General features: G+C 40.5%; 2 protein-coding genes across 12 annotated transcripts in view; both read right to left on the reverse strand.

The window, feature by feature from the left end:
* The window catches only part of SFT2D2 (SFT2 domain containing 2), a 21,933-nt gene extending 12,316 nt beyond the window's left edge, over nucleotides 1-9,617 (reverse strand). For 5 of the 9 annotated variants that reach the window (XR_008716365.1, XR_008716364.1, XR_008716362.1 and 2 more), the window contains exons 1-4: nucleotides 9,406-9,604; nucleotides 3,691-3,777; nucleotides 3,354-3,439; nucleotides 276-357 (exon numbers count right to left, since the gene is read on the reverse strand). Coding sequence is in view for 4 of the 9 variants with exons in the window: in XM_055587151.1 (XP_055443126.1) it covers nucleotides 276-357; nucleotides 3,354-3,439; nucleotides 3,691-3,777; nucleotides 9,406-9,468 (318 nt within the window). In the remaining 5 variants the exon portion in view is untranslated. Of the gene's footprint in view, nucleotides 1-270; nucleotides 358-3,353; nucleotides 3,440-3,690; nucleotides 3,778-9,405 lie in introns of all 9 variants that reach the window. The other 4 variants (XR_008716366.1, XM_055587152.1, XM_055587153.1 and 1 more) reach the window with 3 other exon arrangements.
* A 45,061-nt stretch (nucleotides 9,618-54,678) lies between these two features.
* TIPRL (TOR signaling pathway regulator) lies at nucleotides 54,679-118,281 on the reverse strand. 3 transcript variants are annotated; one of them, XM_055587156.1, is made up of 7 exons: nucleotides 118,098-118,281; nucleotides 108,792-108,971; nucleotides 107,946-108,045; nucleotides 97,389-97,520; nucleotides 59,157-59,252; nucleotides 55,904-55,966; nucleotides 54,679-54,965 (listed from the first exon to the last, which is right to left on the reverse strand). In XM_055587156.1, exons 1-7 carry the CDS (start codon nucleotides 118,184-118,186, stop codon nucleotides 54,822-54,824), a joined length of 804 nt encoding a protein of 267 aa, XP_055443131.1. In that variant the 5' UTR covers nucleotides 118,187-118,281; the 3' UTR covers nucleotides 54,679-54,821. The 3 variants fall into 3 exon arrangements, with proteins under 3 accessions (XP_055443131.1, XP_055443130.1, XP_055443132.1); XM_055587155.1 differs by lacking the exon at nucleotides 118,098-118,281 and adding an exon at nucleotides 117,726-117,973; XM_055587157.1 differs by lacking the exon at nucleotides 118,098-118,281 and adding an exon at nucleotides 109,689-109,794.
* Nucleotides 118,282-121,896: the final 3,615 nt, after the last annotated feature.

The following is a 121,896-nucleotide window of genomic DNA, read 5'->3' on the forward strand; positions in this document are numbered from 1 at the left end:
TATAATATCATATATGAAACGAGCTGCCAGTCCAGGTTTGATGCACGATACTGGATGCTTGGGGCTGGTGCAATCGGACGACCCAGAGGGATGGTACGGGGAGGGAAGAGGGAGGAGGGTTCAGGATGGGGAACACGTGTATACCTGTGGCAGATTCATGTTGATATATGGCAAAACCAATACAATATTGTAAAGTTAAAAAATAAAATAAAATAAAAAAATTTTAAAAATAATAATTAACAGGTAACTTCTGTTACCTGACAGGCAGACCTTACCAGCACCAAGACAGTTGCAATCAAACGCGTAGGCTCAAACATTCGCTTCAGCTGTGTCATTGGTCCCATGAGGAAGACAGTGCTAAGAAGCAAACACAGACAAGCCGTTCAGACCAGAACAAAACCACACTGGGGACACCAAGGTGCCTCCTCATCGCCCGCTGCAGCTCACCTGTGGCAATGCGAGCGGGAACAGTGGCCACACTCGGAAAGCTCTGGGCCAGGTGCTGTGCTCAGGGCCTTTGTGCCTTATTCTTACTCAATCCATTAACAGTTTATGAAGTGATCACAGAACAGTTACCATACTTATTTTGCAGGTGAAGAAACTTAAATCCAGAAGTACTTCTTACTTATCCAAGGCCATCCAACTAGAAAATGGTACAGGGAGGCTGCAGATGCATGTAGGCCTGACTCCAGAATTACCCCCAAAACCACTAGGCTAGAGGACCCCTCTCTCACAGGTGCTACCTTGGCCTGCTTAACAACCTACCCATGGAGACAAAAAGACTCAGGAAATTGAAAAAAGAAAAAACATATCTTACAGGCTTAGGTAGTTTATGTTAATAAGTAGAGAATTCCATTTTCTTCCATAATCTCCAGAGAATAATTCTAATGATGATAGTAGTGGCATCCGTGACGTGTGGACTATTTGCTAAATGCTAGCGACTTCACTTTCACTTTCCACTTTCCTGCACTGGAGAAGGAAACGGCAACCCACTCCAGTGTTCTTGCCTGGAGAATCCCAGGGACGGGGGAGCCTGGTAGGCTGCAGTCCATGGGGTCGCACAGAGTCGGACATGACTGAAGCGATTTAGCAGCAGCAGCAGCAGATATCACGTACATGATTCCATTTCATCCTCTCAACTACTCTGGCAGTTAGGTATTATTACACTTATTTTGGAGTTGAGAAAATGAAGTTCAGAAAGGTTAATTTACTTATCCAAGATCACACAGCTAGGCATTTAAACAAGCTGGCATTCCAGCCCACATCTATTGGATTACCAAGCTCCAAAGGACAGGTTCAGCATGTCTTCTGCAGGGATGAAATTTGAGAGGTGGCTAATGCTGCTGCTGCTGCTAAGTCACCTCAGTCATGTCTGACTCTGTGTGACCCCATAGACGGAAGCCCACCAGGCTCCTCCGTCCATGGGATTTTCCAGGCAAGAGTACTGGAGTGGGTTGCCATTGCCTTCTCCGGAGGTGGCTAATAAGAAAGAGTAAATACAAATGAATCAGACATGCCTAACACAGCAAGAGCCAGGGCCAGCTGTAAGTCATGCTTCCCGACTCCTCTGACAGAAATGCCACAAGAAGCATCGCTCCAGGAGTAGCTGGTTATAGTCAGTGTTTAACACAAGCCAACCAGCAGATGACATGAGCTACTAAGTGTTCTATTAAAAAAAAAAAAAAGCTAAATAACTCTACCTCTCTTTGAAGTGCCATTAAGTTTCCACTTGAATTCAAGGCTGCCAGGTCAAGTGTTTGAGCTGAGTGCACTCTTAAGCCTACACTGAACAAGAAGCAAGAGCCAAAGGTAGCTTTCAAAATTAAATGCAGCATGTATACAAAAATATAAAAGATTACAGGTAAAGTCACAAACTCCTAGACACACGCCGAAATAATTCACTCCCTTTATTATCTCCCCAAGCAATGCCATGAAGGGTCAGTTCCATTAGGATTTGTTAAATAGGTCTTTTGAACTAACACACCTATATATTTCTGCTCAATCTAGACTCTACATTATAACCTATGCTGCCTACCCAAAGCAAAACTCCCCAAAAGTTAGTCTTTGAGAGAGCTTTAGAGCCAGATTAGACATCTCCAAGGTCCAGCATTATACTATCATAAGAATTAATAAACGAAGCTTCAGGAAGGTGTCCAGTGCATTATACTTAATCATTTGGTTAGCATTTCCAGCCAGAAAAAGACCTACATTGGGGGACATGTGGAGACAAGTAAGACAGAAGTGCAGCCCTTGTCAAGTGGTTTACACGCCTGCAACAAGTCAGTGTAATAAAACGCTATCTGTGTTGTCACATAAATATATATGGGATAGACAGAGCCCGTTTTAAAGGAGGAGGTCAGTGATTCCGAAGGGGAAAATGGAACTAAGAGAAGTTTCATAGAAGAGGTGACTTTTGAGTCAGGTACTGACAAATAAGCAAGTACCCGTCAAATATGGGGTGCACATGGGCCAGGACCCCAGGCAGAGAATAGTCCCAGCAAAGAACAAAAACGTTTGGGGGAAATGCAAGTTGAGCCTGGTTGAGGAGGAAGGCTGGAAGGGTCTGCCCCACATGCATGCTGAGGGGTTTGGACTTCACCTGTTTAGAGGGAATGGGGGGGCCACTAAGGGGGTAAGTTGGGCTACAAAAGGAGCGACTCCACAGTTCTGTGGAAAATGGCCTGGCGAGGGGTCCATAAAAGAGGCAGGGAAGCCCAACAGGAAACTCACACAGTATTCAGAGAAGCAGTGATAGATGCCAGAGCTCTAAGCAGCTCAAATAGCACCTTCTCCACAGAAGGTCCTCTTGGCTCCCCAAGTCGGGTCAGATCAGCTCAGCCCACCTGCCCCTCTCCCAGGCATCACTCTCTCCATATCCTGTATGTCTGTCTGCCTGGCCAACCAGTAAGGATCCAAACTCTGTTTGTCTGTGAATCCGCTGAGTGCAGCACAAGGTGGGAGCATGTAAGTCACTCAGCGAGAAGCAGAGCAGTAAGACTAGAGCAATGGAGAAGATGGTGTTGGAGACGGTGGAGTTGCAAATCTTGAAGAAGTCATTCAACTGCTCTGCACCATGTAAAATTACAGTGGTAATTTTTACAAGTGGTTCTTGCCTCCTCCCAGGGGTACTTCAAAGATGAACTAAGATATAAATACATGCTGAAGTTAAAAATACATATGTATATATAGAAGTGGTAGGATATAAAAGTGATGTGTTTTAATGACTTCTTTACTCTCCAAATCCTTATAATTACTGAAGAATCCTCCTTCACCTCCCTCTAAACACAATCTACATCCATTTCCCCATCTAATAATTGGCTAAGGTTAGATTTAAAAAAAAACAAAACTGTTACCTCCCAAGAGATGCGATGTTACCAAAGGTATAAAACACTGCGAAGAGATATAGTCCCTTCCTGGGCACCCAGAGCAAAAGAGTTCCCTGTAAGACAAGGCACAGGACATTTGCACATGAGGAACCCCTTCTACCACAGCCACAGAACCAGGAGTTCACAGAGGAACCTGTTCCCTCCCCGCACCCCTCAGCTCCCTCTCCACCCCTGTTACCTACCTCCCCCTCCTCTTATCCATGCATTTCAGTGAAAAACAAAAGAGAAAAGGGGGTTGATGAAAGTAGAAAGAGGAGAGAAGAAAGGCAGCAGGAAAGACTGGAGGAGGGGAGAGAGGTCTTACCAGAAGTGAGCAGAGAATTCCTGCAGCAAAACAGGCAATGAAGCCTTTTATTCTGGTGCCCGAGCTTAATGAAGTTGCCTCAACAACCTAAAATAGTTAAAAAATAAAATAAAAAAACTAATTACATACATGTGTATGCATATTTAATCACCAAAACAAAGGATACACATAATTAAATTTAGAATTTGTACTGAGGAAGGCAGGAACACGGACTCCTAACTGGTCATGTCTACAACAGCCCTCACGAGTCACTGAATCCAGCTCCTTATCCGTCCCATGAATCTCATCTCCTGTAGCTAATTAGAGGCTACCAACTTCTGGCTGAATATCTGCGAAGGTGAAAACTCTCTGCTTTAAGCACAATGCACTTCACAAACAGAAAGGCAAGACTGCAGAAGATCCTAGAATAGCCTGAGCCCTTAAAGCAGCCCAAGCAAGATGAGGACACCTGGAAAGGCATGAGCTCTGCTTGTAGAGGCCCAGGAAAAGGGGAAGAGACAGGGGTGGCACTCAGGCAGTGGGGTCCCTGGGGCACCATCTCCTAATTCAGTCAAGTTTTGTCATGCACTGTTTTTGCTGGCCCTTCCAGGACCCAGGAGGAGTCTGACTCTCACCCTAATCAGGATTCTTATCCAAGTCTATTCACTCTTGGTAGAAACTGTTCTTCAGGGTGTTGGCATCAGCCAAGCCACCCTCATGTGAGATGGATCCTAGTTAATTAATGACTGTCCTACTCATCCCTCTCTGCCACCACGATTGATCCTTCCCAAGAGCAAAGTTCAGAAGGGGCCAAGATTTCCAGAAAAACTCTGCTAAAACAAGGGAGCCTATGAGTAGCTCTTGAGGCTATTTTTCCCCATGTCAAAGATGACAGTCAGGTGTCTGCACCAGAGACATGAGGCCTGTTCACCTTATGCACTGGCCACAGCTGTTCCAAGTTGCACAAGTAGCTGCCAGGGAGACCAAAGGCCTTTCCTCCAGCCCAGCTGAGGCAGCCAGGCCCCACGTATATTCATTCACCCAGGCTTCACCTCAAGTGGACAGCACAGTCTCCACCAGGCCATGTGGTAAGAGCTTACAGACTCCACATCCCATTACCTAATGGAAGAAGGTAGTGTGGTAGAGGCTGCGAAAGTCACTAGATGGGCACCGCCTTGACTGCTCCCAGCTTAGGAGCCTGTTCTCAACCCTGTCTCCAAACTCCCTGTCAAACCAGAAGCCAGAAGAACAGGACCAGAGGCTCCCCCAGGCATGGCAAGCTTTGCTACAGCATGGCTTTCTCTCCACCCACAAGAAAAGTATTTAGGGCAGCTTATCAAAAGGGGCTCTCCTGTCCCATCTATTCACACATATTGAAAGTGGGCTCATGACATTGCAAACCCCCTCACACACACACACGTACACAAACACACAAAGAGCCCCTGCAGACACACATGGCCACAGAATGCACGAACGGCACGATCAGAGATGGTGACGTGCAAGGGGAGCAGGAGTCAGGAGCTGACAGCGGAGCCACCTGATTCCACACTCTCCCCTGAAATGAGCCTTGTGATGCTCTGTTACCAGGCTTTACTGGCATCCCAGAGAATCAGGTTAGACCCTTTTTCAACCTCCTACCAAGGACAGAGGAAAAAAATCAAAAGCTACCACTCTTGCTACTCATGCAAGCACCAAAGAAGGTGCTTGTCAAGGTGGAAAAAGGAACAGAGCTCCGTGAGAAAAAAAAAAAGTGTGGTAGCGAGATTGGATAGGATTGCTTGGCATCTAGAGACATTTTAAGAGTCATCTGTTTTTTAAAGAAGATAAGCCACAATAGTTTCAAAAGGATGATGAGATGCCAGCTCTTGTAAAAATTAAAATCATTTGTTATAGGAAGCAGTTCTGGTTTCTGCCTTCAGAAAGGAAAGTAATGCGTTGGTTCTACACGTCTCTCAAGCTGACTACCATCCAGATGTCACCCTATTTGGCAAAATGGGGGAGGGGCCATAATTTTTCATCCATGAAATGGCAGGTTCTTTCACACCCGTGCTTGGTCACAGGCCAGAGGAAGCTGTTGCTGTTGTTCCACTTCCAACTAGACCCAGTGAAAACGAAACACTTCTTTTTGTCTGTTTGTGAAGATCAACCGTGTGGATGCAAAATAACTCCTTAAATTCATGGTTTCTAGAAACTGCTGGTGCACTTTTTGGAAATTAGAGTAGTTGGAATAGCACCTGGATAGAAGCTGTAGGCAAACAGCTCCCAGGCTGTCTGGTAGTTATGCACAAAGGTCCCTTTGACTCTAGGATGTGGAGAGAAGAGGGGCTCTTGCCAAAATAAGAAAAACTGATAATCATTCAGGAAAACAGGACTGGTAACTAGAAGAAGGTGAGAAAGGAACACTGCTTCATTCCTGTGCTTTCAAACCAGGTACCATTCAGACCTTCCTCGTCCCTACAATCCTGTAGAGAAAACACAAAGCCTCTATTTTCAGAAAGCCCACAGAAAATAAAGGTTGAAGTTGGATTTATGAAGACCAGGTTATCAGTTAGAAAACTCATCAAGAAGCCATCTGTGACTAGACATTACCAGGCAAGTTTTATAATTCTGCAGTTTCATGTATAGGAGAAACAGAACTAATCATACTTCTATTGTTTGCATTAAAAGAATGACATTTTTTTTTAAGCACTCATTTCTGGTGACATCTAACAGCTTTTATAATTGAATGTAAACTCTTGAAAAACCTGTATGCAGGTCAGGAAACAACAGCTAGAACTGGACATGGAACAACAGACTAGTTCCAAACAGGAAAAGGAGTACAGTATATTGTCACCCTGCTTATTTTACTTATATTCAGAGTACATCATGAGAAACGCTGGGCTAGAGGAAGCACAAGCTGGAGTCAAGTTTGCCGGAAGAAATATCAATAACCTCAATATGCAGATGACACCACTCTTACTGCAGAAAATGAAGAACTAAAGAGCCTCTTGATGAAAGTGAATGAGGAGAGTGAAAAAGTTGGCTTAAAGCTCAACATTCAGAAAATGAAGATCATGGCATCTGGTCCCATCACTGTATGGCAAATAGATGGAGAAACAGTGGAAACAGTGGCTGACTTTATTTTTCTGGGCTCCAAAATCACTGCAGATGGTGACTGCAGCCATGAAATTAAAAGACGCTTATTCCTTGGAAGGAAAGTTATGACCAACCTAGAGAGCTTATTAAAAAGCAGAGACATTACTTTGCCAACAAAGGTCCATCTAGTCAAGACTACGGTTTTTCCAGTGGTCATGTATGGATGTGAGAGTAGGACTATAAAGAAAGCTGAGCATCGAAGAATTGCTGCTTTTGAACTGTGGTGTTGGAGAAGACTCTTGAGAGTCCCTTGGACTGCAAGGAGATCCAACCGGTCCATCCTAAAGAGATCAGTCCCGAGTGTTCATTGGAAGGACTGATGCTGAAGCTGAAACTCCAATACTTTGGCCACCTGATGCAAAGAGCTGACTCATTGGAAAAGACCCTGATACTGGGAAAGATTGAAGGCAGGAAGAGAAGGGGACAACAGAGGATGAGATGGTTGGATGGCATCACCAACTCAATGCACATGGGTTTGGGTGGACTCCGTGAGTTGGTGATGGACAGGGAGGCCTGGCGTGCTGCGGTTCATGGGGTCACAAAGAGTTGGACACGACTGAGCGACTGAAGTGAACTAAAAGAGACTTTAAGGTCACCAAGTCTAACTTCACACACACAAACACAGAAATTTCACCAGCATTCTTAAGCCTTAAAAGCATAGGAAATGTGGGACAAGTCAGGACCAACATTTTCAAGGTGGCCTGGACCTAATAAGTAAAAACTAAGCCAAAAGCAACCCTGAGAGTGATTCAGCTAGATGCAAAATGCTTCCTGGGAGTGAGGACTCAGGAAGTGCCACGCAGTGATGTATGTAATCAGGAATCTCACACTCAAGAGAGAGGAAACTGACAACAGTGTTTTAGAACAAGAGAGAAGCACCTCGTCTTCCTAAAACAGACTTTACATGCCTGAGCTTACAACTCTTTAAAGCCCTTCATTGTATCCAACATAGGCATTCACTATCTTAGGTAAAAACAAACTCAGCATTTATATTTTCAATCTGTACTACCATCATTCACTCTTGAGGGTCTGTCTACCACTTCATGATGGTTTTCCAAATCAAAATAACTGCATAATTCCCACTGTCCCCCCAAGAATTCTCAGGAAAAGAAAACATCTCCCTTTTGAACCCCAGCTGCTTTAAAACTTTATTGACAGTCTGTGCAGCAAAAACTTAAGATAAGCATGACTGTCAACCATCTAAATTTTCTTAGGCCTAGTCTGAGGTTGGGCTTAAGGGTTCATATTAGAAGCCAGAAATCAAGAACAGGAACTAATGAAATTACTTCTGAGCCTTGACCAATTAATAAAGGCAATCGATTTAAAAGAAGCCAGAGGCTGCAATGAACTGTCCAAAAAATGTTAAACCCCAATTCCTATAACACTCAACATCTATAGTGTTACTTCTTCAAGGTGAAGAGTCAGACAGCAAATTTTAGGGTTCTGAGATTGAAGGAGGGGTGGAGGTATCAGGGTCACTCAACATAAAATCAGCAACTGCAAAACCAATTGAAAGCAGCATGCTGAGATAACCACTAAAGACACTGATGAAAATCTGAGGAAAAACTTAGGTACAGAGTTGAAAGAAGCTATATTATCTTGTGCAACGGCTTCTTTTTATAATTGAGGAAACCAAGGCCCATGAAATACAAAAAAGAATAAAGAGAAATGTCATTTTGTCATCAACAAAGGAAAAAAAATAACAAAAGCTCAAAGCATTTGAAATAGGCAATAAACATACTGTGTAGCTCTAGAACATAGTGGGTAATACTGCCCACGTTTCAGCTCAACCAAACCTTTCTAATAAAGTAAACACACAAGCAGACGGCCTCAAGAGGTTTTGGGCGTCGATGAAGTCTAAGACGCCTACGTGTCGGCAGAGAAACAAGATGTGGTCCCAAAGCTCCAGGAATTCACGGTTTTCCTGGAAACAATTTGCAGCAGCAGTGTACGCAAACGTCGGGTGGGCATGTCACACCCCACAACTTAAACCGAGCAAGAACGCAGCCGGGGGTACCAGGGCGCGGCCACAAGCCCCGTCGCGCAGTGGGCATCGAGCAGGGACCCTCACCAGGGCCTAGCCCAGGCAATCTATACGAGGACTCCCTCCGCCGGGTTCTCAGAGGCCTCAGCCTAGCTCGGCGCTAAAGCCTCTTCCCTGGCCGGCAGGAACGGGGTCGCCGACGGCCACCCTTCCTTTCGCAGATGTTTCTCGGTTTTGCTCCAGCGTGGCCCTCCCTCCCTTTGTTGAGGGGATGGGGCGCGGAAGGTTGACAGGGTGAAGGACAAAAAAAAGTAAACAGGTGCCAACCGCCCTATGCAGAGTGCCTGGGCCCTGGCACTTGGGGTGGAAAGTGAGGGGAACGCGAAGGTCTTGAGCCTGCGGGGGAGGAGAAAGGGGCAGAGGCAGAGTTGCTTTCCAAGAAACCCTAGAAGTCCAGCATGCTTTTCTCACCAGCCAGCAACAAGAGCCGACGGAGCTGGGGGGCGGGCTTGGTGCTCTCCGAGGCCCCCGAAGGACCTACCACCGCTGCAGGGGAGCGGCAGCCGCGGGGCGGAGGTGAGTGCGACCAGGAGGGTGGGACGCCAAGGTGCACTCACCTCAGACAGGCCGCCCCGATCCTCAGAGTCCTGCCCGCTCAGCACCTTCTTCAGCTTGTCCATGGCGGGACGGGTCCACTCGGCTGCCCCTCCAGCCGCCTGTTGCGCTGGCTAAGTCGCAGTTTCTTCCGGGTGCTGCCCCAGCCGTCGCCAACCACAGCGCGCCCCGCCCAGGTACTTGCCCACCTGGCTCCGACCCACGCAGGCGCCCAGCGAGGCCACCGCCCACAGCCCGCCTACGCCCCGCCCACTTTCTCCGGCTGATTTTGATCTGGGAAGGAGGGGTGGGCAGGAAGAGCTGGGTTTAAGGTCTGCCGAGCTAGGAGAAGTCGCGGTTGTGCGTCCAACGCTGCATTACACACTCCAAGCGGCAGCCCTCCCTTCCGGGGTTCAGTGAACAAACGCGGAGTCCCTAGCACATGAAAGGCACTGCAGAAACAAGACTGACGCCTGGAACCCACCTTCCTGTGCCTCACACTCCCTCTGGTGTGGGTGCAAACTTATAAACAAATGCTGTGAGGAATCTGCATTCTTGCCCTAGTTACAGTGTAAACAACTGTTTAAAAATCACTTGAGGCCAACTGGAGTAAATTTAATAAGCTTTATGGAAAAATTAACAAACAAAAACACTACTGTAATTCCAACTGGAAATGCATCCAGAAGACTGATTTTGGCAGAAAGGAGTAGAACTTGCTTGAGGGAGTGCAATCTATATTAGATTGTTTTGTGTTTTTTGGTGTTGACTAAAAAATTAGTCACTACCTGAAAGTAGAGAGTTATTTTATTTCGTGGGAATGTTAACGACTCTGAGCCTGGAAGACTGAGCCTGGAAAATAGTGTCTCAGTAACCCTGAGAAAACTGTTCTGAGGAGGCAGGAAAGGGAGTCAGGCTTATATACACGTTTGTAACAAAGCGGGCAGGCAGTCTGAACATCAAAGGTATTGTTAAGTAGTAAGGAAAGCCAGATGTCAAGCTAAGAAATTTAGTGTTCTTCTATGTATGGGAAGATGCAAGCCTCGGGGCTCACTGAACTCATTCCATTTACATGTACCTCCAGTACTTTAGCCACCTCATGCGAAGAGTTGACTCATTGGAAAAGACTCTGATGCTGGGAGGGATTGGGGGCAAGAGGAGAAGGGGACGACAGAGGATGAGATGGCTGGATGGCATCACTGACTCGATGGACGTCAGTCTGAGTGAACTCCGGGAGTTGGTGATGGACAGGGAGGCCTGGCATGCTGCGATTCATGGGGTCGCAAAGAGTCAGACACGACTGAGCGACTGATCTCTCTCTCTCTCTCTCTCTCTCTCTCTCTCTCTCTCTCTCAGCTATCTGGGGGGCTTCCCAGGTGGCGCTAGTGGTAAAGAAATCACCTACGGATGCTGGAGACATAAGAGATGCGGTTTGATCCCTGGGTTGGGAAGATCCCCTGGAGGAGGGCATGGCAACCCACTCCAGTATTCTTCCCTGGAGAATCCCATGGACAGAGGAGCCTGGCAGGCTACAGTCCATAGGGTCACAAAGAGTCAGACACGACTAAAGCCACTCAGCCGCCGCTGCCAACTATATGGGGCCAAATCCTGTTTCTAGATTGTTTACCTTCTTAATTTCTTATTCACCGTAAGGGGTGGCAGATGTAACAGATGGCTGCTTCTTGCATTCCCCCACCCCCAGCTCCTCAGCAATCTGTGTGGGGTGGGGGAGAGGGCGTGGGGGGTTGGTGGCATCTGCTGGTTTTCAGGCATTGTGTTCCATTTTGGGAGCCTTCATTCACATTTGGAGGCCTGAAATCACTGATGGCTGTGACATTTCTTGCTCACCATATGGCAGAAAATATTTCATTTCACCTTGGTTTGTTGTACTGAAACCAGACTCCAGTGCTAATGATTCTATGTTGGAGAATCCATGTTACCTTCAGATGGTGCCATAGACAGGACATGGTCTCACATCTCAAACTGCTTGCTGGGAAATGTCTGGAAAACTAATTTCAAGTTTAAAAAGGCTTAGAAAAAAGAAATCCACAGGGAGAGTACCAGGAGCACCCACTAGAGAATCTTCCTATACCCTCTTTCTCCACCATGAACACACACACACAGGAGAACATTCATGAAAGAGTAGAAATGCTGTGTCTGAATGGAGAGGATTTAGATGTTACCAAGAACTTGACCTTTAGAAAGTATTGTAAATCAACTAAGCAAAGGGATTTGCACAGGACCCTATGCAAATCAGTCAAATGGCTGTAATTACATGTTTATGTGATTTCATCTTTATGGATAGGCTATGCTTTATAATTTTAGTTTACACCTGAGATCTTGAATAACAAATGCTATTGCTCTTGCCTGGATGCTCTTTACCCTCTTGTTTCACTCAAGTAAATTCCTACACATCTTTCAAGACTCTTCAAGTATAAGGACACAGTGAAAAGTCCATCCATAGTGGAATTAGAAGAAATGGGTGTGAAACATCTTACCGTCACTTACTAGCTGTGTAACATTGAGCAATTCACTTAACATTTCTCATGCATAAAATGGACACAAATGACCACCTCTGCAAGTGACTGTGGGCAGTAAACATGGCAGTTTATAGAAAGTCTGGAACATGGCAGGCATTCAGTTAGCAACTAATGGGAGCCAGCATTACTCTGCCTCATCCTGTAAGCCTGCTCTAGGCCATACTGACATGGCAGTTGCTCTTTCCTCTGTGTTCCCGGAGCCCCTTAAGCACACCGTAAATACTCACCTCACAGTATTACCTTTATTACACGCCTGTCTCCTCTACATTGGGAGACCCTCACAGTGCCACTCATCTCTTTATTCCCTGAACCCAGAGAAGACCCACAAAACAGGTGCTCAGTAAATTCACATTGAGTGAGTGAATGAATGAATGAGAAACTTTGCCTCTGTCTTTTGCAATTCAGTGAATTTAACAGCCAGATTGGCAGATATGGTGACATTTAAATGGCCATGCTATGTAACTCAGCAGAGAAAGCCTATTTTTGTTAGCAAAGTGAGACCCACTGGTCTGCCCTCCACCTCCACCTCCATTCTGCATTCATCAGAGTCAGTAAGATTTTGATAAGAAAGACCATACTTGTAATCTCACCTCATGCCTAAGATTAGTATTTCCCTTTCAACTGGGTAGAGATAGACTGCTCTTAGCCCAGGCTGGCAAGGGAGCCTGAAAACCACAAACACACGCACACATGCATTAAAGAACACAGGACACTGTGGTTATTTGGGATCTCACTCTCAACACTGTGACAGCCCGTTCTCGTGGTTAACACTGCTCAGGTCCCAGGGAGCTGCTTATCCATGTTTTCTGGCCAGTGTCCTTGAAACGAAAGGCAACAGCATCTGAATGCTGTGAAGTTCCTCGGTGGTGCCACTACCCGTGCAGACAGAGACTGCTTCGCCAGTGAATACAAACAATGGAAGAGCTTAGGCAATGGAAGAAAGCTAAGTCCACTTGTCAGATCCCTCCACTAAGATTCCTTGAATGCAATAGATTCTTGTATAAGAACATACCATCTCCCAGCACTACCAAATAACCATTTTCTTGTTTTTCTGCATGCTCTAATTTAAGATCCCAGAGGTACCCATAAATTAATTCAGTATTTGCAGCAGTTCACATGGAGGCTGGCAAGTATTTTGCAAAATTAAGCAATTCATATTACTCTTTAATATGAATACACATAAAGTATGTGAAACATGACTCTAACTTGATATTGAACACTAGAATCATAAATAACTTTATTTAATAAAATTTCATTACATTTTCAAAATGTCAAGTAAAAAGTTTCAACTTTATTTAAATACTTGATATTCAATTCTTAATGTTTATTAATCATAAATTATATTTCTTCCCTTTAACTTTTGATTTTGAACATTTTAGAAAAGTTACTCTTGAAAACATAAAAAAAGTGACAATTTTATTTGAAAATTGAATTTATGTTGTTATAATATATTCCAATGGCTTTTAAAATAGTATTTAGACATATGGACTTCCATTTGTACAGTTTCTCAGGCCCTGAAAATCTTAGGGGAACACTTACCTGGAAGTGGTCCAGTCAAAGGACTTTTGAGTTGTCTGAGGGGAAATGCTAGATGGGTTCAGATATAAAAGTACAAAGACTTTCTGTTTCATTTTTAGTTTCTTTATTTTATATTAATTGATTTACAATGTTGTATTACTTTCACGTATACATCAAAGTTGTTCTGTTGTATATATATAATATTCTTTTTCAAATTCTTTTCCTATATAGGTTATGACAGAATATTGAGTAGAGTTCCCTGTGCTGAGACAGTTAAAGCTTAGGGCCCTTTAAGGAGGAGGTGAACATTCTGTCTCATGATTTCCTTAAGCCTTGTGCAACAATGTACCCAGCCTCAGAACTAGCCTTTCTTTAGATCAGGAACTAAGGAACTAATGATCACACTCACAAGGTCTTGCTCATGGAAATGCTTTTCTTAGGCTCTATGTTAATGATTGTAACTGTAACAAATCTTGCCTGGGAACCTGTTTCTCAAGACTTGTACCCCTGATAATAGAGCAACAGTGTATCTTTCCCAGAGACCTTTCCTAGAATCCTTCCTCCCTGGCTAATCTAGTGCCAAAGTTATCTCAGAATGTATGCTTTGGGTAATGGTCTGGTGAAAGTCTTATACCTTAAGGTATTCTTTTTATCTATTCTCAGCAACCAGCTGAGAAGTAAATTAGGCCTTGCTTAAAATAGGGAGGTGGGTTCTCTGCTACCCACTTCTGATGTCTATGTCAGAAGCTTTTTCTGTCACTTTTACTTTAAAGGAAAATCTACACAAAACTCTGAGTGACCGAGACTGTTTTTGGTTTCAGAGTTAAAGCTTCTCCTTTGGAGACCACAAATCCGGTGGCACTGTTCACCAGTCACTGCTAAGCTATCATCTTGGGGGCTCATCCAGGGTCTTCAAAGCAAGGTAAGAATACTCATAGCTGGAACTCTTTTACTCTTTTACTGTAAAGGCTCTATTTTGCTAACTCAAAAGCATATGGACTGAAGTTCTTTTGCCCAATCAGCTTTTCCTGGTCTCTCTGACCATTTTGTAACTGCTTGGGGAATTTGAAGCTACTAACCTAGTGTGCCAATCACTTCAGTACTCTTGCCTTGAGAACCATATGAGCAGTATGAAAAGGCAAAAAGATAGGACACTGAAAGATTAACTCTCCAGATCAGTAGGTGCCCAATATGCTACTGAAGAAGAGTGGAGAAATAACTCCAGAAACAATGAAGAGACAGAACTAAAGCAAAAACAACACCCAATTGGGGATGTGACTGGTGATGGAAGTAAAGTCTGATATATAAAGAGCAATATATAGAAACCTGGAGTGTTAGGTCCATGAATCAGGCTAAATTGGAAGTGGTCAAACAGGAGATGGCAAAAGTGAACATCAACATGTTACAAATCAGTGAACTAAAAATGGACCAGACTGGGCAAATTTAATTCAGATGACCATTATATCTAAATACTGTGGGCAAGAATCCCTTAGAAGAAATGGAGTAACCCTCATAGTCAACAAAAGAGTCTGAAATGTAGTACTTCAGTGCAACATCAAGAAAGACAGAATGAACTCTGTTCATTTCCCAGGCAAACCATTCAATGTTATAGCAATCCAAGTCTATGCCCCAACCACTAATGCTGAAGAAGCTGAAGTTGAACGGTTCTTTGATGACCTACAAGACCTCCTAGAACTAACACCAAAAAAAGGTCCTTTAAGTCATAGGGGACTGTAATGCAAATGTAGAAAGTCAAGAGATACCTGGAGTAAAAGGTAAGTTTGGCCTTGGAGTACAAAATGAAGCAAGGCAAAGGCTAACAGAGGTTTACAAAGAGAACGCATTGGTCATAGCAAACACCCTCTTCCAACAACACAAGAGATGACTCTACACGTGGACATCACCAGATGGTCAATATCAGATTGATTATATGTTTTGCAGCCAAAGATGGAGAAGCTCAATATAGTCTGCAAAAATAAGACTGGGAGCTGACTGTGGCTCAGATCATGAACTCTTTATTGCCAAAATCAACTTAAATTGAAGAAAGTAAGGAAAACCATTAGAACATTCAGGTATGACCTAAATCGAACCCCTTATGATTACACAGTGACAGTGACAAATAGATTCAAAGGATTAGATCTGATAGAGTGCCTGAAGAGCTATGGACGGCAGTTAGTGACATTGTACAGGAGGCAATGATGAAGACCATCCCCAAGAAAAAGAAATGCAAAAAGCCAAAACAGTTGTCTGAGGAGGCCTTGCAAACAACTGAGAAAAGAAGAAAAGAGAAAGGCACAGGAGAAAAGGAGAGATAAACCCATCTGAATGCAGAGTTCCAAAGAATAGCATGGAGAGATAAGAAAGCCTTCCTCAATGATCAATGAAAGAAATACAGGAAAACAATTTCTATTGTTTGGGAAAGATTAGAGATCTCTTCAAGAAAATTAGAGATACTAAGGGAACATTTCATACAAACATGGTCACAGTAATGGATAGAAATGGTATGGGCCTAACAGAAGCAGAAGATATTAAGAAGAGGTGGCAAGAATACACAGAAGAACTATACAAAAAAGGTCTTAATGACCCAGATAACCACAGTGATGTGATCACTCACCTAGAACCAGACATCCTGGAAAGCGAAGTCAAGTGGACCTCAGAAAGCATCACTACAAACAAAGATAGTGAAGATGTTGGAATTCCAGTTGAGCTATTTCAAATCCTAAAAGACGATGCAATGAAAGTGCTGCAGTCAATATGCCAGCAAATTTGGAAAACTCAGCAGTGGCCACAAGACTGAAAAAGGTCGATTATCTCACAAGCTAACAAAATACTGTGCAAAATTTCCAAGCCAGGCTTCAACAGTACGTGAACTAAGAACTTTAAGATGTTCAAGCTGGATTTAGAAAAGGCAGAGGAACCAGAGAGATCAAACTGCCAATATCCACTGGATCATAGAGAAAGTGAGAGAGTTCCAGAAAAACATCTACTTCTGCTTTATTGACTATGCCAAAGCCTTTGACTGTGTGGATAACAACAAACTGTGGAAAATTCTTAAAGAGATGGGAATACCAGACCATCTTACCTGCCTCCTGAGAACTCTGTATGCATGTCAAGTAGCAACAGCTAGAACTAGATGTGGAACAATGGACTGGCTTCAATTTGGGAAAGGAGTACATTAAGGCTGTATATTGCCACCCTGCTTATTGCAGAGTACATCATGTGAAATGCCAGGCTGGATGAAGCACAAGCTGGAATCAAGATTGCCAGGAGAAATATCAATAACCTCAGATATGCAGATGACACCACCCTTATGGCAGAAACTGAAGAGGAACTAAAGAGCCTCTTGATGAAAGTGAAAGAGGAGAGTGAAAAAGCTGGCTTAAAACTCAGCATTCAAAAGATGAAGATCATAGCATCCAGTCCCATCACTTCATGTCAAATAGATGGGGAAACAATGGAAACAGTGACAGACTTGATTCTCTTGGACTCCAAAATCTTTGCAGATGGTAACTGCAGCCATGAAATTAAATGACACTTGCCCCTTGGAAGAAAAGCTATGATCAACCTAGACAGTGTATTAAAAAGCAGAGACATCAAAATAAATAAATAAATAAATAAAAAGCAGAGACATCACTTTGCTGACAAAAGTCAGTCTAGTCAAAGTGATGGTTTTTCCAGTAGTCATGTATGGATGTGAGAGTTGGATCATAAAGAAAGCTGAGCACTGAAGAATAGATGCTTTTGAATTGTGGAGATCACACCAGTCAATCCTAAAGGAAATAAGTCCTGAATACTCATTGGAAGGACTGATGGTGAAGCTGAAGTTCCAATACTATGGCCACCTGATGGGAAGAAGTGACTTATTGGAAAAGACCCTGATGCTGGGAAAGATTGAAGGCAGGAGGAGAAGGGATCAACAGAGGGTGAGATGGTTGGATGGCATCACCGACTTGATGGACATGGTCGCAAGGAGTTGGACACGACTGAGCAACTGAACTGACGGAACTGAACCTAGTGTGCCAGATTATAGACTTTCAGGGGATCTTCAATCCATGCTTCTATTGTGTTTTTCTAGCCAGACCCCCATTTCAAGTTTTACAGACACTGCAGGCACAGACACATTAGGGAGCTAGCTAGAGCTCTAGCTCCAGGGACATCTCTCAGACTGGAAATAACCATCCTGACTTCAGAGACCCAGAGGTGAGTTCTTGTCACCACTATGCCTCTGGACTATATGGACAGAGACATTGCTGGTGAGCATGAGATTCCTGAGGATATAGATTGGGGCACCTCAGTTTGGGGCAAATTGGAAAAGCAGCACGCTTCTTCCCTTGGTAATGCTAGCTCTTAGCAGACCAGAGAATGCCTGGTGGCTCTGGTCTCAGCTCCTTAAATAATCTTTCTGTACAATCTGCGGGACAGGAATAGAAAGGCTGACCTTGACAGTCCATGAACAGGATAGACTATCTTTTCACTGCTGGCCGACTCTTCATTGCCTCCTTGGAAATTCCATAGACTGGCATGGCTTTTCTCAGAAGAGACGTTTGGGTTTCACATTTGTCCCTTTGGACTTACCACTTTTCCTGCAACAGGGCACAAACACATACAGTACTCATGGTCCCCTTGCGACTTTGGCATGGGGCGCATTCCAGAAGACTATCCTGTGGCACCCTGGGTGGCGTCCGAGAAAAAGGGGAAACGAAATGAAGGCTTTGATGGTAAGGGACTAGAGGTCAATGTGGGATGCTACCAGGTCTGCTCCTGGTGCATCTCCACCCCTCCCTGACGGTGGAATGAGTAGGGTCAAAGAGAACAGATAGTACACCCACACCAATAGGAGACGAGTTAAATCCAATCAGGGAAGGGACACTTAGGTGGAAAACTTGTCTCCACCCGCATCTAGAACAGAGAGATACACCTCTGGTAGAAAAACTAGGGCGTCAGATGCCACTTTTTCTCTCTTACAGATGGGAGCTTCACACCATTTCAGTCCCATCCCTTTAGACTGTATCTTGGAAAGCCTGGGAGGTAACTAAAGAAGTGGTGTAAAGTCACCAGGGGAAGCCACTTTGGGTTTCAACTCTGACCCATTGGTGTATAGAAAAGTCACTCAGAACACATAGCACTGTCTCATATCATAAGAGCACAAATGAAAACAATAATGAGAGGGGTACCCACTCTTCAGGATTTGACCATAGGAGCCTTGGAGCAAGCTACACTGCTCCACCCAGCATTTGATATGAGACAAAAAGGAAGCCGTGGGGTGATCATTTTTGACAGGGACTGGCAACGAGTTTGGGACATGGCCAGGGACTTTCCCAACCAGTCCTCACCTTTCCCTCAGAGCAAGCTGAGAGAAAGATGGGCACCTGCACCAGATGAATGGGCAGACTCTCACCAGCCAGGCAAGGAGAGGCTAGATACTCTACCCATCACCCAGCAGAGACCTGGGGGAGGGGTGCTTCCACAGTGAGAAAGAACAGTCGCTGAACATCATCTCTTTCTTTGTCTTACAGATGGGAGCCTCACAAAGTGCCAGTATTACCCACTAAATTGCATCTTGAAAAAATGGATAAGTTTGATCATTGTAATCATCTTATTCATGTGGTTTGTCCCTTGTATCAGTAATTGTATAATGAATTTTGTATCTAAGCAGCTTGAGACTTCTAAGTTACACTGGTTCAAGCTCCTACAATTGCCACAGCCTCCTCCAACTGTTACCTGGGGCCTCTAGATCAGAGACCCTGAGGGTAAGGAGAATATGTTGCCTTAACAATTTAGGGTCTGCGCCACTTACCAACAGGAAGAAATTACATATGATTTCTCCACCCCTTTCCCTGACAACCATATTCTCCTAAAAGAAAAAGGAGGGAATGAGAGAGTTAAAGCTTAGGCCCCTTTAAGAAGAAGGTGAACATTCTTGCTCATGCTTCCCTTAAGCCTTGTGCAACAATGTATCTTGCCCAAGATCTGGCCTTTCTTCAGGCCTGGAAAATGATTACACACACACACAGCACAGTATATTATTCATGGAAATGCTTTTCTTCAGTTCAGTTCACTCAGTCATGTCCGACTCTTTGTGACCCCATGGACTCCAGCAGGCCAAGCTTCCCTGTCCATCACCAACTCCCAGAGCTTGCTCAAACTCATGTCCATCAAGTCGTTGTTGCCATACAACCATCTCATCTACTGTTGTCCCCTTCTCCTCCTGCCTGCAATCTTTACCAGCATCAGGTTCTTTTCCCATGAGTCACTTCTTCCTATCAGGTGGCGAAAATATTGGAGCTTCAACATCAGTCCTTCAAATGAATATTCAGGACTGATTTCTTTTAGGATTGACTGGTTTGACCCCCTTGCAGTCCAAGGGACTTAGAGTCTTCTCCAACACATCAAAAGCATCAGTTCTTTGGTGCTTAGGTTTCTTTATTATCCAACTCTCACATCCATACATGACTACTGGAAAAACCATGGCTTTGACTAGACAGACATTTGTTGGCAAAATAATGTCTCTGCTTTTTAATATGCTGCCTAGGTTGATCATAGCTTTTCTTCCAAGGGGCAAGCATCTTTTATTTTCACAGCTGCAGTCACCAGCTACAGTGATTTTGGAGTCCAAGAAAATAGTCTGTCACTGTTTCCCCATCTATTTGCCATGAAGTGATGGGGCCAGATACCATGATCTTAGTTTTCTGAATGTTGAGCTTTAAGCCAGCTTTTTCACTCACCTCTTTCACTTTCATCAAGAGGCTCTTTAGTTCTTCTTCACTTTCTGCCATAAGGGTGATGCCATCTGCATATCTGAGGTTATTGATATTTCTCCTGGCAATCTTGATTTCAGCTTGTGCTTCATCCAAACCAGCATTTCACATGATGTACTCTGTGTATAAGTTAAAGAAGCAGGGTGACAATATACAGCCTTGATGTACTCCTTTTCCTATTTGGAACCAGTCTGTTGTTCCATGTCCAGTTCTAACTGTTGCTTCCTGACCTGCATACAGATTTCTCAGGAGGCAGGTAAGGTGGTCTGGTATTCCTACCTTACCTGTTTTTTCTTAGGCTCTATGTGTAACTGTAACAAATATTACCTGGGAACCTGTTTCTCAAGACTTGTACCCCAGATTACATAGCAACAGTATACCTTGCCCAGAGACGTTGCCCAGAACACTTTCTCCCTGGCTAATTTTGTGCCAAAAATTATCTCAGGATGTATGCCTTGGGAAAGGGTCTGGTGGAACTCTTACAACCTTGAGGTGTTCTTTTTATCTATTCTCAGCAGCCAGTTAAGAAATATGTAAGGCTTAAACTAGTGAGGTGGATACTCACCTAACCCCTTCTGATGTCTATGTCAGAAGCTTTTTCCGTCACTTTCACTTTAAATAAAAATCTACACAAAGTTATGAGTGACTGAGACTGTCTTTGGTCCCAGAGTTAAAGCTTCTCCTTTGGAGACCATGAATCCAGCTGCACCGTTCACCATTCACCACTATGTTATCCATGCTATACAGTATCCTTGATGGTTATCTTTTTTTTCCCAAAAAACTTTTTTTTATTTTGTACTGGGATATAGCTGATTAACAGTGTTGTGTCAGCTTCAAGTGAATGGGGAAGACATTCACCATCCACATCCATGTATTCATTCTCTCTCAAACACCCCTCCCACCCAGGCTGGCACACAACATTGAGCAGAGTTCCGTGTGCTATATCATAGGTCCTCTTGGTTACCCATTTTAAATGGGTAGCAGTGTATACATGACTCTCCCAAAGTCCCTAACTATCCTTTCCTAACAACGATAAGTTCATTTTCTAAGTCTGCGAGTCTCTCTGTTTTGGAAGTAAGTTCATATGTATCATTTTTTCTTAGATTTCATGTATAAGGGAGGTTATGTGATATTTCTCCTTCTCTGTCTAACTTACTTGACTCAGTATGACACTCTCTATATCCATCCATGTTGCTTCAAATGGCATCATTCATTCTTTAATGGCTGAGTAATATTCCATTGTATATATGAACCACATCTTCTTTATCCATTCCTCTGTCAATGGGCATTTAGATTGCTTCCATGTCTTAGTTAGTGTAAATAGTCAGGCAATGAACATTGGTGTGCATGTATCTTTTCAATCATGCTTTCTCCAGATATATGCCCAGGAGTGGGATTGCAGAGTCATATGGTAGCTCTATTTTTCACTTTTTAAGGAATCTCCATACTGTTCTCCATAGTGGCTATACTAGTTTACATTCCCAGCTATAGTGTAGAAGAGTTCCCTTCTCTTCACACCCACTCCAGCATTTCTTTTTTGTGGGTTTTTTGATGATAGCCATTCTATCTAAGAATGCATGATACTGGATGCTTGGGGCTGGTGCACTGGGACGACCCAGAGGGATGGTATGGGGAGGGAGGAGGGAGGAGGGTTCAGGATGGGGAACACATATATACCTGTGGCAGATTCATTTTGATATTTGGCAAAACTAATACAATTATGTAAAGTTTAAAAATAAAATAAAAAATAAAATAAAATGGGGAATGGGGGGAAACCTGCTATTAAGGCATCAGTGTACAAGCTTTATGTTCAAGCAGTGATAAAATTACCTGAAGCAGGATATTATAACTCTTATGATCCAGACAGCCTCATCTAGAGCAAAGCTCGTAACAGAATCTCATCCTGAGGCAAACAGGCTAGGTACCCATCTCCAGCAGGACTGGAGCAGGGGCCCTTACCCGAGAAAAAGCCTGGTCAATCTGTTGTTGTTGTTTAGCCCTTAAGTCATGTCCGACTCTGCGACCCCATGGACTGCAGGATACTAGCCTTCCCTATCCTTCACTATCTCCTGGAATTTGCTCAAACTCATGTCCATTGAGTCAGTGATGCCATCCAACCATCTCATCATCTGTCCTCTTCTTCTCCTGCTGCCCTCAATCTTTCCCAGCATCAGGGTCTTTCCCAAGGAGTCTGTTCTTCACAACAGGTGGCCAAAGTAATGGAGCTTCAGCTTCAGCATCAGTCCTTCCAACTCCAAATTCAGAGTTGATCGCCTTTAGGATGGACTGGTTTAATCTCCTTGCTGTCTAAAGGACTCTCAAGAGTCTTCTCTAGCCCCACAATTTGAAAGCATCAGCGCTTCCACGCTCAGCCTTCTTTATGGCCCAACCCTTACATCCATACATGACTACTGGAAAAATGATAGTTTTGACTTTTTGTCCTTTGTCAGCAAAGTGATGTCTCTTCTTAACAGTCTGTTTGTCATAGCTTTTTTTTTTACCAAGAAGCAAGTGTCTTATTTTCATGGCTGCGGTCACTGTCAACAGTGATTTTGGAGTCCAAGAAAATAAAGTCCTTCACTGTTTCCATTGTTTCCCCATCTATTTGCCATAAAGTGATGAGACTGGATGCCATGATCTTAGTTTTCTGAAGGTTGAGTTTTAAGAAAGCTTTTTCACTTTCATTAAGAAGCTCTTTGGTTGCTCTTCACTTTCTGCCATAAGGGTGGTATTATCTGCATATTTGAGGTTGTTTATATTTCTCCCAGAAATCTTGATTCCAGTTTGTGATTCATCTAGCCTGGCAGTTCACATGATGTACTCTGCATATTAGTTAAATAAGCAAGGTGACAGCCTTGATATACTTCTTTCCCAATTATGAACCAGTCTCCTGTTCCATGTCTGGTTATAACTGTTGCTTCTAGATCTGCATACAAATTTCTCAGGAGGCAGTTTAGGTGGCCTGGTATTCCCATCTCTTTAAGATTTTTCCATAGTTTGTTGTGATCCACACAGTCAAAGGATTTTGTTTAATCAATGAAAAAGAAGTAGTTGTTTTTCTGGAATTCTCCTGCCTTTTCTATGATCCAATGGATGTTGGAAATGTCAGGTTCCTCTGCCTTTTTAAACCCAGGTTGTACATCTGTAAGTTCTCAGTTTAAGTACTGTTGATGCCTAGCTTGAAGGATGTTGAGCATTACCTCGCTAGCACATAAAATGAGCACAAATGTGTGGTACTTTGAACTTTCATTGGCACTCCCCTCCTTTGGAATTGGAATGAAAACTGACCTTTTCCAGTCCTGTGGACACTGCTGAGTTTTCCAAATTTGCTGACATCTTGAGTGCAGCACTTTTACAGCATCATCTTTTAGGATTTGAAATAGCTCAGCTGGGACTCCATCATCTCCACTAACTTTGTTCATAATGATGCTTCCTGAGGCCCACTTGACTTCTCATTCCAGGATATCTGGCTTTAAGTGAGTGATCACCATCGTGTTTATTTAGGTCATGATGATATTTTTTGTATAGTTCTGTGTATTCTTCCCACCTTTTCTTAGAATCTTCTGCTTCTGTTAGGTCCATACCATTTCTGTAGTTTACTGTGTCTAACTTTTCATGAAATGGTCCCTTGGTATCTAATTTTCTTGAAGAGGTCTCAGGTCTTTCCCATTCTCTTGTTTTCCTGTATTTCTTTGCATTGATCACTGAGGAAGGCTTTCTTATCTCTCATTGCTATTCTTTGGAACTCTGCATTCAAATGGGTATCTTTCTTTTTATCCTGTGCCTTTTGCTTCTCTTCTTTTCTCAGCTGTTTGTAAGGCCTCCTCAGACAACCATTTTGCCTTTTTGCATTTCTTTTTCTTGGGAATGGTGTTGATCACCACCTCCTGTAAAAGTCATGAACCTGCATCCATAGGTCTTCAGGAAGTCTATCAGATCCAGTCCTTTGAATCTATTTATCACTTCCACTGTGTAGTCGGTAAGGGGTTCGATTTAGGTCATATCTGAATGTTCTAGTGGTTTCCCCTACTTCCTTCAATTTAACTCTGAATTTGGCAATAAGGTGCTCTTGATGTGAGCCACAGTCAGCACCTGGTCTTGTTTTTGCTGACTGTATAGAGCTTCTCCATCTTCCACTGCAAAGAATATAATCTGATTTCAGTATTGACCATCTGGTAATGACCATGTGTAGAGCCTTCTCTTGTGTTGCTTGAAGAGGGTATTTGCTATGACCAGTGCTTTCTCTTGGCAAAAACTCTGTTAGCCTTGCCTTGCTTCATTTTGTATTCCAAGGCCAAACTTGCTGTTACTCCAGGTACCTCCTGACTTCCTATTTCTGCATACAGTCCCCTATGATTTAAAGGACATCTTTTCTGGTGTTAGTTCTAGAAGGTCTTGTAGGTATCATAGAACGGTTCAACTTCAGCTTCTTCAGCATTAGTGGTTAGGGCACAGATTTGGATTACTGTGATATTGAATAGTTTGCCTAAGAAATGAGCTAAGATCATTCTGTCATTTTTAAGATTGCAGCAAAGTACTGCATTTCAGACACTTTTCCTGACCATGAGGGCTACTCCATTTCTTCTAAGGGATTCTTGCCCACAGTAGTAGATATAAAGGTCATCTGAGTCAGATTCACCCTTTTCCATCCATTTCAGCTCAGTGATTCCTTAAATCCAGTATGCACTGTTGTCATCTCCTGTTTGAACACACATACTTTCCTGTTAGTGTTCAGAAGTCTGGACAAGGTGGAGGAGCATGGACAGTTTGGCCTTAGGCCAAATAATAGGGAGGAAATACAGCCCCACCCATCAACAGAAAAGTGGATTAAAGATTTACCATCTCTTTAAGAATTTTCCAGTTTGTTGTGATCAACACAGTCAAAGGAATACCAAACCACCTGACCTGCCTCCTAAGAAAGCTATATGCATGTCAAGAAATAACAGTTAGAACTGGACATGGGTCAATATATGGCAAAACCCACCACAATATTGTAAAGTAATTAGCCTCCAATTAAATTAATTTTAAAAAGAAAACAAAAAGAACTGGACATGGAAAATAGACTGGTTCTAAATTGGGAAATGAGTATGTCAAAGCTGTATATTGTCACCCTGCTTATTTAACTTATATGCAGAGTACATCATGAGAAATGCCAGGATGGATGAAGCACAAGCTGGAATCAAGATTGCCAGGAGAAATGTCAATAACCTCAGATATGCAGATGACAGCATCCTTATGGCCAAAAGCGAAGAAGAACTAAAGAGCCTTTTGATGGAAGTGAAAGAGGTGAGTGAAAAAGTTGGCTTAAAACTCAACATTCAGAAAACTAAGATCATGGCATCCAGTCCCATTACTTCGTGGAAAATAGATGGGGAAACAATAGAAACAGTGACAGACTTTATTTTCTTGGGCTCCAAAATCTTTGAACATGGTGACTGCAGCCATGAAATTAAGAAACACTTGCCTCTTGGAAGAAAAGTTATGACCAACCTAGACAGCATATTAAAAAGCAGAGACATTACTTTGCTAACAAAGGTCCATCTAGTCAAGGCTGTGGTTTTTCCAGTAGTCATGTATGGATGTGAGAATTGGACTGCAAAGAAAGCTGAGTGCCGAAGAATTGCTGCTTTTGAGCTGTGGTGTTGGAGAAGACTCTTGAGAGTCTCTTGGACAGCAAGGAAATCCAACCAGTCAATCCTAAATGAAATCAGTCTTGAATATTCATTGGAAGGACTGATGCTGAAGCTGAAACTCCCATCAAATCACCTGATGTGATGAACTGACTCATTGAAAAAGATCTCAATGCTGGGAAAGATTGAAAGCGGGAAGAGAAGGGGACAACAGAGAACAAGATTGTTGGATGGCATCACCAACTCTATGGACATGAGTTTGAGTATGCTCTGGGAGTAGGTGATGGACAGGGAAGCCAGGCGTGTGACAGTCCGTGGGGTCACAAAGAGTCAGACACAACTGAGCAACTGAACTGACTGAGCATGCCCCACCCATCATTATAAGACCCAGTTTCCCCCTCAGTCAGGCTCTCCCATCAGGAAGCTTCCATAAGCCTCTTATCCTTATACATCAGAGGGCAGACAGAATGAAAACCACAGTCACACAAAACTAACCAAACTGATCACAGCCTTGTCTAACTCAATGAAAATATGAGCCATGCCTTGTAGGATCACCCAAGATGGACGGGTATGGTGGAGGGTTCTGACAAAGAGTGGCCCACTGGAGAAGGGAATGGTAAACCACTTCAGTATTTTTGCCTTGAGAACCCCATGAACAGTATGAAAAGGCAAAAAGATAGGACACTGAAAGATGAACCCCCAAGTCAGTAGGTGCCCAAGAGGCTACTGGAGAAGAGTGGAGAAATAACTCCAGAAATAATGAAGACATAGAGCCTAAGTGAAAACAACACCCAGCTGTGGATGTGACTGGTGATGAAAGTAAAGTCTGATGCTATAAAGAACAATACTGCATAGGAACCTGGAATGTTTTGTCCATGAATCAAGGTAAATTGTAAGCGGTCAAACAGGTGATGGCAAGAATGAACATTGACATTTCAGGAATTGGTGAACTAAAATGGACCAAAAAGGACAAATTTAATTCAAATGACCATTATATCTAATACTGTGGCAAGAATCTCTTAGAAGAAATGGAATTGCCCTCATAGTAAACAAAAAAGTCAGAAATTCAGTACTTTAGTGCAATCTCAAAAACAACAGAATGGTATCTGTTCATTTCCAAGGCAAACCATTCACTATCACAGTAATCCATATCTATGTCCCAACTACTAATGCTGAAGAACCTGAAGTTGAATGGTTCTATGATGACCTACAAGACCTTCTAGAATTAACACCAAAAAATCCTGTCCTTCATCACAGAGGACTGGAATGCAAAATTACAAGTCAAGAGATACCTAGAGTAAAAGGCAAGTTTGGCCTTGGAGTACAAAATGAAGCAGGGCAAAGGCTAACCGATTTTTGCCAAGAGAATGCACTGGTTATAGCTAACATCTTCTTCCAACAACACAAGAGATGACTCTACACATGGACATCACCAGATGGTCAATACTGAAATCAGATTGATTATATTTTTTGCAGCGGAAGATGAAGAAGCTCTATACAGTCAGCAAAATCAAAACCAGGAGCTGAGTCTGGCTAACATTATGAACTCCTTATTCCCAAATTCAGACTTAAATTGAAGAAAGTAGGGGAAACCACTAGAGCACTCAGGTATGACCTAATCAAACTCCTTACAATTATACAGTGGAAGTGATAAATAGATTCAAAGGATTAGATCTGATAGACAGAGTGCCTGAAGAACTAGGGATGGAGGTTCAAGACATTGTACAGGAGGCAGTGATCAAGACCATCCCCAAGAAAAAGAAATGCAAAAAGGCAAAATGGTTGTCTGAGGAGGCCTTACAAACAAGTGAGAAAAGAAGAGAAGCGAAAGTCACAGGAGAAAAGGAAAGATATATCCATCTGAATGCAGAGTTCCAAAGAATGGCAAGTAGAGATAAGAAAGCCTTTGTCAGATCAATGCAAAGAAATACAGGAAAACAATAGAATGGGAATGGCTAGAGATCTCTTCAGAGAAGGCAATGGCACCCCACTCCAGTACTCTTGCCTGGAAAATCCCATGGATGGAGGAGCCTGGTAGGCTGCAGTCCATGGGGTCGCTAAGAGTCGGACACGACTGAGTGACCTCACTTTCACTTTTCACTTTCATGCATTGGAGAAGGAAATGGCAACCCACTCAAGTATTCATGCCTGGAGAACCCCAGGGATGGCGGGGCCTGGTGGGCTGCCGTCTATGGGGTTGCACAGAGTTGGACACGACTGAAGCGACTTAGCAGTAGCAGCAGAGATCTCTTCAAGAAAATTAGAGATACTAAAGGAACATTTCATGCAAAGATGGGCACAGTAAAGGACAGAAACATTATGGACCTAACAGAAGCAGAAGATACTAAGAAGAGGTGGCAATACACAGAAGAACTATACAAAAAATATCTTCAAGATGCAGATAGCCATGAAGATGTGATCACTCACCTAGAGCCAGGCATTCTGGAATGAGAAGTTAAGAGAGCCTCAGAGACATCATTATGAACAAAGCTAGTGGAGGTGATGGAGTTCCAGCTGAGCTATTTCAAATCCTAAAAGATAATGCTGTGAAAGTGCTGCACTCAATATGCCAGCAAATTTGGAAAACTCAGCAGTGTCCACAGGACCGGAAAAGGTCGGTTTTCATTCCAATCCCAAAGAAAGGCAATGCCAAAGAATGCTCAAACTACTGCACAATTGCAGTCATATCACACGCTAGCAAAGTAATACTCAAAATTCTCAAAGTGAGGCTTTAATAGCACGTGAAGGGCAGAGACTTTACTTTGTCATCAAAGGTCTGTCTAGTCGAGGCTATGGTTTTTCCAGTAGTCATGTATGGATGTAAGAGTTGGACTATACAGAAAGCTGAGCGCTGAAGAATTGATGCTTTTGAACTGTGGTGTTGGAGAAGACTCTTGAGAGTCCCTTGGACTGCAAGGAGATCCTGAGTGTTCATTGGAAGGACTGATGCTGAAGCTGAAATTCCAATACTTTGGCCACCTGATGTGAAGAGCTGACTCATTTGAAAAGATCCTGATGCTGGGAAAGACTGAGGGCAGGAGGAGAAGGGGACGACAGAGGATGAGATGGTTAGATGGCATCACCAGCTCAATGAACATGAGTTTGGGTAAACTCCAGGAGTTGGTGATGGACAGAGAGGCCTGGCATGCTGCAGTTCATGGGGTCGCAGAGTCAGAAAGGACTGAGTAACTGAACTGAACAGAGAACTTCCAGATGTTTAAGTTGGATTTAGAAAAGGCAGGGGAGCCATAGGTCAAATTGCCAACATCCATTGAATCATAGAGAAAGCAAGAGAGTTCCAGAAAAACATCTACTTCTGCTTTACTGCTGCTAAGTCACTTCAGTCATGTCCAGTTCTGTGCGACCCCATTGACGGCAGTCCACCAGGCTCCCCCATCCCTGGGACTCTCCAGGCAAGAACACTGGAGTGCATTGCCATTTCCCTCTCCAATGCATGAAAGTGAAAAGTGAAAGGGAAGTCGCTCAGTCAGTCCTACTCCTAGCGACCCCATGGACTGCAGCCTACCAGGCTCCTCCGTCCATGGGATTTTCCAGGCAAGAGTACTGGAGTGGGGTGCCATTGCCTTCGCTTTACTAACTACACCAAAGCCTTTGACTGTGTGGATCACAACAAACTGTGGAAAAATCTTAAAAAGATGGGAATACTAGACCACCTTACCTGCCTCCTGCGAAATCTGTATGCAGGTCAAAAGCAACAATTAGAACCGGACATGAAAAACAGACTGGTTCCAAATTGGGAAAGGAGTATGTCAAGGCTGTACATTGTCACCCTGTTTATTTAACTTATATGCAGAGTACATCATGCAAAATGCCAGGCTGGATGAAACACAAGCTGGAATCAAGAGTGCAAGGAGAAATATCAATAACCTCAGATGTTCAGATGACACCACCCTTATGTCAGAAAGTGAAGAGGAACTAAAGAGCCTCTTGATGAAAGTGAAAGAGAGTGAAAAGGCTGGCTTAAAACTCAGCTTTCTGTGGGAGAAGGCAAGGGTGGGATAATTTGAGAAATCCATTGAAACATGTATATTACCATATGTGAAATAGATCACCAGTCCAGGTTTGATGCATGAGACAGGGTGCTCAGGACCAGAACACTGGGATGACCCTGAGGCATGGGATGGGGGGGGATGTGGGAGGGGGCTTCAGAATGGGGAACACATGTACACCCATGGCTGATTCATGTCAATGTATGGCAAAAACCACTACAATATTGTAAAGTAATTAGCCTCTAATTAAAATAAATTAATTAATTTTCTTAAATACCTCAACATTCAAAAAACAAAGATCATGGCACCCAGTCCCATCACTTCATGGCAAATAGATGGGAAAACAATGGAAACAGTGACAGACTTTATTTTCTTGGGCTCCAAAATCTTTGCAGATTGTGACTTTAGCCATGAAATTAAAAGGCACTTGCTCCTTGAAAGAAAAGCTGTGACCAACCTAGACAGCATATTAAAAAGCCAGAGACATTACTTTGCTGACAAAGTTCTATCTAGTCAAAGCTATAGTTTTTCCAGTAGTCATGTATGGATATGAGAGTTGAACCATAAAGAAAGGTGAGTGCCTAAGAATTGATGCTTTTGAACCATGGTGTTGGAGAAGGCTCTTAAGAGTCCCTTGGACTGGAGGAGATTAAACCAGTTAGTCTTAAAGGACATCAATCCTGAATGTTCATTGGAATGACTGATGGTGAAGCTGAAGCTCCAATTCTATGGTCCCCTGATGCAAAAAACTGACTCATTTGAAAAAACCCTGATGCTGAGAACAACTGAAGGCAGAGAAGAAGGGGACGATGGAGGATGAGATGGTTGGATGGCAGCACTGACTCCATGGACATGAGTTTGAGGAAGCTCCGGGTGTTGGTGATGGAGGGGGAAGCCTGGCATGCTGCAGTCCATGGGGTGGCAGGGAGTTGGATATGACTGAGCAATTCAACTGAACTGAACAGACTTTTCCTTGACTCGTGGACCTAACATTTCAGGTTTCTGTGCAATATTATTCTTTACAGAATCAGATTTTACATTCTCCACCTGAAACATCCACAACTGGGTTCTATTTCCACTTTGACTCAGCCTCTTCATTCTTTCTGTAGCTATTTCTCCACTTTTGCCCATAGCATATCGGACACCTACCGACCTGGGCGGGGGGGAGGTGCTCATATTCCAATTTCATATCATTTTGCCTTTTCAAACTCCTTGTGGGGTTCTCAAGGCAAGAATCTGAAGTGGCTTGCCATCCCCTTCTCCTGTGGACCACGTTTTGTCAGAACTCTCCACCATGACCCATCTAACTTCAGTAACGCTGCACAGCATGGCTCATAGTTTCATTAAGTTTCACAAGGCTGTTATCCATGTGATCATTTAGGTTTGTTGTCTTTTGTTTCATTCTGAAGGCCAAGGGATTGTAGTTATTTGATCTATTGTCTTCTCTCTAATGAATAAGGATAAGAAGTTTGTGCAACTTCCTGATGTGAGGGACTATCTGTGGGGAAAACTGGGTCTTCTTCTGTTGGGCAGAGCCATGCTCAGTAAATCTTTATACCAATTTTCTGCTTATTGGTGTGGCTGTGATCCCTTGCTGTAGTTTGGCCCAAGGCAGCCCAGTCCTGGAATCTGCAGTCGCTATGATAGGGCCACAGGCTATGGTAAGGCCAATGGCAACCTCTTTAAAGAGGACCTATGCCAACATGCTGTGCCTCCCAGGATGGCTGCTGCCAGTGCCCCCAACCCTGTGGCAGGCCCACACCTCTGCAAGAGACTCCCAAACACTCACAGGCAAGTCTGGCTCAGTCTCATGTGCACTCACTGTTCCTTTCCCCTGGGTTCTGATGCTCACGGGGTTTTGTTTGGGCCCTCCAAGAGTCTCTGTTTCCCTCAGTTTTGTGAAAGTTCCATAATCAACCTCCACTGAGCTTCAGACCTGGGGATTCCCAGTCTCTTGGCTGGATCCCAGGTTGAGAAGTCTGATGTGGGGTCTAGGACCTTCCCAACAGTGCGAGAACTTCTATGGTATGATTGTTCTCCAGTTTGTGGGTTGCCCACCCGATGGCTCTATGGTAGGGCTAATGGCGAACTCCTCCAAGAGGTCAGTCTCTTCCCTCAAAAATCCCTCTATCCTCTCCAAGGCAGCCTCCTTGTTCCACATTGATTAGCCTCATGGCCTTCAATCCTTTCACATTTATTGAGCACCTATTACATACATAGACAACTTACTAAAAAGCAGAGACATCACTTTGCCAACAATGGTTCGATAGTCAAAGCTATTGTTTTTCTAGTAGTCATGTGCCGATGTGAGAGTTGGACCATAAAGAAGGCTGTCCACCAAGAAGAGATGCTTTCACACTGTGGTGCTGGAGAAGACTGTTGTCAGTCCCTTGGACAGCAAGGAGTTCAAACCAGTCAGTCCTAAAGGAAATCAACCCTGAATATTCACTGGAAGGACTGATGCTGAAGCTGAAGCTCCAATATTTGGCCACCTGATGCAAAGAGCCCACTCACTGGAAACGATCCTGATGCTGGCAAAAATTAAGGGCAGGAGGAAAGAGGCCGATAGAGGATGGGATGGTTGGATGGCATCACTGACTCAATGGACATGAGTTTGAGGAAACTCCAGGAGATAGTGAAGAACAGGGAAGCTTGGTGTGCTTCAGTCCATGGGATTGCAGAGTTGGACACAACTGAGTGACTGAACAACAGGTCTATATACCACACACACAGTCAGGTGCTTGACATACAAATGCAAAATTAAAGAAACATTATCCCTGCCTTCAGAGAACTTTAGAGACCAACCTCCTCTCCTGCTGGAAAGAGGAAGGAAGCACTTTGAGTTAATTGCAGGACCCATAAGAAAGAGAAGGGAGGCAGAATATTACAATCTGTACAATAGCCCTATATTACTAGCTCTCCCACAGTGCAAGCAATGGTCATGTAATGCTTGAGGAACACTGTTTTAAAATACAAGATACCTTAAAATATCTTAAAAGTAACTTCCTCCCCCACCTTGTTTTCATGGTTGCTGATTCATTTTTTAAATCATTTGTTATTTATTTTAAAAACATTTATAGAATGCTATGTGCCAAGTAAGAAATATGCAGTTCCTCATCTCAAAGGGGATGAAGTTACACGTGATGAGGTTTTGACCATTTTAATAGGGAAATGAAAAAAGTCTTTAACAGCAAAACAGTACCCACACGATATATGTATGCACTTACAAGACATTTACTATGCAGTATACGACAAAGTGTCATGTATATGTGGTGGTATAATATCCATACTTCCTGGGGAGAATTGTTGTTTTCTCTATAATTACTTATAATTTTCTGAAATGATAGTGATAGAAAAGGTAGATATTTTAAAAATATTCTTAGCAAATATCTGTGGCCATCCACAACTCTATTCACAGTGCCTTGACCTGAATTGTATGTTTTAATACAGCAGGGTGTACTTTTCCATCCTAAACTCCCTAACTATCCCTTCCCCACTGGCAACCATAAATTCATTCTTTAAGTCTGTGAGTCTCTTGCTATTTTGTAAGTTCATTTGTATCGTTTCACATATAAGGGATTTCATACAATATTTCTCCTTCTCTCACTAACTTAATTCACTTAGTATGACAATCTCTAGGTCCATCCATGTTGCTGCATATGGCATTATTTCATTCTTTTTACTGTCTGAATAATATTCCACTGTGTATATGAACCACATCTTCTTTATCCATTCCTCTGTCAAGGGACATTTAGGCTGTTTTCATGTCTTGACTATTGTAAACAGTGCTGCAATGAGCGCTGTGGTGCATGTATCCTTTCAGATTATGTTTTTCTCCAGATATATGCCCAGGGGTGCGATTGCAGGGTCATATGGTAGCTCTATTTTTAGTTTTTTTAAGGAACCTCCATATGTTCTCCATAGTGGCTCTACAAATTTAAATTCCCACCAATGGTGTAAGAGGGATCCCTTCTACGTGTGAGAGAATAAATTTCTACTGTTTTAAGCCATCAAATTTGTAATAATTTGTTATAGCAACCCCAGGAAACTAACACACGTGGGTCCTCACCACCTACACCCTTCCTTCATGGTCTCATTTCTTCCCTTTCTCTGACATGCGAGGCCCCAAGCTTAAGAGACAGTAGTTCCTGAACTCATTGCATTTGCCACCTTGTCTTCCTGCAAGACTCCTGCTCCCTGCTCATCCTTTTCCCCTTCTTTCTCCCAACACACAGTACTCCCAAGTCACCTGATTCTTACCTCTATTTTAACACTTGGCATAATATGCTCTAATTTGCTGTTCCTCCCATCTACATAAGAGTCCGTACAGGGCATGGAACCTATGTTATTTGCCTTCACATCTCCAGCACCAAGCACAGTGCCAGGACACAAAGGAAGTGCTAATGAATGAATAAATTTAGCATCAAAGCACTACTGCATCTTGTCCATTTTGCTTGCTATGGACAGCCAATTCTCCTGATTCTCCACTGCACAATGCAGAGGCTACCAGCTCCTCAGGCTGCATGATGCACTCCTGCACAGCCTCTCTGTACACCTGTCCTGCTAGGGTTGACAAGCAGGTAGCATTTTAAAATTATTATTAATTAATTAATTTAGGTTGCACTGGCTACTCTTTGCTGTGCTCAGACTTTCTCTAGTTGTGGCATGAGAGAGCTACTCTTAATTGCGGTGCATGGGCTTCTCTTGTTGCAGAGCACAGGCTTTAGTTACTGTGGGCTCAGTAGTTGTGGCACACCAGCTTAGGTGCTCTGTGGCATGTGGAATCTTCCCAAACCAGAGATCCAACCTGTGTCTCCTGCATTGGCAGGCGGATTCTTATCCAATAGGCCATGAGGGAAAACAATAGAATGGGAAAGACTAGAGATCTCTTCAAGAAAATTAGAGATACCAAGGGAGCACTTCATGCAAAGATGGGCTCAATAAAGGACAGAAATGGTATGGACCTAACAGAAGCAGAAGATATTAAGAAGAGGTGGCAAGAATACACAGAAGAACTGTACAAAAAAGATCTTCATGACCCAGATAATCACAATGGTGTGACCACTCACCTAGAGCCAGACATCCTGGAATGTGAGGTCAGGTGGGCCTTAGGAAACATCACTATGAACAAAGCTAGTGGAGGTGATGGAATTCCAGTTGAGCTATTTCAAACTCTAAAAGATGATGCTGTGAAAGTGCTGGATTCAATATGCCAGCAAATTTGGAAAACTCAGCACTGGCCACAGGACTGGAAAAGGTCAGTTTTCATTCCAATCCCAAAGAAAGGCAATGCCAAAGAATGCTCAAACTAGCGCACAATTGCACTCATCTCACACGCTAGTAAAGTAATGCTTAAAATTCTCCAAGCCAGGTTTCAGTAATATGTGAACCATGAACTTCCAGATGTTCAAGCTGGCTTTAGAAAAGGCAGAGGAACTAGAGATCAAATTGCCAACATCCACTGGATCATGGAAAAAGCAAGAGAGTTCAAGAAAAAAATCTGTTTCTGCTTTATTGACTGTGCCAAAGCCTTTGACTGTGTGGATCATAATAAACTGGAAAATTCTGAAAGAGATGGGAATATCAGACCACCTGACCTGCCTCTTGAGAAATTTGTATGCAGGTCAGGAAGCAACAGTAAGAACTGAACATGGAACAACAGACTGGTTCCAGATAGGAAAAGGAGTACGTCAAGGCTGTATATTGTCACCCTGCTTAGTTAACTTGTACGCAGAGTACATCATGAGAAATGCTGAGCTGGAAGAAGCACAAGCTGGAATCAAGATTGCCAGGAGAAATATCAATAACCTCAGATATGCAGATGACACCACCCTTACAGCAGAAAGTGAAGAGGAACTAAAGAGCCTCTTGATGAAAGTGAAAGAGGAGAGTGAAATAGTTGGGTTAAAGCCCAACATTCAGAAAATGAAGATCATGGCATCCGGTCCCATCATTTCATGGCAAATAGATGGGAAAACAGTGGAAACAGTGGCTGACTTTATTATTGGGGTCTCCAAAATCACTGCAGATGGTGACTGCAGCCATTGAATTAAAAGACACTTACTCCTTGGAAGAAAAGTTTTGACCAACCTAGACAGCATATTAAAAAGCAGAGACATTACCTTGTCAACAAAGGTCCATCTAGTCAAGGCTATTGTTTTTCCAGTAGTCAGGTATGGATATGAGAGTTGGACTATAAAGAAAGCTGAGCACCGAAGAATTGCTGCTTTTGAACTGTGGTGTTGGAGAAGACTCTTGAGAGTCCCTTGGACTGCAAGGCGATCCAACCAGTCCATCCTAAAGGAGATCAGTCCTGGGTGTTCATTGGAAGGACTGATGTTGAAGCTGAAACTCCAATACTTTGGCCACCTGATACAAAGAGCTGACTCATTTAAAAAGACCCTGAGGCTGGGAAAGATTGAAGGAGGGAGAAGGGGATGACAGAGGATGAGATGGCTGGATGACATCACCGACCCAATGGACGTGAGTTTGAGTGAACTCCAGGAGTTGGTGATGGACATGGAGGCCTTGGCATGCTGCGGTTCATGGGGTTGTAAGGAGTCGGACATGACTGAGCTACTGAACTGAACTGATACTAAGAGGAAAGTCCAGCGGGCAGCTTTTCTTTTTTGAAACTTCTAACCTGTTTATTAGTTACAGTTAATCTTATAATGTACTAAAACAATCAAACAATATAGTGATATGAAACTGTTGCAAATTTTAAGTGTATTATGTGAAGTCACTCAGTCGTGTCTGACTCTTTGTGACCCCATGGACAGTAGCATATTACTCTCCTCCGTCCATGGGATTTTCCAGGCAAGAGTACTGGAGTGGGTTGCCACTTCCTTCTCCAGAGGATCTTCCTGACCCAGGGATCGAACACAGGTCTCCCGCAGTGTAGGCAGATGCTTTACCGTCTGAGCCACCAGGGAAGTCCTAGTGTATTATATACTTACATAATATATGGCACTTTAATCATAAAATGTTTAAAAGTAAATATCACACATATACATAAAACACAAGATTCGAATATGAGATGGAAAATATAAAAATGAAGCAGTGATTGTAAAATCCCAGCAGAAGATAAAGTCAACTTGAACAGAAGCAGCCTCTTTGTAAAATTGAGTAGTTCTTTCATGTATATTGCACATCAGCAATAAATTAGATATTATAGCAAAATTGAAAATATCTTGGCTATATTATAGAGGTGACTTGGGGACCAGAAAAAAATGCATCTTTTTCTGGGTAGTTTTTTGTAACCTTCCTGAAGATAAGTCCGTAGATACTTATACTCTTTTCAGTTGAGTTCAGTTCAGTTCAGTCGCTCAGTCGTGTCTGACTCTTTGCGACCCCATGGATCATAGCACTCCAGGCCTCCCTGTCCATCACCAACTCCCGGAGTTCACTCAAACTCATGTCCACTGAGTCGGTGATGCCATCCAGCCATCTCATCCTCTATCGTCCCCTTTTCCTCCTGCCCCCCAAATTCTCCTTAAGTATACTAAATATTTCCTAGTTGTTTCCTTCTAGCTTTTTCTGTATCTTATCTCCTTTCATTAAGTTTAAATCATTTCAGTACAATGAAAAACTATTTTTAAATTCAGAATTCAGAGGTTTTGTGAAATTTGTCTCAATATTTTTTCTCTTCTTTTAATTTGTCCTAATGTTTACGGCTATTTATAGAGGAAAATTTTACTCTTTATCTATATGATACCAAGTAATTTAGATTTATTTCTCTTTAGGGTATACAAATAAATATAGAATAATCAAATATCTGGTTCTATATTTATACAATTTTGGTAGTAATTTTTGCCCAGATATAAGCTCTGTGTTTAAAAAAAAAAAAAAGAATAAAATAAATGAAAGAAAGTATCTCTCCCTCTATAGTTTTTGAAAACCTGTGGATAGTTACTACCATCACTATGAATAATGCATTTTAGAAATACCATCAAAGAAGAAGTAATTCCAATCATCCTCTGGCCTTTATAATGGTAATTATAGTCACTGTAATGTGTATAATTTTCTTCAGTTGTGAATCCAGCTCCTCACTGTATTTGCTTTGTAATACATCTCTAATGCAGCTACTGAACTTTTATGGAGCTTACTTATTTATGAAAAATTCTGTGGCTTAAAACACTCTTATTGTAATTGATACTCAGAATAAAATTAGACTTAAAATGTAATCAAGTTGTAAAATGTTTTAAAGTGGTTGCATTCACTTTTTTATATGCTTATCCCCCAAATTTATCTTTCAAGTGACCTCAGTTCTAGAAATCAGGATCCTTTTGTAGATCTCTCTAATTAATAGTGTTTAATTTTTTAAAAATTACCTTAATCTATAAAAAGCATGTGATTTTTGTTTTGTTTTGTTTTCCTTTGCATAACATCAATCCCTATCCTCACCTGTAAAGGTGGAAAATATAATGGAGAGAGTAAATATATTTCTGTTCATTTTCCATTGAGGGAAAGTGGCAAAAAGCCTTTGTCTTCCATCAGGGCTGAACTAGAGAGATCCTAGAAACTGTCAGAAATATATAACAATGTAGAGGCCCAAGAGATATAGGGAGGTTTTGGCAGAAAATCAAGACAATGAATATAAGGTGGATGGAAGACAGAGCAGCTTTTCAGCTGTTTCAGAATTGGACTTTTTTGTGTGTGGAAAAAAAAATCCAATTCATTTTGAAAGAATGTCATGGAAGAGAGTAATGAAAACACTCCAACCCACTACATAAAAACAGAGGACTCTCACTGGCAATTTTTGACTAAGAAACTAAGTGGTTAACAATTGCACTTGTATACAGTTTTGTGTAATAAAATAATTGCAAATTAGCTCTTAGCATACCGCTTTTCCTATATTAAATTTTTTGTTCTTTTTAGCATTTAAAAAAACATATTTACTTTTAATTGAAGAATAATTGCTTTACAGTATTATATTGGTTTCTACCAAACATCAACATGAATCTGCCATAGGTTTACCCATGTTCCCTCCCACTTGAACATCCCTCCACCTCCCTCCTCATCCCACCCTCTAGGTTGTTACCGAGCCCCAGTTTGAGTTCCCTGAGTCATACAGCAAATTCCCATTGGCTATCTATTTTACATTTGGTAATGTATGTTTCCATGTTACTCTCTTCATACATCCCACCGTCTTCTTCTTCCCCACTACCCCAGCCATGTCCGTAAATCTGTTCTCAATGTCCATGTCTCCATTGCTGCTCCAGCGGACATCTTTTAAATGAAATTTCATGTGTGCCTTGTTGAATTTCATCCTCCCCTTAGCAAGAGCTAAAAGAAAAACAGCCTTTAGAGGGTCTCTAAGAAAACTGTATTCAGGGTGCTCTACAAAGGTAGCCTTGAGGGAATGAAAAACGAGACAGACCTCTGAGTGATAATGCATGATATTAAGACAGAAACTATCAGACCTGAGATATGCATTCCTGGTGATTTCAAAGAGAAAGACCTAAAAGACGTTAAGATATCAAGATTGAATGTTTTAATATATTGGGGAAGGAGAAAGGGGGAGAGGGAAGCAAAGCCAGTTCCTCAGACTGATTCATCCTAAAGGCCAAAAAAAAAAAGTCTGAGGCAATGTTGGTAAAGCCCATTTAATCATAGAGCAAGTAAGATGTGGTTTGGGTGCATGAATTCTGCCTAAACCAGCTACATCCCCATCATACTTGTGAGAACATGGGGCCACTGATTGTGCAAATCCTGAACTTTATTCTTTTGCTCTGGTTTCTTGCTTATCAAGCAGCCTTCTCCATTATAATCTACTGTGCCCAGGGAGCTGTCCACCCTCTGAGTGGACAGAAGTCAGACCTTGAAACTGTGAAACTGAAAGGCTGGACTGGAGCCGGAGAGGTGCTCCTCAGGGTTAGGTCTCCCTGTGGGGATTTGTCTGCACAGCCAGGCTTCTTCTCTCCATCTGATGGGTATTCTTGCCTTTCTTGAATCCTTCACATGAAATAAATAAGTGAAGTAGGAACAGTGCCTTGGCAAGCCAATGAGTATAGCGATTCTTATTTTATTTTGAGACTATAATTGTCATAGAGCCTCTCTCCGTAGGCCCACATGCAGAAAAGTTGCCTTCAATTCTAGGGGAGTTATGTAGAGCAGAAGTTCAGCCACTGACTGTGGGTGCATGGTTGAGAACCCAGGCTCAGCAGGGAAATGGATATCAGTTTTCTTTTTCACAAGCCCTATATTGCTTTGCTTTAATTTTAGTGGTGGTGTTCACACTTTTCAAAGTCTCTTTGGGGAGACATATGATCATTTAAAGGAGGAAAAAGAACTAAAGAGTAATTGTTTGCCATCTTATCAACCCTCTTCAGGGATACTTACTGTCCAGTAGTCCCTTGATCAATTACAACACAGCTGGCTGATAAAGGAACAGTTATATGGACAGGACAAAGAAACAATTTCAGTTCAGGAGTGCACAGAGTTGGGCCAGATAAAAACAATACTCTTCTCCTTATGTCTTCGGGGGAGTAAGTTTGCACTACATGAATTTGGAGGGTTTTAACAAGGGCTGTTGAGGCCCCGGAGAAGGCAATGGCACCGCACTCCAGTACTCTTGCCTGAAAAATCCCATGGATGGAGGAGCCTGGTAGGCTGCAGTCCATGGGGTCGCTAAGAGTCGGACACGACTGAGCGACTTCACTTTCACGTTTCACTTTCATGCATTGGAGAAGGAAATGGCAACCCACTCCAGCGTTCTTGCCTGGAGAATTCCAGGGATGGAAGAGCCTGGTGGGCTGCCATCTATGGGGTCACACAGAGTTGGACACGACTGAAGTGACTTAGCAGCAGCAGCAGTTGATGCCCCATCTCATATTCTTTGGCCCACCTCAATCCACCTATGCCAGTGGCAGACATCCTGGCTTGCAGACAGCATCTCTCCCTAAGCCCTTTCTTGCTTGCTTGTGTGTGTGTGTTTGTGTGTGTGTGTGGTTGTGTATGTGTGCGCCTATGTGCTAAGATGTGGCACTTAAGGGGGGACCTATTACCTGGAGCCAGGCCCAGGAACTTGGGATGATACATGCCCAGGCCCTTCTCCTGTGCTAGGACAATCTAAGACATGTCCCACAAAGCATCTCAGAAGTCTCCAGCAAGAGGAAACCTACCCATTCATTACACCTCATTTTGCCTGGCCTCCCTTATCTCCCTTTCTCCATCTTCTCCCTATTTGTTCTTCCTGAGATCACCTCCCAACTACCCACATCTTAGCGCTGGTTTCAGGCTATGCTTTGGAGAAAACCCAAACCAAGACAGGGGTGGTATTTGCTGTAATGGACTTTTGTTTCTATCTCTGACAAAGTCAAATCCCATACCCACAGAGACAGCTGTCACGTAACACTAGTCCAGCCCTTACAGTCAAACAGGTGTTTTTCTGCCAGTGCCCTAAATACACCCTGAATAGGAAAATCCAGGCCTAAAGATGTGTAGAGATGACACCAGCACAGGCAGATTTCCCAGATGCATCACCTGATCTGATAGTTACAGTGCAACTCAGCACAGCCCCAAAGCAATAACGGGCCTCACAGCTATAGGAGTATCACATTTTAGGGACAGCTGAGTTCACACTCCTAGGAAAGATTAGGGAAAGCCTTTGATGTTCTCTAAATGCCTGAGGGAAGCTATGTAGTTAAGCATGTAAGGAAAGAAACTAGATAATTCCTGGTTTCTGGAGCCAGTGTTATCTGGAACCTTATTTTGGTAGACTTAGTCATTCTTTACAAAAGAAATGGCTGATAAGTGAGTAAGTATAAAGCATGAGGCTTTCTTTAAATTGCTGCATTTACAATAACACTGATTGCTCCACTAGTTGCATCCTCTCCTGAATCACCAGTCTGATTACTGGACTATTCGCATAGACAGAAACATGACTGTCTCCACAACACCACAGCTACCAACCCATTTCTGTAAAAGCAGTTTTGCTGAAAGCTCTATCATCGCCATATCTGATCTTCACAGTCCACGCTGGCTTGTGCCATCATCACTCCCCCGAAGCTATCAAAACCAGCTATACCTCCATGCTTCCATTAGAAACCCCTGTCCTTACTATCAATAGCTCCCTTGACAGCATTCCACACAGATGATAGCTCCTTCCTTTAAACATTCTGCTCTTCCCTTGACTTCCACCACTCTCCCCTGATTTCTACCTACTTACTGGCTGGTCTTTCCCCCTCTCTGAAGGCCTTCTTAATTTCCTTTAAAAATTCTCAACGTGATCTCGTTCATTGCTATGACTTTAAATGTTATCTATATTGGTGATAACACCCCTGATTTCCAGCTCGGACAACTTTTGAGCTACAGATTTCATTACTCATTAAAATACGCATTAAGAATTTCCACTTGGACTTCTCTTAGGCATTCCATATCTCAAGTGTTCAAACAGAAATTTCATTCCTCTAAACTTGTCCCTCCTTTCTGTCCCCATCACATGTCATAGCACTAATATCTCCCTACTCAGTCAAGACAAAAACTTAAACATCCTCCCTAATTCCCCCATTTTGTTCTTTATAAAACCCAATAAATTCAACTTTGAGTCCATTTTTCTTAATATGCACTGGTGGTATTGCAGAAACTGGCTGTGGAGAAACCAAGCAACACTCAGAGAGTTGGAGAACTCAAGTTTATTAAGCCAGTGGGCCCAAAGGAGTTAACACTCCAAGTTCTGAGCCCAGACTGTTGGGTATACAGCTCTTTTAAAGGGTCCCAATTACAGGTTTGCATTCTATATCTTCTATTGGATACTTTAGACATGCAGGATGGGGAGGGGTCGGGGAACTGCCTGACCTTCACAGACAAGCATGGCTAATCAAGATTGCAGGGGCTGAGTGGTTGCAAAGCAGGGGCAAAATAAGCTTCAGTTCTTAACATTGTTGTAAGTTTCCATTTCCCTGAAACTACGTGATCAATGTGATAATGCAAGGACCAAGCTGAGTTACAGAAATAGAAGGTGTATATTAGACTTCATTTTGATTTTTATAGGTCTCTCCACAGTATAACCCTAGTTCAGATGGCATCAACCCCTCACCTGTCTTACTGCTACAGCCTCAATTGATTCTCTGCTTTGCCTCTTCACACCTTCAACCAATCCCCATGTCACAGCTAAAGTAAAATATAAATCAGATCACTTGCATCTATACTTTTCATTGTTTCTCACTGCATTGAAATCTGTCCTCCTTAAACATGAACTGTAAACTCCTAAATGATCTGGACTTAATCTCTTTAACCTCACTTTGTGTTCAAACAACCCAGGTCTCTCCACTTCCATGAATTTGCCAGTCTCGCTTCCCTGGAGGACTCTTCTCATACTGTTCCTCTCTTAAAAAGCTCTTCCCACCCCCAAACAAATCACATAGCTAAATTATCTTCATCCTTCAGGTTTTAGCCCAAAGTGCCAAGTCCTCAGAGTAGTTTCCAGACTCTATTATAATAAGCATAATGATATCTCATTGAAGTTTTCATTTGTATTTGCCTAATAACTGATTTTTTTTTTTAATAAGTTTGGCTATCCTGGGTCTTTGCTGTGGTGCATGGGCTTTCTCTAGTTTGAGGCATGGGGGCTTCTTGTTGTGGCGCTCAGGCTTTTCTAGTTGCAACACAAGAGCTTCATTGCCCCACAGCATGTGGGATCTTAGTACCCACATCCCCTGCATTGGAAGGTGGATTCTTAACCACTGGACCATTAGGAAGTCCCATAACTGATGTTTTTTTAGCATCATTTCATATACTTATTTACTACCCATACTTTTTTGGTTGGAGCATTTATCTTATTATTGAGTTGAATTCTTTATATATTCTAGATGTAAGTCCTTTGGTCAGATAATTGTCTTACAAATATTTTCTCCAGTATGTGGGTTATCTATTGATATCCTCAACAATGTCTTTCAAAGAGTAGTTTTTCATTTTAATGAAGGTCATTTTATCATTTTTTTCTGTTTATGTTCAGTGCTTTTTGTGTTTTATTGAAGAAGTCTTGGCCTACGTAAAGTCACAAAGATTTTTGTTTCCTTTCACCATTTTAGATTTACATTGATGTCTATGACTTAATTTCTGTACATGGTATGAGATAAGGCTAAGTATTTTTAAATTTTTGTTTCCTTTCACCATTTTAGATTTACATTGATGTCTATGACTTAATTTCTGTACATGGTATGAGATAAGGCTAAGTATTTTTTCGCCTGTGTATGTCTTATTGTTCCAGAGTCATTTGTTGAAAAGACTTCATTTCATATAAGACAGATAAATAACAAAGACCTACTGTATAGCACAGGGAAGAATCTGAAAGACAGTGTGTGTGTGTGTGTGTGTGAGTGAGAGAGAGAGAGAGAGAGAGAGAAATGGAGCATTTTCTGTCGTATCAATAAACAAGGATGTCAGGGACATCACGGATCCTAGCCCCCAAGTGTGAATTTCTGAGCCCAGGAAGGACAATGCCTGCTACCCAGCCCCACAGAGCTGCCACCAGAAGCTGCTGCCGTTCCCTAGGATGTGAAAAATCAAACCACAGGGTGCTGGCCCCAGATAACTGAAAGGATTTCAGTAGACCCAGACTCTTGCATCTTCCCATACATAGAAAAACACTAAATTTGTTAACTTGAGATATCTGTTTTTCCTTAATTAACAATAATCTTTTTATCTTCAGACTACCTCCCCCTTTTGTAAGCTTCTATATATCCTGACTCCTCCCCCTACCTCTTCAGAACAATTCTCTCAAGGTTACATGAGATGCTGTCTCCTGGGCTTGAAGTCCTAAAAATTCCCACCAAATAAAACATACTCTCAACTTCTAGGTTGTGACTACTTTTTAAAGTCAACAGTTTGTTGACCCATGAAGGGACTCAAAGCAGATTCCCCTCTTCTACCTGAACTCTACAAGGATCTGGAGCCTTGGTACCATCAGAGACCACTTGTGCCCCCTACCTAAGGTTAAATGGGCCAAAAAGGACACCCTACTGTTCCCCAACATTAAAAGCCAAACAAGTCTGTTCTATTTACGCCAATTTTAAGTTATATATTTAAAGGGCTCAAAAATTTTACACTATTTGACTATTTGAGACAGTTAGGCCAAAGGGCCTGAACTTCTTGGCTCAACCTCTGGGGATTCCAGAGCTTTTTATGTAAAGTAAAATGGACAGGGAACAAAACTAAAACTGCTCTTAGAGACCAAAGCTTGTTGATGGGATCCTAATAAAACTAAAGTTAAAGGTGTAAAAGTTAACAGAATTTTGATAAAAGTATATAAATCGGTATATTTAAATGGGCTTAGTAACTACATTGCAGGATAGACATGTTTCATGGGGCACTAGCTCCCCAGCATGTATTCCTGGTGATCGCTTGAGCCTGGTGAGCTGCCATGTATGGGGTCACACCGAGTCAGACACAACTGAAGCAACTTAGCAGCAGCAGCACCAGCAGTTATACTAATCGTTATTTTAATTTGTTTCCAAATTGTGCATGCCATTGTCTCTCTGCTACACTTCGTCAACATTACTAGCTACATTCAGATCAGTCACTCAGTCATGTCCGACTCTTTGCGACCCCATGAATCGCAGCACGCCAGGCCTCCCTGTCCATCACCAACTCCCGGAGTTCACTCAGACTCACGTCCTTCGAGTCAGTGATGCCATCCAGCCACCTCATCGTCTGTTGTCCCCTTCTCCTCCTGCCCCCAATCCCTCCCACCATCAGAGTCTTTTCCAATGAGTCAACTCTTCGCATGAGGTGGCCAAAGTACTGGAGTTTCAGCTTTAGCATCATTTCTTCCAAAGAAATCCCAGGGCTGATCTCCTTCAGAATGGACTGGTTGGATCTCCTTGCAGTCCAAGGGACTCTCAAGAGTCTTCTCCAACACCACAGTTCAAAAGCATCAATTCTTCCATGCTCAGCCTTCTTCACAGTCCAACTCTCACATCCATACATGACCACAGGAAAAACCATAGCCTTGACTAAATGAACCTTTGTTGGCAAAGTAATGTCTCTGCTTTTGCATATGCTATCTAGGTTGGTCATAACTTTCCTTCCAAAGAGTAAGCGTCTTTTAATTTCATGGCTGCAGTCACCATCTGCAGTGATTTTGGAGCACATAAAAATAAAGTCTGACACTGTTTCCATTGTTTCCCAATCTATTTCCCATGAAGTGATGGAACCGGATGCCATGATCTTCATTTTCTGAATGTTGAGCTTTAAGCCAACTTTTTCACTCTCCACTTTCACTTTCATCAAGAGGCTTTTTAGTTCCTCTTCACTTTCTGCCATAAGGGTGGTGTCATCTGCATATCTGAGGTTATTCACATTTCTCCCAGCAATCTTGATTCCAGCTTGTGTTTCTTCCAGTCCAGCGTTTCTCATGATGTACTCTGCATATAAGTTAAATAAACAGGGTGACAATATACAGCCTTGGTGTACTCCTTTTCGTATTTGGAACCAGTCTGTTGTTCCATGTCCAGTTCTAACTGTTGCTTCCTGACCTGCATACAGATTTCTCAAGAGGCAGGTCAGGTGGTCTGGTATCCCCATCTCTTTCAGAATTTTCCACAGTTTATTATGATCCACACAGTCAAAGGCTTTGGCATAGTCAATAAAGCAGAAATAGATGTTTTTTTGGAACTCTCTTGCTTTTTCCATGATCCAGCGGATGTTGGCAATTTGATCTCTGGTTCCTCTGCCTTTTCTAAAGCCAGCTTGAACATCTGGAAGTTCACGGTTCACGTATTGCTGAAGCCTGGCTTGGAGAATTTTGAGCATTACTTTACTAGCATGTGAGATGAGTGCAATTGTGCGGTAGTTTAAGCATTCTTTGGCATTGCCTTTCTTTGGGATTGGAATGAAAACTGACCTTTTCCAGTCCTGTGGCCACTGCTGAGTTTTCCAAATTTGCTGGCATATTGAGTGCAGCACGTTTTGAAATAGCTCCACTGGAATTCCATCACCTCCACTAGCTTTGTTCGTAGTGATGCTTTCCAAGGCCCACTTGACTTCACATTCCAGGATGTCTGGCTCTAGGTCAGTGATCACACCATCGTGATTATCTGGGTCATGAAGATCTTTTCTGCACAGTTCTTCTGTGTATTCTTGCCATCTCTTCTTAATATCTTCTGCTTCTGTTAGGTCCATACCATTTCTGTCCTTTATCGAGCCCATCTTTGCATGAAATGTTCCTTTGGTATCTCTGATTTTCTTGAAGAGATCTCGTCTTTCCCATTCTGTTGTTTTCCTCTATTTCTTTGCATTGATCACCAAAGAAGGCTTTCTTATCTCTTCTTGCTATTCTTTGGAACTCTGCATTCAGATGTTTATATCTTTCCTTTTCTCCTTTGCTTTTCGCTTCTCTTCTTTTCACAGCTATTTGTAAGGCCTCCCCAGACAGCCATTTTGCTTTTTTGCATTTCTTTTCCATGGGGATGGTCTTGATCCCTGTCTCCTCTACAATGTCACTAACCTCATTCCATAGTTCATCAGGCACTCTATCAGATCTAGGCCCTTAAATCTATTTCTCACTTCCACTGTATAATCATAAGGGATTTGATTTAGGTCATACCTGAATGGTCTAGTGGTTTTCCCTACTTTCTTCAATTTATGTCTGAATTTGGCAATAAGGAGCTATATTACTTATATCTATTTTATAAGATCATTGTCTCTTACAGTATATAATCACATCACCAATAAATGTAATGGTGACTAGGCAACTTGAAACAACTAACAGAGATATAGTTCTGTATGACATCAATAATTATAATAGTGTGATTCTAGGTATGGGAAAAAGCAATAAGCGAAATATCTCCTGGATCCTAACAGGTAAGAAGATAGAAGATCCAGAGAATCTTTTCTTACCTATCAATGGGCTTAATCTGGAAATTAACACCTGGAGTGACATATTAACAAGAACTTTCACTTGATCTGATATGAGCCTCCCAGTGCTGTGGGACAAAAAATGGTCATGAAATGTCTCCCAAATACTGATCAAATTTCTGACTATGGAGAGGGACTGCGAAACGGAGTGTTTCCTGCAGTAAGGATAAACAAGAATGACACAGCCATCAGGGATATTGGCCCTCCAAATGTGAATTTCTGAACCCAGGAAGAACAATGCCTGCTTTCTGGCAGCTGCCACGAGCTGCCGCCACTCCCTACTGTGAGCAAGGAACTAAAAAGATGTGAAAAATCAAATTGCAGGATGCTGGCCCCAGATAGCTGAGGTGCATATGAAAGGAAGGATTTCAGTAGGCCCAGACGCTTGCATCTTCCCATATGTTGAAAAGCACTAAACTCCTTGAGATATGTTTTTCCTTAATTAACAATAATCTTTTGATGTTCAGACTACCTACCCCTTGTTGCAAGCTTCTATATAAACTGACTCCTCCCCTCACCTCTTTAGAACAGTTCTCTCAAGGTTATTTGAGATGCTGTCTCCTGGGCTTGAAGATCTAAAAATTTTCACCAAATAAAACATAACCCTCAACTTCTAGGTTGTGACTACTTTTTAAAGTTGATATATATACCAACTTTCTGGTCACATTTTTGTACAACACAACATAGTAAATCAACTGTACTTCAATAAAAAATTTTTTTAATATCACAAAAAAAGACTATCATTTCTCCATTTAATTATGTTTGCATCTTTGTTCAAGGTAGATTTGTAGGTCTCTTTCTTGATTTACTATTATGTTCCATTGATCTGTATGTCTGTTACAGGGAAGAGCCAATTTTGACTCCATGTTGGATCTGTTTCTTTAAGCTTTGTTTTTGTTCACCAAAAGGATACTGTTCATACAGTGGCCTGCCTCAGGGAACCCTGCTCTTCTGCCTAAATGTTAAGCCAACATGCCTTTGTTCAGGAACCTGTCTACCTGTGGATGGGTGGAAGCAAGAAGGAAAAAATTGACACATCCCTTCCCCAGAGCTGGTCATTCCAGGAAATATTTTCAAGAGTAAATGGCCTTTTTACTTTACTTCTTCACCTTCCCACTCTGTTCTGTAATAGAACCTTGCACCTAGACCCAGATAAGATAGCTATTTTAAGACACTGCTATCTTCTCCGTCTGCCAGCTTTCTAAATAAAGTCTTATTCCTTGCCTCAACATCTCATCTATAGACTTATTGGTCTGTTGTGTGGTGAGCAGAGCAAGCTTGGACTCTATGACATGTCTATTCTAAAAAATTGTCATATAGTCTTGACTACTGTACCTCTAGGCTAAGTTTTGAAGTCAGGTATTTTGAGTCCTCCAACTTTACTCTTTTTCCAAATTGTTTTGGCTATTCTAGATTCTTTGGAAGTTCACATATTTTAGAATCCTATCTTATAAATGTCTAATGAAAAAAAGCACTAGGAATTTGAATGGGATTACACTGATTCTGTAAGCCAATCTGGGGAATATTCCATAGGCCATATTCATATCTTAGGTCTTTCATTCTATGATCATGGTATTTGCTCCCTTTACTTCTTTCAACAGAGGTTATTTGGGTATTTCCCAGATTTCTGTTACTGGTTTTTGCTAGTTTAGTATGGTCAGAAAACATAATCCACATGACTTGAAGTGTTTTACGTATTGGTTGAGGTTTGTTTTATGACCTAGAATATTCTTTATCTTGGTGATTGTTCTGGATGCACTTGATCTCCCAGTGGTAGCAGACTTCGTATTTTGTTATCCATGTGGTATCCCGGGGCCAGGTTTTTCTGTTCCCCCTGAGATCAGAGGTTACTTGCTTACACTCCTTCTCCAGCAATAATGGTTGGGTCCTGAAGGCAGAGCATTTCCTATTTCTTCTCCCAGAAGCAGATGGGTTTTGCTTTTATTCCTCTCCCAGAAATAATGGATTTTTCTGGGGCCTTGGGGGTGATATTTGTGGCTCTTCCCCCAGCAGCTTAAGTCTTTTGCTTCCTTCAAAAGAAGGGTCTAGGGTAAATGGGCAGGGTTTCATACGTATCCCTCAGCAGTGGTCTCCTGCATGCCTGAACTACTGACAGGGACTTTCTGGTCCCTTGTCCTGCCCATTTGCTGTAATTACTGGGGTAGGCCCTTGAGTGTATGATGTCTCTTTTTTGAGACTCTTTGTTCTTCCAAATAGACACACTAGCCCATAATTAGCCTTTCAGAATTTGTTAAAATCTTAGTTGATTTCTTACCTGCTTGTACAGTGGCCACCTCTAAGATGGAACAATTGGTATGGTCCACCTCTTGAGGGCTTATCACTTTGTGATACAGTTGACTTTTCTTTGCAACCTTACTTGTCTGATGTGCTCATGAAAAACTGTAATTATACAGATTGTTGTTGTTGTTCAGTCGCTCACTCATGTCTGCCTCTTTGTGACTCCACGGACTGCAGCACACAGGCCTCCCTGTCCTTCACTATCTCCCAGAGTTTGCTCAAACTCATGTCCATTGAGTCAGTGATGCCAACTAACCATCTCATACTCTGTCATCCCCTTCTCCTCCTGCCTTCAATTCTTCCCAGCACCTTCAATCTTAGTACATAAATTATCTAGCTTTTTCTCCTGGTTAAGATAGGCATTCCCTAAAAAACTGTCATATAGTCTTGACTACTGTACCTCTTGAGGCTTTCTACATCCTCTTCCAGGTAGAACTGGCATTCCCCTGAGGCTTTCTACATCCTATACCAGGTAGAACTCTACCTCTACCAAAGGTGATTTTGTCAATCTCTTAAAAACAGTATTATTTCCATCACTGAAATTACTAAAATTTATAATTATTTTTACTTTGTCTCCTCCATTAGTCTTTAACTCCATGAAGACATAAGCAGCACAGTCATCCCTTGGTATCCAGAGGATTGATTCCAGGCCTCCCTCCCCTTCCAACATCAGAGGATGGTTCAAGTCCCTTATAAAAAATGGTGTTTAGTTCAGTCATTTAGTTGTGTCCAACTCTTTGCGACCCCGTGAATTGCAGCAGGCCAGGCCTCCCTGTCCATCACCAACTCCCGGAGTCCACCCAAATTCATGTCCATTGGATCGGTGATGCCATCCAGCCATCTCATCCTCTGTCGTCCCCCTCACTGCCTGCCTTCAATTTTTCCCAGCATCATGGCATTTTCCAATGAGTCAGCTCTTCTCATCAGGTGGCCAAAGTATTGGAGCTTCAGCTTCAGCATCAGTCCTTCCAATGAACACCCAGGACTGATCTCCTTTAGAATGGACAGGTTTGATCTCCTTGCAGTCCAAGGGATTCTCAAGAGTCTTCTCCAATGCCACAGTTCAAAAGCATCAATTCTTCAGCACTCAGCTTTCTTCATAGTCCAACTCTCACATCCATACATGACCACTGGAAAAACCATAGCCTTGACTAGATGGACCTTTGTTGGCAAAGTAATGTCTCTGCTTTTTTTTTTTTTTTTTTTTTTTCTGCTTTTTAATATGCTGTCTAGGTTGGTCATAACTTTCCTTCCAAGGAGTAAGCATCTTTTAATTTCATGGCTGTTATCACCATCTGCAGTGATTTTGGAGCCCAGAAAAACAAAGTCTGACACTGTTTCCCCATCTATTTGCCATGAAGTGAAGAGACCAGATGCCATGATCTTAGTTTTCTGAATGTTGAGCTTTAAGCCAGCTTTTTCACTCTCCTTTTTCACTCTCATCAAGAGGCTCTTTAGCTCTTCTTCACTTTCTGCCATGAGGGTGGTATCATCTGCATATCTGAGGTTATTGATATTTCTCCTGGAATCTTGATTCCAGCTTGTGCTTCATCCAGCTCAGCGTTTCTCATGATGTACTCTGCACAGAAGTTAAATAAGCAGGGTGACAATATACAGCCTTGGTGTACTCCTTTTCCTATTTGGAACCAGTCTTTTGTTCCATGTCCAGTTCTAACTGTTGCTTCCTGACCTGCATACAGGTTTCTCAAGAGGCAGGTCAGGTGGTCTGGTATTCCCATCTCTTTCAGAATTTTCCAGTTTATTGTGACCCACACAGTCAAAGGCTTTGGCGTAGTCAATAAAGCAGAAATAGATGTTTTTCTGGAATTCTCTTGCTTTTTCCATGATCCAGCGGATGTTGGCAATTTGATCTCTGGTTCCTCTGCTTTTTCTAAAGCTAGCTTGAACATCTGGAAGTTCACAGTTCACGTATTGCTGAAGCCTGGCTTGGAGAATTTTGAGCATTACTTTACTAAAGTGTGAGATGAGTGCAACTGTGTGGTAGTTTGAGTGCTCTTTGGCATCGCCTTTCTTTGGCATTGGAATGAAAACTGACCTTTTCCAGTCCTGTGGCCAGTGCTGAGTTTTTCAAATTTGCTGACATATTGAGTGCAGCACTTTCACAGCATCATCTTTTAGGATTTGAAATAGCTCAACTGAATTCTATCACCTCCACTAGCTTTGTTTGTAGTGATGCTTCCTAAGGCCCACTTGACTTCATACTCCAAAATGGTGCATTTACATATAACCTACATATATCTTCCCATACACTTTAAGTCATCTCTAAATACTTATAATATGTAAAGGCTACATAGATAGTTTTAAGTACAACGTAAATGCTACGTAAATAGCTGGCAGGTACACAACAAATTCAAGGTTTGCTTTTTGGAAATTCTTTTTCAGTATTTTTGATCCATGGTTGGCTGTATCCGCAGATGTCAAACCAGCAGAGGGCTGACTGAGTATCTTCTTCATTATTGTGATCCCTGTATCTAGCACCATATAGGATGTATAGTACTTGAAATGGAATGATACATCACCACAAACATTTATAGCATGGTACTTCCCTGGTGATCTAGTGGTTAAAACTCTGCCTTGCATTGCGGGAGCCACATACAGGTTTGATTCCTGGTCGGGGAACTGAGACCTTGCAGGTCTTGGAGCAACTAAGGCCGCATGCCACAGCTACTAAAGCCCACACACTCTGAAGCCCAAGTGCCACAGAACTAAGACCCAACGCAGTCAAATAAATAAATATTTTAAAAATATATATATATATATAAAGCACAAACAAGAAAGGTACACCAAACCATTTTTAATTAAGTTTCAAGAAAAATCAAATCAAATGAAATTGCAAAACACAGATAGGTAATTACTTATTGTTTATTCTCCTCTTACAAAAAGACACTCGGAACAATAAATATAAAATGGTATAGGTCTTGTTTAGCAATGGGCAAATACAAGTTTTCTCGGTATTCTCCACAGGAATAAGCTAGTGAAGTTTTTATAAGTTTATCCATTCACCTCATCCTACCCACCTCCCACCCTCTATAAAAAGATCAATTCTACAATTTTTAATAATGGATTCTCAAAATAAGTAATCTAAGACTTATTTTGTGACTAAGATATCTGAATTAAGTTAAAAATATATGTATAATATGTTGTTACCCAGAAACCTCAACTAATTCAACTCATGAATATTCTTAAGCTTTCCATTTTTTATAATTTGTATAGCTAAAGAGTCTGTTCTATTCAAATCTGCATGGCAAACAGAAAGCAGAGTACAAAACATACACTTTTCTGTCCTCGGAGGAAACACTAAGTACAGATATATTTAATATACAGTGAGTATGTCATGTGTTTTCTTATAGCCAAAAAAATCCTAATTCTTTTACACCTTGAAGATTGATGAAGCAGAACACAAATACACAAATTATCTGTGACTAAATTTAGCCAATAAAATCAGAAAAAAAAAAAAAAAATACACACAACACTACACCCGAGTCTGAGCAATGATGAATATCCAATTGTATTTGTTTCACTAAAATTTATCTTCAGGCTAATACCTGAAGAGTTTTTCTAATACTTAAAATTAAATATTCTTCTTTAATGACTTATGCATCAATTGGAAATATGTACAATAGATATTTCAAACTAGAAAAAGTGGGGGGGGGAGAGTAATTCTTTTCCCCTGCCCTGTAAATAAAATATTTTTAAAAATCCATTTAAAATAATTTCTTACTTGGTGCTTTATAACTACTTTCTACTTTATAGAGATAATTTAGAAAGGCAGAAAAGAATATAAAATATTTAAAGGTCATCAAAATAACCAAATGGATTTTTAATTTACCTCTGTGTACTTTCTGTACTTCTGAGGTTTTGTCCTAATTAATTACACTTTCCTGGATCCCCTGTAACGTTAAAAACATGAATCTTAAAAAAAAAAAAAAAAAAAAAAAAACTGGCTTTCAGACTTTAAAATAAGCCTCCTCCTCCTTCACAGCTATCCTTCACATATTTTAAGCAGTAAATTAATCTGATTGCTTTAGGGTTTGATGTAATGTTTGCTTAAAATAATCCACTTTAATTCAAACTTTTTAGGACTAATACCAAATTCAATATCCAATGGAAGATGGAAGTAAAATACATGTCAGTACAAATAGTACAAAATACAGAAAAAGCACCTAAAAATGGAAGGAGACAGCTCTGAAACCCTAGCTGTTAGTGGCAAACCACGTTCATGTGTTTTCATCGACATAATACCTTACGTTATCCAAAAATATAGTTTATTTGGTTCTGTATCTTTCTTTAAACTTCAAAAGCCAATTTAAAATTTAAGGGGTAATTTTTTTTTTTTTTTAATTCCTGGGCACAGATCAATTTCCTAGGAGGTAAAAAACAAGGTAAAGACCCACTAAACTATATCAATGTGCATGATTAGGAATCCAATGAAAGCCACAAGGTGCTATGATTGAGTGATTTAAAACAACCTCTCCTCACGGTAGAAGATAGCGTTTCATGATAGATGCAGGTTGTGCTAACTCCTTCAGAGACATACACACATCACCTTCTTCTTAGTGAGACTCTGCTTTGTTACAATTTAGAAATCTGAACTTAATTCCAGAGAATATAAATTCCTGGAATATGAATTTGAAGACAGGGTACAAACAGCAGTTGAGTGGAATCTGCCTGCAACAATCCTTTATTTTTTCTTTTCCTTTAAGGTTACAGAAAATCTGCACATAGACAAGGCAATTAATTCTCAAAATAAAAATACCCCCTCCAAATAGCCAGTCAGATTCCACAGTGAGTATATGTTATAACACATTCTATTCCACAGGTGTACATTCTTTTGAGTCTGCAGGGTTAGGCTCAATTCTTTCTGGAAATATTAGCTTCTCACAAACTGCCTCCTTTATCGGTAAATACTGTGATATTTCATTAGGTTCCGTGAAGAGGGAAGGTGAAACATGCTAGGAAATACATAAATCATATTAGTATATATGAAGTTACTACAATGATAATTTTGGAAATGCTTTGGTTCAAGCATTCCTAAAGCATGGCAATTTTAAAATGAGGTACAATATATATATAAGGAACATCATTAGGTACTCCTAATTATATCTCTTGTTACTGACTCATTTAGTCTGTTACTAGAGGGTTTCCTCAAAAATCATAGGGAGATGTCACTTATAATGCACCATTAAATGTTCTAAGAATTAAATACATCTTATTCCAATTTCCTTTTCCTGTTACTTTTGTATCCTGAAAGCACCAGTCTTCAGTTAGATGCCAACATGTAGTCTCCAATAGACTCTAAGTAATTTTTTTAACTCATATATTCTATTTGGCTGGACGAAAGGTTTATTCAGATTTTTCCATAATATCTTAACATCAAAACTCAAACAAACCTTTTGGCCAACCCAATATATACAGATAGAAATAAGGACTAAGGGTGAATTTAAAAATATCAACTTAGCAGGAAGGTATCACTTTTTAAACAAGCCATTATTAACTCCTATAGACTTGCAGAAGCCCTTTACAAACTCCAGGGGAGCAAAAAATGGAGGGGGGTATTATGTCCCTCAGAATAAGTAGTGGAAAGCACATCCTACTGCAGCTCCACCACCAACCAGTTGTAGGAGCTACAGTAAGTCACACCTCTGGCTCTCAGTTTTTCCAGAATACAAGTGGAAATTGGGTTGGATGATGACTAATATACCTAACAACTCTAACTGTAATTGAGGTGAGTACCAGAAAAAATACACTTCAGCAGGATTTACCTACCTATTAGGTAAATGAATGGATTTAGGGATACAGGTTTGGTAGATGGGTGGGACATGGGAGGATACCATATCTAAAGTAAAACATTAAAACTTAACTTTTAAAAATTGATATTTAAATACTGTACCATTAAATTAGCAATTTTGCTCTCTCGTGATGTATATTCTCGTAACATGTAGGTCTTGCCAGCCTATATTTAAAAATAAAAAAATCACAATAAATTTATTTATATTGATTTACAAAATCCTTTCTATTAAATAGAATTGCCTGCATTTTAGAACAGATTGTAAAAGTAGCATTAAGTCTGATGAGACCATCTAATTCTACAGTAAGAGAACTAATTCAAGAATTCTGAATTATTAATTCCAATCTGTATAAATTACAGTAATATCAGATATACATATGTAAACATATTTAATAATTGTCATGTAAGAGAAACATAAGCAAAGGTTTTACTCTGAAAGAAAATGTATATATTTGTAATGAAATATGTAAGAGATTTAAATATCATGTCAAGTTTAGAACCACACCTTTTCCTTAAGTTATACTAGCATCTACCTACATAACTGTGGCTACCTTTATATTCAAAAAAAAAAAAAAGCTTAAACAAGTTTTATTCTTTCCTATTTCTAAAAATTTGTTAAATTGCTTATTTATAGTCACTTTTTCTATACTTCAATTTTCCCATTTAAGACGTTTTAAAGGGAGGTTTTAGAAAGCAATTTATTACAATTTGGTTTTTGGTAAAACATTATTTAATAAGAGAAAAAAATTACAAGATTACATTCCCTGAAAGTTTCAATCTTCTATATCAACAAAAAGATTGATGCTTACTGTAAAAAAAATCAAATAATATAAACATAAGAGTATAAATTATCAATAATCACAACTTCTATAGATAACACTATCCTCAACATTTAGAAATCTCTACAGAAAATCTTATATTCATACTTGCACCTTAAAAGTCAATATTAATTTGTACATCTCTTCAAATCAACCACTAATTCTAATGGTTATATATTTTCTACTATATGAATTGTAAAAAATTAAAAATAGAAACCTCAATTAAATACAGTTTGGAGACTAAAAAGGGAAGCTCTCACATCCTGCAACCATAGCAAAGCCCAACAAAAAAAAGAAAGACTCCTCTTAGTTTCTGGCAAGGAATCATCCAATGGAAAACCATGGACTCTGTTTCCTATAGCCCTCCCACCTTCCTTTTCCAGTCTATAAAAGTATTCTCCTTCCCTTGCCATGCAGGGACTTGCACATGGCTCACCATGGTTACAGATCCCAAACTGCAATTTTCTGCTGATCCTGAATAAATCCAATTTTGCTGGAGAAATATCTGGCAGTCTATTTGTTGCAGGTTAACAGGATATGAATGGCCATTTAATCAATACTCATTCAATGGTTATTAAAGCACTTTCCTTCTTTCCTTTGGGGCTTCCCTGGTAGCTCAGACGGTAAAGCGTCTGACTAGAATGCCAGAGGCCCGGGTTCGATCCCTGGGTCGGGAAGATCCCCTGGAGAAGGAAATGTCAAACCACTCCAGTATTCTTGCCTGGAAGATCCTTGAACTGTTACAAACAATAGCATTTCCATGAATACATATATATATACACACACATACACACAACTCTATACATCTGCCTAATTAAAATTTGTGGGTTACTGTATATAAGAATCTTTTTGAGGATAAACCCTGAAAAGAAATCAACATTTCTGAGCTAAAGCACAAGCATTTCTAAAAATGCAAATTTCATTTTTTTCTGAGGGAGTAAAATGTAGCCTATTTTTAGTACTTTGCTATCATTTTTGAAAACATAAAGATCCAGGAACTTTCCTGGTGATCTAGTTGTTAAGACTCCAAGCTTCTACCACTGAAGGTAGCCAGGGTGGGGGTTTCAATCCTTGGTTAGGGAGCTATCCCAGAGGCCACACAGTGTGGCCATAAAAAAAAAGGAAAATACCAATCCAATTCTATCTTACTGGGTTCAAATCCCAGTTCTGCCACCTGTTAATTGTATGAAAAAAAGTGAAAGTCACATTCGACTCTTTGCAACCCCATGGACTGTACAGTCCATGGAATTCTCCAGGTCAGAATACTGGAGTGGGTAGCCTTTCCCTTCTCCAGGGGATCTTCCCAACCCAGGGATGGAACCCAGGTCTCCCACATTGCAGGCAGATTCTTTACCAGGTGATCCACAAGAGAAGCCCAAGTATACAGGAGTGGGTAGCCTATCCCTTCTCCAGCGGATCTTCTCAACCCACGAATAGAACTGGGGTCTCTGCATTGGACATGGATTCTTTACCAACTGAGCTATTAATTGTATAACAGGCAATTTAATTAATTTCTCTTTACCTTAGTTGCCTCAGCTATAAAGCAGAGATAATAATATTTATTTTATAGGATTGTTAGAAAAGTTAACTATTACTACAACTACCGTGACTGATACTGATACTGATATTCTTCTCTCATTTGTCATTCTGGTGGTCTCCTTTTATTTATCATTCTGTATGATCACAAATCTGATGTCAAAAATTCGTTAAAAAAGGATAGGCTGCTATAAGCTACTAGAAGAATTTTTATTACTCAATTAAGCCTCCCTATACTTTCTTCGGAGAAGACAATGGCAGCCCACTCCAGTACTCTTGCCTGGCAAATCCCATGGACCGAGGAGCCTGGTAGGCTGAAGTCCATTGGGTCGCTAAGAGTCGGACATGACTGAGCGACTTCACTTTTACTTTTCACTTTCATGCATTAGAGAAGGAAATGGCAACCCACTCCAGTGTTCTTGCCTGGAGAATCCCAGGGACAGCAGAGCCTGGTGGGCTGCAGTCTATGGGGTTGCACAGAGTCGGACACGACTGAGCGACTTAGCATAGCATAGCATACTTTCTTCACTTATTTTTTAAGAATCTTGTAGGTTAACAATTCCTTGAAATAGAACACAGAATTTCCAAGCATTAAAACAACTATTAAAATGATGGGATGACACAAATTTCTGGAGGCTATGTGATTGATATTTCTAATATCAGGACATCACATAAACAACACATACTATTAAAAAAAGTAAGAGTTAAGGGATAGTTTTCTTAAACAGAGTAAACACAGTTCTTTTAAAAAAGCATTAGGCTCCCCTTAATGGAAATGTCTTTTAGAAAAACATTTTCAGCTACTAGAACTTTTGGAAAAGAAGATGCAATGTTTTGATAACTGTGCAGTCAACAGTGAATGTGAAACACTCAATCTTAAAGGTTAGATGGATAACCATATAATATAAAGCACTGTTGAATTTCAAACTCTCAGACTGACAATGTAACAACATGAACAAGCCCAATATTAACTAGTATATTCACTAAAGAAGAAGAGATACCTCATGGTAAAGTCTTGTGTCATTCATTCTAATAAGCACCCCATCAATTCTCAAGAAAAATCGCAGCAGCAAGAAAAAGCTAGAAGGCATTACTCTCTGTAAAAGAAAAAAGTATATCAATATTTTAATGAAAATTAAATATTTTATTAATTTGCTAAAAGAAAAAAAATTTTAAGGCATAATATCTCTCAACTAGAGGTTCTTTGCCCTAGTTCCAACCAAAGCTGAAAACCTGTTTATATTATGTAACATAACATAAACAGCTTCCTATAATAGAAAAATATTTTTTCTAGGTCAAAAGATAATGAGGTTAAACACTTAAAACATACCTAAATAATAAGAAAATTATAATGTACACTATAAAAAAATTGACACTTATAGTAAATGTCAATATCAGTAATATAAAAATGAGAAAACAACCTAGTTCTTTGTTGCTACTCATCTTTCATTAACTTTACATAAAGACAAAAGGCCTTTAATGGTATGGTCTAATTCAACGCAACCAATTGAGTATTTACTATTTTATACTGCCAAGGTCTGGTTTATGAGATCATTATAACATATTCTTAACATCTTTGACCTGTGTCACATCTATACATTTCTGTTTTCCAGTATTACCACTGAAGAAAGTCAGAATAAGTGGAGCATGGGTTCTGGTGTCAGGAAGGGAGGGGATGGATAGGGTGTTGGGTCTTCAGGTCTTTAAACCTCATAGGAATGCTGTCAGAAACAAGGTTACCTTTGTTTCTCCCCTTCAATCTACAACCTGCAAAACATCCACAACTCAGCAGAAGTATACCTGTGCCCAACTCAATAGGTCATTGGAGAATTCCACATATCTATACATCTATTGGAGAAGGCAATGGCAACCCACTCCAGTACTCTTGCCTGGAAAATCCCATGGGTGGAGGAGCCTGGTGGGCTGCCGTCCATGGGGTCACACAGAGTCGGACACGACTGAAGCGACTTAGCAGCAGCAGCAGCATACGTCTACTGGTAGGTGTACTGGAACATATGAAAGAGGCAGAACCAAAGAACAGTGAAGTCCGTGCCTGCAATCCCAGCCTTATGTACAGCTGAGTCCACAGCTTCAGAAACCCCAGCAGCACGGGAAGCAGCACACATGACTTTGGTGTCCTGAATGTGGGAGCACCTGTGGGCACAGGCAACTGGGAAGCAGTAGCAGTGGGGCCTAGGACTCGGTCCCTCCAGCGGCGGACATACCCAAAGACCTGCCCCACAGTCTGCAATGGCAGAGCCCAAGACACTTACAACACCCAACATGGCGGAGATGACTCACAACCCTGCTCCCCTCCAATTATCATCCTCCTCCCAGAGCACAGCCTATGTCTCAGGGGATCCCAGACACGAGGGAGAGCCCACCATCCCCATGACACAGCAGGTCCAACAGAAGCAAAGCAGTAGCTAATCCAGAGGCACAAGAAGAGCGAAAGAAGGCACAGAGCCATACCTCTTACAAAGCACAGAAAGCGCCAATTCTCAAATATAACAGAAGAAGCACAGCCAAGAGAAACCGAAACCTGTGCTACAGTGTCACCTGAAAGTGAAAGTGAAGGCATTCAGTCATGTCCAACTCTGTGCGACCCCACGGACTGTAGCCCACCAAGCTCCTCTGTCCATGGGATTTTCCAGGCAAGAATACTGGAGTGGGTTACCATTTCTTTCTCCAGAAGATCTTCCCGACCCAGGGATTGAACCCAGGTCTCCTGCATTATAGGCAGACACTTTACCATCTGAGCCACCAGGGAAGTCAAGAGGGACGGAAGTCAATAGTGCCACCTAACAGACAACAAAAGAAAGCACTCTCACTTTTAACATGTTATTTAAATGCACCAGCAGAGGAGCACTTCATCAAGCAACATGAAGACCCACAGTAATACTATACCACAAAAAGAAAAGGACAAATCTCCAGAAACCAAACTTAAAGTCACAGAATATTTCAATCTAACTGATAGAGAATTCAAAGTAGCTATTGTGAAAAAACTTAATGAGATTTAAGAAAACTCAGAGGAGGAACCTTTAACATGGCAGAGGAATAGGACAGGGAGATGACCTTCTCCCCCACAAATATATCAAAAAACTCATCTGCACATGGAACAGTTCCCACAGAACATCTTCTGAATGTGGACAGAGGACCCCAGAGTTTCAGAAAGGCAAACCAATCTCCTCAGAAAGTAGGGCAAAAGATAAAAACAAAAAGGGAGACAAAAGAGTTCCAGGCGGGGACCTGAGCCCCTGGGAGGGAGTTATGAAGGAGGAAAAGTTTCTGCACACTAGGAAACTTCCTCACAGGCGGGGTCAGGGGGAAGCTTCAGAACCTCAGAGGGGGACACAGCAAGCCAGGTGCTCTGAAGGCAAACTGGAGAAAATTCCCCATAGAGATTGCACTGGTCGGCACCTCCCAGCCAAGAAGCAGCTCACACTCGCATCTCCCCGCATTTGAGTAGGGGCTGGGTGCAGAGGCTCAGCCCTTGGGGATTGGTCCTCAGGGAAAGGATCAGGGTTGACTGCCGTGAAGATACTCTGGGGGCACTAACATGACACAGCAGAGGCAGACCTGGGAAAATGCCAGAGAAGCAAAAGATCATTCCCATGGGAAGACTAATGCTTCGTTCTAGCTCTGCACACTCACAGAAAAAAGGACACAATCCTAGTGAATGCCAAATGGGGGCAAGATGGCAGTGGTCTATGGCCCCAGAGGCAGAGAGGCAAATGCCAGAGTGGAAGGTAGAGGGCCAATAAGGTCCCGAGCCCATGACTGCAACTACCACCAAGTTGTGAGCGGCTAAGGGTTGCTACCCACGTCTTCCTGGGAGCCTGAGCAGCACAACTCTGCCAAGGACCAGGACCAACTCCCCTGGGAAGGTGCACAACTTGCCTCAGGCTGGGGACCTCCCGCAGGGACCAAGCAAGGACTAGCTGTGGTGAGCACTCCTCACACACCCTAACAACATCTGCTGTACCCCTCCGCCATCCCAGCACAACTGAGCAAGTGAGCCCTAACAAGCTCCTATTTTCACACCCTAGTTTCTAGGTGAAGGACAGACACTGGAGACAGACTTACAAGCAGTTTTTGTTCAGTCGCTAAGTCGTGTCCTACTCTTTGCAGCCCCATGGTCTGCAGCATGCCAGGCTTCCCTGTCCTTCATTGTCTCCCGGAATTTGCTCAAACTCACGTCCATTGATTCAGTAATGCCATCCAACAATTTCATTCTCTGTGGCCCCCTTCTCCTGTCCTCAATCCTTCCCAGCATCAGGGTCTTTTCCAATGAGTCAGCTCTTCACATGAGGTGGCCAAAATCTTAGAGCTTCAGCTTCAGTCCTTCCAAGGGATATTCAGGGTTGATTTTCTTTAGGATTGGCTGGTTTGATCTCCTTGCTGTCCACGGGATTCTCAAGAGTGTTCTCCAGTACCACAGTTTGAAAGCATCAATTCTTTGGCATTCAGCCTTCCTTACAGTCCAATTCTCACATCTTTACATAGCTGCTGGAAAAACCATACCTTTGACTATACTTAATATGCTGTCTAGGTTTGTCATAGCTTTTCTTCCAAGGAGCAAGCGTCTTTTAATTTCATGGCTGCAGTCACCGTCCACGGTGATTTTGGAGCCAAGGAAATAAAGTCTGTCACTATTTCCATTTTTTGTCCACCTATTTCCCATGAAGTGATGAGACCGAATGCCATGATCTCAGTTTTTTTAATGTTGAGTGTTAAGCCAGCTTTTTCACTCTCCTTTTTCACCTTCATCAAGAGGTTCTTTAGTTCCTCTTCATTTTCTGCCACTGGGATAGTATCATCTGCATATCTAAGGTTGCTGATATTTCTCCCAGCAACCTTGAATCCAATTTGTGATTCACCTAGCCCAGCATTTCATATGATATACTCTGTATATAAGTTAAATAAGCAGGGTGACAATACATAGCCTTGACATACTACTTTCCCAATTTTGAACCAGTCCATTGTTCCATGTTCCAGTTCTAACTGCATAAAGGTTTCTCAGGAGGTAGGTAAGGTGGTCCAGCACTCCCATCTCTTTCAGAATTTTCCATAGTTTGTTATGATCCACAAGGTTAAAGGTTTTTTGCATAGTCAATGAAACAGAAGTAGATGTTTTTCTGGGATTCCCTTGCTTTCTCTATGATCCAGTGGATGTTGGTAATTTGATCTCTGGTCCCTCTGCCTTTTCTAAATCCAACTTTTACATATGGAAATTCTCAGTTCACATACGGGTGAAGCCTAGCTTGAAGGATTTTGAGCATTACCTTGCTAGTATGTGAAATGAGCTCAATAGTACACTAGCTGGAACATTCTTTGGCATTGCCCTTCTTTGGGATCAGAATGAAAACTGACCTTTTCCAGAGGTAAGGCACCTTATAAGGAGAGGTGGGCTCCAAACCAAAGCAGAACTCCAGTGGCTGTATAAGCAAAGGAAAGAGGGAGAAACTGCCCTGGCAGTGGCAGGTGCAATGGTTTACATTTCCACTCTAAGCCTGAGACCGTAAGCTTTAGAGGCAACTGTAGATTTTGAGAACAAGTACAAACTGGAGTAAGGGAAGATGCCCACAACAGGTCAAGACCTTTCTAGAAATACTGGAGGACTTTCTGGGTAGGCAAATCAACTGGAGCAGGAAAATGGAAGAATCATTTGGACATTCCTCTCAGTACCACTATATATATATTTTTCCCCCCTTTTAAAAAAGTATTTTTATCATATTGTCCTAATATGGTTATTTATTAATTCTTTAGTTTTTATTTTTATAACCTACTTATTGCATTAAAAAAACACTCCATTTTTAAAATAAATTCCATATTTCTGACTTTTGTTTTTTTATTTTTTGTTTTTAATTTTGTATCTTTAAGAGTCTAATTTTTAGTATCAATTTTCACTTAGGGGGTTGGTTATTAGCTTGAGTGCTGTCTTTTGACTCCTCTTCATAGCCTTTCTTCACCCCCTTTTCTTCATCTTCCTTCTCCTTTTTCCTATGTCAGTGTGTGAATCTCTTTGGGTGTTCTTGGCTGTTAAGAGCTGTTTCACCATTAGTCTAGGCATTTTGTCTTCTGTGCTATGTGGACTGTGAAATCTTGATGCTATTGTAAGGGATCAGACCTGAACCCTAGATGCAGGAGACTTGACTCCTGGGACTTTGGATCACCAAAACTCCTGACCCCATGGACATGAATAGGTGAGAGCCCTCCCAAAGGCCTCCATCTCAACGCTAAGACCAAGTCCCACCTAAAACCCAGCAAGTTCCAGTGCTAGACAACTCACGCCAATCCTTCAGCAAAAGAGGGGCACAACCCTGGCACATTAGCAGACAGGCTGCCCAAAGCCATACTGATCCCATAGACACCCCAAAACACACCACTGAACACAGCATTAAAGAAAAAATAATAAAAAAGAAATGACGATAATCTGAGACTTCTGGGACAACATTTAGCACCCCAATATTCGAATCATAGGGGTCCCAGAAGAAGACAAAGGAAAGGGCAAGAGAAAACATTTAAGGATATTTTAGTTGAAAACATCCCTAAAATGGGAAAGGATACAGCCACCCAAGTGCGGGAAGCCCAGAGAGTTCCATACAGGATAAGTGAAAGTGAAAGTGAAGTCGTGTCTGACTCTTTGCAACCCCATGAACCAGGCTTCTCCATCCATGGAATTTTCCAGGCAAGAGTACTGGAGTGGGTTGCCATTTCCTTCTCCACCATACAGGTTAAACCCAAGAAGAAACATGCCAAGACCCATATTAATCAAACTAACAAAAATTAAACACAAAGAACAAACATTAAAAGCAGCAAGGGAAAAGCAACAAATAACATATGGGGATACCCACAAGACTAACAGCTGATATTTCAACAGAAACTCTACAGGCCAGAAGGGAATAGCAGGGTATACTTAAAGTAATGAAAGGGAATAACCTACAACCTAGATTACTCTATTCAGCAAGGATCTCATTCAGATTCGAAGAAGAAATCAAAAGCTTTATAGACAAGCTAAAGTTAAGAGAATTCAGCACCACCAAACCAGCTCTTCAACAAATGCTAAAGGAACTTCTCTAGATAGGAAACACAAAAAGAAAAGGCCTAAAAAACAAACCCAAAACAATAAAGTAAATAGTAACAGGATCATACATATTAATAATTACCTTAAATGTAAATGGGCTAAGTGTTCTAGCCAAAAGACAACAGATGGCTGAGCTGATACAAAAATAAGACTACTATATATGCTGTCTACAAGAGACCCACCTCAGACCTAGGGATAAACACAGACTGAAAGTGAAGGGCTGGAAAAAGATATTCCATGAAATAGGAAATCAAAAGATAGCAGGAGTAGCAATACTCAGATAAAATAGACTTTAAAATAAAGACTGTTACAAGAGACAAAAGATACTACATAATAATCAAGGGATCAATCCAAGAAGAAAATGTAACAATTACAAACATATATGCACATAGGAGCACCTAAATACATAAGGCAGATGTTAACAACTAATTATTAAAGGGGAAATCAACAGTAACACAGTAATAGTGGGGGGGCTTTACTACCCCTCTCACACCAGTGGACAGATCATAGGCAGAAAATAGGGAAAAACAAGCTTTAAACAATACACTGGACGAGTTGGACCTAATTGGTATCTACAGGGCATTTCATCCAAAAACAATAGAACAATTTCACTTTTTCCTCAAGTGCACATGGAACATTCTCCAAGATAGAACACATCTTGGGCCATAAATCAAACCTTGGTTAAAAAAAAAAAAAAAAACTGGAATTGAGAGAGTTAATTCTTTGGTAGGTTGATAAGGAGTCTGGGGCTCCTGAGAAGGAGGAAGGGGTCCAGGGCCCTCAAGGAGGAGAAAGTTTTTCTTTTCTACACTGCTTTGTCTTAGTAATGTAAGACTTTTTATCTCAAACTCTGAGTTGTTACAACAACAATCTTTAAGACTAACTTTGTTTAAGCCCAGATCTAAACAAAACAACTCATCTTGCTCAAGGGTATGTTTTTCCTTAAACTCTGTACTAATGATTATATAACAACAATGTATCTGCTCCAGGACACCTTCTCCTTCTTATCAAGAACCTTCTATCAAGAACCTTCTGACTAATCTTGTTATCTTAAAACCTAGTTGTGGGAGTGGGTCTGGCAAGACTTTTCTATTGTTACCTCTAAGCTTGTTAATTTAAGGTTTATGTTGTGGAAATGAGTCTGGTAAAAGTGTGTAAAGCCTTGACAAGCCTAGTGAGTGGGGCACTCTCCATCCCCTTCCTGATGTCAGTCTCAGAAGCTTTCTCTGTCCTTTCTCACTGTAATAAAACTTCTGCGAACAAAAGCTCTGAGTGATCAAGCTTGGTCCTTGGTTCTGAAGTTAAATCTTCTTCAGATATCATGGATCCAACATCATTCACCATAAGCTATCAAAATCATCTCAAGCATTTTTTTTCTGACCACAACACTATAAGACTAGATATCAACTACAGAAAAAAAAAATTGGAAAAGCATAAACAAATGGAGGCTAAACAATACGCTTTTGAATAACCAACAGGTCACTGAAGAAATAAATAAAATCATAATAGGCCTAGAAACAAATGATACTGAAAACACAACTCAAAACCTATGGGATTGAACAAAAGCAGTGCTAGAGGGAAGTTTACAGCAATACAAGCCTACTTCAAGAAACAAGAGAGACATCAAACAACCTAACCTTACACCTAAAGCAACTAGAAAAAAAGAATGAAAAAAACCCAGTTAGAAGGAAAGAAATCATAAAGATCAGAGCTTTGAGAAATAAATCAAAAAGAAATGAAGGAGACGATAGCAAAGATCAATAAGACTAAAAGCTGGCTCTTTGAGAAGATAATTGAAATGACAAATGGTTAGCCAGACTCATCAAGAAAAACAGAAAGAAGACTCAAATCATTAAAATTAGAAATGAAAAAGGTAAAATTACAACACAAAAATACAAAAGGATCATAAAAGACTACTATCAGCATCTATATGTTAATAATAATGGGCAATCTGGAAGAAATGAACAAATTTTTCAAGTTCAGTTCATTTGCTCAATCCGGTCCAACTCTTTGGAACCCCATAGACTTTAGCACACCAGGCTTCTATGTCCATCACCAACTCCCGGAGATTGCTCAAATTCATGTCCATTGAGTCGGTGATGCCATCCAACCATTTCATCCTCTGTCATACCCTTCTCCTCCTGCCTTCAATCTTTCCCAGCATTAGGGTCTTTAAAGTCACTGGGTTCTTTGCATCAGGTGGCCAAGTATTAGAGTTTCAGCTTCAGCATCAGTCCTTCCAATGAATATTCAGGACTGATTTTGTTCAGGATCAACTGGTTTGATCTCCTAGCAGTCCAAGGGATTCTCAAGAGTCTTCTCCAACACCATAGTTCAAAAGCATCAATTTTTCAGCACTCAGCTTTCTTTACAGTCCAACTCTCATATCCAAACATGACTACTGGAAAAACCATAGCTTTGACTAGATGGACCTCTGTCGGCAAAGAAATGCATCTGATTTTTAATATGCTGTCTACGTGGGTCATGACTTTTCTTCCAAGGAGCAAGCATCTTTTAATTTCATGGTTGCAGTCACCATCTGACCAATTTTGGAGCCCCCCAAAATTAAGTTTGTCACTGTTTCCATTGTCTCCCCATCTATTTCCCATGAAGTGATGGGACTGGATGCCATGATCTTATTATTTTTTTAATATTGAGTTTTAAGCTAGCTTGTTCACTCTCCTCTTTCAGTTTCATCAAGAGACTCTAGTTCTTCACTTTCTGCCATAAGGGTGGTGTCATCTGCAAATCTGAAGTTATTGACATTTCTCCCAGCAATCTTGATTCCAGCTTGTGCTTCATTCAGCCCGGCATTTCACATGATGTACTCTGCATATAAGTTAAATAAGCAGGGTGACAATATACAGCCTTGATGTACTCCTTTCTTAATTCGGAACCAAAGAATATAATCAATTTGATTTTGGTACTGACCATCTGGTGATGTCCATGTGGAGAGTCATCTCGTGTGTTGTTGGAAGCCAGTCTTAGCTATAACCAGTGCATTCTCTTGGCAAAATTCTGTTAGCCTTTGCCCTGCTTCATTTTGTACTCCAAAGCCAAACTTGCCAGTTCTCGAGGTATCTCTTGACTTCCTACGTTTTCATTCCAGTCCCCTATGACAAAAAGGACATCTTTTTTTGGTGTTACTTCTAGAAGGTCTTCAAAGAACCATTCAACTTCAGCTTCTTTGGCCTTAGTGGTTGGGGCACAGACTTGTATTACTCTGATATTGAATTGTTTGCCTTGAAAACGAACAGAGCTCTTTCCGGCATTCTTGAGGTTGCACCCAAGTACTGCATTTCAGATAGTACAAACTCTTAGAAAAGTATATATAACCCTTCAAAACAGAACCAGAAATAAATACAAAATAGGAACAAACCAATCACAAACATGGAAATTGAAATTCTAATCAAAAATCTTCCAACAAACAGAAGCTCAGGGCCAGATGGCTTGACAGGTGAATTCTACCAAAAGTTTAGAGAAGAGCTAACACCTATTCTACTCAAACTCTTCCAGAAAACTGCAGAGAAAGGAAAACTCCCAAACTCATTCTACGAGGCCACCATCACTCTGATACCAAAACCAGACAAAGATGCCCCAAAAAAGAGAAAACTATCAGCCAGTATCACTGATGAACATAAATGCAAAAAACCTTAACAAAATTCTAGCAAACACAATTCAACAACATAATAAAAAGAACATAAGAACAAGAGATGGCAAGAGTGAATGTCGACATTCTAGGAATCAGCGAACTAAAATGGACTGGAATGGGTGAATTTAACTCAGATGACCATTATATCTACTACTGCAGGCAGGAATCCCTCAGAAGAAATGGAGTGGCCATCATGGTCAACAAAAGAGTCCAAAATGCAGACTTGAATGCAATCTCAAAAACGAAAGAATGATCTCTGTTCTTTTCCAAGGCAAACCATTCAATATCACAGTAATCCAAGTCTATGCCCCAACCAGTAACGCTGAAGAAGCTGAAGTTGAACAGTTCTATAAAGACCTACAAGACCTTTTAGAACTAACACCCAAAAAAGATGTCCTTTTCATTATAGGGGACTGGAATGCAAAAGTAGGAAGTCAAGAAACACCTGGAGTAACAGGCAAATTTGGCCTTGGAATACGGAATGAAGCAGGGCAAAGACTAATAGAGTTTTGCCGGAAAATGCACTGGTCATAGCAAACACCCTCCTCCAACAACACAAGAGAAGACTCTACACATGGACATCACCAGATGGTCAACACTGAAATCAGACTGATTATATTCTTTGCAGCCAAAGATGGAGAAACTTTATACAGTCAACAAAAACAAGACCAGGAGCTGACTGTGGCTCAGATCATGAACTCCTTATTACCAAATTCAGACTTAAATTGAAGAAAGTAGGGAAAACCACTAGACCATTCAGGTATGACCTAAATCAAATCCCTTATGATTATACAGTAGAAGCGAGAAATAGATTTAAGGGCCTAGATCTGATAGATAGAGTGCCTGATGAACTATGGAAGAGGTTCGCGACATTGTACAGGAGACAGGGATCAAGACCATCCCCTTGGAAAAGAAATGCAAAAAAGCAAAATGGCTGTCTGGGGAGGCCTTACAAATAGCTGTGAAAAGAAGAGAAGTGAAAAGCAAAGGAGAAAAGGAAAGATATAAGCATCTGAATGCAGAGTTCCAAAGAATAGCAAGAAGAGATAAGAAAGCCTTCCTCAGCGATCAATGCAAAGAAATAGAGGAAAACAACAGAATGGGAAAGACTAGAGATCTCTTCAAGAAAATTAGAGATACCAAGGGGACATTTCATGCAAAAATGGGTTCGATAAAGGACAGAAATGGTATGGACCTAACAGAAGCAGAAGATATTAAGAAGAGGTGGCAAGAATACACAGAAGAACTGTACAAAAAAGATCTTCATGACCCAGATAATCACGATGGTGTGATCACTGACTAGAGCCAGACATCCTGGAATGTGAAGTCAAGTGGGCCTTAGAAAGCATCATTACGAACAAAGCTAGTGGAGGTGATGGAATTCCAGTGGAGCTATTTCAAATCCTGAAAGATGATGCTGTCAAAGTGCTGCACTCAATATGCCAGCAAATTGGGAAAACTCAGCAGTGGCCACAGGACTGCAAAAGGTCAGTTTTCATTCCAATCCCAAAGAAAGGCAATGCCAAAGAATGCTCAAACTACCACACAATTGCACTCATCTCACACGCTAGTAAAGTAATGCTCAAAATTCTCCAAGCCAGGCTTCAGCAATACGTGAACCGTGAACTTCCAGATGTTCAAGCTGGTTTTAGAAAAGGCAGAGGAACCAGAGATCAAATTGCCAACATCTACTGGATCATGGAAAAAGCAAGAGAGTTCCAGAAAAACATCTATTTCTGCTTTATTGACTATGCCAAAGCCTTTGACTGCGTGGATCACAATAAACTGTGGGAAATTCTGAAAGAGATGGGAATACCAGACCACCTGACCTGCCTCTTGAGAAATCTGTATGCAGGTAAGGAAGCAACAGTTAGAACTGGACATGGAACAACAGACTGATTCCAAATACGAAAAGGAGTACATCAAGGCTGTATATTCTCACCCTGTTTGTTTAATTTATATGCAGAGTACATCATGAGAAACGCTGGACTAGAAGAAACACAAGCTGGAATCAAGACTGCCGGGAGAAATATCAGTCACCTCAGATATGCAGATGACACCACCCTTATGGCAGAAAGTGAAGAGGAACTCAAAAGCCTCTTGATCAAAGTGAAAGTGGAGAGTGAAAAAGTTGGCTTAAAGCTCAACATTCAGAAAATGAAGATCATGGCATCCGGTTCCATCACTTCATGGGAAATAGATGGGGAAACAGTGGAAACAGTGTCAGACTTTACTTTTTTGGGCTCCAAAATCACTGCAGATGGTGACTGCAGCCATGAAATTAAAAGACGCTTACTCCTTGGAAGGAAAGTTATGTCCAACCTAGATAGCATATTCAAAAGCAGAGACATTAATTTGCCAACAAAGGTCCGTCTAGTCAAGGCTATGGCTTTTCCTGTGGTCATGTGTGGATGTGAGAGTTGGACTGTAAGAAGGCTGAGCACCGAAGAATTGATACTTTTGAACTGTGGTGTTGGAGAAGACTCTTGAGAGTCCCTTGGACTGCAAGGAGATCCAACCAGTCCATTCTGAAGGAGATCAGCCCTGGGATTTCTTTGGAGGGAATGATGCTAAAGCTGAAACTCCAGTACTTTGGCCACCTCATGTGAAGAGTTGACTCATTGGAAAAGACTCTGATGCTGGGAGGGATTGGGGGCAGGAGGAGAAGGGGACGACAGAGGATGAGATGGCTGGATGGCATCACTGACTTGATGGACGTGAGTCTGAGTGAACTCCGGGAGTTGGTGGTGGACAGGGAGGCCTGGCGTGCTGCAATTCATGGGGTCGCAAAGAGTCGGACACGACTGAGCGACTGATCTGAACTGAAGAACATACATCATAATCAAGTGGGTTTTAGCCCAGGGATGGAAGGATTCTTCAATATTCATAAATCAACCAATATGATACATCATATTAACAAACTGAAAGATAATAACCATATAATTAGTTCAACAGATGCAGATAAATTCTTTGACAAAATTCAACACTCTATGATGAAAACTCTCCAGAAAGTATGCACAGGGGAGCATAACTCAACATAATAAAGGCCATATAAGACAAATCCACAGGAAATATTGTTCACAATGGTGAAAAACTGAAATCATTTCCTCTAAAATGAGGAACAAAACAAGGTTTCCCACTGTTGCCACCATTATTCAACAGAATTTTGGAAGTCCTAACCAGAGCAATCAGAGAAGAAAAAAAAATAAAAGGAATCGAGATTGGAAAAGAAGCAAAACTCTCACTGTTTACATATGTCATGATTTTCTACATAGAAAACCCTAAAGATGCCACTAGAAAATCCAGAAAAACATCTACTTCTGCTTCATTGACTACACCAAAGACATTGACTATGTGGATCACAACAAACTCTGGAAAATGCTTAAAGAGATGGGAATACCAGACCGCCTTAATTTCCTCATGAGAAACCTGTATGCAGGTCAAGAAGCAACAGTTAGAACTGGACATGGAACAATAGACTGGTTCAAAATTGGGAAAGGAGTATGTCAAGGCTATATACTGTCATCATGCTTATTTAACTTATATGCAGAGTACATCATGCTAAATGCCAGGCTTGATGAAGCTCAAGCTGGATCAAGATTGCTGGGAGAAATATCAATAATCTCAGACATGCAGATAATACCACCCTAATGGCAGAAAGCGAAGAGGAACTAAAGAACCTCTTGTGAAGGTGAAAAAGGAGAGTGAAAAAGCTGGCTTAAAAGTCAACATTCAAAATACTAAAATCATGACATCTGGTCATGGCAAATAGAGGGGCAAAAAATGTAAACAGTGGCAGACTTTATCATCTTCAGCTCCAAAATGACTAGACAGTGACTGCAGCTATGAAATTAAAAGACACTAGCTCATTGGGGTGAAAAAAAAAAAAAAAAACCATGGCAAACCTAGACAGTGTATTAAAAAGAAGATACATTACTTTGCCTACAAAGGTCCGTCTAGTCAAAGCTATAGCTTTTCCAGTATTCATGTACAGATGTGAGCTTTGGACCATAAAGAAGACTAAGAGCCAAAGAATTGACACTTTCCAACTGTGGTGCTGGAGAAGTCTTGAGAGTTCCTTGGACTGCAAGGACATCAAACTAGTCAATTCTAAAGGAAATCAACCCTGAATCCTCACTGGAAGGACTGATGCTGAAGCTAAAGCTCCAATACTTTGGCCACCTGATGCAAAGAGCAAACTCACTGTAAAAGATCCTGATGCTGGGAAAGATTGAGAGCAAGAGGAGAAGGAGGTGACAGAGGATGATGGCTGAATGTCATCACTGACTCAATGGACATGAGTTTTAGCAAACTCGAGGAGATGGTGAAGGACAAGGAAGCCTGGCATGCTGCAGTCCATGGGGTTGAAAAGAGTCAGACATGACTGAGCAACTGAACAGCAACAAAAATCAATGAATACAGTAGTTGTAGGATCAAAATTAAAGACACAGAAATCTCTTGCACTCCAATATACTAACAATGAAAAATCAGGAAGAGAAATTAAGGAAACAATCCCATTTACCACTGTAACAAAAAGAATAAAATACTTAGGGATAAATTTACCTAAAGAGACAAAACTCCTATATTCAGAAAACTATAGGACACTGATGAAAGAAATTGAAGATGACACAAACAGATGGAATAATATACCATGTTCTTGGATTGGAATAACTAATAATGTGAAAATGACTATACTACCAAATGCAACCTATAGATTCAACACAATCCCTATCACACCACCAATGATATTTTTCACAGAATTAGAACAAACAATTTCACAATTTGTATGGAGAGACAAAAGGCCCCAAACAGCCAAAGTAATCTTGAAAAAGAAGAATGAAAGCTGGAGGAATCAACCTTCCTGACTTTAGACTATACTACAAAGCTACACTCATCAAGACAGTATGGAAGTGGCACAAAAATAGAAATATAGACCAATGGAACAAGATAGAAAGCCTGGAGATAAATCCATGCACATATGAACACCTTATCTTTGACAAAGGAGGCAAAAATATACAATAGAGAAAAGACAGTTTCTTCAATAAATGGTGCTAGGAAAACTGGGAAGCTATGTGTAATAGAATGAAATTAGAACACTTCCTAACACCAATAACAAAAATAAACTCGAAATGGATTAAAGACCTAAATGTTGACCAGAAACTATAGAACTCTTAGAGGAAACCACGCAGAACACCCTTAAAACATAAATCACAGAAGGAACCTATATGACCCACCTCTCAGAGTAATGAAATAAAAACAAAAATAAACAAACGGGACCTAATTAAACTTAAAAGCTTTTGCACAATGAAGGAAAACTATAAGCAAAGTGAAAACCCAACCCTCAGAATCGGAGAAAACAACAGCAACTGAAACAACTGACAAAGGATAAACCTCCAAAAAGCTCAAGCAGTTCATGCAGCTCAATATCAGAAAAACAAACAACCCAATCAAAAAGTGGGCAGAAAACCTAGACATTTCTCCAAAGAAGACATGAAGATGGCTAATAAAGAGATGAAAAAAATGCTCAACATCACTCATTCTTTAGTTCAGTTCAGTCACTCAGTCGTCTCTGACTCTTTGTGACCCCATGAATTGCAGCACGCCAGGCCTCCCTGTCCACCACCAACGCCCGGAGTTCACTCAAACTCATGTCCATCGAGTTGGTGATGCCATCCAGGCAACTCAGCCTCTGTCGTCCCCTTTTCCTCCTGCCCCCAATCCCTCCCAGCATCAGTCTTTTCCAATGAGTCAACTCTTCGCATGAGGTGGCCGAAGTACTGGAGTTTCAGCTTTAGCATCATTCCTTCCAAAGAACACCCAGGGCTGATCTCCTTTATGATGGACTGGTTGGATCTCCTTGCAGTCCAAGGGACTCTCAAGAGTCTTCTCCAACACCACAGTTCAAAAGCATCAATTCTTCGGTTCTCAGCTTTCTTCACAGTCCAACTCTCACATCCATACATGATCACTGGAAAAACCATAGCCTTGACTAGACGGACCTTAGTTCTCATTCTTACAGAAACGCAAAACTACCCAGAGGTATATCACCTCACACCAGTCAGAATGGTCATCATCAAAAAATCTACAAATAATAAATGTTGGAGAGGATATGGAGAAAAGGGAACCCTCTTGCACTGTTGGTGGGAATGTAAATTCTACCAAAAATTTAGAGAAGAACTAACACCTATCCTACTCAAACTCTTCCAGAAAACTGCAGAGGAAGGTAAACTTCCAAACTCATTCTATGAAGCCACCATCACCCTAATGCCAAAATCAGACAAAGATGCCACAGAAAAAGAAAACTACACGCCAATATCACTGATGAACATAGATTCAAAAATCCTTAACATAATTCTAGCAAACAGAATCCAACAACATATTAAAAAGATCATTACCAAGTGGGCATTATCCCAGGGATGCAAGGATTCTTCAGTATTCACAAGTCAATAAATCTGACACACCACATTAACAAATTGAAAGATAAAAACCATATGATTATCTCAATAGATACAGAGAAAGCCTTTGACAAAATTCAACATCCCTTTATGAAAATAACCCTCCAGAAAGCAGGCACAGAGGGAACATACCTCAACATAATAAAAGCCATATGTGATAAACCGACAGCAAACATTATCCTCAATGGTGAAAAACTGAAAGCATTTCCCTTAAAGACAGGAACAAGACAAGGGTGCCCACTCTCACCACTACTATTCAACATAGTTTTGGAAGTTTTGGCCACAGCAATCAGAGCAGAAAAAGAAACAAAAGGTATCCAGATTGGAAAAGAAGAAGTAAAACTCTCACTGTTTGCAGATAACATGATCCTCTACATAAAAAACCCTAAACACTCCACCAGAAAATTACTAGAGCTAATCAATGAATATAGTAAAGTTGCAGGATACGAAATCAACACACAGAAATCCCTTGCATTCCTATACAATAACAATGAGAAAACAGAAAGAGAAATTAAGGAAACAATTCCATTCACCATTGCAACAAAAAGAATAAAATACTTAGGAATATATCTACCTAAAGAAACAAAAGACCTATATATAGAAAACTATAAAACACTGGTGAAAGAAATCAAAGAGGACACTAACAGATGGAGAAATATACCGTGTTCATGGATCAGAAGAATCAATATAGTGAAAATGAGTATACTACCCAAAGCAATCTATAGATTCAATGCAATCCCTATCAAGCTACCAATGGTATTTTTCACAGAACTAGAACAAATAATTTCACAATTTGTATGGAAATACAAAAAACCTCGAATAGCCAAAGCAATCTTGAGAAAGAAGAATGGAACTGGAGGAATCAACCCTCCTGACTTCAGGCTCTACTACAAAGCCACAGTCATCAAGACAGTATGGTACTGGCACAAAGACAGAAATATAGATCAATGGAACAAAACAGAAAGCCCAGAGATAAATCCATGCACCTATGGACACCTTATCTTTGACAAAGGAGGCAAGAATATACAACAGAGAAAAGACGATCTCTTTAACAAGTGGTGCTGGGAAAACTGGTCAACCACTTGTAAAAGAATGAAACTAGAACACTTTCTAACACCATACACAAAAATAAACTCAAAATGGATTAAAGATCTAAACCAAAATCTATAAAACTACTAGAGGAGAACATAAGAAAACACTCTCTGACATATATCACAGCAGGATCCTCTAGGACCCACCTCCCAGAGCAATGGAAATAAAAGCAAAAATAAACAAATGGGACCTAATTAACCTTAAAAGCTTCTGCACAACAAAGGAAACTATAAGCAAGGTGAAAAGACAGCCTTCAGAATAGGAGAAAATAATAGCAAATGAAGCAACAGACAAAGAATTAATCTCAAAAATATACAAGCAACTCCTGCAGCTCAATTCCAGAAAAATAAATGACCCAATCAAAAAATGGGTCAAAGATCTAAACAGACATTTCTCCAAAGAAGACATACAAATGGCTAACAAACACATGAAAAGAAGTTCAACATCACTCATTATCAGAGAAATGCAAATCAAAACCACTATGAGGTACCATTTCACGCCAGTCAGAATGGCTGCTATCCAAAAGTCTACAAGCAGTAAATGCTGGAGAGGGTGTGGAGAAAAGGGAACCCTCTCTCACTGTTGGTGGGAATGCAAACTAGTACAGCCACTATGGAGAACAGTGTGGAGATTCCTTAAAAAACTGGAAATAGAACTGCCATACGACCCAGCAATCCCACTGCTGGGCATATACACCGAGGAAACCAGAATTGAAAGAGATACATGTACCCCAATGTTCATCACAGCACTGTTTATAATAGCCAGGGCATGGAAGCAGCCTAGATGTCCATCAATAGACGAATGGATAAGAAAGCTGTGGTACATATACACAATAGAATATTACTCAGCTGTTAAAAATAATGCATTTGAATCAGTTCTAATGAGGTGGATGAAACAGGAGCCTATTATACAGAGCGAAGTTTAAGTCAGAAAGGAAAACACCAATACAGTATATTAACACATATATATGGAATTGTAAAAATGTTAACAATGACCCCAAAAGAGACACAGATGTAAAGAACAGGCTTTTGGACTCTGTGGGAGAGGGTGAGGGTGGAATGATTTGAGAGACTAGCACTGAAACATGTATATTACCATATGTGAAATAGATCACCAGTCCCGTTTTGATGCATGAGACAGGGTGCTCAGGGCTGGTGCACTCGGATGACCCTGAGGGATGGGATGGGGAGGGACATGGGCGGGGGGTTCAGGATGGGGGACACATGTATACCCATGGCTGATTCATGTGTATGTATGGCAAAAACCACCACAATATTGTAAAGTAATTAGCCTCCAAGTAAAATAATTTTTTTTTAAAGTAGATAATTAGAGAAAACAAAAACATAAAAAGGGAAGAGGAAAAGGACAGAACTTCCACAGATTAAAGAAAGTAGGATGTTATCAGTAGGAAAAGCACTATCATCTCTATGAGAGGTTTCATACAAACTTCAGGGTAACCAGACAGAGCAGAGATACAGAACAAAGAAAGGGGAAACTAAGAAAAATATCATAGGAAATCACCAGAACATAAAAGAAACAGGGCAAGACTAAATCCTCATCTATCAATAATCATGTTGCTGTTGTTGTTTAGTTACTAAGTTTTGTCTGACTCTTTGCGACCCTATAGACTATTGCCCTCCAGACTCCTCTGTCCATGGGATTTCCCAAGCAAGAATACTGCAGTAAGTTGCCATTTCCTTCTCGAGATCTTCCTGACCCAGGGATCAAACATGCATCTCCTGCAGTGGCAGGTAAATTCCTTACTGCTGAGCATTATGCCAAGTAAAAAAAGTGAAAGTGTTAGCTGCTCAGCCCTGTCCTACTCTTTGTGACCCCATGGAGTGTAGCCCATCAGGGTCCTCTGTCCATGGAATTCTCTAGGCAAGAATAATGGGGTGGATTGCCATTCCCTTCTCCAGGGGATCTTCCCGAACCAGGGATCAAACCCATGTCTCCTGCTTTGCAGGCAGATTCTTTACCATCTGAGCTACCAGGAAAGCCTAAGCAAAATAAGTCAGATGGAAAAAGACAAAAACTGTATGATTTCACTCATATGTATAATATAAAAAACTAACAAACACACAAAATAAGTGAATAAACCAAACAAAGAAACACACAGATACGGAGAACAGAGTAGTAGATAGAGGGGGAAGCATAGTGGGGAGGGCAAAATGGTTAAAGGAGGTCAACCGTATGGTGACAAATGAAAAGTAAATTTTTGGTGGTGAGCACATTGTAGGGTATGCAGAAGTAGAAATATAATATTTCTACAAAATAACTAAACTTGTATAATGTTATAAATCCATGTTACTGCAATAAAAAATTTAAAAATTTTTAAAAGATTGACATGAATTGGTACATGACAAATATATACTGATTCATTATAGAATTTTGTCTAATCATCAAAGAAATGCAAATCAAAACCACAGTGAGATACTACTTCACATCTGTCAGAATAACTATCATTAAAAAAGAACACAAATAACAAATGCTGGCAAGGATGTGGAGAAAAAAGAACCCTCATGTACTGTTGCTGGGAATGTAAACTGGTGCAGCTATTGTGAAAAGAGTATGGAGGTTCTCAAAAATTAAAAATAGAACTACCATATGACCAAAAAATTCTACTCCTAGGTATATACCTGAAAAAAACAAACACTAATTTGAAAAGATACATGCACTCCAATGTTCATAGCAGCATTATTTAAAATTGCCAAGAATACGGATACAATCTAAAGTGTCCTAAGATGAGTGGATAAACAAGATATGGATATGATGGAATGCTATTCAGCCATAAAAAAAGAATGAAATTTTGCCATTTGAAGTAACAAGGATAGACTTGGAGGGCATTATGCTAAGTGAAATATATCAGACAGAGAAAAGGCAAATACTACATGATATCACTTACATGTGGAATTTTAAAAACATAACAAAGTAGTGAATATAACAAAAAGGAAGCAGACTCACTGACACAGAGAACAAACAAGTGGTTACCAGTGCAGAGAAGGAATGGAGGAGGGGAAACACAGGGATAAGGTATCAAGAGATGCAAACTATTAGGTATAAAGTAAGCAACAAGGATATGTCATACAACATGGGGATTATAACCAATATTTTATAATGACTATAAATGAAGCATAATCTTTAAAAACTGTGAATCATTATATTGTATATCTGTATACTGTACATCAACTAGACTTTCAATAAAATTTTTTTAAATAAAAAAGAGAATTGCATCTACTTTTGAATATGGAAGTTTTATAATAAAGGATTATTTTAAAAAGAGTAAATATATTTGACCATTTACTAAACAAATACTATCGTCTACTAACTGTCAGGTTCTTATTATAGTAGGCCTTCAGTTCAGTTCCGTCACCCAGTCGTGTCTGACTCTTTGCGACCCCATGAATCACAGCACGCCAGGCCTCCCTGTCCATCACCATCTCCCAGGGTTAGTAGGCCTTGGAGGTACATAAATGAAGTACAATCTCAATTCCTAAGAAGTTTATCAAAAAGGAAAACAGACAAAATGATGTGGTAGCTGCTGTAACAGAGGTACATACAAGGTTCAATAAGTGCTCAAATAAAGAAGTGGTTAAGTCTGCTGGAGAAAGTCAGAGAAGAGCTGATCATGGAATGAAAAGCTGGGGTGGGAAGGAGAATTCTAGAAAGAGGAAATAGCACGTACAATAAAATAAAAGTACTGAAGCATGAAATAGTTCCAGATAAGCACAGGGTAATGCTAATGAAAGAAACAACAAGATAACCCAGGAAACAAAAGTAGCTTTACCGCCTGGAGAGTCACCAGTGGCAGGCCAAGCTCTCCTGCCCTAGGACCTTTCAACATCCTGTTCCCTATCCTGGAGTTGTTCTCTTGGTTAATGCTTACTTGTCCTTCAAATCTCAGAATAAATGTCAATGCCTCTCCCACTGTCCCATAATCACAGAGATTTTTCTTGTTATTGTTTCTCATAGTTCTCCATTACAAATGAGCAGATCTGTAACTATATTCATTTATGTGCTTACTTGCTTAAAGTCTATCTCTTCTCCACTTGACTGCAGGTTCTAAGACAGTGGGAATAACTGCTTCACTCATCACAATGTCTCTACTGCCTAAAAAAGTTGCTAGCACACAGCAGGTGCTAACTACTGACTGAATGAAATGGAGGCCAGAAGCTATTTGGTGGAGAAAAAGCTCTGAATCAAACTGTGTTCTGCAGATTAACAACAGACTTTAAAAAGCAAGGCTTACAGGAATGAAGAGCTGAAGAAAGACCCTGACTTATGATAATAACTTGATATTACAATTGGTTGAGAAGCACATCATTATCTGGCAGAGTGCTGTTTGACTCATTTGCAACATTTTTTAAATTTTAAAATTATTAACAATCATCCAGGCACAACACATGAAGCAAGTTGAAGTATCACTTCAGCATGGTATAATGGAGAATCTAAGGGATCCAAGTTCTATCTCCAATTCTACAATTCAACTATATATTTTAAGATAGTAGTTCTCTCCAAAGAGACATCTGAAAATTTGAGGGTATTTTTCACTGTCACAAAAATGAGCAGCCAATACTAACATTTAGCAGTTAAAGACCAGACACATTAATGTTTGATAGTGCCCAGGTCAATCCTTTACAACCAAGTCCAATTCTGCTTCCCACAAAACTGCCAAATATCTCACCTGGCATTCATGTAGGTGAAAAAAAAAATAAACTTATAATTAATTATCTGATCTTTGGAGAAGGCAATGGCACCCCACTCCAGTACTCCTGCCTGGAAAATCCCATGGACGGAGGAGCCTAGTAGGCTGCAGTCCATTGGGTCGCTAAGCGCCGGACACAACTGCGCGACTTCACTTTCACTTTTCACTTTCATGCATTGGAGAAGGAAATGGCAACCAACTCCAGTGTTCGTGCCTGGAGAAATCACAGGGACGGGTGGGCTGCCGTCTCTGGGGTCGCACAGAGTCGGACACGACTGAAGCGACTTAGCAGCAGCAGAATCTTATTCTATTTTATATTATTTAAACATAAAATCACTCAATTTCCAAGGAAGGCAATTACCTTGTAAATCAAGGGAATATTATACTTGGATCTGACACTTCACTAAGAGTTGTTCACCATTTTGAAGAATTACATCACTGATGGGTGTTATCTGAGTCACTGACTGACACTTGGCATATCTGTCAGTCTACACTTGCAGCTGTCATTCACAGTGACTCATATGCAAATGTAAGTATCTGACTACTTATGCAGTTATACTGTGCACTTACATAGAGAAATACTCATTTTATTCTAAATCAATTTCAAAGTTTCCTTTTTATCTTATAAATAGGGCATTATGTTGATTTCTTAGAAAGAAGCTGGCTTATATTATCTATGAATTTCTTTCAGGAGAGTAAAAGGTTAAAGTACTTGGTTTAGAAAAAAAAAAAAAAATGAAGCAATGGGTCTGATAAGGTTGAGAACCATCAAGTTACCAAACCACCCAAAGTCATCTCTTTCACCTACAAAAACAGGGGATGTAAAGAAACAGTCTCTTGGTCCCTATGTCTGTAAAATTTAACAATGCTATGGGACTACATGTCCAACAAAAGTTACCTCTGCACAGGCACTGTAGAATTCTTTGTACACAAAGGTGAAAGCTATGTCTCTGCCCACTATACTTGGACTCGAAATAAAACATGGAAGGAGGGGCTTCCCTGGTAGTCCAGTGGTTAAGACTCCACACTTCCAATGCAGGGATGCAGGGGGTATGGGTTTGATCCCTGGTGATGGAACTAACAAATGGCTCAGTGGTAAAGAATCTACCTGCCAATGCAGGAGATGCAAGAGACACAGGATCAATCCCTGGGTGGGGAATATCCCTCAGAGAAGGAAATGGCAACCCACTCCAGCATTCTTGCCTGGAAATTTCCATGGACAGAGAAGCCTGGCAGGCTACAGTCCATGGAGTTGCAAAGAATGGAACATGACAAAGCACACACATACAATGCAGGGAACTAAGATCCTACATGCTGCATGGTGCAGCCAAAAAAAAACAAAACATGGAAGCAGAAGGTAGACAGTGTTCACTCCTGACTCAGAATGGAATTAACCATTAGCTGTAAAAGCCATTACATAACATGACAGCACTGCCAGTATTTGGCAGATTGTTGTTGCTGTTCAGTCACTAAGTCATATTCAACTCTTTGTGATCCATGGGGTCCTCGGGCACACCTGGCTCCTGTGACCTCCACTATCTCCCAGAGTTTGCTTAAATTTATGTCCATTGAGTTGATGATGATATCTAATCATCTCATCCTCTGCTGCCCCCTCTCCTTTTGCCTTCAATCTTTCCCAGCATCAGGATCTTTTCCAATGAGGCAGCTCTTTGGCAGATAGGAAACTAATTTTCTTTGAAAGCTAAAAACTAACAGCACAAAAAAAGAGCTTCTCTTGACAAAAAAGATCTCTGTGACAGCACAGTGCCACAGGCTGAAAGCCCTAACAAGGCAGTAGGTCAAGACACAAAATTCTAAACTAAAAACAAACGCTGCTGAGAGAAACTAATTTAGAAACACAAAAGAAGATTAATTTCTGCAACATCTCCTAATTATGTATAGGTAATGCCAGCCACACAAAGCTGTCAAAACTCGTAATAAACTCAATGAAACAAATCCAAAACATTCCAGGACTCATGGTGCACAGAGCTCTAAATTCACTCTTGGCCACTGGGGAAATGCACGACAACGAAATTATGATTTTTTTTTAATAAAAACTGTCCATGTTTAGAATTGAAAATTTAAGTGAAAACACTTTAAAACCTGAAATGGTTAAATAAATTAAGAGTAACCTAAAAGGCTCAATCCAATAACATCAAGATTCTAAAGTATGTTACTTTGTTTATATAAGTATCTTCCACATTTCTTTTCAGAATGTTTTATAGTTATTATGGAAACTGAAAAAACAAACACTCATAACCAACTAGATTTGTGATTCTAAAACAGTAACTATTTAGTAGTTTTTCAGCCAAGATTAAAACACCAAACAAAAGCAATGAACTGTATTACCAATGATGCTAAGAACATTTTGAAAGTGAGATATCTATATGTTCCACACCCCCAATCAAATGTCTGCTGCTGCTGCTGCTGCTGCTGCTGCTAAGTTGCTTCAGTTGTGTCCGACTCTGTGCGACCCCACAGATGGCAGCCCACCAGGCTCCCCCGTCCCTGGGATTCTCCAGGCAAGAACGCTGGAGTGGGTTGCCATTTCCTTCTCCAATGCATGAAAGTGAAAAGTGAAAGTGAAGTCGCTCAGTCGTGTCCGACCCTCAGCGATCCCATGGACTGCAGCCTACCAGGCTCCTTCGTCCATGGGATTTTCCAGGCAAGAGTACCGGAGTGGGGTGCCATTGCCTTCTCCGATCAAATGTCTAGCAATAAGAAAAGACCTAAGATACTTCTTAAAATATATATGCTTTTTTTTAGAAGTTCTTTGGAAAACTTTGAGAAACGGAAAATAATCTTTGATGGTCCACATTTTATTTGACAGATATTGGGAAAAATGTAGATTTTAAGTCAGGGAAAAACTCTATGGAAAAAGGCCAATTAAGTGAGCTCAAAGTGGAAAGAACTTACTTAGCAAGGACTTTGGAAATTATATTTAATTTTATTTATTTAATCATCATACTTAATTTTCTGATATTAGCCTGAACATGACAGCCTGAAGAAATTAACTCAGAAAATACATCAATGTCACTGTGTTCAACTGCTAGATGCCTCTCTAGTCTAGCTGGAGAAACTTACACACCTCAAGCTCAGATCAAGGGCCACTTCCTCTGAAGAGCCTTTCCTGGCCTGTCCCCTCTGTTTCTGCATCTGTCTGTCCACCTTTCCATCAACAGACATGTGGCGAGTGCTCGATGTGCTGTCAAACAAGAAATATTCTTTGTCCTACAGTTTAAAAAACAACTAAATTTCCAACATAACTAGGCATTCTGATTAAATTCCAGGTTTAGGAATCACTGGCATGGAGGCAGATTTATCTAATGCTGTTCCCCTTTCCTCTGATCACTAGGGAAGAAGCATCTCTCTTTCCTAACGCTAGTCCTTATACTCATGATGTAGATTCTAGAAGATTATGAACAAGGCAGAGAGACAAACTCATCCACTGTATGACTTATGTAGGGCAAGTAACTTAATATCTGCAAAAACAAGGATAAGTATTCACTGCATAGAATTTTCATGAGGATTAAATGAGGTAATACTGATAATTATCTAGCATGCTATCTGTGAGATAATACAGAATCATACATTAGTCTCTACCCCTGTTTCCCAAAACAGGACTTTGAAACCCTTGTAAATTCCCAACTGATAAGAGAAGTACAAGCAAATACTTTTTGTTCTACTGAGGTGACTCTGGATGGGCTCTTGGATGGAAGCTGGTCCCCAGAAAGGCCAAGCCATGATTGTAAGCTTGGTGTTTTCAGAACCCCTTCATTCTCCAGAGAAGGAGAGAAAGGCTGGAAATGGAATTAATAATTGATTATGCCTTTAAGAACAAGTCTCCATAAAATCCCAATAACATGTGATTCAGAGAGGATCATGGATTCAGGCTTAGGATCCTCCCAGACTTCACCCTATGTATCTCTTCATTTGTATTCTTTAACATACCCTTAATAAACTGGTACTTGGATGCAATCTCAAAAACAACAGAATGATCTCCGCTTCCTTGACAAACCTTTCAATATCACAGTAATCCAAGTCTATGCCCCAACCAGTAATGCTAAAGAAGCTGAAGTTGAACGGTTCTATGAAGACCTTCAAGACCTTCTAGAACTAACACCTAAAAAAGATGTCCTTTTCATTACAGGGGACTGGAATGCAAAAGTAGGAAGTCAAGAAACACCTGGAACAACAGGAAAATTTGGCCTTGGAGTACAGAATGAAGCAGGGCAAAGGCTAATAGAGTTTGGCCAAGACAATGCACTGGTCATAGCAAACACCCTCTTCCAACAACACAAGAGAAGACTCTACACATGGACATCACCAGATGGTCAACACCGAAATCATATTGATTATATTCTTTGCAGCCAAAGATGGAGAAGAAGCTCTATACAGTCAGCAAAATCAAGACCAGGAGCTGACTGTGGCTCAGATCATGAACTCCTTATTCCCAAATTCAGACTTAAACTGAAGAAAGTGGAGAAAACCACTAAACCATTCAGGTATGACCTAAATCAAATCCCTTACGATTATACAGTGGAAGTGTGAAATAGATATAAGGGACTAGATCTCATAGACAGAGTGCCTGATGAACTATGGATGGAGGTTCGTGACATTGTACAAGGGATCAAGACAGGGATCAAGACCATCCCCAAGAAAAAGAAAGGAAAAAAGCAAAATGGCTGCCTGAGGCAGGGCTTACAAATAGCTATGAAAAAAGAGAAGTGAAAAGCAAAGGAGAAAAGGAAAGATATTCCCATTTGAATGCAGAGTTCCAAAGAATAGCAAGAAAAGATAAGAAAGCCTTCCTCAGTGATCAGTGCAAAGAAATAGGGGAAAACAATAGAATGGGTAAGACTAGAGATCTCTGCAAGAAAATTAGAGATACCAAGGGAACATGTCATGCAAAGATGGGCTCAATAAAGGACAGAAATGGTATGGACCTAACAGAAGCAGAAGATATTAAGAATAGGTGGCAAGAATACAAGAAACTGTACAAAAAAGATCTTCACGACCCAGATAATTATGATGGTGTGATTGATCACTCACCTAGAGCCAGACATCCTGGAATGCAAAGTCAAGTGGGCCTTAGGAAGCATCACTACAAACAAGTAGTGGAGATGATGAAATTCCAGTTGAACTATTTCAAATCCTAAAAGATGATGCTCTGAAAATGCCACACTCAATATGCCAGCAAATTTGGAAAACTCAGCAGTGGCCACAGGACAGGAAAAAGTCAGTTTTCATTTCAATCCCAAAGGAAGGCAATGCCAAAGAATGCTCAAACTACTGCACAATTGCACTCATCTCACACGCTAGTAAAGTAATGCTCAAAATTCTCCAAGCCAGACTTCAACAATACACAAACCATGAACTACAAGATGTTCAAGCTAGCTTTAGAAAAGGCATAGGAACCAGAGATCAAACTGCCAACATCCGTTGGATCATGGAAAAAGCAAGAGAGTTCCAGAAAAACATCTATTTCTGCTTTATTGACTATGCCAAAGACTTTGACTGTGTGGATCACAATAAACTGTGGAAAATTCTGAAAGAGATGGGAATACCAGACCACCTGACCTGCCTCTTGAGAAATCTGTATGCAGGTCAGGAAGCAACAGTTAGAACTGGACATGGAACAACAAACTGGTTCCAGATAGGAAAAGGAGTACGTCAAGGCTGTATATTGTCACCCTGCTTATTTAACTTATATGCAGCATACATTATGAGAAACACTGGGCTGGAAGAAGCACAAGCTGGAATCAAGATTGCCAGGAGAAATATCAATAACCTCAGATATGCAGATGACACCACCCTTATGGCAGAAAGGGAAGAGGAACTAAAAAGCCTCTTGATGAAAGTGAAAGAGGAGAGTGAAAAAGTTGGCTTAAAGCTCAACATTCAGAAAACGAAGATCATGGCATCTGGTCCCATCATTTCATGGGAAATAGATGGGGAAACAGTGGAAAAAGTGGAAACACTGTCAGACTTTATTTTTTGGGGTGCCAAAATCACTGCAGATGGTGATTGCAGCCATGAAAGTAAAAGACGCTTACTCTTTGGAAGGAAATTATAACCAACCTAGATAGCATATTCAAAAGCAGAGAGATTACTTTGCCAACAAAGGTCCATCTAGTCAAGGCTATGGTTTTTCCAGTGGTCATATACGGATGTGAGAGTTGGTCTGTGAAGAAAGCTGAGCGCCGAAAAATTGATGCTTTTGAACTGTGGTGCTGGAGAAGACTCTTGAGAGTCCCTTGGACTGCAAGGGGATCCAACCAGTCCATTCTAAAGGAGATTAGTCCTGGATGTTCATTGGAAGGAATGATGCTAAAGCTGAAACTCCAATTCTTTGGCCACGTCATGCGAAGAGCTGACTCATTGGAAAAGACTCTGATGCTGGGAGGGATTGGGGGCAGGAGAAGAAGGGGACGACAGAGGATGAGATGGCTGGATGGCATCACCGACTCAATGGACATGAGTTTGAGTGAACTCCAGGAGTTGGTGATGGACAGGGAGGCCTGGAGTGCTTGGGTTCATGGGGTCGCAAAGAGTCAGACACAACTGAGCGACTAAACTGAACTGAAGACCCTGCCAGGCCCGCTCACAGAACAAAGGACTGAGTAGAACTAGCCGGCTGCAGACTGGCCCATCCCCCGCCAGAGACAGGTAGCTGAGGACAGCCAGAGCTGGAAGGGGGCAATCGTGGCCCCAGAGAGGTATCATCTACCAAACTGCAAGCAGACGTCATTGCCAACCAAGACTTCTTGGGATTCTGGATGGTTGACATCCACCAGGAGGGTCGCAGCCAGAGATCAGCTCCCCAGAAGAGACACACGGCACAACTGAGAAGACGCACCCGTTATACACCCAGAAAACCGAGTGGCAGGGACAGGGTAGGCAGTAAGTCGCAGCCTTCAACTGGGGGTGACTGCACTCGCCAAGCACCTGGTCACCTGAGCTGCTTGGACCTGGGAAGGGCACAAAATGCCAAAAGGCCCAACCAAGTCTGCACCTTTGTAGAGTACCCGAGAACCTGAACCTGAGCAGCTTAGACCTGGGGACTGCATGCAACCCTGGGCCTGCCTCAGACAGTTCCCCAGCAGAGCAACCTAGAGCCTGAACAGTGTAGATTGGGAAAGCACACACGCTGTGAGCGGGGGCAAAACCAGTGTGGCCGAGACATTGCAAGCACTCCCCACACACCCCAGTGATATTTGTTTGCAGTGTTCCTCCCTCCCCACAGCACAACTGAACAAGTGAGCCTAAAAAAAGTGACCACCACCACCCCCCTTGTGTCAGGGTGGAAATTAAGACACTGAAGAGACCAGTAAACAGAAGAAGCTAAAATAAACAGAGGGAACCACTTTGGAAGTGACAGGTGCAATAGATTAAAACCCTGTAGTTAACACCAACTACATAGAAAAGGGCCTATAGATCTTGAGAAGCATAAGCCGGATCAAGGAACTATCTCAAAATGAACTGACCCCACACTGTCCACAACAGCTCCAGAGAAAGTCCTAAATGTATTTTTACTACTACCATTTTTTAAATTGAAAAACAAGAAAAAAATTTTATTTTTAAGTCCCTTATTACTCCTTTAGTTTTCATTTTTATAACCTACTATTACCTTGCCAAAAAAAACACCCTATTTTTAAAGCAAACTTCATATATATATATATATATATTATATTATATTATAATTTTTGTTACTTTGTCCTGTTTTTTTTTTTAAATATTGTATTTTTGAGAATCTAACCTCTACTTTAGATATTTAATTTTTGCTTCTTGGTATTTGTTATCAACTTTGTACCTATAAGAACCCAATCTTCAGTACCCATTTTTACTTGGGAGTGAGATCACTGGCCTGATTGCTCTCTCCACCTTTTGACTCTCCTTTTTCTCCACCAGGTCGCCTCTATCTCCTCCCTCCCCCTTCTCTTCTCTACCCACATCTGTGAATCTCTTTGCGTGTTCCGGGCTGTGGAAAACACTTAGGGAACTGATTACTGGCTGGATCTGTCTCTCTCCTTTTGATTCCCCCTTTAGCCCTCTGGCCACCTCTGTCTCCTTCCTCCCTCTTCTCTTCTCTGTGTAACACTGTGAACATCTCTGAGGGATCCAGACTGTGGAGGGTACATAGGGAAGTGATTACTGGTGAGCTTGTTCTCGCCCCTTTTGATTCCCCCTGTTCCGCTCCTGGTCACCTCTATCTCCCTCCTCCTTCTTTTTTTCTCCATGTAACTCTGTGAACCTCTCCAGGTGTCCCTCACTGTAGAGAAACTTTTCATCATTAACCTAAATGTTTTATCATTGGTGCCGCATAGATGGAGAAGTCTTGAGGCTACTGTAAGAATAAGACTGAAAACCAGAGGCAGGAGGCTTAAGTCCAAATCCTGAGAACACCAGAGAACTCCTGAATCCCAGGAACATTAATCGATAGGAGCTCATCAAATGCCTCCATACCTACGCTGAAACCAAGCACCACCCAAGGGCCAACAAGCTCCAGAGCAAGACACACCATGCAAATTCTCCAGCAACACAGGAACATAGCCCTGAGCTTCAATATACAAGCTGCCCAAAGTCACACCAAACCCACTGACAACTCAAACTCATTACTGCACACTTCACTGCACCCCAGAGAGAAGAAATCCAGCTCCACCCACCAGAACACTGACACAAGCTTCCCTAACCAGGAAATCTTCACAAGCCACCCGTCCAACCGGACCCACAGCGAGGAAACTCCACAATAAAAAGGAACCACAAACTGCCAGAATACAGAAAGGCCACCCCAAACACAGCAATATAAACAAGATGAAAAGGCAGAGAAATACCTAGCAGGTAAAGGAACAGGATAAATGCCCACCAAACCAAACAAAAGAGGAAGAGTTAGGGAATCTACCTGATCAAGAATTCAGAATAATGATAGTGAAAATGATCAAAAATCTTGAAAACAAATTGGAGTTACAGATAAATAACCTGGAGACAAGGATCAAGAAGATACAAGAAAGGTTTAATAAGGACCTAGGGCTTCCCTGGTGGCTCAGACAGTAAAGCATCTGCCTGCAATGCAGGAGACCTGGGTTTTCGATCCCTGGGTCAGGAAGATCCCCTGGAGAAGAAAATGGCAACCCACTCCAATACTCTTGTCTGGAAAATTCCATGGATGAAGGAGCCTGGTATGCTACAGTCCATGGGATGGCAAAGAGTCAGACATGACTGAGCAACTTCACTGGTTCACTAGAAAAAATAAAAAAGAGTCAATATATAATGAATAATGCAATAAATGAGATCATAAACACTCTGGAGGGAACCAACAGTAGAATAACAGAGGCAGAAGATAGGATAAGTGAGGTAGAAGATAGAATGGCAGAAATAAATGAAATAGAGAAGAAAAAAGATTTCAAAGAAAAGAGGACAACCTCAGAGACCTCTGGGACAATGATAAACACTCCAACATTCGAATCATAGGAGTCCAGAAGACAACAAAAAGAAAGACCATGAGAAAATACTTGAGGAGGTAATAGCTGAAAACTTCCCTAAAATGGGAAAGGAAATAATCACCCAAGTCCAAGAAACCCAGAGAGTCCCAAACAGGATAAATCCAAGCCAAAACACCCCAAGACACATATTAATCAAATTAACAAAGATCAAACACAAAGAACAAATATTAAAAGCAGCAAAGGAAAAACAACAAATAACACACAAGGGGATTCCCATAAGTATAACAGCTGATCTTCCAACAGAAACTCTTCAGGCCAGGAGGGAATGGCAGGACATACTTAAAGTGATGCAAGAAAATAACCTACAGCCCAGATTACTGTACCCAGCAAGGATCTCATTCAAATATGAAGGAGAAATCAAAAACTTTACAGAGAAGCAAAAGCTGAGAGAATTCAGCACCACCAAACCAGCTCTCCAACAAATGCTAAAGGATCTTCTCTAGACAGGAAACACAGAAAGAGCATATAAACTCAAACCAAAAACAATACAGTAAATGGCAAGGGGATCATACTTATCAATAATTATCTTAAATGTAAATGGGTTGAATGCCCCAACCAAAAGACAAAGACTGGCTGAATGGATACAAAAACAAGACCCCTATATATGTTGTCTACAAGAGACCCACCTTGAAACAAGGGACACATACACACTGAAAGTGAAGGGCTGGAAAAAGATATTCCATGCAAATAGAGACCAAAAGAAAGCAGGAGTAGCAATACTCATATCAGATAAAATAGACTTTAAAACAAAGGCTGTGAAAAGACACAAAAATGGGTACTACATAATGATGAAAGGATCAATCCAAGAAGAAGATATAAAAATTATAAATATATATGCACCCAACATAGGAGCACCACAATATGTAAGACTAACGCTAACAAGTATGAAAAGGGAAATTAACAATAACACAATAATAGTGGGAGACTATCACACCTATGGATAGATCAACTATCCATAGAAAATTAACAAGGAAACACAAACTTTAAATGATACAATAGACCAGTCAGACCTAATTGATATCTATAGGACATTTCACCCCAAAACAATGAATTTCACCTTTTTCTCAAGTGCACACGGAACCGTCTTCATTATAGACCACATGCTGGGCCATAAATCTAGCCTTGGTAAATTCAAAAAAGTTGAAATCATTCCAAGCATCTTTTCTGACCACAATGCAGTAAGATTAGATCTCAATTACAGGAGAAAAACTATTAAAAATTCCAGCATATGGAGGCTGAACAACATACTGCTGAATAACCAACAGATCACAGAAGAAATCAAAATATGCATAGAAACAAAATGAAAACACAACAACCCAAAACCTATGGGACACTGTAAAAGCAGTGCTAAGGGGAAGGTTCATAGCAATACAGGTTTACCTCAAGAAACAAGAAAAAACTCAAATAAATAACCTAACTCTACACCTAAAGCAACTAGAAAAGGAAGAAATGAAGAACCCCAGGGTTAGTAGAAAGAAAGAGATCTTAAAAATTAGGGCAGAAATAAATGCAAAAGGAACAAAAGAGACCATAGCAAAAATCAACAAAGCCAAAAGCTGGTTCTTTGAGAAGATAAATAAAATTGACAAACCTTTAGCTAGACTCATCAAGAAACAAAGGGAGAAAAGTCAAATCAACAAAATTAGAAATGAAAATGGAGAGATCACAACAGACAACACAGAAATACAAAGGATGATAAAAGACTATTAACAGCAATTATATGCCAATAAATGGACAACGTGGAAGAAATGGACAAATTCTTAGAAAAGTACAACTTTCCAAAACCGAACCAGGAAGAAATAGAAAATCTTAACAGACCATCACAAGCACAGAAATCAAACCTGTAATCAGAAATCTTCCAGCCAACAAAAGTCAAGGACTAAACAATTTCACAGCTGAATTCTACCAAAAATTTAGAGAAGAGCTAACTAACACCTATCCTACTCAAACTCTTCCAGAAAATTGCAGAGGAAGGTAAACTTCCAAACTCATTCTATGAGGCCACCATCACCCTAATACCAAAACCAGACAAAGATGCCACAAAAAAAAGAAAACTACAGGCCAATATCACTGATGAAACTGAAACAAGCCACTCAGTCATGTCCGACTCTTTGCAATCCCATGGACTGTAGCCTACCAGGCTCCTCAGTCCATGGAATTTTCCAGGCCAGAGTACTGGAGTGTGTTACCATTTCCTTCTCCAGGGGATCTTCCCCACCCAGGGATTGAACCCAGGTCTCCTGCACTGCAGGCAGATGCTTTACCGTATGAGCCACCAAGGAACATGGATGCAAAAGTCCTTAACAAAATCCTAGCAAACAGAATCCAACAACATATTAAAAAGATCACACATTATGACCAAGTGGGCTTTATCCCAGAGATGCAAGGATTCTTTAATATCCGCAACTCAATCAACGAAATACACCACATTAACAAATTGAAAAATAAAAACCACATGATTATCTCAATGTATACAGAGAAAGCCTTTGACAAAATTCAACATCCATTTATGATAAAAACCCTGCAGAAAGCAGGAATAGAAGGAACATACCTCAACATAATAAAAGCTATATATGATAAACCCACAGCAAACATTATCCTCAATGGTGAAAAATTGAAAGCATTTCCCCTAAAGTCAGGAACAAGACAAGGGTGCCCACTCTCACCACTACTATTCAACATAGTTTTGGAAGTTTTGGCCACAGCAATCAGAGCAGAAAAAGAAACAAAAGGTATCCAGATTGGAAAAGAAGAAGTAAAACTCTCACTGTTTGCAGATAACATGATCCTCTACATAGAAAACCCTAAACACTCCACCAGAAAATTACTAGAGCTAATCAATGAATATAGTAAAGTTGCAGGATACGAAATCAACACACAGAAATCCCTTGCATTTCTATACAGTAACAATGAGAAAACAGAAAGAGAAATTAAGGAAACAATTCCATTCACCATTGCAATGAAAAGAATAAAATACTTAGGAATATATTTACCTAAAGAAGCAAAAGACCTATATATAGAAAACTATAAAACACTGGTGAAAGAAATCAAAGAGGACACTAACAGATGGAGAAATATACCGTGTTCATGGATCAGAAGAATCAATATAGTGAAAATGAGTATACTACCCAAAGCAATCTATAGATTCAATGCAATCCCTATCAAGCTACCAATGGTTATTTTTCACAGAGCTAGAACAAATAATTTCACAATTTGTATGGAAATACAAAAACTTCGAATAGCCAAAGCAATCTTGAGAAAGAAGAATGGAACTGGAGGAATCAACCCTCCTGACTTCAGGCTCTACTATAAAGCCACAGTCATCAAGACAGTATGGTACTGGCACAAAGACAGAAATATAGATCAATGGAACAAAATAGAAAGCCCAGAGATAAATCCACACATCTATAGACACCTTATCTTTGACAAAGGAGGCAAGAATATATAACAGAGAAAAGACAATCTCTTTAACAAGTGGTGCTGGGAAAACTGGTCAACCACTTGTAAAAGAATGAAACTAGAACACTTTCTAACACCATACACAAAAATAACTCAAAATGGATTAAAGATCTAAACGTAAGACCAGAAACTATAAAACTCCTAGAGGAAAACATACGCACAACACTCTCTGACATAAACCACAGCAGGATCCTCTATGACTCACCTCCCAGAATATTGGAAATAAAAGCAAAAATAAATAAAAGGGACCTAATTAAAATTAAAAGCTTCTGCACAAGAAGGGAAACTATAAACATTTTAATTCAGAAATGTGAAAGTTAAGATATATGACTTCCCTGGTGGTACAGTGGATAGGAATCCACCTGCCAATGCAGAGGACATGGGGTTGATCCCTAGCTGAGGAGATTTCACACACCATGCAGCAACTAAAGCCCATGTGTCCAAAAGACCCCAAATGGCCAGAGCAATCTTGAGAAAGAAGAATGGAAATAGAGGAATCAAACTTTCTGACCTCAGACTATACTACAAAGCTCCAGTCATCAAGACAGTATGGTACTGACACAAAGACAGAAAACAGAAATCAAAATAGAAAGGTTGGAGATAAATCCATGCATCTATGGACACCTAATCTTTGATAAAGAATTAAAAAATATAAAATGGAGAAAAGACAGTCTCTTCAACAAGTGGTACTGGGAAAACTGGTCAACTACATGTAAAAAAATAAAAGTAGAACACTTTCTGACACCACATACAAAAATATACTCGAAATGGATTAAAGACCTAAATGTGGACCAGAGACTATAAAACTCTTAGAGGAAAACACAGAATACTCTCCAACATAAATCACAGCGAGATCCTCTGTGACCCACCTCCCAAAGTAATGAAAATAATAACAAAAATTAACAAATGGGACCTAACATAAAAGCTTTTGCACAACAAAGAAAACTATAAACAAAGTGAAAAGACAGCCCTCATAATGGGAGAAAACAATAGCAAACGAAACAACTGACAAAGAATTAATCTCCAAAATATACAAGCAGCTCATGTAGCTCAATACCAGAAAAACAAATAACCCAATCAAAAAGTGGGCAAAAGACCTAAACAGACATTTCTCCAAAGAAGACAGATAGCTAATAAACATCACTCATGCTCAACATCACTCATTATTAGAGAAATGTAAATCAAAACCACAATAAGGTATTATCTCACACCAGTTAGAATTACTGTTGCTGTTTTTCAGTCACTAAGTCATATCCAACTCTTTGTGATCCCATTGACTGCAGCACGACAGGCTCTTCTATCCTTCACTATTTCCCTGAATTTCTCAAACTCACCTCCATTGAGTCAGTGATGCCATCCAACCATCTCATCCTCTGTTACCTACTTCTCCTCTTGCCCTCAACCTTCTCCAGCATTAGGGTCCTTTCCAATGAGTCAGCTCTTTGCATCAGGTGGCCAAAGTATTGGAGCTTCAGCATCAGCCCTTCCAATGAATATTCAGGGTTGATTTCCTTTAGGATTGACTGGCTTGATCTCCCTGCTGTCCAAGGAACTCTCAAGAGTCTTCTCCAGCACCACAATTCAAAAATGTTAATTCTTTGGCACTCAGCCTTCTTTTCGATCCAGTTAATTTTATGTTCCAGCCATCATCAAAAAGTCTACAAACAATAAATGCTGGAGAGGGTGTGCTGCTGCTGCTAAGTCGCTTCAGTCATGTCCGACTCTGTGTGACCCCATAGATGGCAGCCCACGAGGCTCCCCAGTCCCTGGGATTCTCCAGGCAAGAACACTGGAGTGGGTTGCTATTTCCTTCTCCAATGCATAGAAGTGAAAAGTGAAAGTGAAGTCGCTGAGTCTTGTCCGACTCTTAGTGACCCCATGGACCGTGGCCCACCAGGCTCCTCCGTCCATGGGATTTTCCAGGCAAGAGTGCTGGAGTGGGGTCCCATTGCCTTCTCCGGGAGAGGGTGTAGAGAAAAGGGAATCCTCTTACACTGTTGGTGGGAATGCAAACTGGTACATCCACTATGGAGAACAGTGTGGAGATTCCTTAAAAAACCAAGAATGGAACTGCCATATGACTCAGCAACCCCACTGCAGAGCATATACCCCAAGGAAACCAGAAGTGAAAGAGACACATGTACCCCAGTGTTCACTGCAGCACTATTTACAATAGCTAGGACATGGAAGCAACCTAGACATCCATCAGCAGATGAATGGATAAGGAAGTTGTGGTATACAGACACAATGGAATATTACTCAGCTATAAAAAGGAACACATTTGAGTCAGTTCTAATGAGGTGGATGAACCTAGAGCCTATTATACAGAGTGAAGTAAGTCAGAAGGAGAAAGACAAATATTGTATATTAATGCATATATATGGAATTTAGAAAGATGGTACCAACGATCCTACATGCAGGGCAGCAAAGGAAACAGAGAGGTAAAGAACAGACTTTTGGCCTCAGTGAGAGGAGTGGGTGGGATGATTTGAGAGAATAGCATTAAAACATATATAGTGCCATATATAAAACATATAAGCAATGCAAGTTTGATGAATGAAGCAGGGTACCCAACGTCAGTGCCCTGGGAATAGGATGGGGAGGGAAGTGGAAGCAGGGTTCAAAATGGGGAGAGGTGGGGGGACACATGTGGCCGACACTATGGCTGACTCATGCTGATGTATGGCAAAAATCATCAAAATACTGTAAAGTAATTATCCTCCAATTAAAATAAATACATTAGTTTTGTTTTTTAAAAAAGCCCTTGTGCCACAACTACTAAGCCTGCACTTTAGAGCCCACAAGCTGCGACCGCTGAAGCCCGTACGCCTGAAGCCTGCACTCTGCAGCAAGAGAAGCCACCATGCACCACAGCAGAGAGCAGCCCTCACTCAGCAGAAAAGCCACAGAAAAGCCTGCGTGAAGCAACGGAAATGCAGCACAGCCAAAAACAAATAGATGATAAAAAAGAAACTTCATTAACAAAAGGAAATTAAGCTATAATTTTTATTCAAATTAAACAATAAACAAACCACAAAGTAACCAGATGGGCCTACAAAAAAAAAAATGCTTTGCTAAACTACAAAAAAAAATGCTTTGCTAAAGTCTTAGCGATATGCTAAGACTTGTGAATTTTATAATGGATGTTAATAAGATGTATCCTATATTCAAGTGAAACTCTACATGACATCATGTTAACACTGTGATTTGAAGTGAGTCATATTTCTAACCAATAGCAAAGATGAAAGAAGTTAATTTTAAACAAATTCACAGTACTCACAATTTTCACACTCAGGCTTGAAACTCCATGATCATGAAGTTCATCCTCAAATAGGAGAACTTCTTCAAAAAACTTAATCTGTTCTCTGGCTTTCAATTTCTCTGTATCTATATGATCTGTTGTAGGTACAACCTGAAAGAAAAAATTTAAGAATGGGCACATAAAAAAAATTAAACAGTTTTCCTACCAATATTTTCTGCATACCCAGAGCATGGTTCTAAATTTTGATTTTATAGGTAGACACACAACATGAGATATATACCTTGTCACCGAAAAACAGAAAATGTCCAATATTATAGCTTCACAGCACATACAGTCAAAATTCATCATCTTATTCAAATCATGAAATAGGACACAGTAAAATCAACTGCTCTTGTGACTATGAGAAAATTAACTATCTGAAAATTAGTCAATGTGATGAATAAACTACTACTATCATAGAAGTTCAAAGCAGTTTGGTGCTATAAAAGTCTACTTATAAGACATTTTTTTGCAACTTAAAAAAAATCTTTCCTATAAGAATGATGTTACATAGTTTAGATCTATCTCCAAGTCTACAAACAAAAGTGTTTTAAATATTGAGATAAATAAGAACTTTAGAGAAATTTTAAGGGAAACTCCTAGCATTCCAAAGAGCTTTAGAAGATACTGGCTATTTTTTTTTTAAGTATTATTGTACAGCTGCAAGACACAAACATATATAACCCAACAAAAGCACCAACAATCTCAAGGTGGGTCACGTCAGTAATTCACTAAATCCAAGTATCTCCTAACGTAACATGAAAGTATGGTTTGTGATACTATTCAATACTATATTCATTTTTACTATAAAATGTTCAGCTTTTCAACTCTTTAAAAAAGCTGTATCATGAATAAACACAACAAAGCAATGCTGTCAAACTATAAGTATTCGGTATATGGTAGCTATTATTGTACTTTACTTAGAAGCTGTGAATAGGTCATTTTTTTTTTCATTCAAGGACAGAATTAAGAAATTTAGAGTAGCTTCAGAAAACTGGATAAGAATTAGAAAAATATGATAATGGATGTCTAAGTGATTACACAGACTTTGTAGGAAAATGGTTTTAGCTCCCTATTAAGTAATGCAGAGGAGGAAAGGGTGCTATGAAAGAACCTGGCAGTTTAATTCCCAAGAGGTGAAAAAAATGTCCATAGTTCTTCCATGTTTACTTAGAGATGATATTTTAGCTCTCTACAATTTTATTTCAACATCCAGCAGACATGATACCACAATGGAGGTGAAACTAAAGGGGGCGGAAGGACGGTGAGGGGTAGGGATAGGATTTAGGGCATATGACCAGTGCCTTGCATCACCTGCATGTTTGTGATCTATTTAAGACAAAGGTCCGTGCCTCTAGGACCGCCTAAGAGCATAAAACTTTAGTTAGTATTAAATAAATGCAACTTTTAATTCCTTACTTCTTATTTAGTTTTAGTTCAAAGGAACACATTTGAAAGATCCTCCTTATAGATACATCTGATTTCCAAAAATTAACCATTACATCTCGTTAGTAAATGGCCATTTCACTAATATTTCAAATAAGCCTTCAGTAAGTGATTGGTGAACATGAATCCATCCATTTTGCCAAGTGAGTTCTCATAAAATGAAACAGAAAGACAAAAAATAATTAGATAACACGTGGATTAGGGAAATTCATTATATTTAGCTTAGCTATATACTATTTTCTTCATTCATAAGGAAAAATATGTTTAAAACTTTACATATCTCAGCCTTTTTTCTTCCTCAACTCCACTTATCTCCTCTCTAAACTCAAGCATCTGAAGAGGTAAAACAGTTAAACTTAAGAGATACTGAACATTTCTGGCTTCTGGCATTGTCAAAATAAATAATCTAGACAAACTTTCTTGCTGAAAGTGAAAGGTAAAAGTGAAAGTCGCTCACTTGTGTCAGACTCTTTGTGAGCCTATCAACTATACAGTCCACGGAATTCTCCAGGCCAGAATACTGGAGTGGGTAGCCTTTCCCTTCTCCAGGGGATCTTCCCAACCTAGGGATCAAACCCAGGTCTCCCGCATTGCAGGCAGATTCTTTACCAGCCAAGCCACAAGGGAAGCCCAAGAGTACTAGAGTGGGTAGCCTATCCCTTCTCCAGCAGATCTTCCTGACCCAGGAATCGAACTGGGGTCTCCTGCATTGCAGGCAGATTCTTAACCAACTGAGCTATCAGGGAAGCCCAAGTAACCTAAAGGCAATTTAAAAAGCTGGATGAAAAAAAAAAACTTCTTAAAAGCATTATACAGCCAATGAAGTGAAGAAGGACTGGACTGAGATCTGGAAGAGGACTGGAGTCCAGAAAAGTGACACTGTTCAGTCTTCACCAGGAGCAGAGGCCTTGGAGAATTCCTTGCCCTGCTCCCAATTTTGCAAAGACTTCTCAAAGTGCTACAGTGGATCCACAACTTCTTATATTACAGGCCCACTAAGCTAAAGGCAAAGGAGAAAAGGAAAGATATACCCATTTGAATGCAGAATTCCAAAGAATAGCAAGGAGAGATAAGAAAGCCTTCCTCAGTGATCAATACAAAGAAACAGAGGAAAACAATGGGAAAGACTAGAGATCTCTTCAAGAAAATTAGAGATACCAAGGGAACATTTCATGCAAAGATGGGCACAATAAAAGAAATGGCATGGACACAACAGAAGCTGAAGATACTAAGAAGAGGTGGCAAGAATACACTGAAGTGAAGTGAAGTGAAGTCGTTCAGTCGTGTCCGACTCTTTGCGACCCCATGGACTGTAGCCTACCAGGCTCCTCCGTCCATGGGATTTTCCAGGCAAGAATACTGGAGTGGGTTGCCATTTCCTTCTTCAGAATACACTGAAGAACTATACAAAAAAGATCTTCATGACCCAAACATCCAGGATGGTGTGATCACTCACCTAGAGCCAGACATCCTGGAATGTGAAGTCAAGTTGGCCTTAGGAAGCATCACTACGAACAAAGCTAGCAGAGGTGATGGAATTCCAGTTGAGCTATTTCAAATCCTCAAAGATGATGCTGTTAAGGTGCTGCACTCAATATGCCACAAATGTGGAAAACTCAGCAGTGGCCACAGGACTGGAAAAGTTCAGTTTTCATTCCAATCCCAAAGAAAAGCAATGGCAAAGAATGTTCAAACTATAGCACAGTTGCACTCATCTCACACGTTAGCAAAGTAATGCTCAAAATTTTGCAAGCCAGGCTTTAATAGTACATGAACCATGAAATTCCAGATGTTCAAGCTGGATTTAGAAAAGGCAGAGGAACCAGAAATCAAATTGCCAATATCAACTGGATCATAGAAAAAGCAAGAGAATTCCAGAAGAACATCTACTTCCGCTTTATTGACTAAGCGAAAACCTTTGACTGTGTGGATCACAACGAACTGTGGAAAATTCTTAAAGCGATGGGAATATCAAACCACCTTACCTGCCTCCTGAGAAATCTGAATGCAGGTCAAGAAGCAACAGTTTGAACTGGACATGGAAAACAGACTGGTTCCAAATCAGGAAAGGAGTACATCAAGGCTGTATATTGTCACCCTGCTTATTTAACTTATATGCAGAGTACATCAAGCCAAATTCCGGCTGAATGAAGCACAAGATGGAATCAAGATTGCTGGGAGAAATATCAATAACCTCAGATATGCAGATGACACCACCCTTATGGCAGAAAGTGAAGACCTAAAGAGCCTCTTGATGAAAGTGAAAGAGGAGAGTGAAAAAGTTGGCTTAAAACAACATTTAGAAAACTAAGATCACGGCATCCAGTCCTATCACTTTATGGCAAGTAGAAAGGGAAACAGTGGAAACATGAGAGACTTTATTTTTGGGGGCTCCAAAATCACTGCAGATGGTGACTGCCGCCATGAAATTAAAAGATGCTTACTCATTGAAAGAAAAGCTATGACCAACCTAGACAGAACATTAAAAAGCAGAGACATCACTTTGCCAACAAAGGTCCATATACTCAAAGCTATGGTTTTTACAGTAGTCATGTATGGATGTGAGAGTTGGACTATAAAGAAAGTTGAGTGCCGAAGAATTGATGCTTTTGAACTGTAGTGTTGAAGAAGACTCTTCAGAGTCCCTTGGACTGCAAGAAGATCAAACCAGTCCATCCTAAAGGAAATCAGTCCTGGATATTCATTGGAAGGACTGATGCTGAAGCTGAAACTCCAATACTTTGGCCACCTGATGTGAAGAACTGACTCATTGGAAAAGACTCTGATGCTGGGAAAGACTGAGGGCAGGAGGAGAAGGGGACGACAGAGGATGAGATGGATGGATGGCATCACCGACTCGATGGACATGGGTTTGAGCAAGCTCTGGGAGTTGGTGATGGACAGGGAGGCCTGGTGTGTTTCAGTCCATGGGGTCACAAAGAGCTGGACACAACTGAGTAACTGAAGTGAACTGAACTGAAACCTCAAGCTCTGATCCCATATAAGAGGTTAACAAACTAAGACTTCCAGGCCAATGTGGTTTGCCACTTAGTTTTGTATGAATGCAAGCTAAGAATCATTTTCACATTTTTTCAAATGACTGTGGGGAAAATTTTTTTAATATTTCATGAATAAAAAACTATATGAAATTCAAATTTCCATGTCCATAAAAAACATTTGTTGAAACACAGCTGTGCCTACTTGTTTGCATATTGTCTATGGCTGCTTTCAACTACAACAGCACAGCTGAGTAACTGCAACATAACTCTATGGTCCTCAAAGCCTGTAATATTTACTATCTGATCCTTTACATAAACAGATTGCAGACCTATGGCCTTGACTATGAATGTCCTTAGTAGCTTATGAGAAATAAACAAAAATCCTCTGTGGAGGAAAATATCATCATCCTAGGATTCAAAGAAAATAAGGTATATTAGGAGTCAGTTCAGTTCAGCCACTCAGTCGTGTCCCACTCTTTGCGATCCCATGAATCGCAGCACACCAGGCCTCCCTGTCCATCACCAACTCCTGGAGTTCACTCAGACTCACGTCCATCGAGTCAGTGATGCCATCCAGCCATCTCATCCTCTGTCGTCCCCTTCTCCTCCTGCCCCCAATTCCTCCCAGCATCAGAGTCTTTTCCAATGAGACAACTCTTCGCATGAGGTGGCCAAAGTACTGGAGTTTCAGCTTTAGCATCATTCCCTCCAAAGAAATCCCAGGGCTGATCTCCTTCAGAATGGACTGGTTGGATCTCCTTGCAGTCCAAGGGACTCTCAAGAGTCTTCTCCAACACCACAGTTCAAAAGCATCAATTCTTCAGTGCTCAGCTTTCTTCACAGTCCAACTATGACATCCAAACATGACCACTGGAAAAACCATAGCCTTGACTAGACGGACCTTTGTTGGCAAAGTAATGTCTCTGCTCTTCAATATGCTATCTAGGTTGGTCATAACTTTTCTTCCAAGGAGTAAGCATCTTTTAACTTCATGGCTGCAGTCGCCATCTGCAGTGATTTGTTGGTACTGATTTATTAGGAGTCTAGACACCGTAAATCAGAACCAACAGAAATAAGACAATAAAAGACACTAGAGACTCTAAATGCTGAAAATAACGAGGCCCAAGCTATAAACAACAATGTACACTAGTTTTATTTCAAGGAAATAAAATTAAGGTTGAACATATCAAAAGAAACTAGGACATACTTTTCAAACAGAATTATGATCAGGCAAATCCTGCTGGGGGTGCAGGGGGTAATGACAATCTTCTATTTCTTTCACTCTGTGATTACATTAAACTGTATTTTCATATTTCATGAACTTTTCTAAGTTATTTCACAATTTTCAAAAGGCTTAAAAATGTACAAATATTCAAGCTAAAAATATTCTTGATACCTTGCAAGAAAAGTAAGTCTTGGTCACATCTTTCAAGTGAACGTCTCTCTCTCTCTCACATCAGATGAAGGATTATAACAGGGAAATTACTTGATATACATACTTTTATATTTATCATATAAAGTTAATTAATAGCAAATGTTAAGAACCCAATGTTAAATTTCCTTTTCAAAAATTACTGAAAATAGTGTGTGTGTGTATGTACATCCCATTAGGAAATACCATGAAATTGCTATGTTTTATGGTAATTTCTTTCTTTAAAAAGAAAAAGAGATACAACTCCCATACTATAATTTACTGGTTTTTAGTATGTTCACAAGACTGTGTAGACATCACTATTACCTAATTCCAGAACATATCATCACCCCAAAAAGAAACTGTCATACCCACTAGCAGTCTCTCTCCATTCCCCACTTCCCGCAGTTCCTGGAAGCCACTACTCTAATTTTTTTCTATAGATTTGTTTTGCAAATCCTTCTGGAATCATATACATGTAACTTTGTGTCTGGCTTCTTTCACTTGGCATAACATTTCCAAAGTATGTATCACTGTTTTGTTTCTTTTTCAAGACTAAATAATATTTCACTGTCTAGATATACCAGTTTTGCTTATCCAATGATGAACATCTGGGTAGTTTTCACATTTTAGCTATTATGAGTAATGCAGCTATGAATATTTGCATACAAGTTTTTATGTGGATATATAGTTTTCTCTCTTGAGGGTATACCTAGGAGTGGAATTGCTGGGTTACATGATAACTGTGTTTAACTTTATTTAATTGCTGGTGAGAAAAAATGAGTAACAAGAAATCTACCATGTAAATCATTTATAAGTGTACAGTTCAATAGTGTTAATTATATTCACACTGTTGTCAGACAGATCTCTAAAACTTTTTCATCTTGCAAAACTAAAACAGTATCAGAATTGTTAACCTACACTTCTGTGGTAAACAACTATCAAGAAGCATACAGTATTCATATGTGTTCTTCTTGCCTTTTATCTTACAAACTCCACTCATTTCCAATGTTTGTGTCAGCACATTACCCCCGCCCCCCCACTTAATTTACTTTTAAAGCTCAAAATATTAAAGATTATATACAAATGGCCAAAAAGCATATGAAAAGATGCTCAGCATCACAATTCATTAGGGAAATGCAAATCAAAACCTCTCACACACTGCTGGTAGAATGTGAAATGGTATAGCTGCTATGGAAAACAGTACAGAGGTTCCTCAAAAAATTAAAAATAGAATTATTACCATGTGATCCAGCAATTCCACTTCTGGGTATACACTCAAAGAAATGAAAGTGGAATTCTGAAGAGATATTTGCACACCTATGTTCATAGCAGCACTATTCACCATAGTCAAGAGGAAGTGAATGGAAGAACAAAATGTATATACATGCAATGGAATATTACCCAGCCCTAAAAAGGATGGGAAGTCTGACACATGCCACAACATGGATAAGCCTTGAGGACATTATGCTAAGTGACATAAGCCAGTCACAAAAAGGCAATGTATGGTTCCACTTACATGAGGTATCTAAAGTAGTCAAATTCACAATAACAGAAAGGAGAATGGCAGTTGCCAGGTGCTGAAGAAGGAAGAAATGGAGAAGTTCATGTTCAATAGGTATAGATTTTCAGTTTTTAAAGAGGGTGAAGTTCTGGAGATTGGTGGCACAACAGCATGAATATACTTTAACACTAATTAATATGCTTGAAAATAACTAAGATAGTAGTTTTATGTTATATACATTTTTACCAAAAGGAAAAAAGAAAAAGAAAATTTAAGATACTGAATCATACTAAAATAACTGGGCAAATGTTCCAATGTGCTTTAAAAAAAAAAAAATTTTTAAATGCATGCACACTAAGCATGTTTTATTCCTAAAACACAGTATCAATAGAAGAGGCAGCCTTGTACTTCTATCTTCCTGTATATCCAATTTATTTATTTAATAAGTGAAAGTTGCTCAGTCATGTCCAACTCCTTGCAACCCCATGACTATATAGTCCATGGATTTCTCCAGGCCAGAATACTTGAGTCGGTAGCCTTTCCCTTCTCCAGGGGATCTTCCCAACCTAGGAATCAAACCCAGGTCTCCCGCATTGCAGGCGGATTCTTTATCAGCTGAGCCACAAGGGAAGCCCAAGAATACTGGAGTGGGTTGCCCATCCCTTCTCCAGTGGATCTTCCTGACCCAGGAATCAAACTGGGGTCTCCTGCATTGCAGGCAGATTCTTTACCAACTGAGCTATCAAGGAAGCCCATTTATTTTATAGGAAAGAAAAAAAAAAAAAAAAAGCCAAATGTTGATAGGTTACTATGGGCCAGGTACATAGTATGCATTTGACCTGTTTTCTCATAACATCCTCATACCATAATCTGAGAGAAGTGCCCATGGTAGCCCAGACAACAAATGACAAGGCTGGGTATGAATCCAGCAAGGTCAGTATTACTCCGTGACTGGCTCTCTCTCCTATTACACCATGATACAACTGAGAGTAATGGGTTAAACAATCTGAAGAGTGAGAAAACATTAAATATACACACACACCAGAAGCCACCAGCAACTAAAAAGCAAAAATTTAAGGACAAAGGAAAGGCTTCATTCTAATGCCTCATTCTCTGATACTCTTACTATACATATAAAATACCTTCTCCTACACTAGCATACGCTTCCTATATACACTAGGGCTTCTGAATAAGTGTTCTGAGGAGCAGCTGAAGGATTAAATAATTAAACATCTCAAATAATATTACAGGTCAAAAATATATATATTATAGGTCAAAAAATCCTTAGGTATTAAAAGAAAGTTAAATGTAAAATATGTTCCTATGAAAGTGATCTTCCACATGTAACAAATGTGCTTAACAATAAGCTCTAGCATCAGTGTTACCTTACTAAGAGATACACACTTAAAGATCTTGAACCCATTTCTTCATCTACAAAATGAGAATAATGCCTATCTAAAAAGATTATTTTGAGAGTTAAGCAACAAAGTCCTAACAATTTTACCTGGAAAATAGTCACTATTTTTTAAGGCAACAAAGGAACACATTTATCAACTCTATTTAGATCATAAAGCAAGAGATAAATACTATTTAGATAATGTATCTACTTTTATTTTTGGTATTTCAATAATATTAACTTCACATTTGAAATATGATACTATAATAATAGCAGCTGCTATTAAGATCTTATTGTGTTAACAGACACTGTGCTATAAACAGTTAATACATATATTCTTTACTACATCACAACTGATATTATCCTTAGTTTACCAAAGGCTTGAAAGTGAAAATGAAAGGTGCTCAGTCGTGTCCAACTCTTTGTGATCTCCTGGAATTCTCCAGGCCAGAATACTGGATCTTCCCAACCCAGGGAGGGAACCCAGGTCTCCCACATCACAGGCAGATTCTTTACCAGCTGAGCCACAACGGAAGCCCAAGAATACTGGAGTGGGTAACCTATCCCTTCTCCAGCGGATCTTCCTGACTCAAAAATCAAACTGGGGTCTCCTGCATTGCAGGCGGATCCTTTACCAATTGAGCTATCAGGGAAGCCCAAAGTCTTAGCAAAGATTAAATTGCTTTTCCAAGCTGTTAAGTACTGGTGCTGAGATTTGAACTAAGGTCTGCCAAAGCCTCAGCTCCTGACCACTAATGAGTGGTTGATCACACTGACATTTGTCAGCAACACCTTAGGACAAATCAGATGACAGGCTGAAGTGCCAATGAAGAGCACTGGGCATATGCCTTTCACCTCCTACTACTCTCACACTCCTGTCTCCCACAAAGAAAGTCATCAGTATTATTGCATAAGGGAAAACAAATTCTCATTTCCTCACTTTCTGCAATGAAAAAGCAAATGGTCTACATACTTTGAAAAGTTTTTCAATCAGGAATGAAAAGAGGGACTATTAATCTATAAAGTATTAACAGACTAGAATAACCTTCATCCCCCATTAGATAGTGGAGGGATTATTTGTCTGTACTCTGCTGTATCCATGACTCTATGTAGCTAAGCTCCCAATACGAGGCCTGCCGGTTCCACATTCCTAGTGTCATTTACCATGAAGTGAATCTCTTCTTAAGCAGGTCTTGTACAGATGCAGTTTAAAATCAATACAGAGTTTTAGAATTCACTGAAAACTCCCACAGATAATTTTATATCAAAATTCTGCTATAAGGTAGATATTTCTGTTTATCCAATTTACTTATAAAATAGAATCAGACAGATTAAATAACTCGCCTAAAGTCATACCTGATTCACACATAGTGCAGACAGAAAAATAATCCCAGTTGTCTGACCAAAATTCCTCCCTGCCCACATATCCTTTTATCTGTAAAACTGCAAGCTACTAGCAAGCAGGGTTTGTCTAAAACACCTAATACAGTACACCAAGGACAATACATTTTAATGCTTCTTGATATTACATAATAACATTAAGGCAATCCACCAACTACTACAACCATATTTTTAATAAAAATTGTTCCACTATGGCCTTCTTTTATTTTGTGCTAATAATCAATGAGCAAAATTCCCTCACAATAGGTTCTAAAGCCTCCCACAATACAAAGTAAGTAGGATGAAAGTAGCAGCATAAAATAACCCATTACTAGGAAGCTTTAACATTGAGACTATCCAAAGCAATCAATGATTCATAAAAGCAAAAAATAAGATTTACCTTTAACTTAAGTGATTCTCCAAGTAATGTTCCCTTATAATCCGTTGTATAGGTCCAATCATACGGTTTAATAACCTCTTTAGAGTGTTCACCCTCCGTCCTCAAATACCAAAATGAGAAGGATCAGATTCAGTGAAGTAGAATATAGAACATCTGTATTCATTTTGTTGTTTAGCTGCTAAGTCATGTCCAACTCTTTTGTGACCCCATGGACTGTAGTATTCATGCATCACACCAAATTACATTCTATACATAATATAAAGTATCCTATTAATAAACACATATACTTGTCAAAATTCACTAATATAAGATCTTTCTTAGCTTTTCTGTACATGTATTGTTATTTAACCTGTCATGAATTGATAATGTAGTCTCCCCAATTAATCTGTACACTGCCTAAGGACATGGTTTTAAAGGTTTATATTTTTTTCAAAGAACCTAATACATAACAGGAACAAAATAAATAACTCTCGATTACGAAATAAAATACATTTTTCCTTTTTCTTGATTTCAATGCTCCTTAGATTTTCAATGCAAATCATAAGCAAACATTTTTCTTCAAAAACAGGAACATTAAAGTACAGCGTACTGTGTCTTCACTAAAGAACACTGAAAGCTCAAAAAACTAAACCTTCCATAGCTCACCTCAACTATCATTCAATTTTTAACTCAAGAAGTACTAAAAAGGGGGTAATTAATCTCTTTTATCAATGAGAAAAATGAACTCTAGAATGATTCAACTATCAAATTTAATAATAATACTAGCCCTTCATTCTAATAAAATATCACCACTGAATACTTTTTCAACTCTTTTCTATTTCAATCCCTAACTGCCCAGGTTCTCACCTGCTTTCCTGCCACTCTTCAGCACAGGCTACTTTAAGCATTCCTTGGTAGTTGTTCACACATCTTAATGCATCTGTAGCATTGAACTCAATTCCAAAGCCAGAGCCATGCTGGATTCTTAAAACATTGTCTCCAAACATCATTTCGGGGAGAGATGGCATATGCAATTCATCAGCTAACCTATGCATAATCAAAAGTCAGAAGGATTATTTTATATCACTGTTGGCACTCTTGTTTCCTTTTGAGCTCCACAGAATACCTTCTACTCCTAAATGAGTTAAATAATATATGTTTTAATAAGATGATATAGTTGTGAAGTCTATAAATGCTTTCATCATCCATTGTCTTTGTGTATACCTTTTTGGCCCTGTACTAGGTAGTGGGCTAAATAATAAGTAATAAACAAATATACAAAAAATACAGAATATAATGTCAGCTAGTAATAAGTGATACACGAAAATTGAAGCAGAGCAATACAGGGGTACCATTTAAGGTAGGATGATCAAAGACAAGTCTGAGATGATTGAATCTGAGCCTCAAAACTACCCTGTGAGCTAAGAAAGGCTCAGAGAACTTAAGTAGCTAACTGAAATCACAGAGCTAGTAAGTGGTAAAACTAGGCCTCTTTCCATTATAATGGACTGCTTTATAAAAACTTGGACCTCACCTGGCTAGTCTTATTACACAAGAAAGTTATATTAGACCTACTATGAGGCCAAGATCACAAATTATTAACTCACAGATATGTTACGACTAGTCTACACAGAATACTTTTTTAATATTTGAATTAACTGGCGAAATTATTGAGTTGCCAATAAAAATTGAGAGATTTTTGAGAAATCTGGACTTTTGGTTTCTCTTTGGAAAATAAAAAGGAAGATTTGGCCAATACTGCACCTGTATTTCCACATGACACCAACTGGCTGGAACAGAGTAGAGGCTTCTCTCTTTACGTGGGGTATGAGCTTGTTGGTTCACCAGTCCCCTTGACTCTTTAGAAAGCTGAGTTTGTAAGCCCTGTTTTAAAGATTTTTCAAGTGGCTACTAGTTACTTCTGGAAAAAGTAACTCTATGTATAGGTTTTTTGTTGTTGTTGTTTAGTTGTTATGTCTGACTCTTTTGCCTACCAGAGTCCTCTGTCTCTGGCATTTCCCAGACGAGAATACTGGAGTGGGTTGCCATTTCCTTCTCCAGGGGATCTTTCTGACCCAGAGATTGAATCTGTGTCTCTTGCATTGGTAGGTGGATCCTTTACCATTGAGCCACCAGGGAAGCCCCTTATGTATAGGTTACCATGCCTTATAACCCTATCACCTCAGTTACAAACAGGACTTTCAGTTTAGGGATGAAAGTTCAGCTTCTCAAACAAGGGCAATTATCTATGGGCTGGCAGGAACCCCTGAATTGTAGCCTGAGAACTCTGCCCAATACAGTCATGCTGGATTGAATAATGGCCAATTAAATTTATTCTGATCCCTCTTTTCATAAGTTTGGATGACAGTTAAATAAAGCACAAACCAAGAGATATGGCATGACACAGAACCATGAGGTAGTGAGGAGGGGAGAGTGAACATTTTAAGTTAACAGCAAGAGAAGCAGACAGAGGAAAGGAGAAACTGAAAAATAAGGATAATAAGATTAAAAACATCTATAGTTGTTTTGGTCATAAGAACTGTTCATTTTCTGAGCTAAATCCTGTGTTTAATTATTTCTTCATGTACTATTAAATTCTCATCACTCAAGGCAACCGAGGTGAACAGGGATGGGAAGGGGGCTGAGGGGTGGGGCAGGGATTCTCTTTTCCTTGCAACCTGAAAGCATAACTAACACAGAGGCTCCATGGAAGCAATTTTCTAATTATCTTTTATATCAATTTTTTAATTTTATTGCTTTCAGAAAATTTTCAAAAAGTATTATGTACTTTGTTCACAAACAAAAACTTTAAAATGTTATTTCATCTTTTCCTACTGATCAAAGATCATCATATTTAACAAACTTGTTAAGACAAGGTCCTCAAGTTCAAGGGTTTATACCTCTAGCTTCTCTAGAATGTAGGTATCTGCCCCTGAAACACCCTGATCCCTTTTTATTTTGTTTTAACCTATCAAAGGCTGGAAAAAGCAAACAATCACACGTCTTTAAACTGCATAATGAATAAAAAGAGAACAGGAAAAATAATAATTCATTTATTAGGGCAAAGAGACTGTAGGGATCTTTTCTCCTTCCTTACATTTCTAATACAGTTATAAAGTATGCAACAGAGTCCAAAGTTTAAAAATGCTTTGAATGAAGTTCTAGTGGATCCTGAACAAAGCACAGGATTTTAGTGCAAGTGGTCTATGACAGCTACTTTAGCAGATCAGGTTTTCTTTTTTTTTTCCTTTTTTAAGACTTCCAGATTTTTGAAAGCTATATAGCTATACAGGTTAGGTAAGGTGAAACAATATATTACAGAATGTATTTTTACATAAAGCTAACAAAGATCTATGCATATCCCAAGACCACAATTATCCTCTTTCCAGTTGTTTTAAATCTATTCCCAATTAGACATACCAATCAAATATTGTAAAAACTATGCATAAACAAATTATTTAAACTTTAAATGTAAAAAATATTGATAGTAGAAACAGCATTTCATTCCTGGATCATCAAAGCCTCACCACTTTTAAGACTGAAGATGGGTTCTAATTTTACCATGATTGCCCAGAACAGAAGTTAATGTACCACAGCCCCATGTTTCTGTAGGCTTCCTATCTCTCTCTGCTGAATTTTCTGTTCTCATATAACAATTATATTAATTTTGGCTATGAAACAAAGAAAAAAACACTAAAAAATTAAAACTGCTGTTTCTTATAGGAAAACACCTTTGCCAGTAAAATTCTCAACTTGTTGCAAGCTTTAAAAGGTGATAATGAAAAAAGCAAATACACCCACTGAGGGAAACCAGCACTTGCTCGCTTAGATTTTCAGAAGAACTATGTCAATTTACATTCCACCCTGGGGCAAAAATTAAGAAAAAAGTATCAAGAATTTAATCAAATTTATATTCTTTGACTCAAAATATCAGCTTTGGGAAATCTGTAATAAAGAAATAATCCCCAGTGCAGGGAAGAAAAAAACTACATACATTAATACTCATAATCATCTCATTTATAATAGTAAAGAAACAATCTAATGATAAGGAAATAAATAGTTATGTAAACTGTTGTCTGGGCTTCCCAGATGGTGCAGTGGTAAAGAATCCACATGCCAATGCAGAACATGTAAGAGACACGGGTTTGATCCCTGGGTCAGGAAGATTCCCCTGGGGTAGAAATGGCAACCCGCTCCAATATTCTTGCCTGGAAAATTCCTTGAACAGAGGAGCCTGGCAGGTTACAGTCCAGGGAGTCACAAGACAGACATGACCAAGAGACTGAGCACACAAACAACTGTCTATCCAAATGATAAAACATTACAGAATCATTAAAAAATATTTAAAAGGAGAATATAATAATGTTGAAAAATGCTTATGATACAACAGTAAGGAAAAAAATCAGGCTCACTGTATATTCATCAGATCTCTGTGTTTCTGTATATAAGCACACATCAGTGATCTAACATTTTAAGTTGCACATCTTTAGGGTGATACCTAATACCATTAATTTTCATCATAAATTTAAGTAAAATTTATTCTTTTGTTATTAGGAAATAGAAAATAACAAATACTAGAGAGATCAATACTCCCATGCAAATGCCATAGACATGACAGACAGCGAAAATATTATTTTAAAAAAAGAGAGAAAAGAAAATATGGTTTATATATACAATTGAATATTATGCAGCCTTTAAAAGCAGGAAGCTCTGCAATCTGTGATGGCATGTATGAACCTAAGAACATTATGCTAAGTAAAACAATCAGTCATAGAAAGACAGACACTACATGATTCCACTTATTCATAATCAAAGAGTGAAATGGTAGTTGCCAAGGGTTGGAGGAAGGGAAAAACAGGTTGCTAATCAATAGATGTAAAATTTCAGGCAAGCAAGATGAATAACTTCTAGAGATCTGCTGTACAACACTGTCCCTATAGCCAATAATAATGCATTCTAAATTTATGAATTTGTCAGGAGGGTAGAATTCATATTAAGTGTTTTTATCACAATAAAACAAAATTTTTAAAAAAAGAAAATATTAAATATGTAAAAGACTAAATAGGATGGATTATAATCAGAATAAACATTTCATAAAAAGATTAGATATAAATAGGCTGCAACCACTGCAAAGTGCATATGAAATATAAACTAATATAAGATGTGATTCTGTGGATTTTCCCAACATATCTGAAAAAATCTGGTAGTCCTCTAAAATACTCCAGTTATATATATGTTAAAAGAATACCTGCCAATAACTTACATTTCTTCAAACATCCTAAATTCAGAGTATCTTGAATACAGGCCAAACAGAGTATTTTAACCCCATTTTTAATGGCAAATTTTACTCTTTGTAACATACAGGTAATCCCAGGGACAGCGGAGCCTGGTGGGCATAGACTATGGGGTCGCACAGAGTCGGACATGACTGAAGTGACTTAGCAGCAGCATGCCTATTTATAAGGTCAAAGAAAAGTCAGCAGTGGCCACAGGACTGGAAAAGGTCAGTTTTCATTCCAGTCCCAAAGAAGGGCAATGCCAAAGAATGTTCAAACTACCATACAACTTCACTCATTTCACATGCTAGCGAATGCTCAAAATCCTCCAAGCTAGGTTTCAATAGTACATGAACCAAGAATTTCCAGATGTGTAAGTTGGATTTAGAAAAGGCAGAGGAACCAGACATCAAATTGCCAACATCCACTGGATCACAGAGAAAGCAAGGGAATTCCAGAAAAACATCTGCTTCATTGACTATGCTAAAGCCTTTGACTGTGTGGATCACAACAAACTGGAAAACTCTTCAAGAGTTGGGAATACCAGACCACCTTACCTGCCTCCTGAGAAACCTGAATGCAGGTCAAGAAGCAACAGTTAGAACCCAACATGGAACAATAGACTGGCTCAAAATCAGGAAAGGAGTACGTCAAGGCTGTATATTGTCACCCTGCTTAGTGCTAGTTAATGCTAGTCAAAGTCGCTCAGTTGTCTCTGACTCTTTGCAGTCCATGGAATTCTCCAGGTCAGAATATTGGAGTTCCCAACCCAGGGATCAAACCCAGGGTCTCCCACATCGCAGGTGGATTCTTTACCAACTGAGCCACCAGGGAAGCCCCTGCTTCTCAATTTATATGTAGAGTATATTATGAAAAATGCCAGGCTGGATGAAGCTCATTGCCTGAATCAAGATTGCCAGGAGAAATATCAATAACCTCATATAGGCAGATGACACCACCCTGATGGCAGAAAGCAAAAAGGAACTAAAGAGCCTCTTGATGAAGGTGAAAAGGGAGAGTGAAAAAGCTGCTTAAAACTCAACATTCAAAAAACTAAGATTATGGCATCCAGTCCCATCACTTCATGGCAAATAGATGGGGAAACAATGGAAACAATGACAGACTTTATTTTCCTGGACTCCAAAATCACTGCAAATGGTGACTGAAGCCAGGAAATTAAAAGACACTTGCTCCTTCGAAGAAAAGCTATGACAAGTCTAGACAGCACATTAAAAAGCAGAGACATCACTTTGCCAACAAAGGTCCGTCTAGTCAAAGCTATGGTTTTTCCAGTAGTCATGTCTGGATGTGAGAGTTGGACCATAAAGAAGGCTGAGCACCAAAGAATTGATGCTTTTGAACTATGGTGCTGGAGAAGACTCTCGAGAGACCCTTGGACTTCAAGGAGATCAAACCAATCAATCCTAAAGGAAATCAATCCTGAATATTCATTAGAAGGACTGATGCTGAAGCTGAAGCTCCAATACTTTGGCCACCTGACGCAAAGAGCCTACTCACTGGAAAAGACCCTGATGCTGGGAAAGATTGAGGGCAGGAGGAGAAGAGGACGAAAGAGAACAAGATGGTTGGATGGCATCACTGACTCAATGGAGACAAGTTTGAGCAAACTCTGGGAGTTAGTGAAGGACAGGGAAGCCTGGCATGCTGCAGTCCATTGGGGTCACAAAGAGTCAGATTCACTGAGCAACTGAACAACAAATTTATAAGGCCAAGAAGACAGGAAGCCTTTATAGGATTAAGATGCCTTAATTCATTAAAGGAAATTTCACTAATTCAAAGATAAGTGAAAGCGTTAGTTGCTCAGTTGTGTCTGACTCTTTGTGACCTCGTGGACTGTAACCCACCAGGTTCCTCTGTCCATGGAATTCTCCAGGCAAAAATACTGGAGTGGGTTACCATTTCCATCTCCAGGGGATCTTCCCAACCCAGAGATCGAACCCGGGTCTCTTACTGCAGGCAGATTCTTTACCGTCTGAGCCATTATTAATTCAAAATTTTCCTAATTCACTTAAATATTAATATACAATAACCAGCGACAATCAGCTCAGTGGTTGTCCAGAGCACTTCTCAAAGCCAAACATGCATCAGAAAAAAAAGGTTACAGTCACTGTTTGGTGGTCTGCTGCTGGTCCGATCCACTGCAGCTTTCTGAATCTGGGGGAAACCATTACATCTGAGATGTATGCTCAGCAAACTGATGAGGTACACTGAAAATTGCAAAGGGTGCAGCTAGCCCTGGTCAACACAAAGGACCCAATTCTTCTCCACAGCAACACCTGACTGCAGGTTGCACAACCAATGCTTCAAAAGTTGAATGAATTGGGCTACCAAGTTTTGCCTCATCCTCCATATTCACCTGACCTCTCATCAACTGACGACCACCTCTCCAAGCATCTCAACTTTTTGCAGGGAAAATGCTTCCACAGCAAGTAGGAGGCAGAAAATGCTACCAAGAGTTCACTGCTGAATCCCAAAGCACAGATTTTTCAACTACAGAAATAAACAAACATTTCTCATAGGTAAAAATGTGATGACTGTAATGGTTCCTATTTTGATTAATAAAGATGTGCTTGAGCCTAGTTACGACGATTTAAAATTCACAATCCGAAATCACAATTAGATTTGCACCAGCACTGAGCTGAATATATACCACAATTATATATACATGGCGCAATATGTAGCAGAAAGTTATACACAGAGGAAAACTCAGAGAATAACTCAACCTGTGGTGGGATGAAACAAAATTTTTCTTAGTGACTCTGCAAGAAAGTTACCTTTTTACTAATTATGATACTAAACATCCTTTCAAACTCTCTTCTGGTCACTTTCCTCTGCCTAAATCTGTCATTGCTCCCTAGAGTTTCACCTCATGACCTTTTTCTTTTCTTCTGGATGATTTCTAGACAATCTTAATGCACTCTCAAGCCTCCAGGTACCAACTGATGATTCCCAAACATAAACCCATAAATAAATCATCTTTTTTAAGCTCCAAGATAAGTGCCTAAGACATCTCCACTTTATAAACTACACTCAATTCATCTTTCAACAAACTAAACTCATCCTCCATCCAACACCTGCCCCCAACTGCTCTTCCTCCTGTATTTCTCACCATATCCAATGGCAAAACTTTCCATAACCCAAGCCAGAAATCTTGCCAAGGGTATAGATTCTTCCTTTTTTTTTTTTTTTTGAATTTTCTTTTTAGATTCTTCCTTTTACCCTTACTCCTCCTATTAAGTGACCATCAAATCACTTAATCTCTAAAACCTCTCCTCTCCTCTCTACCCTTCTTTTTTTTTTTTTTTTTTTTTTTTAGTTCTACCAGTTTATTGCTACCAACCCGTGACCCTCCACCCTCATGCACACATGCTCAGTCATGTAACCCCATGGACTGCAGCCAGCCAGGCTCCTCTGTCCATGGACTTTTCCAGGCAAGAATACTGGAGTGGGTTGCCATTTCCTTCTCCTATCCTCTCTACCCTTCTAACTGATCTCTTTCCCCGGCCCTGCAGCCCTCCAATTCAACCGCCACATCATGTTCAGATTCTTTGTTCAGATCCTTCAGAGTGTACATCTGATAATGTCGTCCCTTAGTATAAAATAACACCTGCTGGTAGTCAGATAAAATCCAACAAAACTCCTTAGCCTGGCATAAAAGTTCTCTCCGTGGTACCTTCGCTGCTCAGGAGCCTATCTGCCACTGGCTTCTCACTGCAGTTCTTCCCTTCTAATACCTCATCCTCTAATCACACAGGAACTGTTCTTCATGCCTTCCACTCTCTCTGACTCCCCTGGCTTTGCACGTCCCCCTGGACCTCCCCATACCTTGTCAAGATTCAGCTCGGGCATCACAATGCATCACGGTTGTCACTCTCACTGGCCCTGTGGCGCTACACACGAGCCCAGCCCCACCCCATCCCACCGTCTTTAGTAAGATCCATTTCAGGCATCTCAATTTCCTGGATGCCTTGTTCCCCTCCTCAAAAAAAAAAAAAAATCCCAAATAACCCTGCAGGTACACCTCTATCAATTCACACTGTACAACTGTCTATCTCTTTCACAAGACTGTGAATTCCTCGAGGAAGAGGCTTTCATCTTCTGTATCTCAAGCGCCTGGCATGGCACCTGACATGTTAAAAACCAAGCATATATACCACCCCCGTTATTAACCCTCAAGAAAACAGGTCACAGCCACCCAGAAATAGTCTAAAGGTGGCGCCGGCTTCGGCAGGTAGAGACCTACGGGAGGGGGCAGTCCACCAGAACAGTCATACTCAAACCCCGGCGGAGTGACTGTTTCACGAAGCCAGAGCCTGGCGAACCCGAACCGAAGGACAGGAAGTGGTGACAGGAATATTTCCTGGTGTTCTCAATTCAAAGGTCCCGTCCAGAGGGACACGAGCCTCCGCCCTAGAGGAGGGCTAGGGCTTCGCAGGCCTCGCTCTGCCTCCCGCCCAGGCCGAGCTCCAAGGCCCGCACCCCGATCCCAGCCCTAGAGCCTCACTTCTCCACATCCGCCGACTTCATGATGTGGGTCTTGGATGCCGTTAGCTTCCAGGGCCCGAAGGAGAAGTCCTGGTGGCTACTCTGGAAGCCGTGGATCATCATGGCCGCGGCAAGGCCAGCGTGGGCCACACGGAACAGGTTGGAGCACCGGCGGCAGCGGTAGCGGCGGCAGATACCGGTCCCTCCTCCTCCCTCCAGCCCAGCAGCCTAGACTTCCGAGCCGTTACCATGCCCGGCCCCGCCCCACCCCGCCCCCTGCCGGCGACACGGACGCAAGCCCTCCTTTCCGCCTCCTTCTCCGTCGCTCGACTTTTTGCTTCCGGGACCAGTTGCCGAGGCTGTGTGACCCACGTCTTACGTCACGACGCACCTGAAAAAGGTGGGGAGAAAATGCCGAGGGGCGAGGCTTAGGCAGCAGGGGAAGTGGTTAGGGGCGTGCACATCATTGGATGACGTCATCTTGGCCCCTTCGGGGGAAGCCCAGTTTGGAGAATCCGACGTGATCCCTGTAGAGCTTGCAAAGCAGTGAACTACCTTGCGTGTTACTGAATTGGTGTAGAGGAAATGCCCAATAATTTTCCGTTGAGGACAAAGTTTTAAAATCACTTAAGAGTTTAGGAGGTTCAGCATCAAGTGCGGCAAGACAAATGGACCTTTACCTACTATTGACTAAGACTTTTATCAAAAATTTCATCCTTCAGACATTTCAAGACTGTCCTGGTCTAGCTATTACCTAAGCTTCTGTTACAGTGGAAATAACACTGGAGATCTGCTGCTACATCCACCGTTGCAATGCTGTTCTGTGCATGCTTGGCAATTGTTGTTTAGTCGCTAAGTGTTGTCCCACTCTTTTAGGACCCTATGGAGTGTATGTAGCCTGCCTGGCTCCTCTGTCCATGAGATTTCCCAGGCAAGAATACTGGAGTGGGTTGCCATTTCCTTCAAGGGATCTTCCTGACCCAGGGATTGAACCCTCGTCTGCTGCTTTGCAGGTGGATTCTTTACCCCTGAGCCGCCAGGGAAGCCCAATCCTTGGTAAACCACTTAACTAATGATTTGGTTTCAGCTGCCTCAAAATGATATGCTTTTATGTTAGAGGATCTCCCAAATCTTTCTTTCCGGCTTCATTTCCAGCAACTCCTCTCAGGTCTACTCACCTGCCCTCCTCCCTACTACTGAGACCTTACTCTTACTGTTCTATATGCTTGAAACTGTTATACTCAAACCTGTCCCACTTCAGAGTCAACCTGGAACTTTTCTTAAAGTATAGATTCCCCAGTCCCTGTATTGTAGAATCCAAAGTCACAAACACACCTCAGAGAACACTCAAAACAGTGGAGTACAGTTTATTACACCAGCATGTCCAAGGGGAATCGGTTCCCAACAAGAACCCAAATGATTTCGGAGGACTTGATTTTATACCCACCCCCCACATGACTGGATACATATTAGTAATTAGTTTTACAACATGCAGGTGTGGAAGAATTAACAATTACAAGATGCAAGTGCAGGCACTATCATTAATCCAACTGAGACAACCTGATCTTTCCTTCCAATCTTTGTTTGCTGTCTGTGAGGAAGGGGTTTCCTGGTTTTTCTTCAATGATGGCAAACAGGGTTCAAGCCCAGTTCACATCCTGCCTTAAGATGGTTGACAGTCTTCAAGATGGAATCCGTCTTGCTCTCCTCCCAGCAGCCCCAACACCTGTGCTTTTCACTAGATTGGAATGATCATCCTTGGAATGATACATCTCCTTCAAAAGGATTTTTCTGAACCCTGGAGCTGGATTTAATCACTTCTTTCTTTGAGCCAACATGTTGATTTGTCAACTTCTCTCACTTCAGTTACCACTGTTAATTCATTAATCCAAATGTCAAAATTTGAGCACCTGCTACTTGCCAAGGGTTTATTTTATTACAAAACAGCACTCACCCCCTTACTTACAACAGAGATTGACAATGGAATTCTAAGATATGATTTCAGTGATTCACGGAAAGACTCACTTCCCCTCAAAATATGTTATCCATCTGTCACATTTTATCTAAAATTTTAATTGCTTTTCAATATGGCAACAGGCCATTGATTGGCTTAATTGGTCATTTACATCTTAGTATAAATGATTTTTATATCATTTTCTATGAGCTGGCTTTGAGGTAGCCTTAATAGAGAAGTACCAGGCCACCCTATCCAAAGCTGAGTCAGTGGTTTTCCACCTGTTATCCTAAAACATTTATTCCCTTCCAAAATTTTCCTAGAAAAGATATGATGAAGATTTTTTATTAGAAGGGTATGTTAATTTAAATCTAAAATTTAAAAATTAAACCAATTATCTCGATGGCCTCCAATTCAGAAATGTGTTAGGGGACTTTAAAATTCTTTGAGGATATAAGAAAATGAATCTTTAAAAGTACAATATCAAGCACTCACACATTAGGAAAAGAGATATTTAGGCATTAACAGGGTATTTTTCAGTGTCTATTCAAGAACCATCATGCAAGACTTCCCTGGTGGTCCAGTGGTTAACACTCCATTCTCCCAATACAGTGTGCATGGATTTGATCCCTGGTTGAGGAACTAAAATCCCACATGCTAAATAGCTAGGCCAAAAACCAAAGACAGCCAGAGCCATCATGCAACAACTGTCTACTTTATAAAGCTGGTTCTTAGGATGGAATAATTCCAGGGACTTGATGGGGATGATGGGGAGGGTGGATTTATTTTCAACCAAATTGACAAAGTATGTTAGAGTCACCAAATCAAATCATCTACAAGTTTATCAAGATTCAGTTCTGAGAACAATCAACTGGTTATTATAGAAATTAACTCATTCCACAAACATTTTTGGGCACCTATTATGATGCCAGAAAGTTTTAGGTACAAGGACACAGCAGTGGATAAAAAAGGCAACATCTCTTTCATCTTGGAGTTCTAATGGAAAAAGAAAAGACAGGTAATAAGTAAATACAAAATTTATAATTTCAGATATGGATAAATTCTGTGCAGAATGTTGAGTGAATTAAGTGGAAATGCATGTATGTGTGTGTGTGTGTGTGTGTGTGTGTGTTTGGGAGGTGGGAAGACTATGTAGATGAAGTGATCAGAAGAACCCTATCGATGGAGGTAACATTCAAGCATAGACTTGCTGATAATAAAGAAGATCCATGAGAAAATCTGACAGAACATTCCAAGCATCAGGTATTCAGGTCTAGAGGAGGCAATGGACTTGTCACATTTTAGGAAGAGCAAGAAGGCCAGTGTGACTGGAGTAAAAGGAAACTGGGAAGAGTCCAGAGAGGCAAGTAAGTTCTCCACCACATAGATAATTTGTAAGCTATATCATGTTCTCTCTTGGCAAGCTTATCAAATTAATGTATATGTCTTTAAAAAACAAAAACAAAAAGTTTTGTTAAGCAGAGGCTCATTGTCTCTACATAGCCTGTACCATTTATGAAGCTCTATTGTTTAGAGCTTGTTGCTGTTGTTGTTCAGTCGCTAAGTGGTATCCATCTCTTTTGTGACTCCATGGACTGTAGCCTGCCAGGCTTCTCTGTCCATGGGATTTCCCAGGCAAGAATACTGGGGTAGATTGCCATTTCTTTCTCCAAGGGATCTTCCCTACCCAAAAATCGATCAAACTCATGTCTCCTGCATTGCAGGTGGCTTCTTAACCACTGAGCCGTTTGTTTGAAGTAAAATCTACTTCCTTGTTACTTATATTATTTGAAGTTGGTCTTCCCCTATGGATCACCATGCAACAAGCATATTCCCCTTTCCTCATGACTGCTCTTATTTCAAAACAGCTTTTTCTCTTTCATTCATCCATTTACTTATATTGTCCACCTTTCCATTCATTCACCTATCTGCTTATTTTTTCAATGAATATTTATATTTCTTGGATCTGAAGCACAGTACTGGGAGAAAGATATTACAATGAAAAATATGAGTAAGCTATGGCATTCCCCAGCTTCAAGGAACTTTGTTCTCTGTGACACATGCTAAGGCATTGTCTATCAGTCACTCAGTCATGTTTGACTTTTGGTGACTCCAAGGACTGCAGCATGCCAGGCTTCCCTGTCCATCGCTGACTCCCAGAGCTTACTCAAACTCATGTCCTTCGAGTTGGTGACGTCATCCAACCATCTCATCCTCTGTCATCCCCTTCTCCTCC

This window comes from Bubalus kerabau, chromosome 6 (genome assembly GCF_029407905.1).
Source record: "Bubalus kerabau isolate K-KA32 ecotype Philippines breed swamp buffalo chromosome 6, PCC_UOA_SB_1v2, whole genome shotgun sequence".
NCBI classification, from domain to species: domain Eukaryota; kingdom Metazoa; phylum Chordata; class Mammalia; order Artiodactyla; family Bovidae; genus Bubalus; species Bubalus kerabau.

Excerpts from the sequence above, each read along its gene's own strand:
- TIPRL (XM_055587155.1), bottom strand. The coding sequence starts at position 117,829 with ATGATGATCCACGGCTTCCAGAGTAGCCACCAGGACTTCTCCTTCGGG. Across the intron at positions 108,972-117,725 it reads AAGTCGGCGGATGTGGAGAA|GTTAGCTGATGAATTGCATA; the intron begins GTGAGGCTCTAG and ends GATTATGCATAG. Across the intron at positions 54,966-55,903 it reads GCAAAATTGCTAATTTAATG|CATGTTTCACCTTCCCTCTT; the intron begins GTACAGTATTTA and ends TGTATTTCCTAG.